This window comes from Miscanthus floridulus, chromosome 2 (assembly GCF_019320115.1).
Source record: "Miscanthus floridulus cultivar M001 chromosome 2, ASM1932011v1, whole genome shotgun sequence".
Lineage (NCBI taxonomy): Eukaryota > Viridiplantae > Streptophyta > Magnoliopsida > Poales > Poaceae > Miscanthus > Miscanthus floridulus.
Genome location: NC_089581.1, coordinates 162,777,716 through 162,920,543, shown reverse-complemented (window position 1 = coordinate 162,920,543; position 142,828 = coordinate 162,777,716). Strand labels below are relative to the sequence as shown.

The following is a 142,828-nucleotide window of genomic DNA, read 5'->3' as shown; positions in this document are numbered from 1 at the left end:
TAGGCATCAATTTGCACAGCAAGTCGTTTGTTATTAACATGCTTATGAGAAATACTAGTTGTGGCAGATAGTTACAGCCAACCGCTAAGCTCGACTAGAAACAGATTCAACAGTTGCACCATAATTAGATGATACTATAAATAGCACTGCTTTAGTTTGATGAAAATAAAATGCAATGTTGTTGTTCGTCATAGCCATCAACTTCCCCAAAACAAATGTCACAAAAATGATGCATACCTAGAACAATGACAGATGTAGTGCCATCACCAACTTCTTCATCCTGTGTACGACTTAGTTCAATCATAGACTGCACATTAACACACAACCACAATTAGGTACATGGGACTCGCAACATGAATCATAGACTGCACATTAGTACACAAATACAATTAGGTATATATATGGGTCTCGCAACACAAATTCATCCATCGTACAGGGAAAAAATGTGATGGTTGACTGATAATTTCATTAGCAGGCTTTCACGGCTGAGCGGGGCGTACCCAGTGCAGAGAGCTCCCGCTCTGTGCGGGGTCTGGGGAAGGGTGTCAGTGGCAAACCTTACCCTCGCCTGTGCAATGCGAGGAGACCGCGACTCGAACGCGGGACCTTCCGGTCACAGGCGGTAAGACTCTACCGCTTGCACCAGGCTGAGCAACCAACATAATTTGGCATACCTTGGCAGCAGGGTGTGCGATGTCTATTTCCCTCAAAATAGCATTACCATCATTAGTAACCACAATACCTGAAAAAAAGTAGCCAAATCAAAATAAAACACTGTAGAGACTCAAAAGAGGCAAATAGATACACAATTGTGATGCAATAACCGATAGTGCAATTGACGTTAATTCTCACATAAAAGGAGATCAGTGTTCAGTGGCAACTGAAAAGGGGGGAAATAAATATTACACCATAGTATTGATACGCTTAATTTCTAAATAGTCACACTGCCATACAAGGATTGGTATAGGGATATACATCCTCATGTGTTACTCAGTAAATCATTCGCAGTCAAATATGCATTAGGCCACAAATAATAGTATGATCTTACATCACTATTCTCAGTAAACCAGAAGTATTTAGTGAAAGGAATCTAGGAAAGTTCGTACAGCGGATACTATCATCATTAAGCATATGTAGTCAAAAATATTCTAATAGAAGAACTGTAAACTGAAACATTGGCAATATCAAGCATCATAGAGGCAACACCTTTATTAGCAATTCACATTGCAGAGCAGTTTAATCTGAGCTATGACACAAAGGATATTTGCACATGTCCAACTCCATATGGCAACCAAGCATAACAAGATGAGTTGATAAGCCTAACACACCACACAATCAAGTATGCAAAATTCATAGTTTGTTACCAGCCACCAAAGTTATTCAACACAAAATGGTTTGTGTTAACTTTTGTCCAACAATGCAACGCATAGACTACAAGCAAAGCCTTTGGCATACCTCCACCAGCATCCAGAAGCATTTTCAGCATGGATCTGGGACCTAATGTGGTGCGTATGATGTCAGCAACAGCCTGTGAAAATAAAATGAACATGGAATATTATAGAAGAGTTAAGTACAGTACAGTCAAATGGCTAACTGCAGCTTTCATCAAAAATAATTTACACAACATGAACAGACCAATGGTTCAACTACGTAATGTACTCTTCGGCAGTACCACTGAATTAATCGAACTACATTCTGCTGCATTCTTAGAGGCCAAGGAACCACTAAAGCGAACGAGCCGAGCAGCTTCAGAATCCGTACCTTGGCCGCCTGGATGTTGGATTGGTGAACCTTCGCGCCAGTCTCCCGCTTCAGCGAGTCCTCTGCTCAGACCAAACAACAAAGAACGGATCAGACAGGATTGAGCCCTAAAAATCAAAAGAAAGCAAATCGTGGGTGCCAAAGACGGGATCAGCAGATCACGGGCGATAAAACTGACGGCGCGCAAGCCAGAAGGGGGCGGATAGGGGCCGCTTACTCAGCACGAGGACCGGGGCGTGAAGCGCCATGGTGAAGTGGAGGCAGCGGCGTTTGGGAGCGGAGCGGAGAAGAGCGTGGCTGCTAGACCCGGCAAGATGGAGTACGCTGCAGGCAGCAGACTAGACGCCGTGCGTCGGTACGAGTATGGCGTGCGAGCGGAGTCCGCCGGCGCTACTGAGGCCCTCGCCCTGGCGCTCGCCTTCGACGCAGCAATGTCCCAGGAAGAGAAACGGAGTGGTCGGCTGGCAGCCGGTGCAGTCCGCAGTGGTGAAGCTAGCGGCGGCGGGGGCTCGTGTGTGTAGGGGTTGGGAAGTGAAGACTTTTTAGGGCCGGTTGCAGATGGGCCTTAGACGGGACTTCGCTTGAATCACCCTGCGTCCAGTTGCCTTTATGACGCGTAGCGGGACGGGTTAGCGGAACGGGGACGGAGACCAGAGAATGAGAGAACCATCCCCGTCCCGTGATCCCCGACGAATACAAATCAAGAATGCATAGTGCAGACAAGTTTTTTTTTTCAGGTAATTGCTCACGAAGAGGAAAGCTATGCTCCATCAACTTAAGGATCCATTGATACTCTCTGCTTGCTTTTAGAAAAAAACTCTCTGCTTGAATTATCTGTCTATCTGAATTCTTATCGCCTGCTGTGCGCTGCATTGATCGGCAGACACGTACTAAGCATTTGTTTTTCATCCATGCATGATTTCATTTTTTGTTTATTTCTCCCCTCCCCTGGATATTCCAATCAGCGGAATTGAATAGCTAGTAGCTGTAGTGATCGTTGAAGTGATTTTTAGTGAAAGGATGCAGGCTAGCTGCCTCGTGCTGTTGCTGTGCTGTGGTATTGAAAAGACAGGCCAACAGTCAGTTTTTCCGGCCGGTCGAGCAACAGGATAAATTGCCGGTGGTTGGGTGTATGCTGATTGCTGAATTGTGCTTGGAGGGACAGGGTAGGGAGCCTTTAATTTGGTTTCTTTCAGCCGGTAAATCGTAAATTCCCTTCTTTTGTTCTTTGTGTTGTGCTTTTTACGGACTTGCTAGCGCTTGCCATGTTCGATTTAGGGCGCTAGCAGTCGGACTATACCCGTTCAGGTGGCTCAGTGAGCGAGCGACCACCCTAGCGCGTCGGGCTTGCGGGACGAGCGCCCCAGCAGCAGGCCCGCACCGCCCCGGGACATCGCGTGCGTCACCCCGAACGTCGCTCGTGCTGCCAGCCACATCCCACGTGTAACCCCGATTTACTTTTAAAACATTCATATGCAACAGTTGTAACACACAAAGAAGACAGATAAAATATTTTGAAACATGCATCTTGTCGGTGCAGAAAGTGACCAACTAGTGAATATTTATAGTTTTGTTGTACGTTGTGATCGGAGGTGGCCTAACACTTAATGACATATGATTTATACTGGTTCGGGCAACGTGCCCTACGTCCAGTCAGGGTCGGTCGGTGACTTTATTCTTGAGCCAAGGTGCTCGAAGTTTGCAGTGGGGTTACAAACGAGAGGGAGAAAGATGGGGTGTACAAGAGGTCCGGTCGGCTCCGACCGGAAGGGCCGAGAGTGACAGGAACTTCGCTATGAGCTTAGTGTTCAAGCGGGTGCTTGAGGTCCGAACCTGGTGGTTCTGTGGTTGTGAGCTATCGATCTAAGGAACTCCGACCTACTGGAATCGGTCTTAGGAACTGAGCTTCGATCGATTGGTCCGTCCCCCTTGTCGGAGGCAGCGCATCCCCTTTTATAGATGAAGGGGATGGACTTTACAGGTGAGAGGGAGAGGGTATGGTTGTTTTTAAGCTTTGTTGCCCACGCTAATGAGGATTGGATAATGGTAGGCGCCCACAACACTGTCGATGTCTCTGTAGAATGTCTGATGCACATGGGAGGTTGCGCTATCTTCTTCAGGAAGAGTGGATGCCGGTACCTACAAATATTGTTTGATGCCTAGAGATATGTGATGAGTCGCGCTATATTCACCCGGTACGGTAAATCCTGGTGCCCATACCGCTATCAATGTCAGAGACACGCGGGGGGTCTTACCGTATGGGAGTTTTAGCGGCCCCTATAATACTGTTTGTGTTAGGTGGCTGTAGAGTACTGTTCTTGTGCAGGGTATGGTCCTCTGGTACAGTGGTTTTGACTTGTGAGCCTTGCCTTGCCTTTCTCCGCACTGTTTTTTGGTTCCTACCAAGCGGGCGTCCCCGATCGGATGGCTCCAGTCGGCTCTGAGTGCACCGATCGGAGAAGAGCGGTGAGCAGGGTTCTTACAAGCTCCCGATCGAAGGGACGTGGGGTCAGAGTCGGAAGTAGAGCTCAGGGTAGGTCCTTTCGATCAGAGAGGCCTGTCTGGAGGCGGCTGAAGCCCGAATTGAGCGCTCCGGTCGGCGAGGTGGGCCGAAGTAGCTGACGAGCGACATTGCTCTTCTTGGACCTGGCCTTCCGGTTGGTTGCAGGACCGTTCCTTTACCCTGTTGTTTTTTAGACTCTTGGGCTGAGCCTTGGCGCAGAAGCTGGTTCCCGAGGGACCCTAGGTTTATGAACTCGACAGGAGCCCCCGAGCCCTGGGTGATTCGGGCTAGAATCGTCCGGGGGATTTTTGTTTTGTCGATGGGTGCGCACGAGCGCACCCGCTGGTATAGCCTCTAAGCCCCCGAGCGGTTCAGGCAGAACCGTCTAGGGGGGTAGTCTGTGTTATCAGGGGAAGTTTTCTGTTTTGTCAGTGGGTGCGCGCGAGCGCACCCGCGGATGTAGCCCCCGAGCCCCCGGGCGGTTCGGGTGGAACCGTCTGGGGGTGTTGTTTTAGCGCGCGTGTGTGCGTGTTTTTTGTCTAAGATAGAATTTTGTTAACCAATGTGTCGTTGTGCAGCCGAGGCGTTTTTCAACTTACTGATCTCGGCGTTGGTGCACGCCGTGGATTGGGCGAGGAAGTTAGTCTGAGCGTGAGAGAGCTCACTGATCCTTGCATTGATGTGTGCCGCAGATCGGGTGAGGGAGTTAGTTTGGTAGTCAGAGAGCTCACTGATCCTAGCGTCGGTATGCGACGTGGTTTTTGAAATGGTTAGTTTAGGGGACGAACAAGACCGAGCCCGTGGGTCCTGGTGTCATGGATCCTTTGGCCTTGGCGTAGCCTAGGTAGCCGAGGTAGTTAGTTTAGTTAGTTTTCACGCAAGTTCGGAGTCGCGGTCCCTGGATTTTTGGAGCGCGGTCGGAAGCGAAGCCATTACGCGAGTTCGGAGTTGCAGTCCCTAGATTTTTGGAGTGCAGTCGGAAGTGAAGCTGTTACGCGAGTTCAGAGTTGCAGTCCCAAGCCGTAGCCAGATATCGTAGATCCTGTCGACGCGAATTTGGAGTCGCGGTCCCAAGCCGTAGTTAGATATCGTAGATCGCATCGACGCGAGTTTGGAGTCGCGGTCCTAAGGTTTTTGGCGTTTGAGCCCCCGAGCCTTAGTCGGGCCTTCGTGGGGGTCGATGTGAGTTATTTTGCGTTACCCCATCTGATTCCTCACAACCGGAGAGGCTAGAGTTTTGTCGCTTGTCCCGATCGCTCGGGCTCAAAGACTAGCTCGGTGAGTTCGCTAACAGGTGTGATCGAGTGGAATCTGGGTCCATCGTTCGTGATGGGGTCGACATAGCTCTCTTTGTGACATTCCACTACTCCTTTACCTACAACTCGGTAGATGCCTAGGTTATTCTGGAGACCGACCCGGGTGGCCTAACGTCCTCCTCTCGATGGAGATTCTATGGGCCTGGCGAGAGGTTCATGATTGAACGAGAAGGTTGAGATGACCCTAGTTTGCCAGACCGAGCGAAGGCCGCACGGTGCTCATCTATGGTTTTCTCCCCTGGCTCTGTTGTTTGCTCATGTCGAATGAGGCAACCGCCGCTTCGTGACGCAACATGGAGCGTTCTGGTGCATTTCGCTACACGTGCGATGCTTAGTTCCCGAGCCCTCGGGCGATTCAGGGCCTGAATCAGTTCGAGAGGTGCGGGCGTATGGAATGAGATGCGTGTATGGATGTATGAAATGATTTTAATGAAATAGAGGGGGCTTGATAGTGTTTACCTTGGCGATTGGAGTGACGGGGCTCGGGGAGCCTTAGTCGGAAAAGTCTGACCGAGACTTGCGCTTGTCAATCATTAGTGAGTCCTTGTGTGAACAGTTTTTTGTATTTAATGAATACATCAGTACTGTCCTTATGACAGAACCACGATATCCTTTCCCATTTATATCCTGGCATAACCTTTGTTCTTATCCTCTCCCTCTCGTACCTGCCCGTTTGTCCCTGTAGGGTGCGACCTTAGGAGTCTGGGGCGTGGCCCGCGGGGCTCGACTGCTCGCGTCCGTAGGGAAAGGTGGGGTGTGTTCGGTTAGGAGTAAGAACAAAGTTATGTAGGGTAATCAAGGACATGGAATGTGTTTCCGTTCAGGGACAAAGTTGTTTATTATGTGATAGTAAAAAAGAAAAAAGAGGTAATATACAATATTGTACCCTTATGGAGCCCCCGAGCGACCCGGGCGGAAAGTGTTTTCGGGCAGGGGTGCTCTTACGGGAGCATGTTTTAACTAAAAAGCGGTTTAGACCATATTTAGGGGGAAAATGATATAGCTGTTCAATGTTCCAAGTGTTGGTGAGAGCATTGTCGTTGTTGTCCTCCAGTCGATAGGTGCCCGGTCGGATTACTTCGATCACCGTATAGGGCCCTTCTCATGGTGGAGAGAGCTTGTGCTTTTCCTTCATTGATTGGGTCCTTCGGAGCACGAGATCGCCGACTTCGAGTATCCTTCCCCTGATCTTCCTTTTGTGGTACCTACGGAGGGTTTGTTGGTAGCGAGTGGAGCGAATGACGGTCATTTTGCGGGCCTCTTCAAGTAGGTCGACCGCGTCTTGTTGAGCCTCCAGTGGCTCGGTCGCGGTCGAAAGCCTTCACTCTTGGTGCGCCGTGGTCGAGGTCAGAGGGTAACACTGCCTCAGCTCCATAGGCCAGGAAGAAGGGTGTGAATCCTGTGGATCAGTTTAGGGTCGTTCTTAGGCTCCAGAGGATCGCTGGAACCTCTGCTACCCATCGCCCAACGTACTTATTGAGTCGGTTGAAGATGCGTGACTTAAGTCCTTGAAGGACCATGCCATTGGCACGTTCGACCTGACCGTTAGTTCATGGATGTCTGACCGAAGCCCAGTCGATCTTGATACCATATCCATCACTGAAGTCTAGGAACTTTTTTCCGGTGAAGTTAGTCTCATGGTCAGTGATGATACAGTTAGGAACACCGAACCGGTAGATGATGTCGATGAAGAATTTGACTGCCTCCTCCGATCGGATGTTGGTGATGGGTTTGGCCTCTATCCACTTGGTGAATTTGTCGACCGCTATGAGCAGGTGAGTGAAACTGCCTAGGGCCTTTTTGAGGGGTCCTACCATGTCGAGGCCCCAGACTACGAACGGCCAGGTGATGGGGATGGTTTGGAGCTCTTGTGGCGGCAAATGGATTTGCCGAGCATAGAGCTGGCACCCTTCACACCTGCGGACGACCTCCTCCGCATCTCATAGCGCGGTGGGCCAGTAAAAATCTTGGTAGAAGGCTTTTTCGACCAGTGACCTTGGGGCTGCATGATGCCCGCAAATGCCGGCATAGACCTCAAGGAGGAGCTGCCTCCCTTGGTCGGTGGGGATACACTTCATGAGTACTCCTAATAGGCTCTGTTTGTAGAGCTCGTCACCAAGCACGACGAAGGTCTTTGCGCGTTCGAGTGATCCATCAGGCTTTAGTCCTTTCAGGTGGGAGAACCTCCTCGAGGAGGTAGGCGAGTAGCGATACTCGCCAATCGGTTTGATCGAGTACCAGTATGGCGACGTTTATGGGTGACATAGAGGTACTAGGGTCGGAGTCCCCGGGCGCTGGCTGGGCGTCGGGGTCAGAGCCCCTAAGCGTCGGCTGGGCATCGGGGTGTGTCCGGGTCGGACCTTCCAGGATGCGGATGGATGGCTTGTGGATGTTGTTGATGAAGACCCCGCTTAGGGATGGATCCCGCCTGGCGGCTAGTTTCATGAGGAAATCGACGACATCGTTGTCCCTTCGAGGGACGTGATGCAGTTCGATCCCCTGGAATTTGTCCTCGAGCTTGCGCACCTCTTGGTAGTATGCTGTCATGAGGGGGCTTTTGAAGGAGGACTCCTTCATGACCTGATCAACGACTAGTTCTGAGTCGCCGCGAATGTAGAGTCGCATAGCACCGAGCTCGACAGCAATGCGAAGCCCATTGATAAGGGCCTCGTATTCTGCAGCATTGTTTGAAGCTGAGAAGTGGAGGTGGGTGGCGTAGCGAAGCCTACTCCCGTTCAGGGAGATCAGAACCACTCTAGCCCCTGAGCCGGGTGCCATTATGGACCCGTCGAAGTACATTGTCTAGTACTCATGGGTGACGTCCGGGGTCGGTAGCTGGACCTCCATCCATTCGGCGACAAAATCTGCGAGAGCCTAAGACTTAATAGCGGTGTGGGGGCTATATCTGATGTCATGGCCCATGAGTTCAAGCGCCCGCTTGGAGATTCATCACACAGCGTCGCAGTTGCGGTTGATGTCTCCGAGCGGGTATGAAGTGATGACTATGACTTTGTGGTCGATGAAGTAGTGTAGGAGCTTCCTGGTCACCATTAGTACGACGTATAGGAGTTTCTACACCTGAGGGTACTGAACCTTGGGGTCGGTAAGTACTTCTTCCGATGAAGTATATGGGTCGTTGTACCTTGAGCTGGTGTCCCGGTTCCTCTCTCTCGACGACCAGGGCAGCGCTCACCACATAGTTACTTGCCGTGATGTAAAGGAGGAGGGGTTCTCCCTGTTCGGGAGCGATGAGGATTGGGGCCGGTGTCAGGGACGTTTTGAGGCTCTTGAGAGCCTGCTGGGCTTCCTCAGTCCAGACGAAGGCGTTCGTCTTTTTGAGGAGCTTGTAGAGTGGCATCCCCCATTCATCGAGCTAGGAGATGAAGCGGCTTAGGGCAGCTAGGCAGCCGGTGAGCCTCTGCACGCCCTTGACATTGTGTATGGGACCCATGTTGGAGATGACTACAATCTTTTTGGGGTTGGCCTCGATGCCGCGCTCGGATACGATATATCCGAGCAGCTTCCCCTTCGGAACCCCGAAAACACATTTTTTGGGATTCAGCTTGATGTTGAACCTTTGGAGGTTCGTGAACGTCGCTGGCTAAGTTTGCGATTAGATCGCACGCTCGAGCCATTTTGACCACTATGTCATCAACATAGATGGCGATTGTTGGTTTTCAGTCGTTCGGCCTGATTAGGCTGATTGGGCGGGTCGATTTGGTCAGCTGAAGCATTGCTGCATGCACCTTTGGTAGGTGGTGCCCGTGTTCTTCAAGCCAAAAGGTATGGTTATGTAGCAGTACGAACCATATGGGGTGATGAACGAGGTTGCAAGTTGATCGGATTCTTTCATCACGATCTAGTGATAGCCTGAGTAGGCGTCCAGAAAGGAGAGGATCTCGCAACCCAATGTGGAGTCGATTATCTGGTCTATCCACGGCAAGGGAAAGTGATCCTTTGGACATGCCTTATTGAGTCCAGTATAATCAACGCACATTCTCTATTTCCCGGTCTTTTTTCTGACAAGGACAGGATTGGCGAGCCAGTCGGAGTGAAAAACCTCCCTGATGAACCCGGCTGCCAGGAGCTTGGCGATCTCTTCGCCTATGGCCCTGCGCCTCTCAGTCGTCAAAATGACACAGGCATTGCTTGGTAGGCTTTGAGCCCGGGATAAGGCATAGTGCATGCTCGGTGACCTCCCATGGTATCCCTGGCATGTTAGAAGGCTGCCATACGAAGACATCATGATTATCACGCAGGAAGTCAATGAGCTTGCATTCCTATTAGGGCTAGGAGTTGGGTCCCGATTCGCACCGTCTTGGCTGGGTTGGTGGGGTCGACACCCACTGCCTTGGATTCCTCGAGCGGGCGGAAGGCCGTCGAGGAGGTCGGTTTGTTGCAGTCTGGGACTACTAGGGTTGATGACTCCTCGAGCTGCAGGAGCTCGGATGAGTTGATGACCGCTGTGGCGAGCTCGTGTGCTCGCAGTCGCACTCAAAGGCGTGTGAGAAGGCGCTACTCACGGTGATGACATCGTTTGGTCTCAGCATCTTCAGCTTGAGGTAGGTGTAGTTGGGGATCACCATGAATCTTGCATAGCATGGCCACCCCAAGATGGCATGGTAGGACCCTAGAAAGTCCACCACTTTGAAGGTGAGGACCTCCGAAGCGGAAGTTGGCCCAGCTAGCCGAACGTGATGGGCAGATCGATCTATCTGAGCGAGTATGCCTGTGCTCCTGGGATTACCCCATGGAAGGGGGAGCCCACCAGGCGGAGCTTCGATCGAGGGATACGCATGGCATCGAGGGTGTCGATGTATAGGATGTTGAGGCCGCTGCCCCCGTCCATCAGCATCTTGGTGAGGCGCTTCTTACGAACGATGGGGTCGATGACGAGCGGGTAGCGTCCTGGTCTTGCGACGTAGGAGGGATGGTCCCTCTGATCAAAGGTGATTGGGGATTCTGACCAGCTGAGGAAGAAGGGGATGGCCATCTCGACGGCGCATGCCTCCCTGTAGTGTACCTTATGCTGGCGTTTAGTCCAGATGGCGTCGGACCCGCCGAAGATCATGATGCACTCTTTAGGTCCGAGGAAGCAATCTCCGTCCGTTCCTGTCGTGCCCCCTTCTTGGCTGCCAGCTCCTTGCCATCTCCCTCCTTTGGCCTGCTGGCCTATCGGAGGAAACGTTTGAGGAGCTCGCACTCCTTGTAGAGGTGTTTGATGGGGGTAGGCATGGTTGGGGCACGGACCATCCATGAGTTTGTTAAAGTGGTCAGGCAGTCCCTGCTGGGGCTGCCTAGCCGTGTGATCGGCCATGGTGACAAGCGTGGGGCTATCCGACCGACGTTGATCTTTTTTGTTTTTCTTGCCCCTCTATGTGGAGGGGCCTTCATCCGGGTCCGTGCGCTTAGCTTTGAACTTGTCCCGGCCTCCGCCGAAGACCGCTCCGACCGCCTCCTCACTAGAGGTGTGGTTGGTGGCGACGTTGAGCAGGTCACGGGTGGTACGGGGTTTCAAGTAGCCAAGCTTGTGGATCAAGGACTCACAGTTTATCCCAAAGAGGAACGCGCTGATGACGTCTGCATCGACGACATCGGGGAGGGAGTTGCATCGTTGGGAGAACCTACAGATGTAATCCCATAGGGACTCGTTGGGCTCTCGGTGACAGCTCTTGAGGTCCTAGGAGTTTCCCGGGCGGACGTACGTCCCCTGGAAATTCTCGACGAAGACCCTCTTGAGGTCCGTCCAGTCGCGGATGCTGTTGTGCGAAAGGAATTTGAGCCATGCAGCGAATATGTTCCCCCATGCAAATGGGAAGGTATTAGATGATGAAATAGTCATCATCCACTCCTCAGGCCCGACAGGCAAGCCGGAAGTCTTTGAGCCAAATGCCTAGGTTGGTCTCCCCAGTGTATTTGGTGATGTTGGTGGGCGGCCGGAAACGCTGCGGGAACGGTGCTCTCCGGATATGCCGGCTGAAGGCCTGTGGCCTCGGGCCCTCAGGGCTGGGCTCCGGTCGTCTGGCCGGCGGCCACGCCTGGGGCGCGTTTCACCACTTCCCTCGATGGTTTGGCCGGGGTCCATGTCGCCTGCTACTGTATGGTGGACGTCGTTATCGCGTCAAGCTTGACGCTGGTTGTCGATGATGCTACGGGCGTCCTAGTGCGGATCGGGCCGCTCGTATACCAGCAGTTGGCGTGGGGCAGGCGCCAGGTTGGACCATGGTGCGACTGCCGCGCCCTGAGTCGGGCCTGACAGCTGTGGTGGCGAGTGAATTGAGCGATCCGTCTGGTGCGTCCTCATCGCCATGGTGGGGAGAGAGGGCGCGGGTCGGAGTCACGACACAGAGCTTTTCGCCTATTGGATGGCGGTGGCTTCTACTAGAACCCGGAGGTTTCGGTAGACTGCTCGCTCCTAGGGATCGGCGAGCTCGGGAATGCCGCGCAGAAGCATTACCACAGTGGTGATGTTTTGGCCAGCCCGAGCAAATTGAGGGAGATCGTTCCCCTTGTTCATGATGTCGTGTTAGACCTGACGGGCGTGACCCTAGGCGCCGCCCACCGGGCCATGCGCATGGGGTGCAACGGGCCGTACTAACGGTGCCAGCGTAGGCGGCGGTTGGTTCTACCATCGTTGTCGTAATTCCTCGACGTGTGCTTGTGCAGACACGAGCCCCCCCCCCCACGTGGGTCTAGAGGGGTGTGAGTTTGCGCAGACTCTGCAACCACCGACGGTTGTCCTAGAGCGTCCGCCATAGCGCACTCTCAGGACGGACGATGGTTGGGCGCCACGTCACCGATGCTAGAACCGTTGCTCTCGCCTTCACGATCCGGGAGTTCATGGGAAATGGCAGGAACGTAGCCTGCCATTCCCACGAACTCAGACGTGAGGGGGGATGGTGCCAGCATGCTTTGGAGCCCCCGAGCAGTATGCGTCTGTGGAGGATGCGATGCCATAGGGGAACCGATCGTACGGTGTTTATGGCATGGGCTGTACATTCTCTCCGGGTGATTGGTGGGAGATAGTAAATAAAGAGCGAATAGTAGTACGCATATTACTTACAGTGAGGTTTGAGCAGAGAGTTTGCTCGGAATGAAGCGCAGATGCCGCATCGTCGAAGTCGCGCGTCCCAGAGTCGATGGAGGACGTCCCTCCGATGGGTGCCGGGTCGCAAGCCTCCTCGCGGAGGTGTAGTATGCCGAGCTAGTCGGCGACGAAATTCAGGCTTCCGAAGAGGAAGGCCTAGGATGGCTCGAAGAAGCGCCTCACCAAGAGCGCAGGGAAACTCCAGCGAGCCTGAAGCGAATCATATCGCCCGAGCTCGCCACGGCGAGGGTGGCGGAAAAGTGGGCCATCCGATGACCAAAAAAATGTTGAACGTACAGCGTCTTCCCCACGGACGTGTCAACCGTCGGTGCAGAAAGTGACCAACTAGTGAATATTTGTAGTTTTGTTGTACGTTGTGATCGGAGGTGGCCTAGCACTCAATGACACATGATTTATACTGGTTCGGGCAATGTGCCCTACGTCCAGTCAGGGTTGGTCGGTGACTTTATTCCTAAGCCCAGGTGCTCGAAGTTTGCAGTGGGGTTACAAACGAGAGGGAGAAAGATGGGGTGTACAAGAGGTCCGATCGGCTCCGACCGGATGGGCCGAGAGTGACAGGAACTTCGCTATGAGCTTAGTGTTTAAGCGGGTGTTTGAGGTCCAAACCTGGTGGTTCTGTGGTTGTGAGCTATTGATCTAAGGAACTCTGGCCTACTGGAATCGGTCTTAGGAACTGAGCTTCGATCGATTGGTCCATCCCCCATGTCGAAGGGAGCTCATCCCCTTTTATAGATGAAGGGGATGGCTTTACAGGTGAGAGGGAGAGGGTATGGTTGTTTTTAAGCCTTGTTGCCCACGCTGATGAGGATTGGATAATGGTAGGCGCCCACAACACTGTCGATGTCTCTGTATAATGTCTGGTGCACGTGGGAGGTTGCGCTATCTTCTTCAGGAAGGGTGGATGCCGGTACCTGCAAATACTGTTTGATGCCTAGAGATATGTGAGGAGTCGCGCTATGTTCACCCGGTACGGCAAATCCTGGTGCCCATACCGCTATCGATGTCAGAGACACGCGGGAGGTCTTATCGTCTGGGAGTTTTAGTGGCCCCTACAATACTGTTTGTGTTAGGTGGCTACAGAGTACTGTTCTTATGTAGGGTATGGTCCCTGGTATAGTGGTTTTGACTTGTGAGCCTTGCCTTGCCTTTCTCCGCACGTTTTCTGTTTCCTACCGAGCAGGCGTCCCCAGTCGGATGGCTCCAGTCGGTTCTGAGTGCGCCGGTCGGAGAAGAGCGGTGAGGAGGGTTCTTACGAGCCCCGGTCGGAGGGACGCGGGGTCGGAGTCGGAAGTAGGGCTCGAGGCAGGCCTTCCGATCGGAGAGGCCGTCTGGAGGCGGCTGAAGCCCGAATTGAGCGCTCCAGTTGGCGAGGTGGGCCGAAGTAGCCGACGAGCGGACGATGCTCTTCTTGGGCCTGGCCTTCCAGTTGGTTGCTGGACCGTTCATTTGCGCTGTTGTTTTTTAGACTCTTGGGCCGAACCTTGGTGCAGAAGCTGGTACCCGAGGGACCCCGGATTTATGAACCCGACACATCTGAACCACTTGAAAAAAACACCTGAAAACACTTGAAACCATTGCAAACATATGGAACATCCAGGTTAAACACTTGCAGCAGACGTATGAAACACCTGAAACCACTTAAAAAATACGCTTGCAACACACATGTATATGTAACATCCAAATCTACTTTTGCAACATCCAGATGAAAATACTTACAACATACGTCTAATACATATGAAATATTTGGAAACATACACTTGAAACATACGTGCATAAGCCATTGCAACATGTGCAACATCCCCTATCTACTTTTGCAACATCCCGATATACTTTTTCAACACCGATACGAACCACTTGCAACATACCTCTGAAACATCTAAAACTTATATTTGCAACATGCGCTTTCAGTGCAACATCTCCTTGTTGCGTGGGAATGGAGGCTCGTTGGTGTGTGGAGTTCACCAGTGTAGAGCTCGCCACTCCGTTGGAGAAGGCCGTGACAGGTTTAGTGGAAAAGGCCGTGGCAGGTCGCTGCGGTGGAGAAGACGGACCACGCACTGGAGAAGGCCGTGACGGGGAGGAGGCGCCATGAAGAGGGAGGAAGATGGGCAGCCGCGCTGGGCGCGTGGTGGAGATGCCAGCCGGTGACCGGCGGCCGGATGCCGTGAAGAACGCTGAAGTGGCAGAGCGTTATCGCGGCGCTGCGGTGGAGAACCTTCTAGAGAGGACGACTAAACGAGAGGCTTCTAGACATGATGTACGAGTGAACAAGAGGATATGATATTGGGTCATTGGGCTGGTGTCGCAGCCCGTGAATGGCGGCGTCCAAACGAGCGGCCGGCCGGGTGTAAGCATGTCCGTTCTTTTTATTAAAAAGAACTTTAGCAATTTGCAGAGCCGGTCCTTTGCAAGGCGTCGCCAGGCACCCACACGCCCATCAGTATTCAGTACCCTACCTGGCTACCTCATATTATTCCCTGCAGATTTCATAATCGTCTTCTGATGATACTGGAAGCCTACAGTCGGCCGGCCGGATCCAGCGAAATGGCTGCAGCATGCAATGATTCACCAGCCAATTCAAAGAGGAAACGGGATGGAGGAAGAAAAGAGAAGCTAGCCGCTAGCGCGATCATCATTCTTCAGGCCCCCATCAATGAGGCAATGACGACTGGATCGACACTATTTCCTCCCTGCGTTTGCGTGGCATCGAAGCATATGCATGCATGCGTTTTATTTGATGTGGCAGTGCCACCACTACTACAGGCATCTTTCAAACTTCTAAATGATCATTAGTTGCGATCAAAGCTGAGCTACACTGCAATCAAGGTGGTAATTACTCCTGACCCAACTAATCATTTGCTGTGCATACTTTCGGCAGGCCGGACGGCCGGACGACACCACATCGACTCTTTTCCCTTTCCCCGTTTTATATAATCTATCTATCTAGTATATCTATCTACAGTAACAACATCTTCCTTTTGTTATGGGTGCTGACAAATAAATTTGATCTGCGACCTATATACAGCTGAAAAGCACATTTAAAGATGCGTGTGTGTGTGTTGTAGTAGTAGCATATATATTCACGCTAGCGAATCTGTTGTGTGCTACGTGTAGTACTAGCTGAAATTCCAGAATCCAGACCAGTCGTCCTTCACTAAAAATGATAACTAATGTCTATAATGAATTCGCAGAGAGCACCTGCCGAATTTGCTAAAAAAAAAAACTAATGCATGCAGTGCAAGTAATCACACTGCTTGGAGAACGCGATCGATGACGCGAAAGGGATGCACGAGAGACCATCGATCCACCGATCGTACCTGTCTATTGATGTGGTGCGATTAATGAATGTCTCATCAGCGCCCTTGTTAGTTAGTTACCGCGTCTTTCAATCACGAAGGCCGGGCAGAAGGTGGCTGCGCACCTATAGACCTACTACTGCTTGCTTTTGGAATCGGCGGACCGGATCGGAGGCCCGCGCCGGGGCAACCGCACGTCGGAACTGCAAAGGCCTCTCTAGCAAGCGAGCATGGCTCGAGCATGGCTCGGCCGCATGGGCACGTCGTAGGGACCATAACAATCAATTGTCGGCATCGTCGCCCGGCGCCGAGACCGGCGATCGGTCCATCATCCATCACGTACGCACGCACGCGACGCGGTTGGCCCGTGGTTGACGTTGGTTGATCGTGCCACCGGTTGGCAGGCACGGCCGGAGATGATCAACGCAAAGCGCGTGTGTGCGTCGATCGGGCGTTGTTGCCCATTATTGGCGACGGGTTATGCATGTACGGCAGGATTGTCACACACTGCTAAAAAAAACATTCGGTAACAACGGGATAATTTTTTTTATAGAGATGACCGATAATAGAGCCGCTCCTATAATGTGCGTGCTCGGACCCACAAGACCAGCCACCCCTATAAATGACACAGTAGGAGCGGCTGGTAATACGAGCCATCTCTACAAATACGTCGATTTATAGAGGCGGCTGATATTACCAGTCACCCCTACTGTGTCTATTTGTAGAGGTAGCTGAATCACCAGTCGTCCCTACAATTGTCGAACCGACAATAAAATTATACTTAGGGCCTGTTTGACAGGGCTCTGGCTCCTCTGAAAATGGCTCCGGCTCTGGCTTCTCTAAAGGAGCAGCTCCTCTGGAGGGGCTGAAGCCGTTCTGGAAAACGTTTGGCAAAATGGCTCCTTCGCACTAGATGACGTGAAACAGCAAGGAGCCGCGCGAAGCTCGTTTTTTAGCTTCTCATGCGCAGGTAAAAAATGGCTCCGGCTCTTGACCGACTTTCTATGCGGAGCCCTTTACAAAACAGGCATTTGGCATAGCTCCTGCAGGAGCTGGAGCTGAAATCCCTCTTTTCTTTCTTCCCCTCTTTTTCGCTTCGCCTCCTGCTGAATTACTTGTGTTTGGATCGAGAATCAGCCCTGGATTGGTGTATCCTGAAACAAAATCGGTTCTTGAATTGATGCTGGGTTAGGTCATGTCCCGTTCCAAGCGCTGCAAGCGTATGGGGTGTCCGTGGACGCCGTCTGCCCTAGCAAGAAGGCCGGCAACATCTGCCGCACCGCCGTCCATCAGGGGATCGGCCACCAGGTACCTTGGATTGATCTCCCTGTGTTCTACTTTTTCTTTTTGCGTTGTCGCGTTCCGTTGGTTTGCTTCTAGTGAGATGATGAGTTGGACCAAATGAAGCTGTGTGGAAAACTTGTTAGGAGTTTATTAGATTGACAGTGAAGAGTGGAGGCTTGCATAAACTAGATTGGACACTGCATATTTTTTTTAAAGCAAAGACACTGCATCTGATTTGTTCACTACTCCATACTATTCAGATCCCAGGGAAGTGTTATATGAATTGTATAGGCAACTGTATAGCGCTGCGTTTTTTTTTGGGTAAAGATCAGCTGGAATTTGTGCTAACTGGTTTAGATGAAGCTCGTCACTAGAATATGCATATATGCTTTTTTATTGTTTGGAGATGATTGGTCACAAGTTTATTGTTTAAAAGATCTCCAAAGGGGTGGCTTCCTTTACCCGGGTGTGCATTTGTGCTACTGAACAGGGGAGGGGTGGTGATAGCAAAAACTGTAGTGATAATGACTCCCACAAGCAAACTGAAAACATTTTCTCCGGAGGGTACTTAGATGAAGCTGATGATAGTTTTCCCTGCCTCACTCGGAGACGTTGTGTTACGGCGTGTCTTGGACCTCAGGAAGTAGGGAGGAGACTGGAGGGCGTGTGAGAATGAACGGCGGCGGCGGACTGGCGGCGCCGTCTTCGTCGCCGCAGGCCCGACAACAGGAATGTGATGAACAGGACGGTTGGGTGCCCAAGGGGAGAATATCTCCAATCCCAGGCTAAAAAATCATTAATTCCAAATGTTCAGGCCTATATAGGTACTGTCCCACGCTGCTAACAAACTTGATAACAAATTCCTTAAATCACTCCTGACTCTAACAAACTGGTAACAAACCGAACGCTACGGAGAAATCACGCGCGCTGTCCCTCAGCCACTCGCGCTGGGCCGTCCTCTACGGTGATACGTGGTGCCGACCATAACATCTCTTCCCCCCTCGGGAAACAGCTCGTCCTCGAGCTGGAACAAAGGATGAGCAGCGCGGAAACCGTCCACCGGCTCCCATGTGGCCTCCGAGGCTGGCATGTCCGCCCACTTGACGAGGATGTGCCAGACGCCGCGCCGCAGACTGGAGCGGAGAACGCGTTCGGGCAGCAAGAGGGGCCGACCGTGCTGAAGTGGGGGCAATGGCGGTGTAGCAGACGGCGGTGGAGAACCATGGAAGGGCTTGAGAACCCCCACGTGAAACACATCATGGATCCGAGCGCCGTCCGGCAGCCGAAGGCGGTACACGACCTCGCCGATGCGCTCCAGGACTTGATAGGGACCTGCATATTTAGGACCAAGCTTGCCACGCGCGCCAGCTGTGAGGGACTGTCGATGGAGTAGACGAAGCCACACCCAGTCCCCCACAACGAACATGACCCTGTGGTTGGCGTCGTAGAAGCGGCACGCATGTTCCTGGGCCTGCTGAAGCCGAGCTCACACCTCCTCCAGGAATTCGTCGCATTTAGCGAGCAAGGTTTCCACGGCCTCCGTCGACGCGCGGCCCGACTCATAGGCGATGAGAGCCGGCGTGGCCGCCCGTACACCACTGTGAATGGCGTAGTGCGCAGCGAGGTGTGGTAGGCCGTGTTGTAGCAGAATTCCGCCCACGGCAACCAGTCCAGCCAGTCGCGGGGGCGGTCGCCAGTGATACACCAGCAGGTACATCCCGATCGTCTTGTTCACCGCCTCGGACTGGCCGTCCGTCTGCGGGTGGAACGCGGTGCTCATGCGGAGTTGGACCCCGGCCATGCGGAACAAGTCACGCCACACGTGCCCCGTGAACACCGGGTCACGGTCACTGACGATGGACTCCGGAAATCCGTGGAGACGCACGATGTCGTTGAAGAACGCCCTGGCCACCGACGTCGCCGTGTACGGGTGGCCCAGAGGGATGAAATGGGCGCGTAGGAACGGCTTCAAGACGAAGTTCATGAGGGCCTGGAAAGTGGATGGCGCATTTGACAATCCGAACGGCATCACCAGAAACTCAAAATGGCCATGATGCGTCCAGAACGCCGTCTTTGGTACATCGTTCGCGTGAACCTGAACCTGGTGATATCCGGACCTCAGATCGAGCTTTGTGAAAAATTTGGCGCCATGGAGCTCATCCAACAGCTCCTCGACCACTGGGATGGGGAATTTATCCTTGACCGTGGCTGCAATGAGCGCTCTATAATCAACACAAAAGCGCCATGTTGCATCTGCTTTCTTGACCAGCAGAACGGGTGCCGAGAAAGGTGATGTGCTAGGCCTGATGATGCCTTGGCAGAGCATGGCGTCGCACTGTGCTTCGAGTTCATCCTTTTGAAGCTGTGGATACCTGTACGGACGCACTGCCACCGGTTCTGTTGCGAGTTTGAGGTGGATCCGGTGGTCACAGGACCTCGCCGGTGGTAGGCCGACTGGCTCAGCGAACACATCGCTATAGGAGTCCAGGAGGCGGTCTAGGAGGACAGACTCCTCCAGCTGAGAGGTAGCCCGTGCGGCATGTAGACGACCGGTCGGCTGGACGTCCCATCTGGTGGAGCCGATGCCTCACCAAAACACGCGCTTGCCGTGGTGCCAAAATGCCATGCAAAGGTTGTCGAAATCCTAGAGGATTGAGCCTAGCGTGCGCAACCACTTTACCCCCAGGACCATGTCATAGCAGTCCAGAGGTATAGAGTTGCAGTCCACCTGAAAATACTCGTCGCCGATGCAGATGGCGACGTCGCGGGTGAGGCCACGGCACGTGATGCGGTCACCAGTTGGCCACGACCACGTGCGCGCCGCGGCTGTCGTGGAAGTGGAGGCCTGCACGGCGCGCGGTCGACTCACTGACGAAGTTGTGCGTTGAACCAGAGTCGACGAGGGCAGTGAATTCATCGTTGCCAATCCACACCCTCAGCTGCATGGTGTCCTCAGATCGAATCCTGGTGATGGCGTGAAGGGATATCATTGGGGCGTCCGGGTCGAACGGGGTAGCCTGCTCGCCCTGCTCGATGGCTGGTTCGGACGCGACCGGAGTGTCATCCTCCTGGCTCCTCGACCACATAGTCCGGCACCTCCAGGTAGAACAGATGCTGGCACTGATGGCCGCGCACGTACTGCTCGTCACAATTGTAACACAAGCCAAGTTTGCGGTGGTCCGCCATCTCAGACGGTGTAAGCTTCATGAAGGGGCGCGGCGCGGGCGACGTCTTGGTCGTGGGGGTGTCCTGGCCACTGGTGTTCGTCGGGAGCGTGGCCTGTGGGCGCCGCGGTGGGCGCGCTGGGGGCACCGGCAATGCCAGTGGCCGTGGCGTGTTGTGGCGTTCGTATGCCCTGGCCAGACTCATGGCGCTCTGGAGGTCGCGGGGCTCAAGGAGCTCGACATCAATGCGGATGGAGCCGGGCAGCCCCCCTATAAACAGTTGGGCCTGCTGCAGCGGCTCAAGGCGACCCGCATGCGCCAGCAGAGCCAGGAACGCCTCCTGGTATGCCACGACGGTAGATGAGAACGACAGCCACGCCAGTTCCGCCAAATGGTTTGTCCGGAGAGGTGGCCCAAAACGCTGGTGGCAAAGCCGCTTGAACAGCTCCCAGGATGGCTCGCCAGTGTCACACTCCAAAATGAAGTACCACTGCTGGGCCACGCCAGTGAGGTGGAATGACGCGATCCCCACCTTCTCGATCTCCGAAGTGAACTGAGCGCGGAAAAATCGATCACAGCGGTTCAGCCACCCGAGGGGGTCCTCCTTCCCGTCATAGGTGGGGAACGACATCTTGGAATAACGGGGTACGGACCATGTGGGGGATGTGGGGCTGTGGGGATGGGGAGTGCATGGCGACGAAGGGTATGGGAGCGTGCAGGATGGATGAGAAAGATGGCAATGGGGATGATGAATGTGGGAAGGTGATTTGGGTTATCGGGACCCCACCAGAGGAGGTATGTGAGGTGACTGGTGGTGGGGAGCGTCGTGGTGGATGGGAAGGACGAGGGCAGGGTTGACATGGGTGGAGGAACCGATGGAAAGACCACTGGTGCGGAGGTGAGCGGTGACATGACCACGCCGGACGCCGTCAGGCGTGGAACGGCGCCGTGGTCGGGTGCCTGGCAGTTGAGGCAACCCGAACTGGAACGACGAGGGTGCCGGCGGCGCGGTCGGGCCCTCCAGGGCGGACAGGCGAGCATTGATGGCGCCGAACTGCAGATGCATCTGCTGCTGAATGCCATAGAGGGCAGGCTACGATGGCATCAGATGTGACGGGAGGTGGTGTGGATGTGGTGTTTGGTGGTACAGAAGGCACGAGGGCGGCGAAGGTTAGCGTCGGTGGCGGCGGAATGGCGGTGGACGGAACGGTGGTTGAAGTGGCGGCGAGCACGGAAGGAGTCCTAGAACCAGAGGAAGACATGGCTGATACCAGGTTGTTACGGCGTGTCTTGGACCTCAGGAAGTAGGGAGGAGAATGGAGGGCGTGTGAGAATGAACGGCGGCGGCGGACTGGCAGCGCTGTCTTCGTTGCCGCAGGCCCGACAACAGGAATGCGATGAACTGGACGACTGGGTGCCCAAGGGGAGAATATCTCCAATCCTAGGCTAAAAAATCATTAATTCCAAATGTTTAGGCCTATATAGGTACTGTCCCACGTTGCTAACAAACTTGATAACAAATTCCTAAAATCACTCCTGACTCTAACAAACTGGTAACAAACCGAACGCTACGGAGAAATCACGCGCGCTGTCCCTTAGCCACTCGCGCTGGGCCGTCCTCTATGGTGATACGTGGTGCCGACCAGGTTGTTACGGCGTGTCTTGGACCTCAGGAAGTAGGGAGGAGAATGGAGGGCGTGTGAGAATGAACGACGGCGGCGGACTGGCGGTGTCGTCTTCGTCGCCGCAGGCTCGACAACAGGAATGCGATGAACAGGACAGCTGGGTGCCCAAGGGGAGAATATCTCCAATCCCAGGCTAAAAAATCATTAATTTCAAATGTTTAGGCCTATATAGGTACTGTCCCACGCTACTAACAAACTTGATAACAAATTCCTGAAATCACTCCTGACTCTAACAAACTGGTAACAAACCGAACGCTACGGAGAAATCACGCGCGCTGTCCCTCAGCCACTCGCGCTGGGCCGTCCTCTATGGTGATACGTGGTGCCGACCATAACACGTTGAAATGTTGCTTCTTTATTTCGACATGTTGCTTCTTTATTTCAATTTGCTTGTCCTCATTGTATTTTAAGCTTATCTGTTGATCAAATTTAGGATCTCTGTTATCTAGTATTTTTTAGACACTACAACCATTCCTATTTAAATCTGTGCCTGATTACTTAATTAGCAAAGTAATGGTGAATGACTCAAAAGTGGTGCAGTAGTTTTGATCACAAACTAACTTGAGTACTATACTGCTATGGATTGGTGGAAATATCAGTTATATGTATAGAGGGATGCATTTTCCACTATCATTTTTTTCTAACTAGAATTGCTCTATTTGACATAAGTAGCTTCGATTGGAGGATCATCGGTAGCATCTAGCATATGTATATATGAGTTTGTTCCTGTAACAAACTCTTCTCTATTCTATGAAATGGGCACAGTCTCTTGCCAATTCGTTCAAAAATTAAAAAGAGGAAGCTTCGTTTTTATCCAGGTGTGAATTTGTGTGATTGAACAGGGACAGTGATTGCAAAATAGTGGTGATGACTTCCACATGTGAACTGAAAGCGTTTTTTTCTGGGGAGTACTTAGATAAAGCTGATAATAGTTATGCTTCTCTCATTTGAGATACTGACATATTGCTTCTGTATTTTCAATTTGTCCTCATTGTCTTCTATGCCTATATAATATATAGTGATCAAATTTAGGATCTTCTTTGTTGAGATTGGTTTATATGTACTTTTCTAGCTTTTGTAGGCCTATTCTTTACCTTGCAATGCAACTATTCGTGTTTGAATGTCTTCTGGGATGCCTGATTACTTGATTAGCAAAGAACTAGTAATGGCTCAAATGTACTGTGTAGGTAGTTCTAGTCACAAACAAACTTGGACCACATCCTCACGAGAAATAACAAGTTGTGACGGCACTTGTAGATTGTCAGTATGCACTTGTGATACCTAGAGTCCAACACCTAAATTGCTTATCACTATTGCAGTATTTCATAGGTCTGTTGTATCATGTAAAACTGCCATTAGTGAACTTTGAATTTACTTGATCATAATAAATTATATTTATCTATCCTGAATTCTTGATGTACAGATATCGTTAACTTGCGTCCACACTAACATCATACTTGTGTTGTTGACAAAACATTGCAATTGTTTGGCCTGTTAATATTTTGCCAGAACACATTTCCCTTCCTGTCACTAACATATCAGATTCTCTCTATATGTGCAGGACCTGATGCAGACAAAATTTCTATCCGTGTAATTGTTGACAATCAATCTTGTGATCATTGTCCCAGCAACTTTGACAACCCAGAGGAAGGAAATTCAACACATAACGACTATCAGAAAATTTACAGGAACAGACTTTGGATGTTTCTGCTCAGAGTTCAGCTGCCAATTCTATGATTTCCTGTAGTTGTCTACTAATTGGAGATTTGAGATGGATTGTATATATTCTTGTGAATTGAACTTGTAATGGTAGTTTACATAATGCTCTTGTGCTTGTGGTTAGATTTAAATTATATATATATATATGTTCTGGTCGAATTTAAATTATAAATTTGATTTTTTTACGAAAAAATGTATTGTAGGGGCGGTTGGTACTGTAGCTGCCCGATATGGTAGGGGCGGTTGGCGATACGATCTCTAGCCGCCTCTACAAATGCTTATTGTAGTAGTGAGATTTGCCTGTCTCTTGTGATTCGTCCGCCGTGAGAGCTTTTGTCGCCCGTCCAGAAAATAGTAGTCCACTTATAAAGGAAAAAAAATGTGCATTTGCTTATGGAAGAGGAAATTAGGTGGTATCCCAAAGAAGCCAACCTTTTATAGGATGATTGTATGTAATATCTTGATATTTTTTTGTTGACAAGGGAAAAACATCGTAAAACAAGTATTTTTTCCAATTGATATAGAGTGCGATCAAACCCTTGTAGGGATGAGGCTCTAAAGTCTCACATTACTCATTATTATACATTCATTGTAATTGCATAATAAGGAGTAAAAAGAGTTTTCTAAGTTGGAACATAATAAAGTGTCATGTCCGGATGGATTCCCACTTGAATTCTATCGATTTTTTTAGAAATCATCAAGAGGACCTTATATTATGGCATTATTTGAAGAGCCTCATAAGGGTTGCCTTTTTAAATTTAATCTTTTGTATAAAAACCCTTTTTACTAAAAGAGTTTCAAAACATAAATCAATATGGTCCTATTTGCCTACTCAATGTTATTTTTAAAAATATTACAAAGGTAGGTCGCAATAGGTTAAGTTTGGTGGTTGAAAGTATTATATAAGGCCATCACAAACAATTTTCATGTCCTGTAGAAATATTATATAGGGTGTGCTAATACTTCACGATACCTTACATGAATTGCATAGGAAAAAGTTGAATGATGTTATTTTAAAACTTGACTTTGAGAAGGCTTATGATAACGTGAAATGGTCCTTTCTGCAATAATCATTGTGAATGAAACGATTCTCCCTCCCCTCAAAAAAGAAAGGATTCTCCCTAAAGTGGTGTACTTGTTTAAGTGCATGTAGCCCTTTGGTAGGTTTTGGTGGATGAAATGACAACATAATTAAAGTTGCGAAGTGTTAAGTGGGGATTTAATTAGATTGCATACACTTGAAGATATGATTTATTGTATGATTTGAAGTGTATCAAAGATTCAACAATAAGGCAAATTTGATGGAATTTCATATTATGTTGAAATGAAGGCAAAATCATGTACTGTTGTGGATACAATCTAGTTCAAGCATAAGACAACAATACAAATGAATCAAATGTGCTCATAGGTGTAGTATTTGTGTACGTGTATTTATAGGGGTGAGTATGTGTAATAACCCGGGTTTTTGTGCAACAAAAAATGCGAGCTTTTTTTTAAATGTGTGGATCATGTAGTCTCTAGGTCAAACCTAAGTAAAACCTAGGAGAGTTGCTAATAAATTGTTGCACTCATATAGAATTGATTGTAGGTGTGTGCCTTGTCCTTGAGTTGGTTTCAGGTTGTGAGTTTTGTTTGGAGTTTGGAGTGCACAAATCGGTAGCAATTCATCTCCAATTCTTTTGAATTCCATCTCAAAGTTCCTTAATCTTAAAAAGGAAAATTCCTTTTCCTTTTTTTCCCATCTAGTCCAACCAGCCCACCATCTCTCTCTTCCTTCTCCTCCACCCGCCAGGCCCATCTGGCCTTTTCCTCCTCCACTCGGCCCAGCTTACGCTCTGGCCCATCCCACGCCAGCGCCGAGCTCCTTGCCTTCGGCCCACGTGCGTGCAAGCCACTGGCCCAGCTCGCCTCCCTCCCCACTGGCCTAGCAGCGTAGCGCAGTGGCCTGCTAACCCACGCCGACTCCCATAGGCCCACTTGCACTAGCCCGGTAGCGAGCCCCATAGGCTCGAGCCACCGTGCTCTCCTGCGCCCAAACCCTAGGCGCATCCACGCCGCTCCTTAGACGCGCTCCCACTCCCTAGATGCCACTAAGCCACCACCGCTTCTCACAGCACCCGCGTTGTGCCTGCCTCGGTGTCCGTACCACGCGCTGATGGATGACTGCCACATGTCCCTGGCACACCTTCCGAGGATTGCCGCCGTCCACAGGAGCCGCGCAACCAACCCTAACCCTAGCCACCTCCTATAAATGGAGCAGCCATCATTGCTCCTCTACTCCATTCCCCAATCCACCGTTGCACTCCTCCACTTCCCTTCCTCCCTCTCGCGGCGCCAAACCTTAAGCCATCCACGGTCGTAGCTCCACCCGCTGCCGTGGTCGCAACCGGCCACCGCGCCACCCACCTCGCCACAAGTCCCGCACTGCTCTACCACCAAGCTTGCTGTGACCGCCTTGCTCACCTCCACACCCCGCCATGCCGCGATGTCATGCCACCACTACCCCAATGAGCTCCTCTTTCTTGCCTCGTCCAGCGCCTCTGCCTCAAGCTCGCCGTGACCACCTCGCCGGCTTCTCCTCTTTGCCAAGCCATAGCCTGCCAGAGCCGTAGCCACGCTCTGTCGAACACCACTACCATGACGCCAGGTTCCACCTCGTCTCTTCACCATCATCATCATGCGCCTCGCCTCGAACACCTTCGTCGAGCCCCGAGATACTACCTCCTCCTCCGTTTGTGCCTCGATAGGATTCATGGACGCCGACCACACCGCGCCCTTGCTCCATCCTCATCATGCCGGTGACCTCATCCTCGCCGAGCACCCTGACATCGAGCCGTTGCTCCTCGCCAAGCAGGAAAGACCATGATGCAGGCCTCGCTGCATCCACGTCGTGCTCTGCCTTCTCCTCTCATCGAGATCCATGACACCATGCTCTACGTCATCCTTGTCGTGACCATGCCTAGGCCGTCTCCACCGTGTCGGGCTCTTACACTGGCCTACAACACCACCACGCCACCGTCGAGCTCCTTCTCTGCCACCGGTGAGCATCCATGCCCAAGCTCCCGCTTTTCCCTTCCTCACCCGCGGTCAAAGCTTCCTCCTTTTCCTTTTCCTTTTCCATCTCCATTCATGGCTGACATCGGCCCTCGTGCCATAGTTTTCACTATCGTAGGGAGGTGACACCTCCACTCTTCCTCGACCACAGCGAGCCCTGCCCCGTCCTCACCATCTAGTAGCGCCCCAACGACCCAGCACCACGCTGGAGCACCTTCCCCATCGCCGCTCAACCTGTGAGCTAGCTGACAGGACCAGCAACCACCGTCGAAGGACCAGAGCCACGTCCAGCATGCAGCGGCCACCTCTAGGATGTTTGTGGCCACAACCAGCAAGCCCCGGCTACCTTTAGCTAGCCTTGACCATTCCAGCTAGTCCTAGGCCAGCCACAGCAAGCTGTAGCTAGCTGTAGTTCACTGGAACGTGCCGCTGTAGCCCTCCATCTCCAAGGTTGACCCTTTGAACCTAGTCGATGTCATTCTCGATGTCGGTAAAACTCCTAATTTACATTTCCTTGCTCTTCCATACTTGATTCATGATCATCTATATGATATCAATATCTATGAATGCCTGTGCCGTGCCTTTGCGCCGGTCTATCCACCTATCTATCTACCCCCTGTGGCTATGGAATGTGTTGCTCCACTTAATGGTTGTTGTGTCGGTTTAGTTCTTGTTCTCTTGCGTGTTTGTGTTGTTTGCCTATGGACCGTGCCTTTGAGCCAGTCGAGGGAATTGTAGTTTGTTTGACCATTTCAGCCATGGGTTCGTCCCGCCATAGCTGTGATGCCAAGCATGACTCATTCTCTCGTGTCTTAGTTTTCTCCATTGAACTATGAGCGTTAGCTCCTATCTTCGGCCCTAAGATGAGGCTATTGGGGACTCGATGCCGATATCAATGTGGTTCTTACATGCACCCTCTTAAGCCCTCCGTAACCTAGTCTAGTGGGAGGATTAGGGGACGACGGCTATAGAACTACGAAAGCCAACTCATTAGGTATAGCCTGTGGCCGCAGGTTTGCCTTGCGATGACCATCAAACTCTACCTCTCTTTTGCTCTTTTGTTCCTTCCCATCCACCTCATATGCTTGTGCCACCTAGACCATGGCATTTCCTTGGTTCTCGTGGTGACAACCACATCGCTATGGGCCATGGGAATAGCCTTGTGCTGATTTAGTTGCACCTAGGTTGTGGACCACTATGAGTTGGTGTGGATCGAGAGTCCGTGAGGTTTTAGGTCTCTATTCTTTCAACCCTCGCCCGTTCCCATGGCATGTTGGTCGAGAGAATGCAAAGACCATTCTTCTCTCTTCTCTCTCTCCCTATATCAATCCCCGTCCATCCAGTAAGATGTGGATTGATCTTCTTGTTCCAATTTCTTTGGTTCATGTCTATCACCATGGCATGTTGATCGAAGTGCCACAGAACCAAAAGTCCCTAATTTGTTTGTTTGTGTCCCTTAGTGTTTGTTTGTTGCTCTTTTGATTTCTTTCCTTTAATTCCCGTTGGCTTCTGTGGCGAATGGATCAAAGGAAGGTGAATCCCTGCCCCTTTCTTTTGGCTCTTCGTGCCTGAACCCTTGTATGCTTGTACCTATTTTAGACCTTAGCACTCTCTAGGATCTCGCGGTGACAACTACACCGCTAAGACCCTAGGGGTGTCTTGGTGCCATTTAGTGCACGTGGGTTAAGGTACCCTATGAGTGGATTTAGGCATTTGTGTTCCCTTGTGTGTCTCTCCTTTTCGATGCCCCATCTTTTGCCATGGCATAAGGACTGGAAGAAGTAGACCACCACTGCTTTCCTTTCTCCTCTCATTCCACCATCTCTTTGGTTCCCGACAATTGCAATGGCGTACGGATTGAGAGAGACCGAAACTATTTCCTTTTCCCCCTTAGCTTGCTCTATTCGATCCCATCCTAGCCATGATGATCAGATCAAAGACCAGACTATCACTTCTAGTTAGTGAAGCTACGGTCTATGTCGTGTTCTTGGAACCATGTGAGTCAACTTGATCAACCTTTAGAGTGCCATCTCTACCAAGGATGTAACATGGACATGCCTAGCCGACTTTCTCCTTTTCAAGCCTGAGGATACGGACTCACTTCATGAGGGCTAGTCTTGTTTTCCATGGTGTTTGCTTATGATGAGCAAGGGTCTTGGCCATTATTCTTGAAGCCATATAGGTCGACACGATTGACCCAGGAAGTATTGGCTAGGCTGTGCTTAGCAAATAACCACTTCTGCCTCTTTTTGGCCCAAGGGTTGGAAATCCTCCGCTAGGGCTAAGTCCTTTTCCCTTGGTGTTCTTTTGGTGTTGTTTGATGTTTCTTAGTCTTGTAGCCTATTTAGAGTATTGTTTGCTTATTGTCTTGTTTGTCGCTCTATTGAGTTAGTTGCATCAAGGATAACATGATCGGATCAGGACCTGTTGGAAGAAGGAAAGCATCGAGGACCTAATACTAGGGTACCTAATGAGGTGGAACTAATAACCATCAAACGTTGATGCTTTCAAATAGACAAGAATGCAACTGCACTTCTTGCCCATATGACCAAAGGTTGGCCATGCCTCGCTCGACCCCTAAGGGTTGGCTCCACCTTGCCCGACCCCCAAGGGTTGGACTCTGCCTTGCCTGATGTCTAGGGGCAGACTCCACCTCACCCGATGGCTGAGGGCTTGCTCCGCCTCGCCCGATGACTAGGGACTAGCCTCGCCTCACCTGACCCTTGAGGGCTAGGCTCCGCCTTGCCCAACCCCTAAGGGCTGGACTCCGCCTCACCTAATGGCTGAGGGCTGGCTCTGCCTCGCCCGATGACCGAGGACTAGCCTCGCCTCGCCCAACCCCTGAGGGTTGGGCTTCGCCTCGCCCAATGACTGAGGGTAGGCTCTACCTCGCTCGATGTCTGGGGGCAGGCTCTGCCTTGCTAGGACATCTGAGGGCTAGCTCTGCCTCGCCTGACATCTAGGGGCTGGCTCTGCCTCACCTGATGTTCTAGGGTAGGCTCTGCCTCGCCCAACATCTGCACCCTACTCCTTCATAACAACAGGCACAGGGTAGGACAGGACACTCAAGTCAACCATAGTATCGAGGACCATACCCTACATGCCTAGGGGAAAGTATCATTAGGATATGATAGGACGGGCGCTTTAAGCCCTTCCAGGCATGACAGAGCCCGAACAGTGTTGTAGGCGCCGACTTTTGTCTTACAGTGTTGTGGGCACCGCCATCAGCCCTCGGACATGGATCCTAACATAAGCATACAATAACTACTACAATCTAGGAGGGAACTCGTATCATCTACAGTAATAGATGTATAGTCACTTCCCCATCTGCTCCCCGTAGGGTCACAGGCTCGGCACCCTAGCACGCCGCACTATCCACCGATGTTGGATGGGATGTGACCACTTGCTGAAATGAAGCCAGAGCACGACCCTATTAGGATCAGCGAATGTGCTATCCCTGGCATCATCTGCCATGTCAGCAGGGCAGGCTTAAGGGAAAAGGAAGACTCAGGCACCTTCGAAGGACCTTCTGTACCTCTGTATTGTTTCCTCTTTCTCCCATCTATAACCCCTGCTCTCCCTTAGTCTATAAAAGGGAGGGTAGGACACCCCACTATGAGGACAGATCAATCCTATGCACCACATAACACACAGCTAAGTAGCAACCAAACTCTCAGCACCCTTTTGACCATTCCATCAGAGACTTGGGACCTATCCCTCTCTCGACCATTTGTACCCCCTACTATGAACATTTTTTGGTGCTAATAACACGAGCAACAGTAGACTGGATGTAGGGACATTCTGCCTGAACCAGTATAAACCTTGTGTCTTTTAGCACACTGTGGGGGGTACGACCTTGGATACCCATGATAGACCATATGGGCTGTGCCCCCTAGGGGTGGCCTAGTCCACAAAGACAAAGCCTTATGGGGCACGAAGCTGCTCGGCATCTGTCGATGTTTTGGACCGGCGGTTCCTCAACCAACTAGTAAAAATATACTGCAGTGCCCCTAATCCCGAATGGTGATGTAAAGAGACACAAGGTTTATACTGGTTCGGGCAATGGGTGCCCTACGTCTAGTCTGAGAGATCAATCTTGTATTCCTTGCATCCGAAATACTCGTAGTAGGGGGTTACAAGCAGGGCGAGAGAGGGAGCTAGTCCCTAGGTCTCTGCGTGGATTGCTTGAGATGTTGATCTCAGGCAGTGGGGAAGCATGTGCGTTACAGAGTGTCGAGCGTGTGTTCGTCTACCTCATGAACCCGTCTATGCCTAGGTGTGTGCAAGCATGAGAGTGAGTCTGTCCTCCTATACGTGTTCGTCTATCTCGTGCGCTCTGGTCTCTCTCTTAGAAATGGCCCTGATCCCTCCCTTTTATAGTTGAAGGGGGGACAGGGGTGATACATGTGTTAGCTACATGGCAGTCGTGCGAACAGAGGCGACATGTCCGAGCCCTGTAGCCTATTACTGTGGTGGCATGGTTGATGGAGTGGTCCTGCCTTTGAAGTGCTGGAGCAATGCACCGGTCACATCCGATCCTGTGCGATGTGGGAGCTCTAGTGATAGCTTGACACAGGGCCTGGCGAGCGACGTGCTGGTCACAGTGTGTTGACCGCGTGAAGAGCCAAGGCTCAGTTGGTGCTGAGGCCGAGCCATCGGGGGGGGGGGGGGGCTCGGCAGGCGTGAATCCCGAGGTTGCCGAGACCCTGAAGTAGACTACCGAGGCATGGAGGGAGCAGTTGGTCCTATACACTGATTCCAAGGCTATAGTAACCTAGACTTGACTCCGCACGCCGCGTTGTTCCTGGAGCAGGGGTTAGGTAGCACAGTATGGTATGGGTGCCGGTTGTGGGCATAGTACCGAGCACAGCGGCCGGTAACCCCTGCCCTGTCCTAGTCCTAGACGGTATGGTGCTGATGCAACTTCCCATCTTGTCGGCTGCTCTGCTGTGTCGAGCCGTCGTCCGTCTGATGTCGCGGGAGTGGTTGGTCGCATTAATTGGATGCGACGCTCTATTGGGGAGATTGGTCGAGGCAGAGGTGATGGGGTTATTGCCGAGCCAGCCTTGAGCGAGACAGAGAATTGGCACCTCATCTGAGGCTGTACACGTGGGGCCTCGGGCGAGACGGAGAATCGGTTCCCCATCCGAGGCCTTTCGTGCGAGGCCTCGAGCGAGGCGGAAAATCGGTAGACCATCTGAGGCCCCTCGTGCGAGGCCTCGAGCAAGGCAAAGAGTTGGTGGCCTCGAACGGGGCCGGGGGTTAGCCAATAGTTGTCTCTCAGCTTTGATTCTGATGGGGTCTAAGCGATTTTTTCGGTTTTTGCTTAGGGGACCCCTTCTTGTGGTACCCGACAGCGTCTCCTGCAAGACACCGAGACGATATCCTAAAGATACTATGAGATCTGTTAGGATACGTATGATCCCAAGATTCCTATAATATGTTATTACTTTTTGGTTATCTCTCAGATCTAACCGACTTGTAACCCTACCCCCTGGACTATATAAGACGGACAGGGACCCCCTCTAAACTCACGCAATATCATACGATAGCTAATACAAACCAACAGACCACAGGAGTAGGTATTACATCATACTGATAGCCTAAACCTATCTAACTCATGTGTCTCTGTTGCCTTCTTATTCTTGATTACACACCTCTCTACCGATCAATCTACCTTCGTGGGATACCCCTCGGTGGACTGCCGACGATATTCTCTCGATAGTTGGTGTGCCAGGTAGGGGTGTGCATGCTGTTTCTATATCAAACAAGATGGTACATTCTGCAGGCTCTTCATCCCTCCTATAGCCTGGCTAGATCTTCACAGTCGGATCGATCTTATGGATCATCAACGTTGACGGAGTCAGAGAGCTCATTGAGCCGATGCAGATCATTTCTATGCCGATCACCCCAGCACCTGTGACTATAGATCTAATCTCAGAACCACCTCCAAGGTCGCCTTCATTGACAACTCGCCGCCCGCTTCCTCGCTACCAGAGGAGGCACATCAACAATGGTGATCTGATCGCATCTATCGATCAGGTTGGTCAGAAGCTCACCGATTGCCTCTCCATCAGCTGAATGAGCTCTGGACACTCTAGTTCAGCGCCGACCACCCTCCAATCTAGATCTATCAGAGGCTGCTCTAGAAACTCTAGGGGTTATAGCCCTACCCTTTGGGTTTACTAACATCACCGCCACTTACCAAGATGCCCTAAGAGTCAGATTCACCTGACCAGGTTGGAGCTGTCCATCCTCTTGCCGATCAGATCACCGACTAGCCTCCGCCAGCCATCAACATGCTGCATGTCGGTCGACGCCCTAGAGCATCCCTCCCAACCATCCTGGAGAAGAATCTGGACTTCGAGTCCTAGGGCTCTACGGAGACCGTCGCCAAAACCACCACCGAACTACTTTCTCTCCCTCCTTTCCTGTGGTGGCACAATCTTCAACGTCAGCATCGACAGCCCCCCTTAGAACAGCAAAACCGAGGAGGAACACGCTGCTCGTGAGAACCAAAACATCAATCGTGCACAACGTCGAGCAAATGTGGTTGCCCTTGCGATGGCTAAGGCTCAGCTTGACTTATAAGGAAGGCCACTCCAACGCAAGCTCGGTGATGAGTTTGTCCGTGTTGACGTCCATGACGTCTACAAGACCCCAAGCGCCAATCTAGTAGTGGCTGCCAACGAGCTCGATCGGCTCCCGTAGACACCAGAGGTAGCCAAGGTCACCGCCATGCTTAAAGCGGCGCACTATCAGGTCAATGAGATCTACTAGGATCATAGACCTTCATACTCCACAACCTCGATTCACTGATCAGCCACGCCAAGATCCGATTGCGGCCTAGGTCGCTTCACCGACCAGCACCGCGACGATAGGCAACCCTTCTAGGGTAGAGCTAGGGGCAACCGCATTGAACATCATAGCCAACACGACTAGGAGGTCCGACCAGGACATCCAAGTGCACCTCAACAACCTTCGAGATGCGCAACAATGTATTGACGAATGCCACTTTGGTCGCCATGAAAAAGAAGTACACCACCGCCAGGTGTACGAGCAAGAGTATGGTAACCCGGACTTAGCTCTTGAGCCACTCAACACCAGCAACGCTGCTGACGATGGCTCCGACAACCCCAAAGGGCCCCCAGTATTCACAAGGGCACTCTGAATACTTCAGTGGCCCTGTGGTTTCAAAATCACTAGGGTTGAGCCCTATAAGGGAAGGATGAACCCAACATAGTGGTTATAGGCTTACACCACTGCTATCCATGCTGCCGGAGGAGACACCAGTGTCATGGCAAATTATCTTCCTATCATGCTCACGACAACCGCCATGAACTGGTTCACAAGCCTTACCCCGGACTCCATTAGATCCTGGGAAGAGCTAAAAAGAGTCTTCACCGACAATTATATGGCTACGTGTACTTGGTCGGGCACTAAGCATGATCTCAACTGCATCTACCAGAAGCTGTCCGAGCTCCTCTGTAGCTACATCAGATGCTTTTCCGAGATAAGGAATTATATTCCCAACATCATAGAAGCTAAGGTCATCACCGCCTTTATCCAAGGACTCCATCACCATGAGCTTCGCTCTAAGTTCAACCACAAGCCACCCACAGGGATTGGCAAAATGATCATGACCGCTAATCAGTATGCCAACACCGAGGAAGCCGAGGTGTGCTTCAATGAGGATGCGGGCACTCATTGCCCAACTTGCCGCTATGACGACCGCCCTAAGGACCGACGCCACAATGACTGCCGCTATGACGACCATAGTTACCATCAGGATAGCGATTGTGATTGGCCAGAAGGATCTAAGTCTGGTCAAAATCACCACCGCCGACCAGATCACATCGTCATCGTCGTTAATGAACCTTGTGCCAAGCGTAACTATGATGAGCAGTACAAGAAGATCCTCGATGGCCCATGCCCTCTCCATAAGAATGCCAAGCATAAGATGAAGGACTGCCTCGGCTTGGCTAAGAAGTTCTAGGACAAAAAGCTGGATGATGACACCAACGATGGAGCCAAAGGCTGCCGACCACCTGGGGGCAATAACAATGCCTTTCAGGATCATGACAAGGTGGTAGCCACCATCTTCGGAGGCCTCGCCTCCACCGAGAGTAGAAGAGAACGGAAGCTCGGCGCCCGACAGGTGCTCACCATCACTACGGAAGACATCGCCGCCAACCCCAGCTATCACCCATGGTCTGAGGTCCCCATCACCTTCAGTAGGGCCAACCAGTTGGCAGACATCCCCTACACTGGGCGTTTCCCCCTCATCCTCGACGCAACTATCCAGAAAGTGCTTTTTAGAAAAGTGCTCATCGACGGTGGGAGTGCTATAAATCTCCTCTTCACCGGAGCCCTATAGGAGTTGGGCCTTAGGATAATACATCTCACACCCTCAGACTCCTCCTTCTAGGGTGTGGTACCTAGTAGGACATCCAAACTGCTTAGAGAGATCACCCGACCAGTACAATTCGGCACGGCAAGCAACTACCACATCAAGAACATCAACTTCTACATTGCCAACTTCAACACCGCCTATCATGCCATACTTGGTCGGCCAGCTCTGGCCAAGTTCATGGCTATACCGCACTATGCTTATTTGGTGCTAAAGATGCCTTCGCCTGCAGGAGTCCTGGCCCTACGGGCCAACCTCTCCATCGCCTATGCCTGCGAGATAGAGAGCCTCGCCCTTGCCGAAGCCACCGACCTCTCTATCCAAATGGCCAGTGTGGTCATCGACGCCAAGACGGTGCCTATCGATGACCTAGAGATCCCATCGCTAGAGCCTCCTCATGCCTCTGCCAAGTCCAAGGAAACCAAGGAGGTCAGCCTCAGCCTTGACAATCCCTCCAAGACTATGAAGATTAGGGCTCACCTCGACCACAAATAGGAAAGCACGCTCATCTCCTTCCTATGTGCCAATGCCGACGTGTTTGCTTGGAAACCTACAGACATGCCGAGGGCACCACGGAAGCAGATCGAGCACTCCTTGAATATCTCGCCGACCGCCAAACCAATCAAGCAGAAACTCCGCCGATTCACACTAGACAAGGAGGCTGTTAGGGTAGAAATCAAATGGCTCCTAGCTGCCTAGATTCATAAAAGAAGTGTATCATCCTGTGTTGTTAGCAAACCTTGTTCTCGTTCAAAAAAGAATAAAGAATGGAGAATGTGTGTTGATTACACTGATCTTAACAAACACTGCCCTAAAGACCCCTTCTGTCTACCTCAGATATATGAGGTTGTAGACTCCATCGCTGGCTGTGAACTGCTCTCCTTCCTCGACTATTACTCTAGCTATCATCAGATCTCCCTTAAGGAAGAATACCAAATCAAGACGTCATTCATCACGCCCTTCGGTGCGTACTGCTACCCCACCATGTCCTTCGGGCTTAAGAACGCCTAGAGCGACCTATCAAAGGGCCATCTAGATGTGCCTTGATCAATAGATCGACCACAACATCAAAGCTTACATCGATGATGTGGTCGTCAAGTCCAAGACCATCGATAATCTTATCGCCGACCTCGAGGAAATGTTCACCAACCCAAAAAGGTACCGATGGAAGCTGAACCCTTCAAAGTGCATCTTTGGAGTTCCATCCGGTATACTCCTGGGCTACATCATCAGCGCACGTGGCACCGAACCCAACCCCGACAAGGTCTCCGCCATCACCAACATGAAACGGCCAACATGCGTCAAGGATATACAGAAGCTTATAGGCTGCATGGCTGCTTTAAGCCGCTTCATATCACGCCTCAGCAAAAAAGGGCTACCGTTCTTCAAACTCCTCAAGGCCTCCGAGCGCTTTTCCTAGCTAGGAGGAGGCAGACATAGCTTTCAAGCAGCTCAAGTTGTTCCTAACAAAGCCTCCGATAATGAAGGCACCATGGCCAGACTGAAACTCTCCTGATCTACATTGCCGCTACTTCTCGTGTTGTTAGCACAGCCTTTGTGGTCGAACGTGAGGAGGCCGGACACGCCTATAATGTGCAACATCCGGTCTACTTCATCAGCAAGGTCCTTAATGAGCCTAAAACTTGTTATCATTAGGTCCTAAAAGCTGCTATATGCCATTCTAATTATGTCATGCAAGCTCCGCCACTACTTCGAGTATTACAAGATCATCGTGGTCACCAAGTTCCCTCTAGGGGACATTCTCCGCAACAAAGAGGCCAACGGCCGCATCATCAAGTGGGCTATTGAGCTTGGCACTTACTTCATCGAATTCAGAAGTAGGCCTACCATCAAGTCTTAGGCGCTCGTGGATTTCGTCGCTGAGTGGACTGAGATCCAAGAGCCCATCGCCGCTACTTGTCCCAAGCACTGGGTGATGTACTTCGATGACGCCCTCAACATCAACGGTGCTAGTGCAGGCATTATTTTCATTACACCAACCAAGGATAAGCTCCAATACGTTCCCTGGATACATTTTCCGGCCTCCAACAATGCCACCAAATAGGAAGCATGTCTCCATGGACTCCATATAGCCGTTGAGCTTGGTGTCAAATGCATCATGGTATACGAGGACTCCGCACTGGTCATCAACCAGCTCAACAAAGACTGGTCCTACTCTAGTGAGAAGATGGATGCATACTGCGCCGAAATCAGGAAGCTTGAAGGAAAGTTCTACGGTATCGAGTATCACCACGTGGTACGAGATCAAAATTAGCTTGCCGACCACCTATCCAAGTTAGGCTCCTCTTATGCCCTAATTCTGCTGGGGGTCTTCGTTCAAGATCTTTTGGCGCCATCAATTAAGGAAGAGAAGGAAGTTCAGGAAATTCCCCCCGCCGAGCAGCTGGTACTTATGGTACCTTCGTCGGCCGCCAATTGGAGGGAATAGTTCATCAAGTACCTCACTAGCGCCAAAGTACCCATCGACAAGACTGAAACCAAACGCCTAATCTGTCGAAGTAAGCATTATGTGCTGGTGGATGACAACTTGATGAGGAAAAGTGCCAAGGAGGGGATACTACAAAAATGCATCACCCAAGAAGAAGGAGTGAAGCTACTTCTTGAAATTCACTCTAGTTCCTGCAACAATCATGTGGCCTCGAGAAACCTAGCCGGCAAAGCTTTTCGAGCTGGTTTTACTAGCGCATGGCCATCTCCGATGCAGAAGACCTCAGTCCAATGTTGTGAAGGATGCCAATTTTTCACCAAGCAAATACATGTGCGGCACAAGAACTATAGACCATCCCAGCCTCCTAGCCCTTCGCATGTTGGGGACTGGATATGATCAGGCCTTTCAAGCTAGCGCAAGGTGGTTTTTGGTACGTATACATCGTCATCGACAAGTTCTCCAAGTGGATCGAGTATAAACTGCTCGTCTCAGCTAATGCAAAGAAAGCAGTCGAACTCTTCGAAGATATCATCCACAGATTCGGTCTCCTAAACAACATTATCACCGACCTTAGAGCCACATTTACTGGTCATCATTTTTGGGACTTCTGTGAAAACTGATGCATCTCCATAAAATATGTTTCCATTGCCCATCCTAGAGCCAATGGCTAGGTCGAACGGGCAAATGACATGATCCTTGATGCCCTCAAGAAGAGGCTATATCATAAAGAAGAAAAGCATCCGAGCAGATGTCTCAAAGAGCTACCAGCTATGGTCTAGGGACTGGGTACTCAAGCTAGTTGTAGCACCAATGTGTCTCTGTATTTCTTGGTCTATGGCTCAGAAGCCATACTACGAGCGAACATTGCCTTCCGAGCACCTAGGGTAGAAAATTATGATGAAGAGCAAGCCATAGCTGTTCGGACAGAGGACGTCGATAGGGCCAAGGAGGAACGCCTGATCACCTGTGTCTGCACAGCTAAATATCTAGAAGGCTTGCGGAGGTACTACAACCGCAACATCAAATATCATTCATTTGCTGTCGGTGACCTCATTCTCCGTAGAAAACAAAAAACTGAAGGGATGCACAAGCTCTCCTCCCCCTAGGAAGAGCCTTACGTCGTCAAAGAGGTTACCCGACCAAGGTCTTATTGCCTATGTGACTTAGACGGAATCGATGTCCCTAACTCATGGCACATCGAGCACCTTATATGTTTCTATCTTTGAAACGCTCTAGATATGTATTCTCCACTTCATGATGAATAAAGTTTTGGTCGCCATAATTTGTCTCCATTTTTTCTCCATTATGATTTAATCTCCATTTATAGTCACCGATCTCTAAGCTACTCCTTAACGAACTCCAGTACAAGATCGCCATAACTGCTCCATCATGTTTCTCCAAATCTCCAAAGTATTTCACCGAACAGGTTTCTCCAAATAGCTGACCACATTTCTCCAAATCTCCAATGTATTTCACCGAACATGTTTCTCTAAATCACCGACCATGTTTCTCCAAATCTCCAAGATTTTTTGCTGAACAGGTTTCTCCAAATTGCCAACCATGTTTCTCTGAATCTTCAAGATATTTCGTCGATCGCCGAGCAGCACACGTCTTGTTCTGCACTCTATGGAGAAGACCCAGTCTTCGATCTCTCTCTACACATGCTATGAGCTCTGCGCTCTACGTTATGGGTGGTCGGCTGCAGTTCCTTGGTTATGTCTGTTCCTCCTACACATGCACGGGCTCCGCGCTCGACATTATGGACTATGGGCTAGCCAAGGCCAAGAGCACAGTAGAGAACTAACTGCTCAGATGCCACTAATACCACATTTATCTCCAAGTTATTTCGCTAACCGCTGAGCAGCACATGTTCGCTCCTTTCTCTATGGAGAAGACCCATTCTCCAATCTCTCCCTACACGTGCTACGGGCTCCACGCTCTGCGTTATGGGTGGTCAGCTATAGTTCCTTAGTCATGCCTGTTCCTCCTACACGTGCACGGGCTCCACGCTCAACGTTATGGACTATGGGCTAGCTAATGCCAAAGAGTTCAGTAACGAACTAACTGCTCGGACGCTATTTATACTATGTATAATTGCGTTAGGGTTAATATTACAATGATTTTTCACCACAACAACAGCAAACTGCATAAACAAGCACATGTGAACATTTATACATATACATAAATGTCTATCTGTGCCCTTGTGCATTTTAACTACTCTATTTAGTTATTACAGCATACTCTCCGAGCAGATCACCGAGCTTCACCATCGTTGTCCATCTTGCCGAACAGGTCGATGTCGCTAGCCAGCTTCTTCGTCGCATCCTCCACCTCATCCTCCAGCTGCTGGTGATCCGACTCACCCATCCCTTTAGCAAATCCGGCCCCTATCGCCCGAAGGTTAATGGTTGGATAGTGGGATCAAACCATCGCAAGGGTGTGAGTAATGGCAGTAACAATGGCATCACGGTTGAAGCCCTTGAAGTTCTCCCACGCTGTCCTTGCACCTCTAGATGATGGTGTCCGAACGTGGTGGCCTACCATCGGGCTAAGGAGACGCCTCTAGGTCGATGCAGTCGAGCACCGGTTTAACTTCGATGACTACGGCGTCGAACTTGTCCCTTTGGGTCCTGGCCTCCTGCACCAGCACATCAAACTATGCCTTGACCCTCTGATGGTAGTCTACAAGCATTACAAGGTCCCATCAAGCAAGGAAACTACTTCAATAGTAAATCTAACAAGGAAGTACTCACCTTTTAGCTCCTCGGTTAGCTTGTTTGCTTGCCCTGACTCCTTCGCCTTCTCCTCTCGGAGTTGCTCGATCGCTTGGCGCACTTGGTCGAGCTCCGCATCTTGCTCTACAAGCACAACAGTCATCACAAAAAATGTGGTTGTTCAACAATACAAAGCACATTCACCGATACGCCATACCTATTTTCTACTCTTAAGCTACTCAGACTTCCACTCTAGCTGCTTGAAAGCACTCGATAGCTGCTCAGAGACAGTGGCCAGCTGCTCAGACTTGCCATATAGCTGCTCAAACACGGTCACTAGCTACTTGGATAGGACGCCATTCTGGTACTCTAGGCCCCACATGTTGGACTCAGCAAGGTCTCGCTCATGCTGGGTCCTCTAGATGTTCTTCTCCATAAGGTTCATCTCCTCCTTGAGTTGTTCATTCTCCTCAGCAAGGGGCTCCATCCTCTTTATTAGCTAGCACCATTGCTCGGTAGTCTGAGTTATCCCCTACAAAAATGCCAAGATTATGAACAAGAACAATCTCCAACATGAAAGATAAACATTACAGATGCAGTACTGACCTTGATTTGTTTCATCACGCCGGCAAGGGCAGACTCTAGTCTCCTCAGCTCCCTGGTGGTGTCCTCCTCAACAACCACCACCTCATCACCACGTCTAGTGGCAGATCCAGATAGCTTGGGGTCAAGATTCCTCATGTTCGATCTCTTCCACCTTGTCCTTCGCCATGGCTGGAGGCACCACCGGGGGGCTCCACAGCTGGACAACGGGTCCGATCATGCCCTACGGCACCTCGGGGGGGGGTGTTGTTTGCTCCTTGGGTGCCACTGGCATCATCGCCCTAGACTTCAGCGCTGGCACCGGCATCTCCCGCATTCACCGCTAAAGACCTGACGGTCTTTGCCGTTGCCCTAGGCATCGTCTCCGACTCGTCCGCCATTGATGCCAACTATTCACCACTACCAAGTCCACCAGTAGTGGCAGTTGACTCCTCTGTAGGACACCGAGCACCCAGGGACTCCAGGATAGGGTCTACTAGCATCTCCTCTGCCCTGGGACCAGCCTTCGGTTGCTCATCAGTCTAGATGGGCAAGGTTGACTCCTCTATATGCTTTGATCTGCATCAGATCAGCTCGTCAATTGACAAAAAACAGGATAATGATATGACAACCAAATAACTCTAAGACAAGGGTACTTATGTAGTGGCTTTCTGGTAGATTTTTCTGAACTGGCGCTGCCTACTCGAGCCCCCAGCCGCGGCCTTGGGGTGGAGGTCCTGTGGTCTTCGCTATCGGCCTCTCCTCTGCCCACCGCTCCACGGTTCCCCTCACCTACTGCTTGGGGACTCCCTCTGCCCACTGCTCTAGAACTCCCCTTGCCTGCTGCTCAGGGAATCCCTTTGCCTACTACTCGGGGGCTCCTATCGCCTGCTGTTGGGGGATTTCCTCCCCTTCCCTTGATTATTCCTCCATGCGCATGCTGCGTGGAGGTGCCATCGTGCTCGGTGGAGGAGCAACTAGAACTTTGTCATCATTAGACCACTCAAACATCGTGGTACTTCATGTCCGGGTGGTCTGGTCACCGTCAAGCGAGATGCCACTGGCTTGAGGGGAGCGGCACCCACTGTCTTTCTCTTCTTCTGGGCCAAGGTCAAGGAGATGAGCGCGCTTTCCTATTTGGGGTCAAGGTGAGCCCCAATCTTCATGGTCTTGGAGGGGTCATCGAGGCCGAGGCCGACCTCCTTGATTTCATTAGACTTGGTGGAGGCACAAGGAGGCTCCAGCTCTGGGATCTCCATGTCATCGGTGGGCACCGTCTTGGCTTCGGTGACAATGCTAGCCATCTAGATAGAGAGGTTGGTGGCTTCAACGAGGGCAAGACTCTCTATCTTGTAGGTGTAGGTGATGGAGAGGTTGGCCCACAAGGCTAGAACTCCTGCTAGCAAAGGCATCTTCAGCACCAGATACATGTAGTGTGGTACAACCATAAACTTGGCTAGAGCTGGCCGACCAAGTATGGCATGGTAGGCGGTGTTGAAGTCGGTGATGTAGAAGTTGATGTGTTCGATGCGGTAGTTGCTTGCCATATCGAACTGTACTGGTAGGGTGAGCTCTCCAAGCGGTTTGGAGGCCCTACCAGGTACCACACCACAAAAGGAGGAGTCGGAGGGTGTGAGATCTGATAACCTGAGGCCCACTTCCTTTAGGGCTCCGATGAAGAGGAGATTTAGAGCGCTCCCACCATCGACAAGCACTTTTCTAAAACACACCTTTTGGACAGTTATGTCGAGGATGAGGGGGAAATGCCCTATGTAGGGAATGTCCACCCACTGGTCAGCCTTGCTAAAGGTGATGGGGACCTCGGACCAAGGGCGATAGCTGGGGTTGGTGGTGGTGTCTTCCATAGTGATGTCGAGCACCCGCCGTGCGGTGAGCTTCCGCTCTCTTCTGCTCTCAGTGGAGGCGAGGCCCCCGAAGATGGTGGCAACCACCTTGTCATGGTCCTAGAAGGCATTATTATTGCCCCTAGGTGGTCGGTGACCTCTGGCTCCGTCGTTGGTGTCATCGTCCAACTTTTTGTCCTAGAACTCCTTAGCCAAGTCGAGGTAGTTCTTCAACTTGTGCTTAGTGTTCTTATGGAGAGGGCAGGGGACATTGAGGATCTTCTTGTACTGCTTGTCGTAGTTGCGCTTGGCATGAGGTTCATTGATGGCAGCGACGATGTGGTCTAGCCGACGGTGGCAGTTTTGACCAGTCTTGGGTCCTTTTGGCCGATCACGGCCACTGTCACGATGGTAACTATGGTTGTCATGGTAGCGATCGTTGTGGCAGCGGTCATCGGGGTGCTCATTGTAGCGGCATGTTGGGTGATGAGTGCCCGCATCCTCATTGAAGTGCACCTCAGCTTCCTCAGTGTTGGCATACTGGTTGGTGGTTGTGATTATCTTGCCATTCCCTGTGGGTGGCTTGCGGTTGAACTTGGAGCGAAGCACGTGGTGGTGGAGTCCTCGGATGAAGGCGGTGATGACCTCAGCTTCCGTGATATTGGGAATAGAATTCCTCATCTCGAAAAAGCGTCGGATGTAGCTACGGAGGAGCTTGGATGGCTTCAGGTTGATATGGTTCAGATCATGCTTGGTGCCCGGCCGAGTACACGTAGCCATATAATTGTCGGTGAAGACTTTTTTCAGCTCTTTCTAGGATCCAATGGAGTCTGGGGTAAGGCTTGTAAACGAGCTCATGGCGGCTGGCATAAGCATGATGGGAAGATAGTTCACCGTGACACTAGTGTCTCCTCCGGCGATGTGGACAGTAGTGGCGTAAGCCTGCAGCCACTGTGTCGGGTTCATACTTCCTTCATAGGGCTCAACCCCAATGACCTTGAAACCACGGGGCCACTAGAGTGTTCGGAGCACCCTTGTGAATGCTGGGGGGGCCTCAGGGTTGTCGGTACCATCGCCTGCAGCATTGTCGTTAGTGAGCGATGCGAGAGCTAAGTCTGGGTTACCATACTCTTGCTCATACTCCTGGTAGTGGCATACTTCATTTTCATGGTGATCAAAGCAGCGTTCGTCGATACGTTGTCGTGCATCTCAGAGATTGTTGAGGTGCACTCGGACGTCCTGGTTGACCTCCTGGTCGGGTTGGCGGTGATGTTCAATGCGGTCTCCCCTGGCTCTGCCCTGTAGGGGTTGCCTATCATCACGATGCTGGTTGGTGAAGTGACTTTGGTGGTGATTGGATCTTGTGGTGACTAATCGGCGAATCAAGGTTGTGGAGTAGGAAGGTCTCTGATCCTGGCGAATCTCATTGACCCGACAATGCGCCGCTTTGAGCATTGTGGCAACCCTGGCAACCTCTAGTGTCTGATGGAGCCAGGCAAGCTCATTGGCAGCCATGGCTAGGTTGGCGCTTGGAGTCTTGTAGATGTCATGGCCATCAATGCGGAGAAACTCATCATCGAGGTTGCGCTGGAGCGGCCTTCCTTACGAGTCGAAGCCGGCCATTGCAAGGGTAATCTCATTTGCTCGGCGTTGTGCATGGTTGATGTTCCAGTTCTCATAAGCGGCGTGTTCCTCCTTAGTTTTGCCATTCCGAGGGGGCTGTCGATGCTAATGTTGAAGATTACGCCACCATGGAACGGAGGGAGAGGAAGTTTCTCAGTGAAGGTTTCAGCGAGGGTCTCCATAGAGCCCTGGGACTCAGAGCCTGGATTCTCCTCCAAGATGGTTTGGAGGGACACTCCAGAGCATCGGCCGATGTGGAGCATGTTGACGGCCAGCGGAGGCTAGTCGGCGATCTGGTTGGTGTGAGGGTGGACATCTCCCACCCGGTCGGCGAATTTTCACCTTAGGGTGCCTTGGAAGGTGGTGGCGACATTGGCGAGCCCAAAGGGCAGAGCCACCACTCTTGGAGTTTTTTGAGTAGCCTCTAGTAGATCTATATCGGAGGAAGGTCAACGCTAGACTAGTGTGTCCAGAGCTGATTTGGCGATGGAGAGGCAATTAGCGAGCTTTAGACCAACCTGATCGATGGATGCGATCAGGTCATCGTTGTTGATCCACCTCCTCTGGTAGCAAAGAAGCAGGCGGCGAGTTGTTAATGAAGGTGACCTCAGAGGTGGTTCTGAGATCAGATCTGTACTCACAGGTGCGGGGGTGATCGACGCAGAATCGATCTACACCAGCTCGAGGAGCTCTCCGACTCCTTTAGCATTGATGATCCACGAGATTGATTCGACCGTGAAGATCTAGCCGGGCTATGGGGGGATGAAGAGCCTGTGGAAAAAACCATCTTGTTCGACAAGGAAACAACATGCAATCCCCTACCTGGCGCTCCAACTATCGATAGAATATCATCGATAGTCCTCCGAGGGGTATCCCATGAAGGTAGATTGATCGGCAGAGGAGCGTGAGATCAAGAACAAGAAGGCAATAGAGACACATGAGTTAGACAGGTTTAGGCCGTCAGTTTGATCTGAGAGATAATCGGAAAGTAATAACTGATTACATGAATCTTGGGATCATACATATCCTAACAGATCTCATAGTATCTTCAGGATATCTTCTAAATGTCTTGTGGGAGGCACCGAGCAGAGTTGTGCCCCGCAAGGATTCATCCTATGGGCTAGGCCGCCCCTGAGGGAGCAACCTATGTGGTCTGCCATGGGTATCCAGGGTTGTACCCCCCACATGTTTATATTCCACTGTTTAATTAAATTGTTTATAACTCTGATAATATGATTACATTCCACTATTGTAATAATAAATATTATACTCTGATGTTGTATTAAAAGTGATGTAAGAAATGGTTAAGAATGATGTAAGCTTTATTCCCTCATTTGTGATCCTAATGGCAAAAATGTGGATTTTCGGGTTCTCCCCTGGGTGTGCCTGATGGAACCGAGCAATTTAGTGTTCTCCCTAAGGGCCTAGTGTCTAATGGAAGACGAGCACTCCTAGGAGGCATCAGATTAGGCGGTCCTACCACACAATCCTCCTTATGTTCATGAAGGAACCGAGATTTCTCCCGTCTACGAGCAATAAGAGACTAAAAAAAGTCGGTTGTCAAAAAACAAAAACAGATGAAGAAAAAAGAGATCGAGAGGCAAGACCAAGTGAATACCTAGCCGGTGGGAACAATTATGTCCCAAAGGGCGCCACTGGCCTAATTCAGTGCTTCCAGCGTGGCCGTGAACCCCTCGTTGAGCTTCTCCCGCTCTATGCCCTCGGCGGCATTGTAGAGGGTGAAGAGTTCCGACGACGGGTTCCATAGACTCACCCACCGGACCGGGGGCTCATCCCACATGGGTGGGTGATGGCCCTCCAATGGCAAGACCAGGGACAACTCCCTACTAGTCTCCTCAGCAACTATCGTGGTGTCTAAGGGTCCCTGGGCCTTGACCGCCTTAGTCCCGCTGAAAGCTCTAGTTTGGTTTTGGTGAATTGATGAAACCCTAAGTGCTAACCTAGTTTATCAAGTGATCATGACATAGGTAGCACACTTCAAGTAGAAGAAGCTAATGAAGATCATAACATGACAATGGTGATAGCATGGAGATGATCAAGGGCTTAAACTTGAAGAGAAGAAAGAGAAAAACAAAAAGCTCAAGGCAAAGGTATAACTTGTAGGAGCTATTTTGTTTTGGTGATCAAGACACTTAGAGAGTGTGATCACATTTAGGTTTGATAGCCGTACTATTAAGAGGGGTGAAACTCATATCGGAATGCGGTTATCAAAGTGCCACTAGATGCTCTAACTCATTGCATATGCATTTAGGATCTAGTGGAGTGCTAACACCCTTGATAATATTTGTGAAGATATGCTAACACATGTGCACAAGGTGTTTGCAGGGTTGAGATGGATTCGGCGCTTTTCGGGAAAATGAAATGCCTATTTTCTATTGCGCCGGATGCAAATTCTTGGTGGTTGGCACATTGGAGCAAGGATGGAGAAGATAGAAGTGAGAACAGAGCTGATGCCAGCGTCGGTCCAGTGACCGGACGCTGAATCCAGAAGCACTGGACACTGACTGCCTGCGTCCAGTCGCGTTGACTGTTGGTACAGTGGCTAGGGTTTATCACCGGACGCTGGCTGTGTCCGGTCGAGGTGGACCGGATGCGTCCGGTCGAGGAAAACTAGGTTTCGACCCTTACTTACTCGACCAGACGCTGAGGTTCCAGCGTCTAGTCAGTTTTAACTGGACGCATCCGGTCGAGGTCAGTACCTTACTGGAAATGACCAGATGCTGGGGGTTCAGCGTTCGGTCAGTTAAAGCTGCTGCGTCCGGTCAGCGTCATAGCCGTTGGAATCTGACGAACAGCGTTTGAAGGCGATGACACGTGGCATCCATCTGTGGACCGGACGCTGAGCCCAGGGTCTAGTCAAGTGGACCGGAGCATCCGGTCAGAGCGCAGAGTACCCAGTGAAGGGGTACAACGGCTCTATTTCGTGGGGGCTTCTATTTAAGCCCCATGGCCAGCTGTGGCTCATATCTTTGGCCATTTTCATTGACATAGCAACCTTGTGAGCTAAGCCAAAGCCCTCCCACTCATCTACATCATTGATTCATCACCATAGTGAGATTGGGAGTGATCCAAGTGCATTGCTTGAGTGATTGCATCTAGAGGCACTTGGTGTTTGTGTTTCGCTGTGGATTTTGCTTGTTACTCTTGGTGGTTGCCGCCACCTAGACGGCTTGGAGTAGCGAGGATCGTTGAGCGGAGGTGGTGATTGTCTCTGGCTCTGATCGTGGTGATTATGAGGGGTTCTTGACCTTTTCCCGGTGGAGCGCCAAAAGGTACTCTAGTGGATTGCTCGTGGCTTGTGTGATCCTCATCTTGTGTTGGTTGTGCGGCACCCTATTGAGGGTTTGGTGTGTGAAGCCAATTAGCGCGTGAACCTCCAAGTGAGTGAATCACCACAACGAGGACTAGCTTGCCGGCAAGCAAGTGAACCTCGGTAAAAAATCATTGTGTTCATCATTGATTCCGAGGTGATTGGTCATCATTGTTATTCATCTTCGTGATTGATTGGTTCATTCATCTACACGGCGGTATAACCCTCTTGATCACTCTCTTTACTTTACCGCAAACTAGTTGACAAGCTCTTTAGTGTAGCTAGTTGTGAGAGCTTGCATGCTTGGTTGGTGTGGCTCTTTAGTTAGCCTTTGAGAGCACACTAACATAGGGTAGTGTCATTGCTCTTGTGTGAATTGACACTATCTAAACTAGAATTGTGGTAGGTGGCTTGCATTTTGAGTAGGCTAGCACAACACTCGCTTCGCCTCATAATTGTCTAACCATTTGGTTAAGTGTTGTTGTAGAAATTTTTATTAGGCTATTCACCCCCCTCTAGCCATTAGGACCTTTCACCCGCCCATGGTGGGCGTTGTCTCTAGGGCCTCCGGTAGCATGAGAAGCGCCGCTGCCTCGAGCGTCACCATGATAGCTTCTGGCTATGACCAATCTATCATGACCACCATCACCGTCGCCTCTGTCAGCAGGACCTCGTCTGGCTGCGCCGTGCCCACCATGGTCGATGCAATGGGTAAGGCTGATAGCTCTGCCCACATCGACGTCGGCAGCGGCATCACTTCCGTCGTCGGTTGAGTGGCGACCTCTGAGGGTGCCCCCTTAGCCTTGCCTACCGCTTGACCCACCAAGGGCATGGGCACCACCATAGGCGGCGCTAGATCGGCCGACGAGGCTGTGACGTCGGCTCCGTTCTCGCCCAAAACAGGAGCGACCTCAGGCGGTGACCCCCGCCTTGCCTAAAGGGTGATGGTTTTCTTGGGCACCAACACTATGGAAGTGCCCCGTATGACCCGTCTCCCAGCACTACAGAAGAAACAAAAGGAATGAGTCACTATGAAAAATAGAGAAAAACAGAGATAACAGAGGAATCAGCAACTTACACTGGTGCTGTTGGGCGGTGGAGATGTTTGGGGGACGAACCCCTCGTTCCCTACTCCACCTCATCAGGGTAGGACCATTTTGAGCCCATCCCTTGCTCCTAGGCTGAGGGGCTCACCCCTCTCGTATCTAAGGACACAACAGCAGAGCCACTCCCCTCTCTTAGCACCTTGGCATGGTGGTAGATCCGCCCACCCTCGCTGGCTCTTAGGGTGCGGTGACAGGTCCACCCGCTCCAGCTAGCACCTAATGGTTCTAAGGATGGGCCTGCGGTCCAGCCCGCCTCCTTTGGCCTCACGGCCGTACCTTCCCTCTCGTGGAATAGGAAGGGTCCCTGCATTGATGAATGGGTACCTATCAGCGCGTCCTTGCCTCCCAGGTCACCCCACTCAATGTCTACAACTACCTCATCATCTTCCTCATCATTGTCGTCATCATCATAGTCTATCTCCTCTCCTTGCTCCCGTGCCTACAACTTCTGTAGCTTCTTCTTCCTCTTGAACTCCTTCATCTTCCTCTGCCACTCAACCGCGGTGCGATTCACCGCTGCCATGAGCGGGTCCTTTGGCAGTGGAGCTGAGCTATCTGTAAAGACAAGTCTCTTCGGTTGGTCCTGCTATCCTAATGTCAGCATCAAGGGGTTAGGAATTCAAGTAAAAAGGAGGCACCGGGAAAGAGAACTTATGAAGTCAATGTACCCCAGTTCTAGATGCATTGGGGGGTGCCCCGGTACTGGATACACAAAATCAAGAACAACACCGATGTCATCCTTCAAAGGCTCTATCGCCTTCTTGATGCGCTGCGCCACTTCTGAGGGGGAGAGCGCTTCTTCGACAAGCGTCGTCCCATCGAGGGATGCTCCGGGCACCATCAGGTACAGTGGAAGCGCATGACTCATCAGTGGTGCCACCCTCCACAAATGGTAGGCACCGATGATCCCTGACCCCTTCATGCCCCTCTCCTTCAGAATTTGGAGGGCGGTGAGATGGTCCTGGATTTTCTTCTTTTCTTTATCTAGGACCCTCCACATCCTCCATGATTCTAGGACCTCATCGATGAGGCGTTTGGTGAACACTGGCAAGGGGGTGGCTGTGTTGTTCTTGACATAGAACCAATGCGAATGCCACCCCTTGTTGGAGGTCGATAGACGCATCGACGGGTACTCATTGACCCGATTGTTGCGGAGCGAGATGCCAGCGCATCCCATTGGCATGCTCAGCTCTCGCTTCTTCTCCTGCTTCTTCAAGAGGGTGACGGCAAAGAAATACCGCCATAGGTCGAAGTGGGGACTAATCCCCAAGAACCCCTCACATAGGGCGATGAACGCCGCAATGTGCTGGACCCCATTGGGAGTAAGGTACTACAACTCCACCTTGTAGTAATTTAGCAGCCCTCGAAGGAACTTGTGGGTGGGGGTGGTGAATCCCGCCTCATGAAAGTGAGTGAAGGACACAACATAGACTTTGGGCAGTGATGGCGCATCCTCATTATCAGGCAGCCACCACTCCTCGGTGGTGGTCCACATGCAAAGAAGGCCACGGTGAACAAGGCCCTCCAGGTGCTAGAGGGTGACATCGGATCTACACCACTGCTCCATTAGATGATAGGGGTGGTTGGATGCGAGCTTGACGATGGTTGTGATACGGGTGCGGGAGGCTCAGGTGATTGGCGGCGGAGGTTGTAGATGCAAAGGCGAGGAGGCAAAGTATGGAACCCTGGGGGCGAACCCCTTGGTTTTATAGGGGCAACAGAAGCGAGAAGGGCAACCATCCACCTAGATCTTCGTGCCTACCACAATATACCACCACGTCACATCATGGGATATGCGTCCACAATCCCTATCCTTTCCCACCAAAGTCGCGTCGGACATTTCGCCTTCTCGGGCAGACCAGGACTCTTTTCTCGCAGAAGGGATATAGGTCAAAAAGCATTTCTCTAGCCCGCCTGGGCCCTAGAATTCAAGGGCTGGCCCAATAGTTTCGACAGCCGTCCCAACGAGGGATGGGCCTACGAGCGGCCAAAACTTAGGCACACGAGCCTCAAGGGAGTCTCGATCCGCAATCAAGTCTCAGCCAGGCTGACCCTAGACGAATCCCTACGAACGGGATACCTAGGTTCCCTTTAAGATATCTAGTTGTCAAAACACCAAATCTCACAGCCATACCCACGAAGGGTCTGAATTACCCCCCCGGGCGATTCTATCCGAATCACCTGAGGGCTCGGGGGCTACACCCAATGGGTGCGCTCGCGCGCACCCTCTAACGAATCGAAATAACCCCTAGGCGATTCTATCTGAATCACCTAGGGGCTCGGGGGCTACACCTGATGGGTGCGCTCGCGCGCACCCTCTGGCGAATCAAAATACCCCCCGGGCGATTCTATCCAAATCACCTAGGGGCTCGGGGGCTACACCCATCGGGTGCGCTTGCACGCACCCTTTGGCAAGTCAAATCACCCTCGGGCGATTCTATCCGAATCACCCGGGGGCTTAGGGGCAACTGTCAGGGACCTAATACTAGAGTACCCAATGAGGTGGAACTAATAACCATCAAACGTTGATGCTTTCAAACAGATAAGAACGCAACTGCACTTCTTGCCTATACGACCGAAGGTTGGCCATGCCTCGCCCGGTCCATGAGGGTTGGCTCCGCCTCACCCGACCCCTGAGGGCTAGACTCCACCTCGACCGATGTCTAGGGGCAGACTCCGCCTCACCCGATAGCTGAGGGCTGGCTTTGCCTCACCCGATGATCAGGGACTAGCCTTGCCTCGCCTTGCCTGACCCTAAGGGATTTGCTCTGCCTCGCCTAACCCCCGAGGGCTGGACTCCACCTTGCTCGACGTCTAGGGGTAGACTCCGCCTCACCCGATGGCTGAGGGCTGGCTCTGCCTCGCTCGATGACCAGGGACTGGCCTCACCTCACCCGGCCCTCGAGGGTTGGGCTCCGACTCACTCGACAACTGAGGGCAAGCTCTGCCTTGCCCAACATCTGAGGGCTGGCTCCACCTCACCTGATGTCTAGGGGCAGGCTTTGCCTCACCCGATGTTCGAGGGCTAGCTCTGCCTCGCCTAACATCTGAGGGCTGGCTCTGCCTCACTCGACATTCTGGGGCAGGCTCCACCTCACCCAACGTATGCACCCTACTCCTTCATAATGATAAGCATAGGGTAGGATAGGATACTCAAGTCAACCATAGTACCAAGGACCATACCATGCACGCTTGTGGGAAAGTACCATCAGGATATGACGGGACAGGTGCTTTAAGCCCTTCTAGGCATGATAGAGCCCGAACAGTGTTGTAGGCGCCGACTTTTGTCTTACCATGTTGTGGGCGCCGCCATCAGCCATCGGACGCAGATCCTAACATAAGCATACGATAACCACTATAATCCAGGAGGGAACTCGCATCATCTACAGTAACAGACATATAGTCACTTCCCTATCTATTCCCCGTAGGGTCATGGCTCGTCACCCTGGCACGCGCACCATCCACCAGAGTAGGATGGGATGTGACCACTTGCTAAAACAAAGCCAGAGCATGGCCCCATTAGGATCAATGAACGTGATATCCCTGGCATCATCTGCCATGTCAGCAGGGTAAGCTCAAGGGAAAAGGAAGACCTGACACCTTCAAAGGACCTTCTCTACCTCTGGTTTTTTCCTCTTTCTCCCATCTCTAACCCCTGCTCCTCTTGGTCTATAAAAGGGAGGGTAGGACACCCCACTATGAGGGCGGATCAATCCTACGCACCACATAACACGTAGCTGAGCAGCAACTGAACTCTCAGCGCCCTTTCGACCATTCCATCAGAGACTTGGGACCTATCCCTCTCTCGACCATTTATACCCCCTACTATGAACCTTTTTAGTGCTAATAACATGAGGAGCAGCAGACTAGACATAGAGACATTCTGCCCAAACTAGTATAAACCTTGTGTCTTTTAGCACACCATCCGGGCCTAACGCGCAACAAATATAAATTTACTAGTTGGTGTTTATTTGAAACACTAACATAAAGCATGGATTGTTTGTGAGTGGCTAAGGCACATGGTGCCACTAAAACTAGTAACAACTTGGGGAGATATTGGCGTGCATCTTGGGTGTGTGGTGAGGGTTGAGTCGATCAAGTAGGATCTTACGATGAGTCATTAGATGAGTCTTGCCCGGAGGGTGCGACCTAGGCATCCCCTACGAGTGGTACCTGTGGCGAGTGCATGTGAGATGAGGAGATCCTAGGGTGGAGTGTCTTTATGGGATGAAGCCCTAGGATGGAGGTGCCACCAAGGCATGGGGTGTTGGTTATCCCCTTGGAGAAGATATCATGTCCGATCCCTCTAAGGACTGGTATGTCGAGAGAACCGGATCATAAGACCCTATGTGCATGCCACTCATTCCTGAATGGGCAGGGGACAGATGCTGACCAGCTAGGATAGTGCCACTACTACTAGGTTGGAAGTGGATAGTGTAGGGAGGTATGGGCGTATGGCTCACACCCTCCTAAGATAGCGTAGTGACCTCTGGGGCCTGTTACTACATCTCACAGTCTTAGCATTTCAGTGGACTCTGGGTGGCCTAGGGCTGAGTGGTAGGGTGGCATCACATCGGTTGGAAGGTAGCCCAGTATCAGCCTAGGTGGGGCGCACTACCTATGATGGTGATCTTGTGGTTCTAGGTATACATGCTCTATAGAGTTGATCAATCTATACATATAGCCACATCCTCGGATATGGATATTCCTATGACTTATGCTTCCCTTGATTAGTGAGTGGTGTCCTTTCTTCTTCTCCCCCCTAGGTTTGGTGTTGGTTTCCAGCTTGGGCCGTTGAGGCAAGGTACGAGTGGGAGTCATCCTTGCCGCCTAGAGAGTGAGAGTGTGGTGAGATGTGTGTGATGGGATGGGTGAATGTGTTGATGAGATGGGTTAAAACTTGATGAACTATTATAAAATATGGATGAACTTGCATAGGTGTAACCAAGTGTTGTAATACCTTGTAAACGTGTACTTCTGCTATGTATGAACTATGGTATCAACTGTTATTTGATAATGTGATGGCCCGATCTCCTGGACTATCACATTATAATTCGTATCTATGGATTTTCCCTTCGTGGGAAATCAGGATCATTTTAATATGCGTGCATATGTGGGCGTCCTGTTGTACTGTGTAATTCTCAAAAAAATTGATGAAATGGTTCATACGTTATGGAATATCATTGCGTCATGTGAAGGCATGCATAATTGAGAAAGGGTAAATGAGGAGATGAGGTTATTCATATGGAATGGTCTTACTTGGAGAGCTTGTTTGAAAAATCAATGAAGATGAAGATGGATTTCATGAAAAGGAATTCAATGTATGCTTATTGTTGGTTCAAATCACCATGTGTCTTAGGATGGCTTGAGAGGGTGAAGATGGCAAGGAAAGGGCTTCAAAGGACTAAGCAAGGGTGAAAGGCAAGCAATGGCTTGTGCATTGATGGACCATGGTTGTGGTCAAGAAGAGAGTACATGCATATAGTCTTGGCACTAATCCAGCTATGGGAAGTCACGTTGTGAGGAGGATCAAATCATTATTGGATTTTTTGGAAGAAGTGACTTGATGCTATAAAGTGAACTCATATGGTTAGAAATGGTTGAAGTCATATACTCAAGGTGAATTTGCTCAAAAAATTTACACAAAGTTGGTTGTATCTCATAGTGAAGGAATATGTGAATAATGGCATAAAATACTATTGAAATCTCAAGAGGTTGATATAGATTTTATCTTTGATATTGAATATAGGTACGTCATACTATCAAGAGGGATGCAAAATTGAGTGTGGTGACAAGTCTTAGTGCTCATAGGTCAATAACCAAAAACTTAGTTTAGTTAGTCTCTAACTTAGAGCTTTACAAACTGTGCTTTTTCTATCAAGGTATAGAAAATGCTGACCTCTATCGGAATTTCTTAGCTTGTAGGAATTTTTAGGAAATTTCTCACCAGGGTCCTAATTCCAGCTTGCAATTTTTGGGTCAGAAATTTTGGGCATTAGTCGCAATTTCTAAACCGTTGTTGACTTCTCTCATGAAATATTGTGCACATATTCAAAATCCTTTTGGGGTTGGAATTTCCAATCTCTATTTGTGGGGGTATGACCCCGGATACCCACGGTGGACCACATAGGCTCCGCCCTCAAGGGCGGCCCAACCCACAAGATGAAGCCTTGTGGGGCACGACTCTAGTCGGTGCCTTCCGCAAGACATATGGAAGATATCCCAAAGATACTACGAGATCTGTTAGGATATGTATGATCCTAAGATTCCTATAATCAGTTATTACTTTTCGGTTATCTCTTAGATCTAACCAACTTGTAACCCTGCTCCCTGGACTATATAAGGCGGGCAGGGACCCCCTCCAAACACACGCAATATTAGACAATAGCTAATACAAACCAACAGACCACAGGAGTTGGGTATTACGTCATACTGAAGGCCTAAACCTATCTAACTCATGTGTCTCTATTGCATTGTTGTTCTTGATCTCATGCTCCTCTGTCGATCAATCTACCTTCTTGGGATACCCCTCGGAGGACTGCCGACGATATTCTATCGATAGTTGGCGCGCCAGGTAGGGGCTGTGTGTGTTGTTTCCTTATCGAACAAGATGGTTTTTTCCACAGGCTCTTCGTCCCTTCCACAGCCTGACCAGATCTTTACGGTCGGATCCATCTCGTGGGTCATCAACGCTGATGGAGTCAGAGAGCTCCTTGAGCCAGTGTAGATCGTTTCTGTGCCGACCACCCCCACACCTGCAACTATAGATCCAATCTTGGAACCACTTCCGAGGTCGCCTTCATCAACAACCCACCACCCGCTTTCTTGCTACCAGAGGAGGCAGATCAACAATGATGATCTAATCGAATCCATCGATCGAGTCGGTCTGAAGCTCGACGGTTGCCTCTTCATCGCCGAATCAGCCCTGGACACTTTGGTTCAACACCGACCACCCTCCAATCCAGATCTATCAGAGGCTGCTTGGAAAACTCCAGGAGTTGTGGCTCTGCCCTTTAGGCTCACCAACGTCGCCACTACTTACCAAGACACCCTGAGGGGAAAATTCACCAACCAGGTGGGAGATGCTCATCCACTCGCCGACCAGCTCACCGTCTAGCCTCCGCCAGCCATCAACATGCTACACATAGGCCGGTGCCCTAGAGCGTCCCTCTAGACCATCCTAGAGGAAAATCTAGGCTCTGAGTCTCAGGACTCTATGGAGACCCTCGCCGAAACCTTCACCAAGCAGCTCCTTTTCCCACCCTTCTGGGGTGGTGCAATCTTTAATGTTAGCGTCGACAGCCCTCCTCGGAATGGCAAAACCGAAACCGGGGACTCCATATAAATACATCATGGTCAACACTACGAGGATTCTTTTTCACCGAAAATACAAGCAAACTGCATACACATGCACCTTGTAACATTCCTCACATACATAATTGTTTTTCACGCTTTCGTGTGTTCTAACTACACTGTCAAGATATTACAGATGACAATCTCTGAATAGATCATCGAGCTTCACCATCACCATCCATCTCACTGAACAGGTCTATATCATTGGCCAGCTTCTTCGCTGCGTCCTCCATCTGATCCTTCAACTGCTGGGTCTTCGCATCGCTCAGTCCTTCGATGAACCCACCCCCTATTGCCTGAAGGTCGATGGTTGGGTAATGGGACTGAACCACCGCAAGGGTGTGAGTAGCGATAGACACAATGGCGTCACAGTTGAAGCTCTTGAAGTTCTCCCACATTGCTTTGCACCTCTGGACGATGGTGTCTGAATGTTGTTGCCTGCCATCGAGCAAAATACCCGGTTCTAGGTCGACACAGTCAAGCACCGGTTTAATTGTGGTGACTACAGCGTTGAAGTTATCCCTTTGTGTCCTGGCCTCCTACACTAGCACATCAAACTATGCCTTGGCTTTATGACGGTAGCCTACAAGTGTTACAATGTTCCATCATACAAGGAAACTACTTCGACAGTAATTCCGACCAGGAGGTATTCACCTTTCAGCTCCTTGGCCATTTTGTCTGCTCGCTCATACTCCTTCGCCTTCTCCTATCGAGGTTGTTCAATGGCCTGGCGTAGTTGGCTGAGCTCCGCATTTTGCTCTACAAGCGTAGCAGTTACCACCAAACATATGGCTGTTCAGCAATACCAAGTGCATTCGCCGATATACCATACCTGCTTTCTACTCGGATACACTTCTGTGCTCTTTGGATTTCTATTCCAACTGCTCGGAGGCACTCCTCAGTTGTCCGAAGATAGTAGCCAGCTGCTCGAACTGGCTCTGTAGCTGCTCAGACGTAGCCGCTAGCTGCTCGGATGCAGCCGCTAGCTGCTCGGACGCAGCCACTAGCTGCATAGATAGGACCCCCCCTCTAGTATTCTAGGTCCCACATGTTGGACGATGCAAGGTCTCATTCATGTTGGTCCCTCTGGATGTTTCTCTCTGAGGCATTCACCGCCTCTCTGAGTTTTTCGTTCTCCTCGGTGAGGGGCTCCATCCTCTTTATCAGCTGGCGGCGCTGCTCGATAGTCTGAGTTATCTCCTGCAAATGCATAATGACAATGTCAAAATCCAATTCCCAACATCAAAGAGGAGCATTCCAGATGTAGTACTAACTTTGATCTGCTTCATCACCTAGGCAAGGGTGGTTTCTAGTCTCCCAAACTCCCTGGTGGTGTCCTCCTCTTCAACAATTTCTATGTCATCACCGTGCTTTCGGAGGATTCAGACAGCTTGGGGTCGAGGTTCCTCATGCTCGATCTCCTCCACCTCGTCCTCCTTTGCTGTAGCCAGAGGCACCACCTTGGGGGCTCGGTGGCCGGATAGCGGGTCCAACCATGCACTCCAACGCCTCGAGGAGCGCCGTCTACTCCTTTGACACTGCAAGATTCTCCGCTCTAGATTCCGGCGCGATGCTAGTAACTATAGTTTGTACTCTAGAGGACCTAGTGGTGCCTCCCATAGCTGAGGGTGCAGTCATCGACTCGTTCACCATAGACGGCAGCTGTTCACCGCCGCCAAGTCCGTCAACGGTGGCAATTGGCTCCCCCTATGCTGACGAGCACCTAGGGACTCTAGGATGGGGTCCACCAGCATTCCCTCCATCCTGGAGCTAGCCTTCGGCTGCTCAGTTAGTCTAAATGGGTAGGACTAGATCTATTATACGCCTTGCTCTGCATCAAGTCAGCTCGTTAGTCATCACAAAAGTTAAGAAACTACAACAAATTAACTCCAAGGCAAGGATACTTACGGTTTGGTCTACCGATTTAATTTCTTGAACTGGTAGTGCCTGCCCGAGCCCCTAGGCACAGCCGTGGGGTCGACTCCCATACTCTGTAGAGGAGGTCTTGGCTCCTCCATAGTCAACCTCTGTTTTGCCTGACTCTCTGGGGCCCTCTCCGCCTGCTGCTCCAGGTTTGCCTCTGCCTGTTGCTCAGGGACTCCCATCGTTTGCCCCATAGGGACTCCCATCGTCTACTGTGTGGGAACTTCCCTCGTCTATTGCTCGGGGACTTCCCTTGTCTATGGCTCAGGGACTTCTTCACCTCCCCTTGATTGATTCCCTATGGGAGTGCTGCGCAGAGGCTCCTTCGTGCTTGATGGAGGATCCATCAGAACTTCATCATCATCTGACTAGTCGAACACAATGGTCCTTTGTGTTCGACTAGTCTAATCATCGCCAAGCGAGATGCCGCTTGGTTTGATGGGAGTAGCACCCGCCATCTTCCTCCCCTTCTGGGCTAGCTCATCTGTCGCTGCCCTCTTCCCCCAGGCTTTCTCCGACACCAGGGGAGAACTCTCTGTCTGACCAACATCTGTGCCTCTAGAGTCCGACAAGACGTCGATGGCACTTCCTTCTGGTTGAGTTGGTGGTCGTGCATCCACAACTGGTGGCCAATTGCCCTTTGGCACACTTGAAAAGTACACCGCCCTATCCTATGAGTGGATCTTTGCATAGGTAAATCAGTCCACTGCTCGGTAATGAAGAAGGATAAAAAGCATCAGGAATACACAACTAAGATATTTACCTAAGGAGGCAGATTTTTGTAGTTGAAGGGCTTTGTATACCCTGACATGTTGAAAGAGGAAAACAGAGCGAATAGCTCTGCAGCCTGCTCTTCACAAATGTTCCTCGACAGCATCTCCGGCCTCTCCTGGGTACCATTGGTCTCCCCCTTGAACTCGAAGGCTAGATGCGCCCTCTCTTTATAGGGCTGCATGCGGTGTACTATAAAGCTTGCCACTACCAATCCGCCATTGGTTCTCACTCCCCTTATTAAGGCAAGAAGCTCCCTCACTTGCTCCATGTCAGCGCTGTTCAGCGTCTCTGACCAGCTCCTCTGACTCTTCGGGATGTGGTCAGCGCCGCAGCAGATGGCTGGGTGGCTCTGTTTCATGTAGAACCACCTGTCATTCCACCCCTTCAATGATGTGTTCAGTGGCACAGTAAGGTACTCACCCGCCATCCCATCGCACAGCTGAAGGTACACCCTGCTGACCACTTTGGAACCACTGCCGCCTCTCTTTTTTAGCCAGAACAGGTAACGAAAGAGATTGAAATGGGGGAGGATTCTGAGATGTGCCTCACAGAAATGGATGAAGATTGAGATGTGTAGAATGGTATTGGGATGGAGGTTGCATAGACTAACCACCCAAAGCTCCAACAGATCCCTCAGGAACAGATGAATAGGAAATCCCAACCTGCACCAGAAATAATCCTCGAATACCACCACTTCATCGGTATGAGGCATTGGGAAAAACTCACCAAGGGCCGGCCACCATCCGGTGGTAGCACGGTTAGGAAGAATGCCAGCCTCCACCAATATGTTAAGATCCACCTCTCCTGTTCATGATGGCACCCACTCTTCATCCCACCGAGTGCCGGCGCTCGCCTTCTTGGGGTTTGTTTTCTTTGATTTGGCAGCTCCTTTCTTCAGCGCCATCTATGCGATGTGATTGGGGTTTGGCGGCAGAAGCAAATGTGGAAGCGACTCTGGAAACGCGAGGATTGAGGATGAAGATGGAATGGCAGAATGACAAAGGTATGAACGCGGAATGCAGCGGCGTAGTTATAAAGCACTTTCCCCACCCTCTCATATTCGAGGGTTTTTGGGAAACCATGCCCACAATTTGCGCCCCTCTGAATTCTCCGACGTGGATTAATGGGCCGCAGCCTGGGCTTTCGCGTAACTGCAGCCCATGTCGCTCATTTATCGCCACCATTGGTTATTACTCGTGAATAATCGCTGACTTCTCTGCCATTTATTGAGGGTCAGTAATGGTTACTGTACAGCCATTACTCCGGTTTTTTCTCCATGATGGAGTTTTTCAGATATCTCCATAAATGACTCGGGGACTGGCTACCTGCTCGACCGATCTTTTTAATATTTTTCTGTTTCTGACCTTAGCACCACATGGTTATGTCACCTACTATCAGGCTCGGGGACTAAGTGGGCACATTTCACCTTGTGGTGAATGTGTTCTCTCTCATTTCAGTGCTGCGCTTGAGGACTGGCTGTCTACTCGGCTGGTCTTTTACTATTCTTCTACTTTGGACCCTGGCACCATATGACTACGTCATCTACTGTCAGGCTCGGGGACTAAGTGGGCACACTTTACCTCGCAGTGAATGTGCTTGCTTTATTCTAGAAGACTCCACGCCTCTCTAAGCTAAGGAAGATTATCTCCTTTTCTCGTGGTCGGACTCTAAGTGGGCACACTTGATCCACTACGAAGAAATTTTCGATTCTAAACTTGAGCTCCTTACACCCTTATGGCAAGCCGTGCTTGGGTTATGCTGCTCGGCTACGATTTGTGCTGCTCAGAAATAGTACACGTTGCTCGGCAACTGCTCACAACTGCTCGGCAACTCATCATGGTGGTCGAACCATGAGTTTGACTGCTCGGCTTTGTTCGCACCTGCTCGGACAAGTTCAAGATGGCATTGCATAATGGGTACAAGGTGCTCGAGGACTAGCTGTGGGAGGTATGACCCCGGATACCCATGGTGGACCACATGGGCTCCGCCCTTAGGGGCGGCCCAGCCCATAAGACGAAGCCTTGTGGGGCATGACTCTGGTCGGTGCCTTCCACAAGACATCTAAAAGATATCCCAAAGATATTACGAGATCTGTTAGGATATGTATGATCCCAAGATTCCTATAATCAGTTATTACTTTCTGGTTATCTCTTAGATCTAACCAACTTGTAACCCTGCTCCCCAGACTATATAAGGCGGGCAGGGACCCCCTCCAAACACATGCAATATCAGATGATAGCTAATACAAACCAACAGACCACAGGAGTAGGGTATTATGTCATACTGACAGCCTAAACCTATCTAACTTGTGTGTCTCTGTTACCTTCTTGTTCTTGATCTCATGCTCCTCTGCTGATCAATCTACCTTCATGGGATACCCCCTCGGAGGACTGCCGACGATATTCTATCAACACTATTGGAATTTTTTACCTTGTGCAAAAAAGTAACATAATGGTCAGATTTTGGGGCTGAGTATATATACTCCCTCAACCCCTCCTCTTGTGGTAGCTCTTTAGATCATGAAAAACATATCCATAGATGCCAAAGAGCTCTCCCCTCTTTCTCTTTGTGAGGATTGATTTATTCTTGTGAGATCTAGAGAGTAGGGTTGAGAGATTGGGTGTTTGATATCAAGAGAGAGCAATACCACCCTTTAGCACTTATGGAACTTGTTCATCATTCGGTGAAGCATTTGTTAGTCTTGGAGGTGAAGCCTCCTAGATGACAAGGAGTTGCCAGTGACCTCTAGTTCTTGTGGTGAGCTAGGGAAGTTTGTGAAGGCCCTAATCTTGCCTCCATAAGGGAAGAGATCAAGCTTAGTGGATTGAGAAAAGTGGTTGAAAGAGACCCTGCTAGAGTGCACCATGGAGTGTCACTCACAGCTTCCTCAATGGAGATGTATGATTCATGTTGAGGCCCAAACTTCAGTAAACAAATCGAGTGTATCTGTCGGTGCGAAAAGTGACCAACAAGTAAATATTTGTAGTTTTGTCGTGTGTTATGATCGGATGTGGCCTAGCACTCAATGACATAGGATTTATACTAGTTCAGGCAACAAGCCCTATGTCTAGTTGAGGTCGGTCGGTGACTTTATTCCTGAGCCCAGGTGCTTGAAGTTTGCTATGGGGTTACAAACGAGTAAGGAATGAGAAAGGGGGGTGTTAGAGGCCCGATCGAACTCTGAACCGAGTGGAAGAGAGTGACGGATGCTCAAACATGCACTAAGTATTGAAATGTATGCTTTGTGTGTCCGAGCTTATCAGCTATTGAGAGCGTGTAGACTATGTAGTTGTCAAGCCCTAGAGCTACTGAGCTATCGAGTCACCAGTCTTCGGGGGGGGGGGGGCTTTTAGTAGAGAGCTCATCCCCTTTTATAGTTGAAGGGGATGGCCTTACAAGTCAGAGAAAAAGAGAGAGAGTGTATATGTGTGCTGCCTAGTCTTGTTGCCCACACCATCGGGTACGAGATGGCCATCTGTGCCCACAATACTGTTTATGTTCAAACACATCTAGCAGGCTCTACCATGTTCACCTGGTACGGCAAACGACGATGCCCACAATACTGTTTATACTCCGACACGTCTGGTAGGTTCTACCATGTTCGTCTGACATGCCCCGATGGCACCGTTCTATAGGTGCGCAGGGCATGGCAGGGTATAGTCCTTGGTATTACGGTTAACTTGGGCACCTTACCTTATCTGCTCCGCTTGCTCCCCAGGTCCACACCGAGCGGGTGTCCCCGATCAGTCGTTCCTAGTTGGCCCCGACCGTCTCGGTCAGGAAAGAGCAATGAGCAGAGGTTCGGCGTATCCTCAGTCGGAGAAGGAGGTCAGAGTCGGACTACGGTCCCACCTTGGCTAGCCTTCCGGTCAGGGACCGAATCGTTGTTTTGGCCTGTCATTATGTATCTGGCCGGCCTAGGCGCATGCTATCGCTACGTCGCTTGCTGGGCCGGGTTTTGCAGGGAAGTGGGTCCATTAGGGACCCCGGGTTTATGAACCCGACAATATCCTTCTTGTTCTTGTGTTCTTATTGTTCAAGATTTACTTTTGGGCAATTCGCCCTGATCACTTGTTCTCATGTTTTTGGTTGTAGGTTTTGCAAGGACAACTCATTGCATGTCTAGCAACCTTTGGTAACAAGTAGATTCGATTACATAGGTGTAATCGTTATTGATTTGAGATTTCACGTCACCCAAATCAGAACTTCCAACCCCAAATCAGAATTTCTGACATTGGGAGGTTAAAAAATTCTAAGCTTTCTATCTGTGTTTTTATATTTCTAGGAATGTTGTTCACCCCCACTCTAGCCGACATCTTGGACCTTTCAACTTGGATAGAATAATTCCTAGAAAGGAAACCATTTATCTTACGAAGGCCATTTAGTTTTAATAAACACATGCTTAGCAAGCTTGGCTATGTTTTTGTTATCTTCTTTGAGACTTTTATGGTTTTTTAAGTTGGATTATTTAGATCCAGATTCTTCCGATAGAGTGATGGCCTAAAGAAAAAAAGTATATATAGACTAGCAAAGTGGAATATTCTATTGCTGCCCTAAAGAATGAGGATCTTGGGATAAAAGATCTTGATATGCAGAATAAATATTTTCTTAGTACATGGCTCTTCCGCTTTATGAAGGATGATGAATCGAGCAACGTTTATTGCAAAATAAATATTTAGGCTCCAAACCTCTTTGAGGAGTGGAAGATAAACATGGTGACTCCTAATTTTGGATGGGTTTAATGAAGGTTAAGCCTCCCTTCCTTAACGGGGGAGATACCAAGTGATCAAAGGATCCAAGTGAGGTTCTAGGAGGATGCGGGATTAGGAAGTCTTACTTAAAGTGAACAATATCCAAGTCTATATTATATCATGCATAGAAAACATGACACTGTGGCTAATGTAATGAGCACAACTCCATTAAATATATCTCTTTGAACAGCACTAGTGGGAAATAATCTAGTGCCATGGCATGATTTGGAGGCAACAATTGCTAATATTACTTTGAATGATCAAAATGATTCATTTAGATGGCTACAAACAAAAAATGACAGTTTACAAAACAATATATGTATAAAATCTTATTGATGATGTTGCAATTGTACATGACCTGATTTTTAGGCTCAAATTACCTTTGAAGATTAATATTTTTGTTTAGAGGTTTGTTTTTTACTAAGGATAACTCAATTTAGAGAAGGTGGCAAGGGAGCAAACATTATTGTTTTTATTTAGAGGATGAAACAATACTACAACTTTTTTATATTGTCCTTGTGCAGAATTCATTTGGAGAATTGTTTTCATAACTTTTGGTTTACACCCCTTTTAATGTCGCACACAAGTTTAGTTCTTGGTTAATAGAGTACATAAAATTATAAAACATCAAACTTTGGTTGGAGTTTGTGCTCTATGTTGGACTTTATGGTTAAGTCGAAATGATATTGTGTCTGATAAACGAAAGGTACCATTTTTTATGCAGGTTTTATTCAAGGCCACATATTGGATAAGATTTTGGGCATTGCTACATAAAGTGGAGAATCAGAAAGTTGTGCGGAACGCTTACTGGGCCTTGAAGATCACCACATTAATTGGAGGTTTTTGATGGACAAAAATGGATGTTTTCATATATATTATGTAAAAAGTGTTGGGTCTCTATTTTGCGCTTTTGTTTGGTGAACTATGAGCTTGCTTCGATACAAGTATAGCTATTGTAATAAGGAACAACTAAAGCATCACTAATGTTGAGGCTGAGATACTTCTATATTCTATTGTTAAAAAAGAAATAGTACATGCTCCGATCGCTTATATCTTAGACGATCATCATCCTCTAAACTAGCAACTTCATCCTTAATGAAAATGCGAAGGTCCTTCATACCATGCCTAAGTACTATCGTAAGTTGTAACAAATCTTTTACTCTTTTTCGTAGCATTGAACGGAAATCAAACCAGTGGAGAGTTTACTAGGCTACCTCTAGTAGAAAACCATAGTTATAAGTATTCTTGTCCTGAAATAATTACACGTCTCGATTGAGAAGTCATTTTTAAATTTAATTAGATTTATAAAAAAATTATGAATATTTATATCTCCTAATATATTTATATGAAAATATATTTCACTATTCTAAGGATAGGGAGTATATGTTCATTAGTGATGCCACATTTTAGAGTCAACTACAGCTATTGATAGATTTTAGAGTATATGTTCCTATTAATTTATGTTATGAGCATTCAGTAGGGGTGACATCAGGCATATGTGTGCAACAAGTCTCTTGGCTCGTGATGGGTGAGTGAGTGTGGTGTTGGGCAACATGTCTCTTGGCTTGTGATGGGTGAGTGAGTGTGGTGTTGTGCAACATGTCTCTTGGCTTGTGATGGGTGCATGGTGCAGGTGTTAAGCGTTGAGATGGTTGAGGCAATGGAGAAGGTCAAGCGAGTTCATGTAGATGGACCGAGGGCGATGAAGGATGGACATGGAGCCTTTAACCAAGGGACCGAGGTTCCAGGGCGGACAGTGGATGGCTAGCACTTGGTGACGTCGATGAGCAAGTGTATATGAGGAGACGATGTAGACCATGTTGACCAAGTCAAGGCGGTAGTTGACCATGTCAAGCATTGGTGTGAAGACTTCGTGATTGGGCAGTCGAGGATGGACAGTGACACACGTCGAGATCGTGGAGGAGGCGTAGCGGATATGCTTCTCCAGTTGTGTTTGGCGGTTTGGGCCTCAACCACCATTAGACAATTTTGCGGGTTTGGACCTGAAAACCCGGGATGGAGTTTGGGGAGGCACATGGTGTCATTGGGAAGCTTGTGTCAAGGCGAAGTATTCTCGTGAAGGGCTCATGGCCATCAGATGCATAGATCTCAACCTGGACCAATATGCCCCTGGGTTAAGTGGTTCAAGAAAATATCTAAGGGCAAGCTTGACATGTGTAATATGGCTCTATAAATAAGAGGGGAGCTTGCTCAAGCTAGCCATCTCTTCCAATTTTAGTTTCCCTGTCTCTAGGTTGTTTTCTCATAGGTGTATAACAACTCTAGATTAATTAGGACGAGTACATCACTACACGTTTAGTGCCAGTGGTCTCATATGCCATCTCATGCAACACCAAATAGGATTTTTATGATAAAGAGGAGAGATGGGGAGGTGAGAGAAAGAGGCACCTTATAGGCTAAAGTTTAGGAGTATGAGATAACTCTTTCACCATTTTATAATTTGTTGTTGCCATTAAAGACTTAAATTTCCTACTTTCTATTAAAAGATTAAATAATTTATACATAAATTAGTGAAATATACAATTACTATGAGACTACTTAAAAGACAACCCATTGTAAAAGATTGTTTACAAATAGTCTCAATTTGATGTGTCAATGCATAAGACTGCCTATTAGATAATACCAATGCACTTTCCCTTAGCCCGTCCTATTTGGCTTCTATTACACGACGATGTAGAAGGTATGGACAACATCAACCAGATACATCTTCAAAGAACTTATGTATTGGCATTCTATGTCATCAAGATTTCTCATGCCGTGCCTGGGCTAACGGATAGATGCAGCTTTTCAGAGGAATGAAGTTCAACTTATCTGCCGTGTCTTAGCCCGATGGACATGGATGGCGACAATTCATTGTTTGTTGTGTTTCCCTTTTTTCATCACTATTCTAGCAACGCAAATATTATCCTCAAGACGATCAATAATAAAGTATATCTTGTTGTTCCCAAAAAAGTTGCCAAGAGAACAAGTGCTGCCCTTAGGACAACACATCAAGTTGATATTGGAAATGGGAGGATGCAACAATTGTTGATCAAGAAAGTTGGTCATATACTCTACGTCATCGACGGTGAGGCTCCTCCCTGTGCGTAGATCCATCAAGTGAGAGAGGAGTTGTTCACTCGAGAACTACAACATCATGAGACACAAAAGGTCATCGAGTTCCGGATGAGCTGCCTTGCACACCATGACCATAAGGGCCACCCGGGTCCTGGCGTAATCGGGATGTGGGATAGCTCATATGATCTAGATGGCTAGAGAGGGCAAATAGCCTATAAAAATTTCTACAAAACACAAATGCTAGTGCAAACTTTGGTTAAAACAATATGAGGCACTAATAGCTTCTACATTACACTAGCTCTAATTTCACCCAAGGCAAGCCTTCTAAATAATGCTAGTAGCTTGATCTAGTCTATGCCACAGCAATACACAAACTACAACTAGCAAGAACTAGCTAGAATTAGCAAGAGATACTAAAAGAAGCAACTACAACTAGGCTACTACTACAACTACCACTACTCTAGGCTAGGCACACAACTACTACTCAAGCAAAGTATGAAAGTAAATGCAAAGAGTGAGTAGTGAGCAAACCACATAGGGCAAGAGTTGACATAAGATATATTCCCGAGGTGCAGTTGCATGCCAGTAAACTATGTCCTCGTTGTGGCGAGTCCCTACGTGATGGTTCATGAACTAACTAGCGTGACAAGCTAGACCCACCAAGGGTGCCGCAAGAACCACTCAAATGGTGCACTCCAACTAGCCACAATTCCACTAGAGTTGCTCTTCATAATCTCCCGCGAGGATGATCACAAGAGACCCTTATAGTTGCTCGATCAGAGCTGGCAACATCTCCAAAGCCTCTCAATGATCCACCGCTCCTTCAAGCCATCTAGGTGTCAGCAACCACCAAAAGTAACAAGAATCCTGTAGCTCAAATGATCACCAATGCCACTAGATGCAAGAACTCAATGCAAATGCACTAGAATCACTCCCAATCTCAATTTGGATCAAGCAATAGGCAAAGAGACGAGTGGGAGGTGTTTGCACAAGCTCACAAGGGTGTATATCACGTTGGAGTGCCAAGAGAGATAGCCATATACAACCAATGTCTATTTATAACACCCCTTGAGCCAAACTAGCCGTTGTGCCTTTACAACATAGAATTCGGGGCACGGACCATCCGATGCCACCGTTGGACCATTGGCTAAGGGTCTGATGCCCACTCCTATGTATACATGGTGCTCAAACATTGAAACTTGTTGTTGCCCGTCAATGGTCACTATGACGTATAGTCCGACGGGCCCTGAGTCTGATGGTCATCGGACCAAAGGTGCCTTTGTCTGGTGCAACACAGAGAGCTCCCAAAACGCTCCTAATTACATCAGACTGGGCTGACGTCATGCACTAAACCAATAGCCATGGTCCTGGTGCCTCCTTCAAATCCTTTCTACGCACTGATAGGTGGGGCCTATGGGATGAACAGTGCAACCATTTGGTCTGACGCCACCCTGACCAAGACCGTGGGACCAAAGTCCATGGTCCGGGTGACCCAGAGGCACTTGCGGCTAGGTTTAACCAACAGGCTCAACCTCTATCGGTTCGGTGCTATCCTTCTCGGTCCTATGCTCACCTAGGAGCATTTGTAGCTCGAGTTTCTAACCCTTTTCCAAATGTGCTAACTCCAAATGTGTTCCAACATGAGTGCAAGTTAGTTAGCATTTTCACTACCCTTTTTCCAAGGGTATTTCATGTCCTCACTAGGTCTAATGCACATGCAATGAATTGATCCACCTAGTGGCACTTAGACAACCGTTTTGAACTTTGAGTTCCCCTCTTAATAGTATGATTATTTATCCTAAACCCGATTGTGCACTCTATTGCATCTTGACTGGCAAAACAAAATATCCTAGCTTATACCTTCGTCTTGAGTCCTTGCATTTGGTTTTTCTCTTTCTTCTTTTTTAATTGTTGAGGACTTGATCACCTTGTGGCCACCATCATCACTTCCACGGGTGCCATCCTTGTTCAATCTTGGTGTGGACATAACCTATCTCAATGACAACACTTAGAGTAGAGGTTAGTCCAATAGTTGTGTCTTAATTACCAAAACCAAACATAGGACTTTCAATTTCCTCCTTTTTGGTTATTGATGACAACTGTTACAAAGATATGAATTAAGTTTGAATTCCAAGCTAGTGTCTCACGCAAGTGCAAGCTACTAACTTGGTTTCAGTTTGTGTTGCTTACCCAAGCATTTTAACCACTTGTGAATATTTTGACAAGTTTCACAAACCCGAATTTGGTAGTATTAGCTCCTCCTACATATGTGCTAGTGTGTTTAGGTTAAAGCTTACACATATGTTGGATTTGAAGTTGTGGGAGAGACAATGCTACCAAATGATGCTAGGTATATAGAGTAAACCTTTTGTAGCGTGTATACCACTAGGAACAGTACATGCTGTGATCGCTTCTGTCTTACTATCATCATCCTCTAAACTGGTAACTTCATCCTCAATGAAAATGCGAAGGTCCTTCTTGTCATGTCTAAGTATTAGCGTAAGTTGTAACAAATCTTTTACCCTTTTTCATAGCGTTGACCGGAAATCAAACCAGTGGAGACTTTACTAGGTTACCTCTAGTACAAAATCATAGTTATAAGTATTTCTATCATGAAATAGTTATGAGTATTTTATATCTCCTAATATATTTATTATAAAAATATATTTCACTATTTTAGGATAGGGAGTATATATGTTCATCGGTGATGCCATATTCTAGGGTCAACTACAACTATCGACACATTCTAGAGTATATGTTCCTATAATTTAATATTATGAGCATTCACTAGGGGTGACAACGGCAGAGCATGTATCATGACGGACGAGACTGTTCGTTTGTCTGAATTCTGGAGGAATCTGGATGGTTTAGAGGAATGCTGGAGGAATTTGTGAGAGAAAAACACTGTTTCGGATGAAAAAAAAGCGGATCAAGCCAGGTTTAAGGGCACGCGAACGGAGCTAATGTGTCAATAGCTGTAGTTGCTAGGTGGGAGATTCAAATTCCGCTCTAACTCACCCCAATACATATGGATTAAGATGAATCCAATAACATTGGAACTATTCGTTTCTCTTATAATCCGTCTTTTTACGGCTTGTTTTTTTAATCAGAATAGTATTTTTCTCTCACAACAAATCAGCCGGAACAATATTTTGATTTATTTTTTCAGCGAAACGAACGGACCGATGCGTTATTTGATTCTATAACAGTCAACGCCTAGTCTAAAAATTCCATTTCTACCCGACCTATTACCGCCTGTTTGGAATTGACCCATGCCAACAATGGATGGAGCGTAGCCCACGTGTCATCGAACTCACACTTCATGATATTTTTCTTTAGCAGACCGTCATTTCACTGATGGCATGGTGAATTGGTGACGATGAATTGAATTGCTTTGGCCGGAGAATTGCCAAGGTAAATGCATCCAGGTCACCAAAGCTAAGCTGCTGCAAGTCTGCACGGCAACATCCAGGCGTTACGAAACGAAGTAATTTAACGCTGCCAAGACGCGGAAAGCCGAAACAAAAGAAACGGCCGCCGCCGCACCCTTCTGTTTACGCCTTCTTCTTTGTTGCACGCACGACTGCCCCTCCCCCTTCCTCTCCCCCCTCCGGAGAAGAGAAGGTGGCGCTGCCGGCCAGCTGCCTACCTGCCCAGCGAACCGCATCTCCTCCGCCACCGCTGTCCGCTACCTCTCCTCCTCAACCGCGTCGCTGCTTCGTTTGCCTCTGCGGCCGCGAGGGCGTGAGGCTCCGCCGGGGGCCTCTGCACTCTCAAAGGTATGATCTCTGGTCTTGCTCCCTCGGGTCCGGTGGGCTTTGTGTGATCGCTTTTGATTCGCCTGGTTTTCCTGCGTTCCGCGATGTGGTTTGGTTTCTGGGGTTCACTAGGACGCCGCTTCGGGTTGTTCTGTGTCTGTTCTTTGTTTGAAAAGAGTAAAAGTTTGACTAAGAAAGATGAAGTTTTGATGTTAAATAATCTCGTCGCCATATATATTTCCATTTCAGTTTGTTTTCCTAACAATTGCACTGGCTGCTGGCATGATGCATAGGTATTTGGTTATATATATGTAACTTAACAACGATTCTGCTTGGTGTAATACGCGTTAAAAATCGGATTTGGTCTTTCCGAATTCGGTTCCTCCGGTTAGTGATTTCTTTTCAATGACGACAAATTGCCATTGAAAGTGTGCCACATTTTAAGATTAATGCCGCTGGTCCCCTTGTTCCCGTGTTTTTCTTTTACGTAATTTCCGTGGGGACTTTGGTTGGATGACGTATTTGTGGAGGAGTGGGATCTTCGATATGATCTCTGCCCAATTCTGTTCGGTGTTTGTACAGGTGGATTACTCTATATTTAGTTCAAACAGTTTCCTAGACCGCTCTCTTCCTCTATTTTCATCTTGACTAGTAGTGGAGTGGCCAAATCTGCTCTTTCCTAGGAAGAACGATCCAAGTTACGGTAAGATACATAGTTCTTGAACTGGGCATCTTTTGTCACTTGTGGCTCTTGTATTGTCTAATACGTATTTGGATTTGTTATAGTAATCAAGAATGACAAGGATAGCTTGATTTAGAAATCCTAGTTTTAGAAACAGATAGTTGAATTCTTATTTGGTGTTCTGTCACATTCTGGCTGCTCCATTGCTTCTATCAAGAGGAACCTGTCAGATCTTTATGTTCATCCCCTCCTCTATCTCCTCTTTCTATAGAAATTCTGTAATATGGTTGCTGGTGGGCACTTTATTGGTTAAGCAAACTGGTCATGATGTGTACTTTATTTTTTAATATTTAATTTATGTGTGACGTGACTGATGACTATATTGCTGTCTTTATGACTTTGTTTCCTTTCAAATTCAGGCCAATTTCTCAACATGAAATTTGAAAGCACTCTTTAACAATTGCTGATTGAACAGCACGGTACCTGGTTTTAGGAGGTATGCTTCTGATGATGTGCAAATATTTTTTTTTCTAATTTATTGAACTAGGTTAATTTTGTCTTTATATAATTTTCATTCAAGGACTTCAGCTCTGCAGAAGTATCATTTCAACTTGGCAGAAGTAGATTATTAAGGCAACTAAGATTTATTTTTGTTTGGTTGAATAGTTATTTTTGTGGTGTGAATCCTCCACTTACTATTCAGTAAATCTATTGAAGCATTAGTGACCTATTGATCTCGCTCAAGTTTGAGTGATTGTCAAAGATGGTTGGAACCAGTACAAATTCATCTTTAATTTTTTTTTGTAGATTCTTATTGTGTCGCTGTGCAAAGGTCTCGAAATAACAAATGCCCTTTGTTGCAACAGCCTAAAACCTTTCGAGTTCAAAAGGAAGAAAATTCATCTGACACCAGCACTATCTCAGCTACTGAAAGACCTCAATGTCCAAAGATTTGGAAAAAGATTCACCTAGTGGCACCACACCTACGACTTCAGTTTCACCTCTAGAGTCAAAAAAGAATGAGAAGACTGTACCAAATTATCTCAGAGCTACTAGAGGCTCGTGCCATGATTTTTGCAAGTATGGACACAAAAATCCTTCTGGAGAGGAGCCGGGTTTTTCAGGAGGAAGAAGAAAGAAACTTCCTGCTCATCTGAATAATTTAACACTACACAGATCAGCTATCTTGGATAGGTCCAAGGATGTCTTCTCGCTACCGGATAGGTCCAAGGATGTCAAAAATAGGAGTATTTCACTAGCCAAGTCGAGCATATCTCTGGGTGAAGCGGAACGGTTTGCACCCAAGAAAACATCAGCAAACCGAAAAGGTGTTCCATCCAGTGAGCATATGGTTCCCAGGACAGCTACACCATCTCAACATAAATCTCTGAACTCTGATGGAAGAAAGATGCATTCAATTGTTGCACAGAAGGCTCCAACAAATCTAAGGCGTTCAAATGGAGTTCCAAAAATTGATAAAAAAAAAACAATGCCAGCCAAGGGGGCCATATTTCCTGCCAAATCAAAGTTTCGAGAGAAGACCTTGCTGGAGAAATCAAGAAATGTGGATAGAGTCACAATGGCTCATCAATCATTGCACAATAGGCCAGCTTCTTCTCCGACTAAGCTCAACATGGTTAAACAGGGGCCTGTTGCATCTCAGGCTTCTAGCAAGCATCTACTTTCAAAACGTAAAAATACTCCGGAGGGACCTGTTGCAGCAAATATTACTAGAATGCATGCTAAAGCTGGACAAAATCCTAAAAGGTCAAGCAATTCAAATATAAATGGGAAGGAAGGCTCAGATATGCCCAGATCATCCCTCTCTTTGGAACCCAAGCTGACTGCTTCTGTGGAAGTACAGATAGATGATCCACAAATTACAGGGTATTATATTGATTCAACATTGGCTGAACTCTCTCCAGCTATTACAGAATATGTAGACAATTCTCCAGCACCAGAAGAAACAAGTAAATCCATTTCAGAGGACGATGGGGTGGGAAGAACTGAAAAGAGCGAAGTATTAGGAGGTGAAGCCCTGCTGGAAAGTACCATCGCCCTTGAGCTGCAGCAATCATTAGATGGAAGGGAATTCAGTGCTATCCTAGGTGAATCTGATCTAGAACATAAACTACCAGAGCATAATATTGTTCATAATGAAGCTTCAACAGATTGTGATGGCCAAACAGATTATGCAGCTCTTTGTCAATTACCAGAACAAGTAACAACTGTGGAAAATGCAGATGTGTGTGATTTTATATCAACTCAAAGTAATTCAAAAATTGAGGATGATCAAGTTGAAGTCAATGCGTCTGTGGAGTCTCTAATCTCTGAAGGTAAGAAAGAAATAGAAATTCATGAAGATTTTGAAAGATCTCCAGGGCTACTGGTAGTTGACAAAAAACATAATGAGGAGCGTGAGTCTTGTCTTGATCTTGCTTCCGGAAATGCAGCAGAGAATGATATGGCTGGTAAAGTTTTTGACAGTAGGATGAACAACAGTGCTTCTCACTGCCAATCAATTTCAGAAACTTCATCAGATGGTGGACTTCTTGAGGAGCCTAAGTCCATGCTAATTGAACCAAGTGTTTTTGCTGGTGATGAGTTAGCAAGTATCAGTAATGAAAATACCTCTGAACAGGACGGACTGAAATCACGGATATTTATTCCTCGTCAGTCACCAGAAGAACTATCAGATAATGAATTTTATGAAGAGTATGATTTTGAATTAAGTGAATCAGATGAATTTGGTACAGAGGATGAGGAGACGACAATCAACAAAAATAGGGATGAATCTATGAAGTCTGGTGGCCAAAGATCAAGAGGAACATCAACACTTGAATTGGATGATGCTAGTCTCACACCCTATAAATTGAAGTTTAAGAGGGGTAAAATTGTAGAACTCCCACCAGACAGCATTGGCCCAAGGAGACTGAAATTTAGAAGAAAGTCTGCAAATGAAGCTTCAAATCGTGAAAGCCAACCAGATAGAAGGATTTACAAAAGGAACAGCACCAGTAATGCTGTTCCTACTGATGTGGAATCTCCTGGTGTGAAACTGCGACATCAGGATGCACAAGAGAAGAAAGATGCACAAGGATTGTTCAATAATGTAATTGAAGAAACTGCAAGCAAGCTAGTTGAGTCCAGGAAAAGCAAGGTAAAAGCTTTAGTTGGTGCTTTTGAAACAGTGATTTCTCTCCAGGATGGCAAACCCACATCATTGACAGCACAAGCTGGTAATTCACAAGATTTAATTCCTGATGACGAGGGAAATGCACCTGAGGAAACTGGATAGAATTTGCATGCCTCTAAAAGGTTGCAATTTTTGCACTCATATTTGGGTCTCCTCTTTTATTTGGTTCCAGAATCGGATCTGATTGGTAGGATTTTGTTCAGTTTATACAACAAATTTCTCCTGTAGAACGACAGTTGCGGAAAAAGGTTTTACAGGCAGTATATAGTAATGTGTTCAATGGAAGGAGTGCTTTGAAGTCTACTTCACTGTAAATCAAATGAGACACTGTAAAACAAATTGTGCTTTTGTTCGGCTTGGGTTTCCTAAATGCAATATTAAAAGAGTTGGTTTTGCTGCACCTACCTCTGGTTTGGTTTTCACTGTGGTGGTGGTGGTATTGTTTGTATATCAAACACTCTGCGATGAGAATCCTAAATTCTGTTCTTTCTGATGAATATATCTACTCCTTTCTCATATTATTGGGGCAGTTCCTACTCCATGCTTCATCTTGAATGTTGATGCATGGATCTTTTTCTCTTAATTCCACATCCTTTAAACATGTTCATGTTGCTTTCAGTGGAATGCGTCAATATGTTGCGTGTTGGATACAACTCTACACTCATAACTTGTCAAAGCCAAATACATGAGTATTACAATACAGTACGTCACTATTGTGTGCCTTTTACAACCGTTCAAATCACACGTCTTTCATTTGGTTCCAAATTTCAGCGTATAGAACTATTCTCAAAAGCAAGCACATGTGCGGGGAGGCTTTCCTGTGGATTGTATCTTGCGCGCCTTCTCTTTGATCTTATTCTCATCGTTGTATTTTCGTTCTTCTGCCATTGACCTTGCTCCTCCAGCAATTTTGCTGATCCTTGTCATCTCCTGGTTGTATTCTTCTAGTGCTTTTGCTCTCTTTCTGTCCAGCTCAGTCTGCAAGTTAAGAAGCTCAGCTCTGAGTCTCCTCAAACAATGTGGTTTAATCAATAATTTATCATGATGAATTCCTAGTGTTATCATTTTTTGGGTTTGGGGCTTGTACCACGGATGCTTTTGACGAAGGAAATATTGAATTAATAGTGCAGTGTTCTTTAAACTATGAATGAACTAACAAAATTAAAACCTCTTTCTGTTCTTTTTGGCGTCTTGCCTTCACCTTCTTCTCAGTTTCCCATTCAGCTATGGTCTCCATCATCTTTTCATACCTAAATTTGAAGTCCATATCAGCATAACTTCAATCAAATGACCTTCAGAATCTAAAATAAATCATACTCACTCCTCTCTAACTCTTGCAAGCTTTGCCTTCTCCCATTCATCAGCCTTAGATCCCGTGCCGCCAATAGCAGTTACTCCTGATGCATCTTCTCCATTCCGTCTAGAATGATATGATGTAGCAGGCCTGACGGTCGACGGCGCTTTCTGAACAGCCTGTTCTTGCTCAAACTTCTTGCTCCCTTTCGTGTCTGTTGACTTGCTGGAGGATCCTGAACCCTTCTTCACACTCAGAGAAGTTTCAAGCGTCTTGGGTGCCACCTTGTGATCTGCAGGCATTTCCTCAGGCTTTCCAGGTGCTGGTTTCAGTGGCCTCCTTACCGATACGTTAACTGAAAGGATATTTCATTTCAGCACAATCACAAGAGATTTGCAGGTTTTGCTACAGTACAGGTGGGAAAAGAATGGGGGTAACCGAGTAAGGTAGAACATGTTTACACTACCTGGACCGTCATCGTCGTGTTCTAGAGGCTCTTTGCCGCTAAACCATCTTGCGATTTTGTTGCCTCCAGCAGGTTTTTTGGTGCTTTCACCTCTCTTGACTGGCGACAGGGCTGGGGACACCTCCTCGTTGGGGACAGACTTCTTCTGAGTTGCAAGCTTCTCTTCACGGGCAGCAATTGCAAATGCTGCTGCTGCAATTGTGGCCGCGAATGAAGCATCATATTCCCCACTGCTGTTCATTTCCGCTGGACGTCACAATGCCAATTTGTCAGATTGTTTTTCCAGAACTGCCGCTAGGATTCTGACCAGCTTGTATTGATAAATTTTGTTAGATATTTTCGTTTCAGTTGGATGGTTTTGTTTCTTTCAAGAAAATGAATCGTTTCAATAACAGATTTTTTTTAATAATTCACTGTCAGAAAATGGGGAAAACTTAGCTGCATTCTACACATCCATGTGAAGAGTGTTTTTTCCTTCTAATTCAGAACATCTGAATTTTTTAATGCTCCACGATTTACCTTCTAATTTTTATAACGTTGATCATAATGCGATAGCACTACGATCTTATCAGTCTAAAAAACAACAATAGAAGTAAAAAAAAATTGGATAGTGCTTGACATAATTACAAGTTTACAACTGCTACCTTCTGTAAAATAAAATTATAACATTTTTGGTCCATCAAGGTACCTTCAAAACCGAAATAATCTGTGTGCTTTTTTTGAGAGTTCCAGGGAGAACACTCCCCTGTCCATCAAATTTAGTGTTTGCGTTTAACAACACCCAGCATTAAGCATTTAAAAGCTCAGTAACACTAGAGTTTCTGCAACCAGACTCCTATCAGCCGTTGCCCAAACTACAACTCAACACAGATTGATCAGAAAACAAACAATAATAGCACGAGTTGTGCTGTGCAGTTCCGTGCTTTTCATGTTTGTGAAAACCAAATCATCGCGTATTGATTGATCAGTTAGTTACCTCTTCCAATAGGCGTGCTTTCTTGCGGTGGTATGGCGGTCTGGCGTCCACCTCTTCCTCCCTTTCCTACTCCAGAAAACCTAACCCTGCAAAATAACTGTGAAATCTGAATCTGCTCGTACCTGATGATCACAAGAATGCAAGGCCCTTCCCATTCTTAAGGAGGGAGATTTAAGAGCCACCAGGCCCAAGGTACACTATGAAAAAAAAAAAGAGAAAACAATCCGAAGCCAGCCAAACAGATGAAAGATCAAACCCTTCAGCAGATCGAGGTCCGGGTCCTGCTGCGTGCACCTGTTTTACCTCAGCTTCTTCGAGTCGCCGTCCATGGCGCGCAGCGTATTTGTAGAGAAGCCCCAATGGCAGGTTCCAAGGCACAAGAAGTCGCAGCTTCAGTGACAAGCGAGAGCCTCGTATTTAAAACTGCTTGCTTGCATATAGAGGCGGTGCACCGAAGGCAGGAGAGGGCAAGCAAATTAAAACTGTTGTCTTGGAGGCAGACAATCGGAGTGGAAATGGGATCGCTTTACCCCCATGGAATGGAAGCCTTCAAGAATCCAGTCCAGCACCGGCTTCCGGACCCAGCGCGTGATATTCCTCCCTCCGTTGTGCCGCCTCTGGTCCTGGCTCAACTCTCAAGACAGCCAGCTAGCTGATGCCTGATGGAGTGTGCCTAATTCCTTTGTGACATTCAGAGGATAACTTTCGTCGGCACGAATCCGCATCTTCGCGGGGCTACGTTTGGTAACTATTCGAGGTTCCTGTACTATGAACAATTGAACATAGCTAGCAAGGAATCATGCCAGCTCTGCTTATCAGTTACAGATGTCAGTGCAATGCTCAAAGTACAAACTCGCTCCTTGCAATTTCAGATTCACTTCCCTCCTTGTGCTTTATCAGTCACCACTAAGTGCTGAATCTGTCCTGTGATGGTGGTAGTTGGATGCTAGATTTGCCCTTTTGAAATTAAAGAAGCCACTTTATGCCATCTTAGTGCCCTGGAAAGAGGATGGGTTTATCTTTGTTCTGTCCTAATAAGAGATACTGATTTACTCCAAGATTTTGTTCTCGCAGAAGTAACTGGCAGGTCAAATAGATGAGACAGATAGGCCCTGTTCGCTTGTCTTATAATCCGTACTTTTCAGCTTATTTTTTTAGCTGAAACCGTGTTTTTCTCTCACAACAAATCAGCCGAAACAGTGTTTCGGCTTGTTTTTTCAGCGAAGAGAACGGGACCGGCAATGCAAGCTTGCAACGCATCGGTTCTTTTTGTCGTTTCAATGTTCACAGATATCAGACATCATTTAGCACTGAGTATCCATAGTTCATATTGCCAAGCCACAAGGCTGACATGGTTGTATCAACGATCAGTCTTACACTACGTCGAAATGCTACACTAACCTTTTTTTACACGAAAAATAAATTATTAAACCCATCAAAACTGCTTTGAAACTACTGGGCCGAATTGGAGTCTGGACAGACTAGGATTTTCATTGGGCCAAACCAAATATTCAGGCCCGCTAATAATAAGGCCCATTTAATATATCCGATCATCCCTAATCCCATCATCCACGAGAAAATGGCGATTCTACCCAGGCTTGGCTCTTTTGTCACGGATTTGTTCGTTTGTCATTATTAAATGATCTACACCTACTAAAATATCCTGCGACAGATTTATTATCAAATTTAATATTTTTTTTTACCGTGGCATCTTTTTCTTCCCGTTTTGCCCCTGGCTGATCAAACGTTATCCATCGTTCCTTTTCCATTCAGGCGGTTGATTGACGGAGAGAGACGAGACTGAGGTCGAACCAGAAAGAGACGAGACGGAGAGCTGGCCCGGGGCAACTCCAGGCGGACGCCGCCGCCTCCCCGACGCGTCCGCGCCAGGCCGCCGCCGCCGCCCCGACCGTCGCCTCCACACACCACACTGCTCCTCTCCCACTGCCTGCCTCCTCTCTACTCGCGGTTCCTCTCCACCTCTCCAATCCATCTAGAAGTGCCATTTTCCAACCAATTCCATCGATTCTCCGTTTTTTTGGATTGATTCCTGTCCAGATTAGCGAAGAGAGCCCCGCGTGTCGATGAAATATTTGGATTTCGTTACTATTCGCGGCGTCCATGGCTACAGTTGGAGCGGCTGCAGCACGAGTTGCGGCTCCTTCGGCCAAGAGCTGCCCCCGCGCGGCAAACGGGGTGGTGGTGATGGCACAAGGTTCCGTCCGCGAAGCGGAGGCCGGAGCAGAGGTGACGCCCGCCAGGCACAAGCTCTAAGCGCCGCCGTGGTTACGGTCGGAGCTTACGTTTGTAGGGCGGCTCCATGCTTACTTGATTCAGAGGTCGACGGGAAGGAGGACGTCGACGTTGGGTTTTGGGGCGTCGATGGTGAACCGTACGCTGATGGCGGTGGCAAGAGGCGCGGGCCGCGTCGGCGTCCGACGAGGCCGACCGTTTTTCAGAAGGAGGTGGGCGCAAGAAGTACTCCACCGGCGATGGCGTCGGAGCCGGACAGGAAATCTGAGCATGGGGCGTCGAGGCTGCACTTCTTGGAGGAGAGGGACGAGGAGACGCTGTCAAGAAGGTTGATAAAGCTCAGCCAAAACAACAAGGTCAGGAGTGCCACAGAGCTGTTTGATTCAATGCGTGCATCTGGGCTGCAGCCAAGCGCACATGCCTGCAACTCCCTGTTGGCTTGCTATGTGCGTAGAAGTCCACTGGCGGATGCAATGAGGATGTTTGATTTCATGAAGGCGAAAGGAATGGCAACAGGGCACACGTATACCTTGATACTCAAGGCTGTTGCGAGCAATCAGGGTTATGTTTCTGCATTGGAAATATTCAGTAAGATTGAGGAGGAGGAAGATTCAAAGAAAATCATTGATGTGATTGTTTATAATACAATGATATCTGTGTGTGGAAGAGCAAAAGAATGGATGCTTGTGGAGAGACTATGGAGAGGGCTAGAGGAGAATTCTTTGAGTGGGACTTTGCTGACATATGATTTATTAGTCAGCATATTCGTGCAATGTGGTCAGTCTGAGTTAGCAATTGCCGCATATCAGGAAATGCTCCAGAAGGGACTTGATCCGAGCGAGGATATAATGAAGGCTATCATTGCATCCTGCACTAAAGAAGGGAAGTGGGAGTTTGCACTGTCCACATTTAGTAGAATGCTGAGTGCTGGCATGAAACCCAGTTTAATTTTGTTCAATTCGATTATCAACTCACTTGGGAAGGCTGGTCAAGATGAACTCGCCTTTAGGATGTACCATCTGCTGAAAAAATCAGGCCTTAAGCCTGATCAATATACATGGAGCGCACTGTTGTCGGGATTATACAGGTCTGGGCGATGCTGGGATTGCCTAGAGCTTTTCCAAGGAATCAAAGCCAAGCATCCGACGCTCTTAAATAATCATCTCTACAACATTGCTTTGATGTCTTGCGAAAAGCTTGGTCAATGGGAACATGGTTTGCAGCTGTTATGGATGATGGAAAAAAGTGGACTGGAAATATCTGTGGTATCTTACAATCATGTGATAGGTGCTTGTGAGGTTGCTAGCAAGCCAAAAGTTGCTCTTAAAGTGTACCAGCGCATGATTAATCAAAGGTGTTTGCCTGACACATTCACACATTTATCTGCTATACGAGCTTGCATCTGGGGATCTCTTTGGATTGAAGTAGAGGATATATTAGAGGTAATACTTTCTTTTGTCGTTTTTTTTTATCTCTGTTCAAGTCTTGAATTCCCATTTGCTTAAATGTGGGTTTTTGTACTGCTCTCATACCAAAAGATTGGACGGGTGGCACTCTGACTTTGGTTCTTCAATGGTACTTTTATCGTTGCTTAATTATTTAGCAATCTTCTATGGTTAGTACCAACACTGTGGCTGGATACAATGATGAAAATACGTCTTAGATGTGGTTTCTTTTCCAGTTTTTCTTGGTCATACGAATGGCTTCTTGTGCATAACTGCACCTGAATTTGAAGAAATGCCTTCTTGTGCTTGTGCATAACTGCTCCTGAATTTGAACAATTAGCAACTGTGTTGCTTCCATTAGATTTCTGTTCTTGACACTAGTGATATTCATTTCGAACCACATGGTTAATTTTGTGATCCAGTTATTTGGGGGGTATGCATTCTTTAGCCTCAGAAACAATGATCGTATGGTTCCATTTATCTATATTTGGAGAGGGAAAGAGAAGATTTGCAGAAAATTGCTCATTGTTCTGACCCTATCCATTATTTGAACATCAAGGACAATGGCTGTCTAAATTAGTGAGCATTAAGAACGCTGGAACAACATCGTATTAGTATAAAGTATGGATTATATTATGGATTTTGAACCTGCAGAGCATTATGGACGTTAAACTACTGAGCATTAAGAACGCTACAAAGTATCAGCACGATGCATTATGGGTGTTGACCTGGCAGAACATCGTACTATGCTTACTAGTTTCTTTACTGAATCATTCCGTCGAACCTGGTTGCAGTCTTGGTGCTTTCAAATCCAGGTTTCGTGTTTCATTCATTCATGGATGCCCTCCCTAGTGATCTAATAAATTTTTTGAACCCCCTGCAGGAGGTGGCTCCAGATTCTTCGATCTACAACGCGGTCATCCACGGGCTGTGTTTGCGAGGCAAGATCGGACTGGCCAACAGGGTGTACGCCAAGATGCGGAGCATTGGGCTCATACCGGACGGCAAGACGAGGGCGTTCATGCTTCAGTACATTGCTACGGACTAGTACTAGCCTCATGAAGAACAAAGACCGGCGATCTCGTAGCTGCACACAGCCCCAAATGAAATGAAATGAGCGAACGTGCATGTATACAGGATCTAAGGTGGTAGAGCAGAATTGTTGGGCAGCTGGACACTGTATAGGTACTCAACATTTCAACTTGTCCGCAAAGGATGGGTGTTCGCTTCAGACCGCTGCGGCTTTTTTTTAGTTCAATGTACTGTGGGCCGAGCGGAAGCTGGCAGTGCCGGTGCACAGATTCTGCATATGTTTCTCCTCACTAACATCCTGCTGCCCCTTGCCAACGAGGCAACGATGACGGGTCCCGTTCCACCGTGGATGCCTCCGGCGCCGGCGCCGGCGCCGGGCGGCTCGCCACCAATGCCAAGATGAACCGTGCGGACTTGGGGTCGACGGGCTTGGCTTTTTCTGTAGCAGCTGGTGCGCGCTCGTGGAACCACTGATACTTAACGCGCGTCTGCTCTTCTGGAGACCTGGAGTGCTGGTTCCTCCGGTGGTTCACCTCGGTCTTTCGCGGATTTTGCTCAGGCTCGTACAGTGGTCTTCAGGTGGTTGTACGGCGCGGACCTTCCCCAGAGGGTGGGTGTACGGCCTTGGCGCCTTGCATGAGCTTCGCTTGAAGTTTCTTCCTTGAAAGGAGCATAGTAGACACACGTCTACTGACCAAACAAGCCACGATGCCGAGGTTTTAAAGGTCCAGAGGTATTGCCAGAAGAAGCAGCCTGTTCGCTCGTTAGTTTCAGCCAGGTCTTATCAGCCAGTCAACAGTATTTTTCTCTCACAATAAACCAGCACCAACCGAGCTTATCAGCCCAGAAACTAACCAGCGAACAGGCTCGTTACAAAGAAATTGGTCTATATAAACCGAGCCTGAGTTCCGGTAGTGGATTTGTTTCCTCCAAACTTAAACATTTATTTATACCTAACGCTACCTTGGTGCACGCGGCGGCAAGCTGGATTCTTGGACTGAAGCTGAAGCAACAGGAAGGCACCCTCAACTGCTTTCTTACGCACGCACCTGGGAAAAAGAAAATTTTCATGAAACGTGTTTTGTGTCCTTTGGGTCGTGGTAACCTACGAGCCAACGGATTCAGGTTTGCACAACGATCATGGTGGAGCAAAACCACCTCGTACGGCAACTGATAAACAAATCGTTGAGCCGGGACACGAGACAACCAACCATCAAATTCCCTGCTTTTAACTACTAAGCAACCGCTAGCCTACAGTGAACACACAATCCCCACTGGGCAGTGGGCACAGTGTCACTGTCGGGCTGCTCTCATGTTCACCTAATTTCCACAATTCCACCTATTCCCGCAAGTACAGCCAGATACCAATCTCTGTTTTCTGCAGAGCGGGTTGTGCATCTGCATCATTTGCACTAAAATTCTCAGACTTCACAGCTCCTCCTACGTGATGCCGTCCAGCCAGTTTCAGCGTATGAGTTTCCTGGCGACGAAATCGTTGGCATCGAGACGAAACGAACCAACGGACGGACCGGACCACCTGAAGCTGAATCGAACAAATCACCGCTCGGTTACAGAGATTTTTTCGGAAAACGGCTACAGAGAATTATTGAAGCAGACATATCCGAGCCGGTATACAGTACAGTATACTCTCCCGTGCTGCCGTCACGTGGCCACGTTGCTCCGCATCCGCGATTCCGCCAGGCAACCAGCCGCTTTGCGGTGTTCTACTGCCGCGTAGCAGCGGCAGCGGCACCGACGGCATCCCAAAAGGCAGCGACGCCTGGGGTCGGTTGGAGCCCCCGGGGATCGGTGGCCTGAGCTCCCAGTATACGCCTCCGGAGTCCGGATCCGCGGAGCCGACGGCCGAAGCTCCCGTGGTCTACTCTCCAGTACGCGGCTCGACCGGGACCGGGAGCGAGGAGCCGAGGACTAGCGTCCTGCGTCGGCGGGATCGGCGTGCGAGGGGAGCGCTGAAATCTGCGCTTCCTTCTCCGGCGGATGCCAGGTCTTGCTCGGGAGATGTGAACTCTCCGCTTCCTTCTCCGGTTCAACAATGGCGTCTTTTCTTGGCATATGCATGTTGCTCGTGTGTGCTGCTGCTGTTCTGAATCGTTGGCCCGGTTTGCATTGCATTTCCAAGTATATATGCGGTGTTCGGTTGTTGAATTCGAAGAGTTCCAGACGAACTTCGAGCTGCAAATTGAATTCCTCTCGCTCTTCGCACCTACTAGTCGTTATGTCCCAAGAATTTGTTCAAGCGGAAATGGTGTGCTGCAGGAGATCATGACACACGTATGGGTTGTGATTTTGCCTTCTAGGTAAGGTAGGAAAACAAACATGGAGCTGAGGCTGAGGCTGCTGCTGCTTGCGCTCATCTGTCTGCATGCTCCGCGTTGGGCTTCGGCTCAGCAGCCGGAGGAGGCGACGGTCATAGTTAAAGGATCGAGTAGGATTGCTGCCACAGATGACAACTACGTCTGTGCTACAATTGATTGGTGGCCACCAGAGAAGTGCAACTACAATCAGTGTCCATGGGGCCAGGCGTCAATTCTTAATCTGGTATGTGCTTTATAGTTGTTTTTCTTCTCTTGTTATTGGTGGGCTACACAATGCTGTTTGGACTAACTTTTCATGCTGTCCATTCAGGATTTGGATCACCCATTTCTTGCTGAAGCCATTCAAGGTAGGCCCTTTGAGTTACATTCAGTGGTTACCGGTTTCATATTTGTCATCCCTCGTGTCTTTATACAAGGACCTAGTAGGCTGGTAGATTGTTGGTTAATTTGTTCCATGTCTCAGACAGTCTTTTTTAAAAATAAAAATTGTTAATTGTATCTGCAGCATTTGACCATTTGAGGATTAGGCTGGGAGGCTCCTTGCAAGACCGAGTTGTTTATGATGTGGGAACAGAAAGTCCATGCTCCCCATTCACAAATGTATCCAATGGCTTGTTTGGTTTCTCAGTTGGTTGCCTCGGTATGGATAGGTGGGACAAACTGAATGATCTATTTCAGAGAACAGGGTGAGACTTCTAATTTTAAGCTTTGTTGTTACCGCTACAGTGAGAACTTAAATTAGCCAGCATAACTTCTGCAGATGTTAACACGTTTCAACTCACATATTCCAAAACTTGTTATAGGACATGTCCAATTATGTGTTTTGGGTTTTGACAGTCTATGATTTTGTTGGTTCAGATGGTTATTGAGAAAAATAACTAAAAGTTATCCATTTCTACATATCTTTAGGAATAGAGATTGTTAGCACATATGTAGGATGTGATAAGTTCAACCTCTCAATGTAACTGCATGTGCATCGTATGTTTGTACACAGGCATCTGCATATAAATTGAATTTTCAGTCTTTTTTTATATGGATTGGAAAAATGTTTCAACTCCCACTTGTCTGTTTATCTTATATGAGGTTTCTGCATGCTAAGTGCAAGTAGCTAATGGGTGAGCAACATCTATGTGCAGAGCAATTGTCACATTTGGTGTGAATGCACTCTACAGGAGGTATAATGTCCGGCGTTCCATCTGGGCAGGCAAATGGAACTCCACAAATGCATATGATTTTATAAAATACACAATCTCAAAGGGATACCCAGTTAGCTCTTGGGAATTTGGTAATACTATCTTTTCGCTACTGAAACATTCTGTGTCACTCCTTATATTCCAAGATAGAAGTTCTCCAAGTTTATGACGCATGAAATAAGGGGTGTCCCTCTCAAAAAAAAAATGAAATAAGGGGTCAGCCAGTTTGTTTGAGAACTACATTTTTACACAGGCTCTTGTTTTGTCAGGCAATGAGCTGAGTGGGCATGGAATTGGAGCGAAAGTTGATGCCAAACTTTATGGAAAGGATGTAATTGAATTTAAATCCATCCTTCGGCAATTGTATAAGGCACCACTGTCCCAGCCACTCCTGTTAGCCCCGGGAGGGTTCTTTGATCAACAGTGGTATTCTCAGCTACTTGAGACTTCATGTCATGGTGTTGTTAATGCCCTATCTCACCATGTATACAATCTTGGTGGAGGTATGTGATTTATTGTTTTGACTGTAATCTCGTCCGAGTAATCCTGTTTCATTGTTTCAAAACGATTGCACCTACTAAAATTCCATGATGATACAAATGCTTACGTAGGTAGAACTACTCTAAGCTTATCCTCAAGGAATCTGAATAAATGGCTGAACAGTTGTAGTCTGAACTGTGCCTTCTAATAGTCCATTATGATACAAATGCTTTCTTAGTCTGAACTCTCACCTCCCTGTTCGCTTGAACTTATCAGCCCGTCTTATCATCCATGGTGCAGTGTTTTTTTTTTCTCACAATAAATCAGCATCAGCCGGCTTATTAGCCGTAGAAACCATCAGCCGTTTTAAATTTCGATCCTTCTAAATAAGTAAGTGCACCATAATTTGATTTGATGCCAAATGACAAGTTATTTGACGGTTCTGTTATTTCAAAGGTACATTGTTTTAATTTGATTGCTTCTTTTTTTATATATAAATTAATGTAAAGAGTGAAGGAATCCTGCATATCAGATAAAATGTATAAACTACCCTTTCAAAATTTTCTCTTCAATAGCAAGGCCTTTCTTAGGAGATGTAGTATTAATCACTTTTATCGAGTCAGAAATATATATATATATATATATATATATATGCTTCTATGTTAACCAGGCATGTCCATTTTATCATTAGCAATGCCAATTTATGTAATCAATACACAACATGCATCAACAATGACACTTCATTATCAGGGAATGATGTTCATCTTATAAGGAAGATCTTAGACCCAAAGTACTTAGATCGTGCTGAAGATACTTACAGAGACATGCAACTTACCATCCAAGAGGCTTTTCCCTGTGTGCCATTATGAAAGATGCCACATTCCTACATGCCAATAAAAAGTTCACACGGACCCTGGTGCCATGACACTAAACTTTCTTGTCCTCCACACCATTCCGTCCGCCTTCTGTTAGATTTCCACCGTTTGCTAGCCCTGACATGTGGGCCTGACCAGGAAAAATGTACAAAATGCCCCCTCTCTCCCAATCCCTCCCCACGCACGTCGCGCTCCTACGGTCCTGCCCCTCCGGCGCCATGCCTCAGGATAGAGGAACTCGAATGTGGCAGAACCACCCGAAATAGCACGCTTCCGGAGGCGCTCGTCTTCCACCAGACACTAAGCACCCCGAAAGTAAACTACATCGGACGGTTCCGTCGAGCACACCCCAAGGGAGAACTCAAACAATCCACATTTTTCATCCAGGATCCAATAATGAGTACGAGTTTACAATACTTAGTCTATTTCATACAATAAGACTTCTCAAAATACATTATTACAATACCAAGTTCAAAGTGCGGAATTTAAACAGCGAAATTGAAATAAACATCTAACGATAAGATACAAGGATCCATCTGTGTCCACCAGAAGAATCCTCCACACAACCAGCCATTCCTCAAGCTACACCTGCAACAGAGGTAAATAAACCCTGAGTACACAATGTACTCCCAAGACTTATCCGACTAGTGGAAATAATTTCCCAACTCCAAAGGATATGATAAGCTTTATGGTTTGCTGGGTTTTCTTTTTGCAAAAGCATTACTAGCAGTGAATCCTTATGTATGTATTTTATTAGCAGTCATGATTAGTTCCTTAGCTAACCATTCTATGTAAGCACATGTTCTACTTTCAAGCAAGAGTTGAGCAATCAGATCCATTTCACCACCTTTCATCTTTCAGTTCTTACTACGGTGCTAGATCGTAGACAAGTCGTACCATATTACACGGCGATTCACGAATCAATGTAGCCCAGCTAGGTACCCCGAAACACACGCCCTGCTTGTACCCCAGGCACAAGCATGATCAACCCACCACTCTCCTGTCAAGGGGTCCAGATCCCCAGTCCAAACTTGGACTTAAGCCCCCACACCTGAGTCCTGGACTCAGTGTGGTGCTTAGACCTCCACTATTCCCGCCTCCAATCAGTCGGTCCGGAAAGAGCCGAAACCCACGACAAGACAACAATGAGCCTTTCCGCTACCATAAGCAAGTATGTGCTCAAGATAATAAGTCTATGGCCTAACTAGAATCTAATGCAACGGCCGGTCCTTAATCAACACGGATAGGGAAAACAGTGTAACCAAGCTATGCCTCGTTGGCCGCGGGCTTACACCCACTAATACCCGTACCATATCCCTGCCCGGTCTCAATTTCTTTTCACCATTTTACCATGAGAGTGATAGTAATAATCACCTATTGTGAGTAACGACATATTACTCACGCTATCGATAGCCTAAGCATAACAGCTACTCGACCTATGCTAGTAGGACTCATAGGTAGGTTATCTATGCATGTAGTTTCAATATAAATCCTGTAACGTAAATGCACATCACATATATATATTCAGTGATCATTCAAAATAAGGGTTATGCACCGGGGCTTGCCTTAGGCAGACGGGGTGTCAGCTCAGTCAGTCAGTGGTGGCTCTGAGACCTCCTCTTGCACGAGAATCTCTTCCTCGTACTCCTTGATTTCCTCAAACTCATGATCTCCGATGGTCATGATCTCCGCCAACTCGTTCTCTACATGCATGCGATGATGATGCAACACTTAGTATTTCAACAACAACTCTTAAAATAAGAATACACATGCTAAGCTACTAAGCTAGCTCTAATGACTAAAATACTAAGCTAATCATTATCTCTATCAAATAGATTCCAAGCTCACCCTACAAGTGCTTAATTTTTATAAACCAATATCATGCCATTATCTATTTAGCCTTAATGGGTATTTAGCTACCATATTAAATAGTCTATTTTAGGGCTACAAAAATTACAGTGAGCACATAATAATACCATGAAGCTACTATAAAATTTTCAAAGCTAAAGCTATCACCATTTTACCACAAAAATTCCTATAATATTTAACCTTATAATATTAAGCACTCTCAATTGATTTAATAGCTCCTTGTATCAACAAGTATATATATGAACTAAATACACTAACAGATAGAGCACAATTTTAGGAACTTAACAAAATTTATTTTACAATTTTTGGACAACTACATTATTTTATATTAATTATCAAAGTTTAGCTCAGAATTAAAATAAAAAGCTATTTCTATTTTTCACGAAAAAGGTAAACCGCTTTCGGCCCAACACGGCCCACGTGGGGCAGCGCACGCGCGCGCGAGCGCGTGGCGGCCCACAGGTGCAACATGCAGCGCGAGCCGGCCCGCGGCGGGGAAATCCCGCGCACGCTGGCACATTAGCAAAAACACCCCTAGACTTCGAGCAAAACAACCCGCAGTCCACGTTACTATTTCTATAGACAGCGACTTTGCAACAGAACCCTCGGATATTTCTCTTCTTTACAATGGCACTGGCACTTGCGTCGACCACACAGGACCCACATTGACCTATCTACGAGGTCGACGCTCACCTAGGGTTCGACGCGAGACGATGGGCGGCAGTTGCACGAGCCAGGACGCCATAGAAGGACCTCTCCATGACGGCGGGCACCCTTCGACAATGGTGACGGCATTCAGGTGAGCCGCAGCAACAACTAGACGGTAGGGGTAGCGGGTGAGCAATGACAACTCACCAGTGACCTTACCGAGAAGCCAGCTTGGCCATAGACGACCCGAGCGAGTCTGGCCATGTGCACGCTGTTAGGTGAACGACAGACCGCAAAGGCACGGTCACGGCAGCAGCGAGGAGGCAGCACTAGAGCTGCGACTAGCGTGCACACGACGAAGAGGGAGCCAAGGCGAGCTAGTGGTGCAGAGGAATTAACGTGGGGTGAAGTGGTGGAGGCTGGCCACGGCGCGGGCGGTGATGGGCCTTAATGGCACGGCGGTGGGCAAAGCTCCAAAATTGGAGCTCGGCGTGACGCGAGTCAAGGTGGGGTGGGGTCAGCTAGAGAGGGGGCGTGAAGGCGGAGACGCGAGCATGAGGAATTGATGAGAGGTGCTCGCTCTCTGGCTTCACCGTGACGCGACGTGATGACGGCGGAAAACAGTGGGAGAAGAGGGAAAGAGAGAGACGACACGGCTGGTGGGCTCGGCTCATCCTTGCCCTGGCAGGACACGAGCAGTAGGAACAGGAGGCCCACGCGTCGGCGCTAGCCGATAGGCGCCCGCGCGGCCGCAGCGCCTTAAATGGCATGGCGACGGTGGCTCGCCCACGTGCGCGCGGTAGAGACGACACGCACAGGACCGGCAACAGCGCAGAGGTGCAGCGGACCGGTGCGGACGTGACGACGATGCGACGACAGCTGTAGTGTCGCGACATGAGGAGGGTCGGCAGTGCGGATGTGACGGTAGCGCAGCGCTGGCCGCTGTAGCACCCAAGACAACAGTATGAGGCAGAGCAGCATGGCACGGGGCCAGCCGCTCGCTGTGGCCGGCCTCGGCCAAACCCAGGCGGCTCGACCAGCCAAGCGCGGTGGCACGGTTGACAGCGCGGGACGTGGCCATGTGCGCGGCGTGAGAAGGCCACGCGGTGACCGCGCACCCGGCGCCAACCAACCCGAGATAGTGACACGAACAAATTTTAAAGCGTTCAACACAACCAAACTATTGCTTTAGGACCTAAACCATCTTCACCATGCTCAAGATGGCACATGAGACTACCAAATCGAGCTATAACACTACACCACCCTTTAATCCAATCTCTCATAATAAATTGCTAAACATAGCAATGTCTAGCTGTTGGCAGATTTGAAAATTTCTAAGTTTTTTAGCTGAATTTGATTTCCATTTGCGATTTTTAAGCTAGTGAAAATATTGGCTAGTAATATCATTTTTCGACCGTAAGTATTTCACTGTCATCTACAAAGTTTGTAATTCCAACTTTATTAAGGTGACATATATATGTTCTGTAGCATTTTTGCTTAATAAAAATTGTTTTTAAACCCTAAGTGATATAACATGACTATCGAATCAACTTTCGTTTCGCATTTTAGTTGATCGTTTCGAGTTATAGAAATTGATCTACACACTTTATTACATGCATTAACACATAAACATGATGCTTATGACATATTTTAGTAAATGATTTACGGTGTAATACCGAGGGTGTTACAAAACTACCCTCCTTAAACAAAATCTCTTCCTGAGATTTTCATGTGCCTAGTATGGGAAAAGAGATAAGAAATAAATTCCGATCTAAACAATTACCTCGGTGAACTAGAAAGAAGGTGGGGATAATGCTTCAAGATATAGCTTTCTTGCTCCCACGAGCTTCGTCCTCTGAGTAATTTTGCCACTGAGCTTTATAAAACTTCATCACATTGTTTCTAGTCACTCTTTCTTTTTTATCTAAGATCTTGACATGATGCTCAATATAAGACAAGTCAGGGCTAGAGGGAAAGTCCTTCAATTTCCACAGCTTCATTGGGGACCCACAAACATTTCTTTAACTGGGAAAGATGGAAGACATTATGCATTGTTGACAAAATATCTGGGAGTTGGATACGGTAGGCAGCAGAATCACACTAGGTCAAAATCTTGTAAGGTCCAACATAGCGAGGGGCTAGCTTTCTCCGAACACCAAAGTGATGCACACCTCTCATGGGAGATATCTTGAGATACACATGATCAACAACTTCAAATTGCAAGGGCCTTCTTCTCTTGTCCGCATAAGTTTTCTGATGATTTTGAGCTACCTTCAAATGGCTCTGAATGATACTGACTTGCTCTCGAGCTTCTTTGATAAAATCAGGCCCAAAATATCCACGATCACTTACTTCAACCCAGTTAAGTGGTGTTCTACATTTCTTGCCATACAGGGCCTCAAATGGCGCCATTCGAATGCTTTCTTGATAACTATTGTTATAAGAAAACTCAGCTAGAGTCAAGCATTCGTCCCACTTTTTAGGAAAAGAGATGACACAAGCTCACCATATCCTCAAGTACCTGATTGACTCTTTCTGTCTGTCTGTCAGTTTGCGGATGATAAGCTGAACTTCTGAGGAGACTAGTACCAAGACATTTCTAAAGTTGCTCCTAGAAACGAGAGACAAAGACAGACCCTCTATCAGAGACGATAGTAAGAGGAACTCCATGCAGGGTCATAATCCGGTCAAAATACAACTTGACATACTTCTTGGCTGAATACCTTATATCCACCTGGAAGGAAATGAGCGGACTTGATAAGGCGATCTGCAATGACCCAAATAGAGTCATACCCTTTTGCCGTGCGGGGCAAACCCACAACAAAGTCCATGAAAATATCCTCCCATTTTCAAACAGGAATAGGCAAAGGCTGCAAAAATCCCGATATACGCATATGGTCTGCCTTAACTCTTCCACAAGTGTCGCATTCCACAACGTACTTGGTGATATCCTGCTTCATATTTGACCACCAATACAAGTGGCGCAAATCATGGTACATCTTATTACTTCCTAGATGGATGGACAACTTGGAGTTATGAGCTTCATCCAAATTTTTTCTTCTAAGCTCCTCACTTGATGGAACAACCAATCTGTTCTTGAACCTCACTACACCTTGATCATCAATATTAGAATGTGGACCACGTCCTTCGGCAATTAACTTCTTGATATGCGGATTTTTTAAAACATCTTGCCTTTGCTCTATAATAATTTGCTCAAGTAAATCCGAGACTAGAGCAATATGAGCTGGCACCTCAGCATGGTTGAGAGACAAAGGTGCTTCTTCAACTTGATATGACTTCCAGGTCAAAGCATCAGCTACCACATTAGCTTTTCTATGATGGTAATGAACCTCCAAATTATAATCATTGATTAGCTCCAACCATCTTCGTTGTCTCATGTTCAACTCGGACTGAGTGAAAATATATTTAAGACTCTTGTGATCCGTATAAATATGCACTTTATTTGCCAACAAATAATGCCTCTAAATTTTTAGAGGCGTGCACCACAGTAGCTAGCTCTAATCATGGGTGGGATAATTCACCTCGTGCTTTTTTCAGTTGGCGTGAAGCATAAGCTGTCACACGCCCATCCTGCATAAGCACACATCCTAGTCCAGTCCTAGAGGCATCACAATACATATCAAATGGCCTGTCAATATCTGGTTGGGCAAGAATAGGAGCAGAGGTAAGAGATTTCTTTAGGGCTTGGAAAGCATCTTCACGAGTATAGATGGCCATCGGGCCGTGCCGGCCCAGCCCGGTGACACGGCGTGCTGTGCCTGCCCGACGCGGTGTCGTGCCTCATCGGGCCACCGGGCCAGTCGTGTCGTGTCGCTGGCGTGCTCGTGCCTGGCCTCCGGCCCAAGGCACGGCCCGTGGGCCGTTTGGCCGTGTCGTGCCGCCCGATGGGCATGGCCGTGCCGTGCCGCCCGCTGGCGTGCTCGAAGCTAGTTGCCAAGCTCGAGACGACGACGGCGTATGGAGATTGGAGAAGCCAACGGGCGACGGCCGCAGAAACAAGAGATAGAGAGAGAGGAGGTGACCTCACAGGCCATGACGAGTCCCTAGGGGCTCGGGCCGGCGCGGGAACGCGGAGCTCGGAGCGCTGGGGCCGTCGCCCGCCGAGCTCACTCCCAGGTCCGGCATCCCTGGGGCTGGGGTCGGCGCGTCGAGCTCACTCCCAAGGCAGAGCTTGGGGGCTCGGGGCCGGATCTAGCGCTGGGGAGGTGCCTAGCCGGCCGGCCGGCAGCTGCCGGTGCAGCGGGTGGGGGAGCCGGGGAGGGGGCTGCGAGCCTACGATGCTGCGTCGCGCGTCGCGCCAGTCGCCGCGTCAGGGTGCGGCGGGTGGGGTGGGTGTGGCCATGTGAGGGGCGTGGGGCGTGGGGTGTTAGGGTTTAGGGAGGGGGTATAGGTGTGGGGGCTGGGCCTCTTAGCAGGCCGGCTGGCCGGGCCACTACCGGGCCGCCTCTTGGACCAGGCCGTGCCCGTGCCGTGCCGCGGGCCTAGAGGGCGGCCTAGGCACGGCCTGGGCACGGGCACGGTGACCGCCGGGCCGTGCCGTGCTCGGGCTAGGCCAAAACACCGGGCCACGGGCCGGGCCATCGGGCCGCGGGCTGCATGTACACATATATTCACGAGCCGGACTCCATACAAACTTGACATCTTTCTGGAGCAACTTGGTCATTGGTTGGGCTATTTTGGAGACGTCCGAAATGAAGCGTCGATAATAACCAGCAAGACCAAGGAAGTGACGGATCTGATGCACTGACTTTGGAGATTTCTAATTTAACACATCTTGCACCTTGCTTGGGTCTACAGAGATACCTTCAGGTGTCAGAACATGTCCCAAAAACTCACTCGATCTAACCAAAACTCGCGCTTGCTGAATTTGGCATACAACTTGTGTTCCCTTAATTGAGTCAGTACTATCTGAAGATGTTGTGCATGCTCTTCATTGTTCTTGGAGTATAGCAAAATATCATTAATGAACACCACTACAAATTTATCCAGCTCTGGCATGAAGACTGAATTCATGAGATACATGAAGAATACAGGAGCATTGATAAGACCAAAAGACATGACTAGGTATTCATACAACCCATACCTAGTAGAGAAAGCTGCCTTTGGTATATCTTGTGGCCAGATCTTAATTTGATGATAACCCGAACGAAGATCAATTTTTGCAAACACTTTCGCACCAGCCAACTGATCGAACAAAGTATCAATACGGGGTAAATGATACTTATTCTTAATGGTTATCGCATTGAGAGGTCGGTAATCCACACACATCCACAGAGTACCGTCCTTTTTCACAAAAATAGCTGGGCAACCCTATGGTGAAGAGCTAGAACGGATAAACCCCTCCTCCAATAATTCCTCTAACTTCTTCTTCATTTTAGCTAGTTCTTTAGGAGCCATGCGGTAGGGACGCCGTGAAATAGGAGCAGTGCTAGGTTCTAACTCAATGGAAAACTCCACGTCCCTATCCGGTAGCAACCCAGGTAGATCTTTAGGAAAGACATCCATGAACTCACAGACCACAGGAATAGAGGCAAGATCAGGAGAAGCTTCAACATGAGCAACAACTGGTAAGGCTGAATCTGAGGGCATAGAGAGAGACATCCTATCCTTGGAAGAAGGAAGCTGTAACTCAACAACTCTCTGCTTAAGTTTCAACACTACCCCATAAACTCGCAACCATTTCATGCCTAGAATTGCATCTATGCCTTGCCCAGGCAGCACCATGAATTGGAGGCGGTAAGTGTGAGTGGCTAGCACTAATCTGACTGTGTTTGTCCAAGTATTAACGCACAACTTTACATCCGGAGTACTGATTCTATAGGCAATAGGAATAGGCATAAGAGATATATTGTGCCTCTATGCAAACCCCATGCTCATGAAAGAATGTGATGCACTAGAATCAAACAACACATATGCTGGGTGAAAATCAATGGTAAACATACCAGCCATCATAGGTTCATTCTGCAAAATCTCCCCTAGCCTCAGTGAAGTTGACTTGTCCAGAGCGGTTTACGGGCACCTTCTTCTTGATAATCGTTCTCTTGACTAGACGGGAGTTGGCTGAAGGCTAGGAAGACTGCACAGGCTGGTTCTGTGGACACTCCCGAGCATAGTGGCCTTCTTTGCCACACTTGAAACAAGCACTAGGCTTGTTCCCCTACCCCTGATGAGGCGAAACCTGCTATCCCTGAGGCTGTTGTTGCACCTGCAGAGTGGTGCACGGTACTGAGTGGGGGTGCCTGGTAGGTCTGCTGAGGCTAGCGGAACAACTGCCCACCCGAAGACTGATAGGGCACCCGCCTGACAACCTGTACCTTCTGAGCCTAGGGTGACTAGAAGACCCAGTAATCACCCACTTGTGCTTTCCACTCAGCCTGAGAGTCACGCTGAAGTCCCTCTATGGTAATAGCAGTATTTATCATAGCACCAAAAGTCTGGTAGTTCTCTGTGTACAACTCCTTCTGCAGACTACAAGAGAGGCCGCGATAGAAACGGTCCCTCTTCTTCTCATCAGTATCTACATGCATCCTAGCATACTGTGCCAGATGGTTGAACTTGTTCACATAATCCATCACAGACATACTCCCTTGCTTCAGGTCTAGAAACTCCGTCAACTTCCTGTTTAGCACACCAGCAGGAATGTAGTACTCTTTGAAAGCAGCGGTAAACTCCTGCCAAGTCATACGGTGGTCCACCGACTACATGGCATTGAACGTGTTCCACCATGCACTACAGAACCCAGCAACTGCTGCGCTGCAAAGCGCACCTTCTGTTCTTCTGTTACAGTGAGTAGTAGGAACTTCTGCTCCAGAATACGAAGCCAATGCTCCGCATCTAGAGGCTTAGCAGTTGGCGTGAACGTGGGTGGGTGCGTCTTTAGAAAATCCTAGTAAGAATAGGGACCCTTGGGACCACGGGCACCACCCCTGTTCCTGCCATTGCCTCCATGGCCCCCACGGGCGAAGCCACCAATGGCCTGGGCAAGCATCTTGATGTAGACAAGGCCCAATCTTCCGAAAGGTATGATAGCGTCGATTGGTGGAGACTCGACGTTCACGATCTAGGCTTTGAACCAAGACTGATTTGGACCTCCGTCACCGTTACACCACTGCTCCGTTGGTTATCAACCTACGCGAACACGATTGACCTCGCCAAGAAGGCTTTCATGCAAGCGAATCGAGAACACAAGCAAGAACTGGGATGAACGCAATCTAAAATTGCAAATAAATATGAAGCTTATGATAACAAAAAGGAGTTTATGTCTTTATTCAAAAGGACTAATCGCCACAGGCGAACAAGATCAAGAATTGGGGCCCTGGTTTACAGCAAGTAGCCTTGGCGGCACAGTTGCAGCAAAATAACGTCTGTTTCACGAGGAAATCAAGAACTAAACCAAACCTAAACCCTAAGGAGAGCGACGACTGCTATTTATAGAGTCTTGGGCGTCACCCCCTGGACGCGCCCCTTAATGGGCCAAACACGATACGCGGTCCAACGAACCAAAATACAGTGTCGCAGCACCCTGGCAGATTCTGGATGCTGAATTGTTTTGACGATTTCCATTGATTCTGAAGGTCTTTTGACGTGAGACCACTTTGATTGGCTTCCTTATCAAAATAGCTTTCCAACCATATGTGGAATCGTCGAAAACGGAGTCCGGATGCATCCTGGGTGACCAGTTTAAGGCTAGACTGGTCCTAGAGGCTGAGGCAGACTTGAACTTGAGTTGCTTTGGGCCTCCACCTCGGGGATTCAAACCGAATTAGCCTCAGACCTCCTTCTTGACTTAGACACCCTTGCTGGCCTCCTACCCCTCCATACCATACGCCAAACATGGTCATATGCACAGGTGTCATGTCCTCATCATCCTCTCCTTCTTGACGAAAAGCCGTCCTCGGCATCGATTGCGCTTGAAACTGACCCTGCACAACACAAAGGAGAATGGGGGTGCGAAGACAAAGGGAACTGAAATAATTGTGAGAAGGAACGTGACCATGTTTCCAAGTTTCTAGCATGTCATCTCGCATAAAAATTTCAACAAGCATGTAGACTCCATGATCCGAATGCACACGATGTATGTCAATACTATCCTACAAAAGATTAGAACTAACCAAAGACAATACAGGAATAGATGGTCTAGCAGACATAGGTAGCAACCAACAATGATCCTCTTCTTGGAAGTGAACTTGTTTCTTTGAGGAACATGAGAAAATATTTGTATTATTATGGCTGTCCTCTAAACGATCATAATCTTGTACAACAAAAGAAAAATTCATATTACTACGAACATATACTCGATGTATCATATATTGTTCTTTGTTGTTATATTTGCTAATAACATGATACGTGCGTTTAGAAAACCAAGGCAAATCAGCATATTTAAAAAGGCTCCCCTCCAAATAATCTAGGTTACACAAAACATCAAATTCAATGTAACCCAAAGTATGTAAAGAAGACAACAGCTTGAGCTCATCGGTCTTAGTAGCAATATGAATAACATGTTTATTTTCAGCACAAGTGATTGGTTCCAAAACATGTAAAACTAAAGCATCATTAACCAATTCATCTTTATCACAAGGATCATCAAGCAAATTATCATGGGACAAAGATAAATCAATAGAGGGTTCCACTAACAATTGCTCTATGATAGCATGGTTTGTGAAAAAATTTAGTACATTAAAACAATTCTCACCTTCCGTGAGTGTAGCACCATGGACATTACCTGTGTTTTCAGCAGGAGTAATAGGCACATTGTGAAGTGATGGTTCTGAATTTGCATATAAGGTTGTGAGCTCCTCATTTTCTTCCATGTCATCCTCTCGCTTATGTACATTATCCTGCAGAAGGTTAGTCATAGCAAGAGGAATAATAACAGACTCTTCCTCTAAATGGTGCACCTCAGCATATGAAGTCAAAACAGGAGGTGGATTAACAAAGGTTTCTCGCATAAGGAGTTTCATATCATTCTAAGTTTGAGGTTTATTAGAAGGATCTCAAGACTCCCACGAAGATAAAGCAGAATGTCGCAAAACACTAGCTGTATTTTTTACCTTCCTCCTTGGACACATAAAGTGAGTAGCAAATATGTTATCTATGGCAATTTCCCACTCTATGTACTTATCAGCACCTATATCATCATAAGTCGGTGGATATGAATAACCTGTCATTGTTAGAAGACAGCAAAAGACAACACAAAAGTGTTATCCCTATCAACTACTTAGGTTGTGGACAAGGAAAAACAAGGCACTCAACTCTCAAGCATCTTACCACGGTCTTATAAGTGTTCTTACCAAAGCAACAGGTGGTGTAATCGGTCAGTGACTGTAATACCGTTGTAGCTTGAGTGTAACAGTTGCAAGGCGAACCGGTACTTGATTAGAAGAAAGTGGAGCTTGGACAGGCACAATATAGTAGCAAGGAATAGCAATAATTTAATTCAAAAATTACAAGATTGAAAAGTAGTCCCAAGCTAGTCTATGTCGCTGGCCTAAACTTGTCCTGGACCTAGTTCAAGCAAGCAATACAATACAACTTAGCACAAGGACTCAAAAGGATGCAAGCACTTCTGAACTATTTTTCACTTTCTTTTTCTTTCCTTCTTTATTTTTTTCTCTCTCTTTTGTTTTTAGGTGCGGCTTTTTTTCCTTCTTTTGGTTTTTGCACCTCTTTGCCTTTAACTCTTTCTTTTTTTTTTACTCAGAAAAAGTGCTGCAAAAATAATTGTAAATAAAAATATCAAGAAGCTACACTGTAGCATGATCTAAACTCTCGGCCAGCAAAGCAATATCAGCAGTCAGACTGCCTAGGCGTGGACACCGTGACATGAACTTTCTTTTTGGATTAGCGCAAGGAAAAACCAAAGAGATGCCCAACAAGGATCACAACTAACCAACAGTAGAAAATCTTGTGAGCATATTATTTCCAAAGGAGACTATAACTGCCAATTAATGCTTTCCTTTCTTTCTAACTGTGCACAAGAATAATCCACCAGCTACAACCGTGGAGATCAGATGAGATATCCTTTTTAAATGTGGAAATAAGGATCAGGATAAAGATTTGTACTATATGTCTCTCTCAACTTGACTTATTCTTTTTCCTCAATTTACTCACATAACAACCAACATGGATGCAAGATTTGGCGAAAAGGAACAAACTATCACCACACTAGAAGACAAGACATGACACTAGACCAAGAACAAGATCAGAACACAACGAACACTAAGACGCGGCGAGGGACGGCAGTTCAATAAAGCAAACTGAAATTAAAAATAATTGCAAAGGCACAACGAGGCTATAGGATGGGGAATATGTGGCGGTGTATATTTTTTTGGCTTTTTGTGGATGATAGGTAATGCAAAAATAGTAACAATCTAAAGGGGAAAACAAAGTTATACCTAACGGGCAACAAGGGCTCTGATACCACTTGATGTAGACAAGGCCTGATCTTTCGAAAGGTATGATAGCGTCGATTGGTGGAGACTCGACGTTCACGATCTAGGCTTTGAACCAAGACTGATTTGGACCCCCACAACCGTTACACCACTGCTCCGTTGGTTATCAACCACGCGAACGCGATTGACCTCGCCGAGAAGGCTTTCCTGCAAACGAATCGAGAACACAAGCAAAAAACAGGATGAACACAATCTGAAATTGCAAATAAATATGAAGTTTATGATAACAAAAATGAGTTCAAGTCTTTATTTGAAAGGACTAATCGCCATAGACGAACAAGATCAAGAACTGGGGCCCTGGTTCACAGCAAGTAGCATTGGCGGCACAGTTGCAGCAAAACAACGTCTGTTTCACGAGAAAATCAAGAACTAAACCAAACCCAAACCCTAAGGAGAGCGACGACTGCTATTTATAGAGTCTTGGGCGTCACCCCCTGGATGCGCCCCTTAATGGGCCAAACACGATACGCGGTCCAACGAACCAAAATACGGTGTCGCAGCATCCTGACAGATTCTGGATGCTGAATTGTTTCGACGATTTCCATTGATTCCGAAGGTCTTTTGACGTGAGACCACTTTGATTGGCTTCCTTATCAAAATAGCTTTCCAACCATACGTGGATCGTCGAAAACGGAGTCCGGATGCATCCTGGGTGACCAGTTACAGCAAAACGACGTCTGTTTTACGAGGAAATCAAGAATTAAACCAAACTCTAAGGAGAGTGACGGCTGCTATTTATAGAGTCTTGGACGTCACCCCCCTGGACGTGCCCCCTAATGGGCCCAAACACGATACACGGTCCAACGAATCAAAAGACGGTGTCACAGCACCCTGATAGATTCTAGATGCTGACTTGTTTTGACAATTTCTGTTGATTCCGAAGGTATTTTGACGTGAGACCACTTGGATAGGCTTCCTTATCAAATTAGCTTTCCAACCATATGTGGATCGTCGAAAATAGAGTCTGGATGCGTCCTGGGTGACCAGTTTAAGGCAGACTGGTCCTGGAAGGCCGAGGCAGACTCGAACTTGAGTTGCTTTGGGCCTCCACCTCGAGGATTCAAACCGAGTTAGCCTCAGTCCTACTTCTTGACTTAGACACCCTTGCTGGCCTCCTACCCCTCCATACCATGCGCCAAACATGGTCATATGCATGGGTATCATGTCCTCATCACATCTCCAAGGCACGGGCTGACTCACGTCGAGTAGCCAACATCTCCGCCATCATCTCCGCATGGGTCATCGGAGGTGGTGCTGGCAGAGGAGGAGCCAGAAGTGGGGTCTTGTGGCTCTCCCCGTTGCCATTCTCATTGCCACGAACCACTTTCACCTTGGCCTTCGCCAAGGCCACGGCCCTTCCCAGCACTGGTACTCCCGCGATCAGACCTCAGGTTGATATGTAAACAAATACGAACCAACCATTAGGGACAACACCTCCAGATTAGGAACAAGAGATTTAGAGAAATGATAAGACTTTTATTAAAGCATTCTTTTAGGTTATCCTATCACTTCACTAATCCAAATTATACGTGTGGGGGAAGTTTAGTTTAAGCAAGATTCTCTTTTCATGATGCATGCATCTGCCTACCCGTTCACTCAAGCCGAATATAGCGGCATTCACAAAAAAATTCAGCACATCGCACACTCACTTTCTGCTTGCTAAATGATTCTTACGCGGCGTAAGTCAGTGTACCTGTAGAAAATTGATTAGATAAAACCAGTACCGCTATCCTAGATAGACCATATTACAGTGGCGTATACTTATTTACATGATTTTATCGCATCCTACTTTTCGCAAAACTTTTGTTGATCAAATTTTAGGTTTTGAAAAGAGTTATGAAACTTGTAGACTCATTATTGGCTCTGATACCACCTGTGGTAGAACCGCCCGAAATAGCATGCTTCCAGAGGCGCTCGTCTTCCACCAGACACCCGAAGGGAGAACTCGAACAATTCCACGTTTTTCATCCAGGATCCAATAATGAGTATGAGTTTACAATACTTAGTCTATTTTATACAACAAGAGTTCTCAAAAATACATTATTACAATACCAAGTTTAGAGTACGGAATTAAAATAAACATCTAACGATAAGATACAAGGATTCGTCTATGCCCGCCAGAAGAATCCTCCACACAATAGCCATTTCTCAAGATGCACCTGCAACAGGCGTAAATAAACCCTGAGTACACAATGTAGTCCCAAGACTTACCCAACTAGTGGGAATAATTTCCTGACTCCAAAGGATATGATAAGCTTTATGGTTTGTTAGGTTTCCTTTTTGCAAAAGCATTACTAGCAGTGAATCCTTATGTATGTATTTTATTAGCAGTCGTGATTAGTTCCTTAGCTAACCATTCTATGTAAGCACATGTTCTACTTTCAAGCAAGAGTTGAGCAATCAGATCCATTTCACCACCTTTCATCTTTCAGTTCTTACTACGGTGCTAGATCGTAGACAAGTCATACCATATTACAAGATGATTCGTGAATCAATGTAGCCTAGCTAGGTACCCCGAAACACATGCTCCGCTTGTACCCCAGGCACAAGCAGGACCAACCCACCACTCTCCTATCAAGGGGTCCAGGTCCCCGTCTAAACATGGACTCCAAGCCCCCACACCTGAGTCCCTGACTCAGTGTGGTGCTTAGACCTCCACCATCCCCGCCTCCAATCAGTTGGTCCGGAAAGAGCCAGAACCCACGACAAGACAGCAACAAGCCTTCCCCCTCCCATAAGCAAGTATATGCTCAGGATAATAAGTCTGTGACCTGACTAGAATCCAATGCAATGGTCGGTCCTTAACCGACACGGACAGAGAAAGCAGTGTAACCAAGCTATGCCTCGTTGGTCGTGGGACACAACCTCTTACACCCACCAATACCCATACCATATCCCTACCCAATCTCCATTTCTTTTCACTATTTTACCATGAGAGTGATAGTAATAATCACATATTGTGAGTAGCGATAGGTTACTCACGCTACCGATATCCTAAGCATAGCAGCTACTCGATCTATGCTAGTAGGACTCATAGGTAGGTTATCTATGCATGTAGTTTCAATATAAATCCGGTAACATAATTGCACATCACATATATATATATATATAGTGAACATTCAAAATAAGGGTTATGCACCGGGGCTTGCCTTAGGGTCGGTGGGGTGTCAGCTCAGTCAGTCAGTGGTGGCTCTAGGACCTCCTCCTACACGAGAATCTCTTCCTCGTACACCTTGATGATTTCCTCTGTAAGGAAAATGGACCCTCGGCTCATTTACTTTGGATTTTGGTGTATTGATGACCAACACAATCAAATTGGACTAATGAATTTGCAAATGATTGTTTTGTAGTTTAATAGGGTGCAAGATGTGACTTGGACGAAGGCAACAGTGATGATCCGATGATCAACCCCATAAGCAAGACCTTAGAAGCACAAGAGAAGACCCAAGATATCAAGCAAAGTCCAAGCATGAAGATAGGAACCAAGTCATACGGAAGAACGTAAAGAAACGAGCTCACAAAAGTGACCGGATGCTGGACCAGACGCTGGAGGAAAGTGACAGGACGCTCCTAATCATGAGGCTTGGCAAACAGGCGTCAGCAGCAGCGACTGGACGCTGGACCAGACGCTGACGGCAAAATCGATCGGACACAGGACAACAGAGTCCAGTCGAGTACAGAGAGGTTCCTAAGTGGCGAAAATGCGACCTGACGCGTCTGGTGGCAAGTGACCGGATGCTAGTAGCGTCCGATCAATTGTTCGTGGCTTCAACGGTCGGGACGACCGGACACGTCCGATCAGGACGACTCCAGCGTCCGGTCAGTAGCAGAAAAGCAGGATTTCGTCCCCAACGGCTACTTTCTCAGTGGGGCTTATAAATACAACCCCAACCGGTCATTTGGTAAGAGTGGAGCCAAGGAAACATACCAAGGGCGTTGATACACCATTTTAGTGATCTCCACTTGCATAGTGCTTAGTGTTTTATTAGGTGATTAGCGTAGGTGCTTTGCGAAGTGCTTAGGTTGATTAGACTACCGCTTATGCGCTTGCTCTTGGTTTAGGCCTAGTGTTTAGTGAGGTTTGCATACCTCTTACCACTCGGTGTTTGCGCGCACTATTGTTGTACATCGGAGGGGCTTGTAGTCTTGCGAGATCACACCAACCGTGTTTATGGTGTGGCCGCCACCATGTACCGAAGGGAACAAGGTCTGCAGTGTTTTGACCAGAAGCTTGATAGTGAAGACGGCGGGGAGCATCTGGGAGAGGCTTGCCGGAAGGCACGTCAGAGACCCACTGCGTGTGGGGAGCCCGGGTCCTTGCCGAAGGGCATTCTGTGGGGGCTCACGAGACTAGGGGGGAGCTTGAGAGCTTCTCGATATGTAAAAATACCGAAGTCTCAACGGGAGTTGTCTACCTTGTAGCTTCTACATTTACATGATGTTATTCTCTTTAATGCAACACACTAGCAAATTGCACATTTAGATAGTGTATCTTTGCATAGGTTTGATGATTAGAAAGGGCCATAGTTTTAGAGTAATATAGTGCTAATTACCCCCCCCTTTAGGCGTCACGGTTCTTCATGTATCAGAGCCAGCTCATTGACTTTGCTTAACCGTCTTGACCGACACTATTTAGAGTGGTTGGGATGGATACCTCTAGGCCTCCACACTTTGACGGCACTAACTTTCCCTATTATAAAGCTAGAATGGCTTTCTACCTTGAGGCGGTTGATTTAGGAGTTTGGAGAGTCACTCGGATGGGATGAAACCCATTAAGAATCTCGATAAACCCACAAAGAGTGAAGAAAAGGAAATTCATTTAATGCTAGAGATAAGAATTGTTGTTTGAATCATTTAGCATGGATGTGTTTAACCAAGTGTTCACTTTAAATACGGCACATGAAATTTGGTTAAAACTTCAAGAGCTCCATGACGGCACAAGTAATGTCCGTGAGCAAAAACATTGTCTAGCTAAACAAAATGATTCCTTTACAATGAATGATGATGAGCTCGTTCGTGATATGTATTCTCGTTTCAATCTAATTATCAATGAGCTCCATTCAATAGGATTAACAAAGCTAGATGATGCGGACATCGTGAGGAAGATTATCTCTGTGCTACCACAAAATAAATATGCAAGCATAATCACCATCCTTCACAACATGGAGAACTTGAGCACCATGACCCTGGGCATAGTCATTAGCAAGATAGTGGTATTTAAAATAGTCACGTAAGATGGGTCAAGGCGAAGCCTCTTCATCGAGCAAAGGCAAAGCTCTTGCATGTAGCGAGAAAAAGAAGATGAAGGGCAAGCAAGTTGGGACAAGCTCAAGCTCAAGCTCCTCAAGTGAAGATGAAGAAGAAAATGAGGATGATGATGATGATTCAAGTGAAGATGATGAATCTTCCTCATCCACCTCCTGACCTTGATGAAGAATCAATCAAACTAATCAACAAGGTGGAGAAGATGATCCAAAGGCTCAATGTCAAGGGTGTGCCCATCCAAATCCAATATCTCATTTTCACCAATCAAAAAAATGAGTAAAGAAAGAGAAGGATGGTATGGATGCGGCGAGTTGGGGCACTTTGTGGAAGTTTGTCCAAACAAGCCCACACCCAAGACAAAGAAGAAGGTGTGCAAGAATCAATCCCTCACATCAATAAGGTCATGGGATGATTGTTCAAGTGAAGAAGAATACCATCACAAGAGGCGAGGCCGCAAGCAATGATCATCAAGCTCTTCTCGTGTGTGCCTTATGGCACGAGGTAATGAAAGCTCATCCTCTAGTGAGAGTGATAGTGATGATGAAATGCCTTCTTATGATGAAATTGTGCAACAAAATCTTAATTATGCTAAAGTTTGCACTAGTCAACAAAAAAGCTCGAAAAAATTAAAAGAAAAGCTAAATAGTTTACAAGAAGCATACAAAACTTTTGCTTGAACAATATGAGAACTTTTCTAATCTCAATGTTGAACTATTTGCTTAAATTGAGCAACTTAAGGCTAGTGCAACAACAAATGCATGCACAATCAATGATGAGCAACTTGTAAAGAAAAATGAAAAATTAAAAGAAAAGTTAGCTAGCTCATAAGATGCTTATAAAAGTTTACTTGCTAAAATGGAAACCATGTGCAAACATTGTGATGAGCTAACTAATAAAGTTGCTAAACTTGAAGCCGTTATTACAACCCCCACCGAGGCATCTAAAAAGAAAAGTTCTATCTTTAACATGTCTAAAAAGGAATGCCTTTACTTCTTGTAATGATTTATGTTTAGACTCATCTTTGTGCAACCAAGTTTATGTTGAGAAGGTTGTTGTAGATACATGCACACAAGAGGTTGCAAAAGGAGAATGAGCAACTCAAGCAAGAAGTAGCTCGCCTCACCAAGGACTTGACGCAAGTAAAAGGCAAGGCGAAGCAAGCCCAACTTCATCAAGATAACACCGTCAAGAGAGTGAAGAAGCTTGATGAAGGACAAACCATGGTTTGCTACGTGTGCCACAAGGAAGGTCACAAGTCCTATGAGTGCAAGGTGAAGAATGGGGGAGGAGCAAAGAAGAAAGAGAAGAAGCAAACAAGCAAGCTCTCCAACACCTACACCAATAAGGTGGACAAGAAGGCCTCCACACCTTATCTCTTGAAGATGAAGAAAAATGACAAGGTGGTGGCTATCAAGGTGAACAAGCAAGCCAACAATGGGGTCAAACGCTTTTGGGTGCCAAAGGAAATCATCTCCAACATGAAGAGCACCAAAAAGGTTTGGATCCCGAAAGGGAAGTGAGAAGTCCTATGGACTTCGGGGAATTTGGAGACTTGGCAAAGTGTGGATGCATTTCATGGGGTGCATCATGATGGACAAAGACATTGCCAAGTGGGTTAGTGAATACTATGGACCCAAATTCCCCTTCCCATGTTAGGTAACTAGATTCAATTTACTTCAATTGGTATTAGATTTAAATTTTTCCCATAATTGGTATCTTTTAGCATCTAGTTACTCTTCATGTCTAGATTTGCATTTGCATTCTTATATATTTTGTCATGCATACACTAGGTATTTCATATGGTAGGCTTGCTCGGTTTCATTCTTATTCCTTAGAGCAATCCTATATGGTTTAAAATTATTTAGGAGCATGACACATAGCTTGTCCTTCAATTGTTCATCTAATATGTGCCAAAGTCCAAATTGTAGATAATTTCTCCTGAATATTGCCTTCGAAAATGACTCTCACATTCATGTGATGTCATCTTTCAAGTAGTATTTTTTATTCTAAAATCAATGTGCATGTTTCCTATAAGTATTCCATACTTGTGTGCACAAATTTAGGGGGAGGTTACTCTACAAGTTGGATGCTTTGAGACTAACACCTTTTCAAGCTTATCATGTGTATAGTAGTCTCATTGCAAGGAAAATGGAGTCCCCGGAGTTAAGCATCATACTTCAAATATCCACCACCGATTGCAAGTGTTAGAAATCAAATTGATTTCTACATATGGTATTTCTAAACCAATATCATCATGTTGATTTCATTTTGATATTTATATGCTTTCTTCATGCATTATATAGATTAAATTCCCTTGTGCAATACTTTGTCAATTATGCATATGCTTTGCCTTCTATCATATGCATGCATATATTTAGGGGGAGCTTAGTCTATATAATGTGAGAGTCAAATTTTGTTATCTATTTCACTCTACACACAAAGGATCACAAAGTATGACCCTCCCTTGTGCTACTAATATCTTTCTTTTTGGTATTTGATTTCAAAGGGGGAGAATTTAGATGACCAAAAGCAAGCATTAATTTGTAGGACCATGAGCTAGATCATAATAATCTACAAGTGGTAATGGTCTATAAGTGGTAATGGTCCGAGAAAAGGAGAATAGCGGATTATGGATTAGTCTATGTAATGGGGAGAATTTGTAGGAAGCAAGGCTTAAATCCATAATACCACATAGGGACATTTGCAAGGGCAAGATAAGTTTGTATAGGAGTCTTACAAGTAGTATTTTTAACATCATATAATCTTGCCCCTTGCCATTGCATCCTAGCAAGTAGGTAGTTTTTAAATTTCAAAATTCTATTATTTGCTTGCTTTGGTCGTGTTGTCATCAATCACCAAAAGGGGGAGATTGTAAGGAAAATGGATCCTAGGCCCATTTACTTTGGATTTTGGTGTATTGATGACCAACATAACCAAATTGGACTAATGAATTTGCAAGTGATTGTTTTATAGTTCAATAGGGTGCAAGATGTGACTTGGACGAAGGCAACGTGATGATCCGATGATCAACACCATAAGCAAGATCTTAGAAGCACAAGAGAAGACCCAAGATATCAAGTAAAGTCTAAGCACGAAGATAGAAACCAAGCCGTACGCAAGAACGCGAAGAAACGAGCTCACAGAAGTGACCGGACGCGGGACCGGACGCTGGAGGAAAGTGACTAGACGCTCCGATTAAGAGGCTCGGCAAACAGATGTCAACAGCAGCGACCAGACGCTGGACCGGACACTGGCGGCAAAATCGACCAAACGTAGGACAGCAGAGTCCGGTCGAGTACAGAGAGGTTCCTGAGCGGCGAAAATGTGATCGGACGCTAGCAGCGTCCGATCAGTTGTTCGTGGCTCCAATGGTCGGGACGACCAGACGCGTCCGATCAGGACAACTCCAGCGTCCGGTCAGTAGCAGAAAAGCGGGATTTCGTCCCCAACGGCTACTTTCTCAGTGGGGCTTATAAATACAACCCCAACTGGCCATTTGGTAAGAGTAGAGCTAAGGAAACATACAAGGATGTTGATACACCATTTTAGTGATCTCCACTTGCATAGTGCTTAGTGTTTTATTAGGTGATTAGCGTAGGTGCTTTGCGAAGTGCTTAGGTTGATTAGACCACCGCTTATGCGCTTGCTCTAGGTTTAGGCCTAGTGTTTAGTGAGGTTTGCATACCTCTTACCATTCGGTGCTTGCGCGCACTATTGTTGTACATCGGAGGGCTTATAGTCTTGCGAGATCACACCAACCGCGCTTGTGGTGTGGCCGCCACCGTGTAGCGGAGGGAACAAGGCCCATGGTGTTTCGGTCGGAAGCTTGATAGTGAAGACGGCGGGGAGCATCCGGGAGAGGCTTGCCGGAAGGCACGTCGGAGACCCACTTGCGCATGGGAAGGCCCGAGGCTATCCACGGAGTTACCCGACCGAGAGCTTGGCCCTTGCGAGGGATTCCTTGCGAGGGGCTCCAACGAGGACTAGGGGAAAGCTTGAGCGCTTCTCGATACCTCGGTAAAAATACCGAAGTCGTCAACGGGAGTTTGCATATCTCTACCTTGCTGTTTAGCTTCCACATTTACATTGATTGTATTACTCCTTTTGCGGTAGAGGTAGCAACACACTAGCAAAACCGTAGTTGCACATTTAGATAGTTTATATTTTGCATAGGTTTTGCTAGGTTTAGAAAAAGAGACTATAGTTTCGGAGTTAGATAATTAAGTTGCCTAATTCACCCCTCTTAGGCGTCATGATTCCTTCATCCTCGAACTCGTGATCTCACATGGCCACGATCTCCGCCAACTCGTTCTCTACATGCATTCAATGATGATGCAACACTTAGCATTTTGGCAACAACAACTCTTAAAATAAGAATACACATGCTAAGGTACTAAGCTAGCTTTAATGACTAAAATACTAAGTTAATCATTATCTCTATCAAATAGATTCCAAGCTCACCCTACAAGTGCTTAATTTTTATAAACCAATATCATGCCATTATCCATTTAGCCTTAATGTGAATTTAGCTACCATATTAAATAGTCCTATTTTAGGGAGGGCTACAAAAATTACAGTAAGCACATAATAATACCATAAAGCTACTGTAAAATTGTCAAAGCTAAAGCTATCTCCATTTTGCCACAAAAGTTCCTATAATATTTAACCTAATAATATTAAGCACTCTCAATTGATTTAATAGCTCCATGTATCAACAAGTATATATATGAACTAAATACACTAACAAGTAGAGCACAATTTTAGGAACTTAACAAAATTTGTTTCATAATTTTTGGATATGAACATTATTTTATATTAATTATTAAAGTTCAGCTTAGAATTAAAATGAAAAGCTATTTCTATTTTTCCACGAAAAAGGTAAACCGCTTTCGGCAACGCGGCCCACGCGGGGCAGCGCGCGGCGGCCGACAGGCGCGGCCTGCAGCGTGAGGCGGCCCACGGCGGGGAAATCCCACGCGCGCTGGCACATTACCAAAAACGCCCCTGGACTTGGAGCAAAACAACCCGCAGTCCATTGAAGGGACCGTGACGCCTAAGAGGGGGCGTGAATTAGGCAACTTAAAAAATCTAACTCGAAACTATGGTCTCTTTTGCTAACCCTAGCAAAACCTATGCAATAGATAAACTATCTAGATGTGCAACTATGATTTTGCTAGTGTGTTGCTATCTCTACCACAAGCGTAGTAAAGTAATCAATGTAATTGCGGAAGCTAAAGAGCAAGGTAGAGATATGCAAACTCCCGTCGACAACTCCGGTATTTTTACCGAGGTATCGAGAAGCACACAAGCTTCCCCCTAGTCCTCGTTGGAGCCCCTCGCAAGGAATCCCTCGCAAGGGTCAAGCTCCCGGTCGGGTAACTCCGTGGATAGCCTCGGGCCTTCCCCACGTGCAAGTGGGTCTCCGATGTGCCTCTCGGCAAGCCTCTCCCGGATGCTCCCCGCCGTCTTCACTATCAAGCTTCCGGCCGAAACGCCGCGGGCCTTGTTCCCTCCGGTACACGGTGGCGGCCACACCTGCAAGCGCGGTTGGTGTGATCTCGCAAGACTTCAAGCCCCTCCGATGTACAACACTTGTGCTCGCAAGCACGGGGTGGCAAGAGGTATGCAAACCTCACTAAACACTAGGCATACACCTAGAGCAAGCGCATAAGCGGTGGTCTAATCAACCTAAGTACTTCTCAAAGCACTTATGCATATCACCTAATAAAACACTAAGCACTATGCATGTGGAGATCACTAAAATGGTGTATCAACACCCTTGATATGTTTCCTCAGCTCCACACCCTCAAATGGCCGGTTGGGGGTTGTATTTATAAGCCCCACTGAGAAAGTAGCCGTTGGGGTCGAACTCCCACGAAACTGCTACTGACCGGACGTTGAATCGTCCTGACCGGACGCGTCCGGTCGTCCTGACCGTTGAGCCGATAGTTTACTGATCGGACATTGGCCAGCGTTCGGTCGCCTGCCACCGGACGCGTCCGGTCGCAGATTTGTCGCTCTAGAACCTTACTGTAATCGATCAGACGCTGCTGTCCAGCGTCTGGTCGGTTGCCGCCAGCGTCCGGTCCAGCGTCCGGTCGCCTGTTTGCCGAGCCACTTGCCCAGCGTCCGGTCCTGCATCCGGTCACCACAGTGAGCTCATTTCTTCGCGATCTTGCATACGGCTTGGTTCCAATCTTCATGCTTGGACTCTACTTGATCTTTTGGATCTTCTCTTGTGCTCCTAAGGTCTTGCTTGAGGTGTTGATCATCGGATCATCACGTCGCCTTCGTCCAAGTTACGTTTTGCACCCTATTGAACTACAAAATAGATACTTGCAAATTCATTAGTCCAATTTGGTTGTGTTGGACATCAAACACCAAAATCCAAAGTAAATGGGCCAAGGGTCCATTTTCCTTACATCCATGTTACTATTTCTATAGACAGCGACTTTGCAACGGAACCCTCGGATATTTCTCTTCTTTACAACGGCACTGGTGCTTGCGCTGGCCTACACAGGACCCACGCTGACCTATCTACGAGGCCGACGCTCACCTAGGGTTCGACGCTGAGACGATGGGCGGCGGTTGCACGAGCCAGGACGCCGTAGAAGGACCTCTCCACTGATAGCGGGCACCCTACGGTAATGGCGACAGCGTTCAGGTGAGCCGCAGCAACAACAAGGCGGTAGGGGTAGCGGGTGAGCAACAACAACTCACTAGTGACCTTACCGAGAAGCCGGCTCGGCCGTAGATGACCCGAGCGAGTCTGGCCACGTGCGCGCTGCGAGGTGAACGGCGGAACGAAAAGGCACGGTCGCGACAGCAGCAAGGTGGCGACACTAGAGCTACAACTAGCGTGCGCATGACGAAGAGGGAGCCAAGGCGAGCTAGTGGTGCAGAGGAATTAGCGCGGGGTGAAGTGGTGGAGGATGGCCACGGCACGGGCGATGATGGGACTTAACGACACGGCGGTGGGCAAAGCTCCAAAATTGGAGCTTGGCATGATGCGAGTCAAGGCAGGGTGGGGTCAGCTGGAGAGGGGGTGTGAAGGCGGAGACACGAGCACGAGGAATTGATGAGAGGTGCTCGCTCTCTGGCTTCACGGTGACACGACGCGATGGCGGCAGAAAACAGAGGGAGAAGAGGGAAAGAGAGACGGCGCGACAGATGGGCTCGTCTTGTCCTTGCCCTGGCGGGACATGAGCGGCAGGAACGGGAGGCCCACACGCTGGTGCTAGCCGACAGGCACGTGCGCCCGACCGGCGTGGCCCGTGCTGCAGCATCGCGACGTGAGGAGGGTCGGCAGTGCGGACGCTATGGTAGCACAGTGCGGCCACGGCGGTACCCAAGACGGCAGCATGAGGCAGAGCAGCAGGGCGCGGGGCCAATGGCTCGCTGCGGCCGGCCTCGACCAAGCCCAGGCGGCTCGACCGGCCAAGCGTGGTGGCATGATTGACCACGCGGGACGCGGCCATGTGAGCGGCGTGAGAAGGCCGCTCGGTGACCGCACACCCAGCGCCAACCAACCTGAGACAGTGACACGCACGAATTTTAAAGCATTGCAACACGACCAAACGATTGCTTTAGGACCTAAACCATCTTCACCGTGCTCAAGATAGCACATGAGACTACCAAATCAAGCTATAACACTACACCACCCTTTAATCTAATCTCTCACAATAAATTGCTAAACATAGCAATGTCTAGCTGTTGGCAGACTTGAAAATTTCTTAGTTTTTGAGCTGAATTTGATTTCCATTTGTAATTTCTAAGCTAGTGGAAATATTAGCTAGTAATATCATTTTTTGACGGTAAGTATTTCACTGTCATCTATAAAGTTTGTACTTCCAACTTTATTAAGGTGACACATATATGTTCTATAGCATTTTTGCTTAATAAAAATTTGTTTTAAACCCTAAGTGATATAACATGACTTATCGAATCAACTTTCGTTTCGCATTTTAGTTGATCGTTTCGAGTTACAGAAATTGATCTACACACTTTATTACACGCATTAACACATAAACATGATGCTCATGACATGTTTTAGTAAATGATTTACGGTACATCGAACGCCGGTAGGGCGGGTGCGGCCAGCACCTCGTCGGCGGTGTAATGGAGAACGGAGGTCGGCGACGTGAATAGGTAGACCAGGGTGGGGCCGTCCACCGCCCGTGGATCCAACGACGCGGGCACCGCCGCCACCGCCGGGGCCAGGGCGAGAGCCTCTCTGTCTTCTTCCGCGGCACCCTTTGTCGTTTCCAGGGGTCCTCCCTGCGAGGGCGGAGCCTCATGCGCGACCAGGGGAAAGATGGCGCCTCGGCGGGGAACTCAGTGACGAGGTGGGAGCCCTTGAGGCGGAGCGCGGCGTCGTCTTATGCAGCGGCGGTCTCCTCGGCGGTGTCGAAGGTGCCGAGCCACAGGCGCTTCCGCTGGCGCGGGTCACAGATCTTCGTCGTGAACTTGCCCCATAGCCAGAGCCGCACGCCGGGGAAACGCCGCCGGAACCCGGCCCCCGAGGCGCGGCGCCGCCTGGGACAGCAGTGGCCGCTTCTTCGGGAGCACCAGCTCTTGCGCCTGCACCACCCGCATCGGAGCTGAGGCGGCCTCCACGTCGATGTGGATGACCTCCCGCACGCGCCACTTGGCGCGCTTGTCCTCGTCACCGGAGGAGTCGTCGGTGTCCGTGGCGTCGGCGTCCACGAAGTAGATGCGGACACGCTTCGGGCGGAGAAGGGGTGGCCCCGCGCGGCGGCTCCAGCCGGAGGTGAGGGAGTTGGCAGAAGACATCGCCGTAGGCCGGATCCACCGCCCAACCAGGAACCTCCAAGAAATTCCCAAAAGCCACGCTCAAATCGAGCAACCTAGAACCAAAATTGTGCCCCAAAAAGTAAAACTTTCTGGGAGACCAACATGAACCTTTCGAAAACGAATAGATTCGGAGGCTTTGTAGGGGTTGATCTTCACAGATCTACTACCGCTCCCAGTGAGCTAACGACAGCAGCACACACTCCCAAGTCAGAGCCGGTCAAACAAAAGCAAAGTGAGCCCAAGAATCCCCATCACCCAAAACCTCAAAATCGAAAAATGAAACCTATGAAATTGGGCTCGAGGATCCGTATGTCAGGGTATTTTGGACATTATCACTGGTTGGGCCCGTATGTCAGGGCTGTCAAACGATGGAAACCTAACAGAAGGCGAACGGAATGGCGTGGAGGATAAGAAAGTTTAGCGTCATGGCACCAGGGTCCATGTGAACTTTTTGGTGGCATGTAGGAATGGAGCATCTTTTATAATGGCACACAGCGAAAAGCCTCACCATCCAAAGGCATGGAACATGGGCTTCTGCTTGGGTCAGTGAAAGTGGCGGTGTATTCAACAATGGTGGTCTACTGGTGTCAAATACATTCATCAACAGCATCTGGTCAGTTCTCTCCTTTTTTCATGCGTGACATGAGTAACTCTGATGCTGGGGTCGAGTATGTTGTGTGAGTTTGTGATGGACTTCTCTTTTTATGAATGCAGGTATCTAGATCAGCTTGGGATGGCATCTCAGTACAACACAAAAGTGTTCTGCAGGCAGACTCTCATCGGTGGCAACTATGGACTGCTTGACACAGAAACTTTTTTGCCAAATCCTGATTACTACAGGCAAGGCTAGAGTTATGAAATTCTATAAAATGAATTATATTGGTGATTATAGACCGTGATTTGATATATATTTTGACCACTTTATCAGTGCTCTACTATGGCATCGGCTTATGGGCAATGGAGTTCTTTCAGTTGATACCAATGCACCACGTCAAATACGTGCTTATGCTCATTGTAGGAAACAACAGGTATGGGCTTGCACCCTGATTTTCCCTTTTGTAAATCGGCTGTTTCTTTTTCAACAGAATTACCAGGGCAGTTAGGAAGATTTAATCTTATGTTACTAAATTTTGATTGATATGATAATTTTGTGGATTAGTGAACCATGTGTCTACAAATGACCACTCTGTTGGCTGAGAACACGATCAAGAGAGATATTGAATTATGTTTGCTAGATTACCCATTGTGAACATGATTGCTTCAAAATGCAGCAAGGCATCACTCTTCTGTTGATCAACCTAAGCAATACTACTGGATACAACGTCACTCTCCAGAATGACATCAACGTCAGCCTCGGTAAAAGACCTGACTTCGAGAAGCGCAGTTCTTTCACACACAGGCTCAAAAAAGCAGTCTCTGTTAGGATGGCCTCCACCCGTTGACCCAACAGCCAATTGGACCTTTATCCGCGCCCTGATCGGGGGCGCTCAGCTGGTTCTCCTGGCTGATGGACCCCTGTCGCGCAAGAGGGTATGGAGTTAGGGTTCAGGAAAGCCGACTGCAAGAGGGTTTTGATCTCGCGAAATGACGCCTAGCCGTCGGATCAAGATGGACGGCTCAGAGCGAATTAGGCCGAAAGCCGCCCAGGCGGGATTGGAGATTCCCGGCCCAGGACCAAGTTGCAGTTTGGGCGCGGGGGAACGGGCGCGCGCGCCGCTGCTAGGCCGCGCAACAAAGATGGGCCGCGGACTGTTTCACCAGGCTGGGCCGAATGAACAGTAAACACTGAGTTTTTGTTTTATTATTTTCAGAAGCAAATTTTGATGATTCTGTCTAGTTTAAATCTCTGTCAAAATTTGAACCAACGGAATAATTTTTCAGAGAGTAGATGAGTACAATAAAATGCTTCTGAAAAGTAGATAAAGAATTTTTCCATGTTTCCGCTGTAAAGTTTAATGTTTGTTATCTTCTAATTAAATTCAAACCAACGAGAGAATTTAATTTGAAGAGCGGTTATATTTATTCAGTAAATTATGATTATGTTTATCCTCTAATTAAATTGGAACCAACGTGAAAGTTTAAATTAGGGGAGTAGTCCGATTTGTTTATGTTAAATTATGGTATTGTTATTTTCTGACTAACGCTGATGATAACAATATTATAATGAGTTTAAGGTTGAAGTTTAAATCTCTGATAAATTTTACACTAACATGATCAATTTTTCAGAGAGTAGACAAAGACCAAGAAATGCTCCTGAACTAAAAGAATGTATTTTATTATCAAGTTTGCGCTGCAATGATGTTGATTATCTTCTAATTAAATTCGAACCAATGGGAGAATTTAATTTTGAAGAGTAGTTATATGTATTTCAAGTTAATTTATGAGTTTTATGCATTAATTCTATTTTCTGCCCAATGGTGATGTAAAATTGATGTAGAAGCATCTTGTAAGTTTTATTTTTTAACTGAGATCACTCGGTTGTATGCCAACGAGTTGCAATGCTGGGGTATATGAATGAAAATGCTTGAGTCAATCCAGTTCAGGACAGTTTTTTATTAGTTTACTAATTTTTTGATTAAATTGGAACCATCGGGAAGATTTAATTAGAAAATGAAGTATAAGTGAATGTTTTAGTCATCATGACTAAATTTTTCGTTACGGTAATTTATATATAGATTTATCCCGCATGGGGAGAAGTTTGACATAGTACTTCTGCTAGTCAATCCTGCATGACGGAAGAAGTTTTGTGATGACTCATATGTTTTTGTATCTCGCATAGCGAGAAAAGTTTGTGTAGCTTTTATGCTATCCTAGTATTAACCATGGCACAATAAAAATACACCGTCATGGTCGATACTAATCAAAAGACAAGAAAAAGATGCAAGCGTGACTTGCAAAAATACAGTTAATAAAAGACCTCGATGAGTTCTTGAAGTGGAATGAAGAAAGTGTACTCCTATACGGATCAAGAAATAACTTTGTTTGCATGACGTAATCATGTGAATAAAGTAAGTAATAAGTGTCTCCTCGGTTACTATTTTTCTAAATAGTTCTCAAAATTATGGCAGTAAAGTTTATGTCATATTTTGAGGGGGAGGATAGTAAAATCAATTAAGAAAGATACTCTTCATTAAGAGTGCGATAAAGATCAATTAAGAAAGATAATCTTCATTAAGAGTGAGATAAAAATTAATTAAGATGAATGTGATCGTCGAAGGAGTACAACGGTCATAATAACGATACCCCTAAGCAGAGAAATAGCTAAATTCCTGGACTTTTTAGAGTTCCGATAGGAAGATAGCGTAGTTAGCCTTAAAGATATAAAGGTGGTGCTTAAAACGCCATATGAGGTTTTAACAGATTAAACCCAAACAAGAAATTTGAAGGTACACTATCTTTTTTAGACGATGGGATGATCTGGAGAGCATGGTATGTAGAGATCTATAACTTAAAAGAAGCGGGACTACGTGCCCACTTCAGTGATTCAAAAATAATAAATTTCTCAATACCTGTTGATGTATAACTTATACAACACTTGTTGTTGGCTCTTTGAAGAAGATGAATAATGCAAACAAGGATCTTGTAATACAGGAGCCTGTAGAATCAATTGCCTCTTGGCAATGAAGAGCAACAACAGCCCCATATGAAAGTGTCAGTAGCTGAGGCCCCACAAGGTCTTAAAGAATTAGTAAACCAGTTTTTTCTGATGACTATGAAGTCTATGTTAGTGAATAAATTCAAATGGAGGGTGATCCCACCTCATTTAAAAAAGCCATGAGAAGCGTTTACTCGTCTAAATAGCAAGAAGCTATGGAAGTTAATGAATTCGATGAATACCAACGTTGTTTGGGACTTAGAAGAAATTTCTAATGAAGTCAAAATAGTAGTCAGTAAATGGGTCTACAAGATAAAATGTGACTCCAAAGGGAATATAGAAAGATATAAAGCATGGCTTATAGCAAAAGGCTTTACGCAAAGAGGATGAATAGATTACGATATGAGTTTTCTCTCCAGTCTCATGCAAGGATTCTTTAGGATCAAAATAGTGTCATTGGCACATTACGATTTAGAGTTGTAACACCCCGGTGTTACGATCTCATTTAGCACCGCGATTTAGGCCTAAGAAAAAAAATTTGAATCGAAGTTTTCTCGGGTTTTAATTTAAAACGTACTTGAGGCGATAACCGAATCCTGTGTGACGTAGTTTTGCAGACTCAAATAAACGTCCAGGTTAAATTTCAGTGCGTAAAATATTTAGGAATGTTGAACGATAATCCTGGCAAATAAATAGCGAACGGTTTGTTCTAGTAGATTAAGCAGGAAAAATAACTTTTATAAATAAAATAAAATCCATTAATAAATAGAACGATATACATATATCTAGTGTTTGAATCAAATTTAAATTCAAGCTTTGCTGAAATTTTCCTGTGCCTAGACGTTACAATTTGTGTAAATTAGTAAACCGTAAGATATATATATATATAGGTATATATACGTTACGACGATAACTCTGAAATAAAAAAAACAATTAAAGGGCAGACGCACTCCTTGTGTAGCTGTAAACGTCCCTATCTGTCCTCTCGGCATTACTGTGCTAGTTGATCTGCTCCTCTCTTGCTTGCCTTTTCTTTTCTCTGCTGCAACCCTGTCTGCCCTTGTCTCTGTCTTGTCTGACTGCCTCTGCTCCTTGGGTTCACCACCCAGTGCATTTAACCAGGAGCACCGTCCAGCTGAAGCTGTAGCCACCGCTGGCTTGGCTTCGCTCTCCACTGTGAACTGTGAAGCAAACCAGGAGCGAGCCCCACAGTTCTTGTCTCTGTCTGTCTCCTGATTCTCTCGCGTTGCTTCCCTCTCTCTCTCTCCCTTTCTTTTTCTGCAGCCATGAGGAGACGCTCTAGCTCCAGTCCGCCGTCCCTCGGCCACAGAGCGCAAGCTTACCGAGCCTCGAGGCACTGCTCCACCCGAGCCCCGCCGCTGACCACGCACGCGCGCCCGCTGTCGCGTCGAGCTCCGTGACCGCCTGCGCCTGCGGCTGCGACGGCGCAGCACCAACGCCGTCGTCCGCGCGCGCCCTCGGCCCCGCGCCGGACCCGCTGCTCCGCCGCGCTGCCCTCCTCCTCCACCCCGGCGTCCGCGCCATTCCATCTTCCGTGCCTCCACCGTAGGGCTGTCCAGCCACAGCACCCCGCCGCTGTCACGTGTCTCCGCCGTAGGCTCTGCCCTTCCTCGGCACCGCCGTCTCGCTAGAGCACGACGACCTCACCCACCCCTGCATCGAGCACCCCAACGTGTCCTCCCTTGCCTCGCAGCGCCGCCCCTCCTCCCTCCCACGCAGTCTCCGTGGCCGCGCTCTCGTCGCTCAGCCACCGCACGCGCACACATCCTCGGTCTGGCTCTGGACCGCTGCCTCTTCCGCGTGTGCCCACGCCGCGTCCCCGCGGTCGCGCCGAACTGGCTGCTTCTCCGTCGTGGCTCCTTCCGTGCCCACGCGCCCGAGCCGCCTCGCCAGTCGCGACTACCGCGCCCTGGAGCGCTACCGCGCTCCTCCCGCTCACCGAGCCGCGCACGACTCCACCGCGCCTCGCCGGTCTGTCCGCGCCGAGCTCAGACACCACCTCACCGCTGGCGTGCCCTCACCGCGGTGCCGCTCGGTTCCTCTGCGCCGGTGCTCTACTTTGGAGGATGAACAAGGGTATGAGTCCAAGAAGATGTTTTATACAGGGTTCTATTGCGAAATACGTGATTCACATTAATAGTGTCTAGAGTACCGCAGGCTAATTTAAAGCAGGTGCAAGGGCATTTTTGCATATATGTCATCGCCACAGTGCCCAACCAGGCTAGGCGGGCTTGCTGGGTCAGCCCGCCGCTGACCGCCGGCCTTTCCGTTATCTAAATGCTTTTCGAATATAGGTTTCTAGTTTAACTTGTAAAATTGGTAGCAATTTGTGTAGTGGTCTAAAAATTGTGAAACCAGTTTTATTGAGTTCCTAAAATCATGATCTACATGTTAGTATAGTTTGTTCACATAGTTTGATAATATTCGTGGAAGCTATATAATTAATTTAAGGTACTTAATATTATAAAATATAAACTTGTAGGAGTTTCCATGATAAATTTGTAATATTATTGTATCTAAAATTTATACGGTAGGCTTCCTAGCAATATTAGGTACTCACTATAATTTTTGTAGCTCTAGAATCATTAGTTTGCTAAATAGATAATGATGTCTTATTTCGAATAATAATTAAATTAATAGAATAAAATAAAGAAACACCTTGGTTTATATAACTAAAATTATTGTTGGGAAATAACGTCTTATCCGACAATGTGTATATGTAGCCTAAGTACGGTTGTCGTTAGAACTAGCCCGTTAACTCAAGAGGCGTACGTCGTATTTTACGAGCCACGATTGCAGTTGATTAATTACATCTTTGCATTGCATCGCATGCATATCATATAGGTACGATGATGGATCAACGGATCGATCGAATGATGATTGGGGAATCCGAAGATGGTGTAATGGTATTCTCTCCAGGAGATGATGCAATGCGCTTTCTGTTCAGATGATGTGGATGATCTGAAGATGCTGATACTAACTTTTTAATACCAAGGAGGAGAATGTTAGGATAATCTCCACCAGTTGGCCCAACGGTCCATTTGGGCCCTTGATCCGCGTCCTGATCGGGGACGCTCAGCCGATTCTTCTGGCTGATGAGCCCCCGTCGCGCAGCGCCATAAAAGGATGGTGGGGCTGAGGCACAAGATATGAGGTCACCGGTAGCCGCCAGCCCCACCCCGAAGTTCCTAACCCTAGACCGGTCGATAGGGACGCTTTGAGTGACGGAAAGCGCCATCGCCTTCGCCGCCGCCACAGCACCACACCTGCACTGCTGCTGCGTTCGACGACCTAGCGGGAGCATGCATGACTTCCCCTACTACAACTCCAGTGGCCATGTCGCGGTGGTGCCGTGGCTGCTGCACATGGCGAGGTACATCAACAAGCTCTTTTTGTCTAAGTTAAGTTTTACCCACTAATCTATGCCTAGATGATCCTAGAAATGCTATCAGTCTCATGGCTGGCAAGGAAACCACCAAGCAATACCAAGAGGAGGGAGGAGTACCATCTGACTGCCAAGGACGGTGATCTCCAGAGCAAGACGATGCTGCTCAACGGGGTCCCGTTAGAACTTGGAGATGCTGACAGCATTCCAGCTATGGATCCGGTGCTCGTTGCCGTTGATTCGCCTGTACACCTAGCACCAACATCCATCGCCTTCGTAGTTCTACCCAAGTTTGAGGACAAGGCTTGTTCTTGACACATGAGCTCTTGAAATAAATATTTTTGCTGCAGTATGCCTTGAAATGTTCCATCGGCCTATTTTGTGAAAGAAATCATATGACGTGGGGATAAAAACGGCAAAGCATTGTTGTGTGAGGAGGAAGCCACACTGTGAACTGTGATACTGAGACCTCAAGCCACAGCCGATAAACTGGCGTGGGTTAAAGCCCATAGAGTCCGTTTAAGTGCTGGGCTTCCATTTCGACTAGCCTGCTCAGGACCTCAGATTTTCTCTCTCGCATTTCCACTGTCCCAAACGCCTACTGACTACAGTATAATTCCCACACACAAAAAAAAAAGGCTCTGTCTGGTTTGATTCCAGAGATAGCCACGGCACGGGCACCGGCTGCACCACAAGTGCGGCGCTTGTTTTGAGCGCCAGAGGTTGGCTTGCCCGAAGTTTGGTCGCGAAGCAAACGGCTGTCTGAGCAATGGAGCACCCAGAAGTTGCGGCTAGGCAACCTGCGTACGCCATCCAAACAAACCTGGTGACCGCAATACTTGGTTAAATTTAGTCAAGAGGCCAAACGCTTGTCTAAAACAGAGGAAGTTTACAAGCTGCCGACAAGCAACAGAGGGGCGTTCCGATATAAAAAAAACTGCGTGGCGTTCCTTGTTCCAGCCCTGTCTCTCGATAGGCTCAACCATGGGAGTGACGTAAATTTTGTTCAGTGGATCTGGATCTCTATTTCTCACAGTTCAGCGCAAATACTCTTCAAAGAATTATCTGCACATTTTTAGTATGTCAACAATTGTAACAATATCCTGTAGGTTACTCCACAAACAATGGCATCTCTACTACAATCATCTCCAACCTACCAAAGCAATCACAAAACTACCAGAACAAAATTTCAATGACTAAGTATAAAAAGAATTAAATGGATGGATGGAAAGCATATAAACTTGCCACCTCATAATATCCGCCTCCTTTCTTCGTCTTGATGAACCAATCATTGAATCTTCTAGCCTTCTGAGTTATTCTGTGACGAAGGATCAGCCCAGTCCCAGAGTTCCTTTTGCGCAGTTACAGTATAGAAAAGAATGATGCACCAGTATGATACAGATTGTAAGAATTGTGTTCCCCTATGATACAGATGAAAACTCCTGAGGTATTTGAATGCCAGTTTTTGCAGGGGATGGTCAGTTGTATTGAATGCTGGTTGCTTTCTTGATTAACCAGTATATGTATCCAGAAGCAATCGGCCTCTCCAGCCAACAAACGAATCATAAACTATACTCCCTCGCTGTGTCCAGCATTTGCTGCAAGTCACTCCTCGACATGCTGAGGCTCCAAAATATGGCAGTTTCTAACAAAGTCGTTGGAGTAGTTTACATGCTTTGTCCAAAATGGTTGAAGGTTCTTAAAAGCAATGTCTAGCCATGGCTTGCACTGGCCATTGTAATGTATCACTGCAGCCCTCCTGACACTCTCAATATCTGTCTTGTCTTGGTATCCTAAGCCAAGCAAGGTGCCATGATGGGTCTATGCCATGCACATGACCCCTAAATGCTATAAGGGCGGGTGGTAAAGTACCAAATTTCCAGAGTGTAAGACCAGATTTTAGATTCTGCAAAAGAGATTTAAATTAATGTGAAGACAAATAATGGTAACCAACAACTCTTATCATGTTTTATGTAGTAGTTAACTATGTTTTTTTTAATTATTTATAATTTTCTATGCCTGGAAGAATATATAAGCGCATGGTGACCAAAGCCAGGTAGAAGAAAAGGAAAATCACTTTTTACATTTACACAAGAATGTTGAATCAAGGTTTCTTTTTAAGATTTTGGAACACTGTGCATAGTACAAAGTCTGCATGCAAAAATACCAGAATGATTTCAGTTCAGAAACATAGTCAATGAACTATGGAACATAGAGTAAGGCTGGGAAATGGATATCCTTGTCGGTGTAAAATGCATTACCTCCTTCAACCAGAAATGATATGTATCCCTGATGTTTGTCTTCCTCCAAGCTGCCAGATCAAATATATTCATACCATATGCCCAAGCACATTCATCTGGGTCAAGACTCCGAGCTATCACAGGATGCGAGAAGTTGAAATACGTCCTGAAACGCTTAGACATCACCCAGCTGTCTTCCCCTCTGCATGTTTCCACAGCTCCATCCACCTTCCCTTCAAGATTGATTGCCCAAAGGGGAGACAAGTCACGCTGAACAACAATGTCATCATCGAGGAAGACCACCTTGTTGAGGTTAGGAAAGAGCTGGTTGAAGAAAAGTGAATGGATCAGGTTAAAAAGATGTACAAAGTCTACATTACAAATTTCACAATCTCTGCTACAGAGTATAAGTATAAGCTAGCTTTAAAGCTGTACTGTATGGTAAGTGCAACTCAGTTATTACTAGAATTGGGAAAAGGATAATGGAAACTAAAAAGAGGTGGCGGAATATAACAGCTCGGCACATTAGCAGCAAGCAAAAGTGCACAATCAACACGTGATAACGATCCTGACAAAACAGAAACACGTTTGAATATCTTCATTTGAATCAGATATAGAAAGAGAACTAAACATGCATCTTAGTACTGGAATGGTTAGTGGGGTATCTTTTAATTATCACAGTTTCAGCATGCATCACGTGGTAATGATGTAGTACGTAACTGTAAAGGTCATACTAACTAATCCAGCAAGCTTTAGCCCATCCAAATGGTGTTCTCACAGAAGTATTCAATCAAATTAAATGCACAAGTGAATAAGACAGATCACATATTCACTACATTGAAGGTGGTTTGAGTATGTCCTATTACATATGACAGTAGACTATCACATCCACCTCTGTTCTATGAAAGAAAGCATGCATTGTGACGTTTTCCAAGCTCACTTAATCAGGAGCCTTGGAGGCAATCACCTAAACAACCTAATGCCCTACCATAAAGATATGCTAGAAAGCATAGCGATGGAATCTGGTTGACACATCAATATGAAATCCTTAAATAAACCGGTAAAAAAAGGAAGTGCGACAGATAAAAGCCAATGGCAAGGCACCTCAGGCAAATAAATGCGGAGATGGTTCAGCAGGGAAATGTATTTGGGGCTCCGAGCCTTGCAACTTTGAAGCAAGCACCCTAGGATTGTCACTTGCACTGGAAACTGTACCATGATCTCCATGATAGTGATTTCTAACTCCACGATGGTTTTCTATAGCCTCTAGTACCGGGACATTTTCTCTTGTCAGCCAGTCAAACTGGTGAACACCTTTTACTTCAACTATTGCAGGAGATATGGAATTAAGAGCAAACCATGAATGCATCCCAGGATATGTTTTCTTATCAGTAATAACATGGAAGACTACTTTCTCGGGCACTGAGGAAGATCGTACAGTGGAGCTGACAACAACTGAAGCAGCAAGAATGTTATCACTGGCTAGAATATAATGTTGGAAGGAATTATCAGAAAGCAAAGGTAATAGTTCTGGTGGCGGTAACTGTTTCCGTGCATGAGCATTTGAGGAGTATTCATCAGTAAGGCGCAAAGACAGGCAATGGATTCCTTTGGGAATAGCAGTTGCAGCATAATGTTTATACAGCTGTTCTGCCAACCTTGACCTCTTTACCTCCTTATCCATGCTTTCCATCTGCAATATAAGTACAAGTAATAAGAATAAATGTTATAAACCACAATAGTGCTCTAAAGCACCTAATCAGGAGCTAAGGCCAAAGGTCAATATTTTATTAAGCAGTGTACAAAAAAGCAGCAATACACAATTACACAGAGATGGGAACCGAATGCTGAAAAGGATGACCAATTACATATCCAGGAGCAATACACAAATGTACGTTAGCTCCCAGAAAATGTATAGATTCACTTACACAATTGTGAAATACTTCTGCAACTCTAGTTTTTTAGTGATCATGCCCTGTATTTTTTCCACCCGAGAAAAGTCCCATTTCCATTAACAGCATAACGGAAATACAGAGTTTTTGGAAGATGATAGAAAGACAACATAAGGTTTAAGACCTACACCCAGGCAAACTAGACGGATGCCTGAAACTCTGACTCAGAGCTAAGGCACCAGAAACAGAACCTACCATAAAATTCCAACAGCGATATAACTCCAGCGGCAAAGACATAACAGGAATGCCAAAGACAAGGCAGAATTTAGAGAGTACACGCTAACTACAGATGCCAAAAAGCATCACGTGATACTATGCTATAATTGCATATTGTCACAGAATAGGCTGCCGTTCTCATGTACATGCCATTCTTGTTCATAATCAATGAATTTTTGTTATGTTTAATTAGTAGCAAATGTGATATGGATTATTTGAGTGCCCAAAATCAATATGTATGTCCATATCATATTGGGGTCTTCCAAATACACATCACAAAAACCAATTCAGTTTTGCTTTAAAAGCTTGCTCATGCAGCACTATAACTTACAAAAATTCCAATGCAACAGTGTGAATAAAAAAAGGCAAGTTAGTTCCGTACCGTAGCTTTCAACCTAACGGCAAATGTTCTAGCATCATAATGGTTATCCTTCATCTCCAAAAGAAAATCCCTGAATGATTCTGGTAACTTTTCATTGGATGGGAATTCCTCATTGTTAACTTGATCAAAAATTCTATACAGATCATTGCACCAGCCTCTGTTAACATTAAGAAGCGGTAAATAAATTGTTGTCTCTAAGAAAAAGGGTAAACAAAGAATCACGAGTTACTCAAAGAAAAGTACGAGTTTAGTAACTCACTGTAGAATCACCCCCCTGCCTACCAAGGAAACTAGGCCCTATTCGCCTCCCCAAGCAATCTACAAAACAGGATTACAAAGGTTACAAAACACATACTATGAGATATAATACAAAATGTCAGTTCCGTGCAAAGAAATAAGCTAACTGTGATAAAGCACCCATGCAACCCGGGGGTTCTACAGTAAACAGCAAAAGTACTACCCCCAATCCCAAATGTAGGTCATTCTAGGATTCTATCGGTCAGACTTATATTTTACTTGGCCCATCAATGTATGATGAAAAGTTACATAGATTCACAAAGCATGGTTGACGTTACTAGATTGTAGATTCATCATGGAAAATATTTATATTTTTTACAGTTTAGAATCTGCATAGCTTTTTTATTAAAAAAAAAAAACAAGTGAAAGAACATTAAGACAGTGTCATTGTCCTAAACTTACATTTGGAGTTAGGGGGAAGTAAATAATACTAATTCCATACCAGAAGACCTTGAAGCATGAACAAAACCAATTATCTCATGGTATCAGCAGCTTACAGAAGAACATAACCCAAGTAGAGAGCTTATGACAACCAAACTTTACACACAGAAATCAAGAACTATCTGCCAAATATTCCACAAACCCATGATACCTATTTGTCTTTGCAGGTGCTATCAAGTCACATTTCATACCATCAATCAATGCTGATTGCCTGAACCTCAAGTGCCCAGCCCCAAATTATTTTGCTTAGGCTATTAGGACAAGTATCCCTACTCCCTATGGTATCGCAAATAAGGTACTTATTAAAGTACCAAAACTGAAGTTCCAGTATTTTGCACAAATCTAGGAACGGCTTCAGCATAACTTCTTATGACTGGTACACAGGGAAGTGAAGCACGTTTATCTAAAAGTAATCAGCTGGCCAGGTGCAGAAGTGGAGCACTTTTACCTACAATTAATCAGAGTTCCAGTATTTTGCACAAATCTAGGAACGGCTTCAGCATAACTTCTTATGACTGGTACACAGGGAAGTGGAGCACGTTTATCTAAAAGTAATCAGCTGGCCAGGTGCAGAAGTGGAGCACTTTTACCTACAATTAGTGCCTGTTTAGTTCCCAAAATTTTGCAAATTTTTTCAAGATTCCCCGTCACATCGAATTTTTAGGACGCATGCATGAAGCATTAAATATAAATAAAAAATAAAACTAATTACACAGTTTAGACGAAATTCACGAGACGAATCTTTTAAGCCTAATTAGACTGATTGGACACTAATTGCCAAATAACAACGAAAGTGCTACAGAACCATTTCCCAAAAAAATTCGCCAACTAAACAAGGCCTTAATCAGTTAGCCAGGCACATCAAGGGCTTAGTTATATCCCTATAACTTATATATCCATCCTTGATGCCCAAACAATCAGCTACCTAAGATTTTAGAGTCCAGATGAACAGGTAGGTACCCAGTTCAGAGTTGAAACATATGATCGGTATATAGGGAAGGACTGATAGTATCTTTCAGGGATCATAGTATGGTTTTTGCTACAGTCTTGCAAGACTCAGCTCAAAACTATAATAAAAAAAGCTCTTCCAAAGCTAACACTGCAGCTGATAGGAGTAAATCCAGTCCCTCAATCCTAACCAAAGTGATGGCTTGAAAAACTACATTTCGACCAATGCAAGGAAATTATATGCCTAAGATCCACAAATCTACTCACCTGGAAACTGAATCATAAACCCAAATAGTCAACTCTATCTATTTCAGTTCAAATCAGCACATCAAACAAATAAGATCGCCCACGCCTGAGACCTTGAATCTGAAGCTCGTAGGCGAACAAATCACACGTTCTCGGAGAAGCATTCGTACATTACCACATTCCCACCGACACCGCGAAATCCTATGCCAAGGGCGCTGAGATCCAAGGTTTACCTCCCCAAACGCACCAAATCAACAATCCAACCCGCCGCAACCAAACCCAGAAAGAAAGAAAAAAAAAATGCCACGAGATCGCAGCCGTCCATCTTACCGACGGAGGAGCACTTGCTTCCGCCTGCCTCGAGAGCGGGGACGGCGGCGAGGATGAAGGCGAAGGGCAGGAGACAGCCGAGCGCCACGACGACAGGGAACGCGACCGCGCGACAGTACCACCCCCCTCCGCCTCCCCCGCCGCGCCGGGCGGCCCCGTGCGGCGGCGGCGGCGGCGGGGGCGGCTGAGGCGCGACGCGCACCTTCATGGAGTCGACGACGCCATTGCTGCTGGAGATGGTGATGCTGCGCATGCTCGGCGAGATCCGCAGCTGCATCCTCCCCCTCCCCCTCCCCTCCCCGCCGACGGGAGCTCCGCGTCCGGCGGCCTAGGGTTCCGGCGACGGCGGCGGCGAGGCGGTGGCATTGGGCAGAGACATGCTAATCGCACGGATGATACTAATAGGAAATATCAATGCGCGTCGCCGCTTGCGATGCCAATACCGGGCGGCGCGGGGGCCTATCGGCGAATCCCCAGGGGATTTTGGGGGCGAGGGATTGGGGATTTGATTTCTCTTCCGGGTGCCGGGCGGCTAGGCGATGGCCGGCTATGGGACTATGCTCTGCTCCCGTCTCGCTTGCTTCTCCCCTTCCCTCCTCTCCTCTCTCTCTCTCTGTCTCTCTCTCTCTTCCGTCCCGGAGGAGAAACAAGAGAGATACAACAGCAGAGCATTTTGTTTGGTTCCTCCTGCTGTCTTTGTGTTTCTTTCTTTTTTTCTTTTTTGTTTCAACTATATTCACTCTGTTTCATAAAATACAATTCTAGATTTGAATTGAGCTAAAAAAATACAGAAATATTATACAACACATCTGTGTTTTAGCAAAAAAAAACTTAAATTTTTTTATCTATGACGTCTAGAGTCCACATGTTATAACGAACACATAAACACCCTCCCCTCATCGATTTCTCTCTCACCCGACTCCTTCCCTCACCCGACACACTCTCTCTCCCTCTCTCTTTCTCATCGGGGACCACCGGAGCCGACGACGGCGACCGGCGAGCTTACCCCGGCGCCCGCGCCCGCGCCGGCAATGGCAGCGGTGGCGACGGCGGATCCGGCTCCTCTCCTCCTCCTCTGCGATCTGAGATTTGTCCTTCCATAGAAAAAAAAATTGTTTCTTGTGATCTGTGATCTTGTGATTTGTGATTATCTACAGGTAGAAGAAGGCTGAAGGTAGAAGAATGGTGGAGGCTGTTGGATCTTAATCCTATGGTGCAAAAAATTCATATGTTGAAACTGCATAAAATACATGGTTGTGTAGTAGACATACTCATAAAAAATACAGAAATACTATACAACGCACGCTAAAAATCTATGACTTCGAATAGATATAGTAAAAATATACTTTTACAATTAATTTTAATAATTCAATATCATAAATGTCAGTGACTTTTTGTATAGATCTAGTTAGATTTAAAATTATTTGACTTCTTAACAAATGGATTTTGTTAGACTAGAGTATATTACTAGTATATATAAACACTCTTTCGGTTTTTTGCTTTAATTCATGATCCTTTTTATCAATCTTCTCACAATTTATAGTTAAAAAAGCTTATTATTCTCTTTTTGAGGTTGCTAAGTATCAAGATGTTTGGCATATTGCATGTAAATAACGAGGCATTGGTGATTTCATTAGATGTTATCCTTACTCGTCTTACTAAATACACACTGCATGTATAATAATAGGTTAAAAGTTTTGCATTGGTGTATTGTGTCATAGTATTAGTGAAGGCAACGTTATACTATTACAACAACAAGTGAAACAGCTCATAATCGTGTTGACTCAACCTTTTGGAAGCTGGACGTTTTGTAGCACTAGCTAGTTTCTTGGAAGGGAAGGGCAGGGCAGGGTGGAAGCTAGGCCGAGAAGAAACCAACGGTTGAGTAAGGCCTGGTCTAAATTTAAGGTGTAAAATTTTTTTCGGTGTCACATCGGATGTTATATGGATGTATCGTATGGGGTAGTCGGATACTAATAAAAAATAAATTATAGAATCCGTCCGTAATTCACGAGATGAATTTATTAAGCCTAATTAATCTGTCGTTAGCACACGTGTTATTGTAGCATCACATTGTCAAATTATGGATTAATTAGGTTTAAAAGATTCGTCTCGCAAATTAATCACAAACTGTGTAATTAGTTATTTTTTAGTCTATATTTAATACTTTATTATCCAAATATTCGATGGAATAGAGCTAAACTTTAAGGAGAGGAACTAAATAAGTCCTGCTTAACTCGAGTCCTGTGGAAAGAGACGAACGCCAACGGAGACAGAGGGGCCGTTCGCTGGTATGGAAAGACCAGCCAACTGGCTACTTTCCCTCACAATTTACTGTTCACCAAACCAGTCAAACAGTGTTTCTCTCTCACAAAATCAGTCAATTCCATCTAAGTTTTAAACCAGCGAACGGAGTCAGAGTGTGAGCAGGTGGAACTAAGCAATCTAAGCTTCGAAGCTGTCAAATTGACTCACCTGACAGCGATCCCTCATCGACCACAGAAGGAAAGAAACGTCCATATGTATATTGCGCGGCCATTAATCTCCGAGTAATGACCCATTTTTTAATTCATAAAATAAATCGTACGCAAACTCCCCATCACTGCGAAAAAAATGCGATGATTGTTGTTGAAACGAAAACACCTTGAGCATTTTTCGCACCGACAGATTTCGCTCCAGCTGAACGACCGGGAAGAGCTCAAGTTGACCTACAGCAAGCTCGCACCGGTCGAGGCTGCCAACCGTCATCACTCATGTGAAGGGAACTTGTTACCTGAGGGGGTTAGAAATTTGCTTTTTCTACTGTACCTTTCATTTTATTTGGTAAAATATTCATTTGGACATTAGCTTAAAGATTCGCCGGCCATTCAGAAAACTGCTTAGTTTTCTTTTTACCTAATTTATGCTCCTATGTGCCTAAGATATGTGACGGAGACTTTAAAATTTGGTTTTTGGGTGGGATCTCTAATTTTGGGTCAGTACCTTTCGGTTGCTGCTTTAGCCTGATCTTTAAATCTAGCTTAGCCAAGTCATCACTAGTTGTTTGATTGGTTGTATTCGCCTGTTCGGTGGCTGGAAAAAAGCTATGCTGATTTTATGTTGATTTTTATGAGAGAAAAATACTATTATTTCACTGAAACGGTACGGCTGATAAGTTCAAATGAACAGGGCCATTATCTAAATGTCATGTTTGGTTGCTTGGTTTGTTTTAGATAGGATCACCTCTTCTTCGTGATGGTAAGTTTACCTCCTGTCAGGCGTTGTGTCTAACAGTGGTGGGTGGAAGGAAGAGAAGGACCGAGCAACTCTCCTCCTCCTCCCCACTAGCCATGGCCGGCGACGCAAATCGTACAGCAAATGGCCAGCGACGCAGCCACCGGCCTTCCTTCTCATCTCGTCAAAGGCCATCCACCTCTTGAGATCTGGCATGTCTGAAAGGTCATAATGGCTAGAGGGGGATGAATAGCCTATTAAAAATTTCTACAACAACACTTAATAAACCGGTTAGACAAATATGATGTGAAGCGAGTGTTGCGCTAGCCTACTAAAAATACAAGCCACCTACCATAAGTTTAGTTTCTATAGTTATCGGTGTTTCGAATAAACACCAACTACTAAATTTATATTTGTTGCGCGTTAGGCTCGGATGGTGTGTTAAAGGACACAAGGTTTATACTGGTTCGGACAGAATATCCCTATGTCCAGTCTCTTGCTGCTCGTGTTATTAGCACCGAAAAAAAGTTCGTAGTAGGGGTACAAATGGCCGAGAGAGGGACAGGTCCCAAGTCTCTGATGAAATGATCGAAAGGATGCCAAGAGCTCGGTTGCTGCTTGACTGTGTGTTGTGTGATGTGATGTGTTGTGTATGGAATCGATCCGTCCCCTTAGTAGGGTGTCCTACCCTTCCTTTTATAGACCCTCCCTTTTATAGACAAGGGGGAGCAGGGGTTACAAATGGGAAAAGAAGGAAAAATCAAAGGTAGAGACGGTCCTTTGAAGGCGTCAGGTCTTCCTTTTTTCTTAAGCCTGCCCTGCTGACATGGCAGACCAAGCTAGGGATAGTGCGTTCGCTAACCCTGACATGCTCGTGCCCTGGCTTTGCTTCAGCAAGTGGTTACGTTCCATCCCACTCTAGCTGACGGTGCGGCATGCCGGGGTGCCGAGCCGTGATCCTACGAAGAGCAGACGGAGAAGTGACTGTAACACCTGTGGTGTTACGAGCTTATTTAGCACCGTGATTTAGACCTAAGTAAAATTTCCAAAAACGGGTTCCTCGGATTTTCGATTTAAAACATACTTGATGCAATGAGCGAATCCTGTGTGACCTAGTTTTGTGGACTCAAATCAACACCCAAGTTAAAATACTCAGTGCGTAAAGATATTTAGGGATGTCGAACGATGATGCTAACAAACGGTTTGTTCTGTTAGATTGAGCTTGAGCATGAAAAGCAACATTTATAAATAAAATAAAATCCATTAATAAACAGAACGATATATAAATATATAGCTTTTGAATCAAATTTAAATTCGAGCTTTGTTGAAATCTTTCTGTGCCTAGACGTTGCAAATTATCTAAATTAGTAAATCGTTATATATATAAGTATATATACGTTACGACGATAACTCTAAAATAAAGAATTAGAAGAAAGGGCAAACATACTCGGCGATACTAGTAGCGATTTATTGTACTAGTTGATCGACTGCTCCTCGCTCTTTCTTTTCTCTGCTCTCTGCCTTGCTTTCTGTCACATCATTCCAGAGCAAACAACAAGTATCAGCAGCTCTTACCCGGCAGCAGTACCCGCACAGGACACGAGTGCACTAGGCAAGCAAGCAAGTGCATGCACGCGCAACCACGCCATGCTGCCCTGCCGACCTTGCACTGTACCTGGCTCGTCGTTTTTTCCCTCGCGCGCTTGTTTTCTTCTGCCTCGGCTTGTCTGTCTGTCCTCTGTGCTGCGCCTGCCTATGCACTCTCTCTTCTCTCTCTCTCTTTTTGCTGCACTGCTTTGCCCCTATCTGCTGCCTGCCTTTGTCAACGCCTCTGCCTGCCTGCCTCTACTTGGACACCCAGGTGGCCATGTCATGTCAGCGCCTGTGCTGTGCAGTCTTTTTCGCAGTCGCATCGCGCCAGTGACGAGGCCAAGCTGTGCCAGGCCTGTCCCTCTCTTTCTTCCTTTTTCTCCTACTTTCCGGCCGTCGTCGCTCGGCCACAGTGCAAGCGCACCGAGCTCTGCTGCTAGCACGCATCCGCCATGGACTAGCTCGGGGTTGGGCCCAAGTGCTGCCTCCTCCTCCCTTTTCTTCTTTGTTGCTCATCGGTGTCGCCGAGCCAAGCTGCCACTGCCGCTTCACCTCCTCAGTCACGCGCCCGAGCCGCAGCCCCACTGCGTGGCCCGCTGTCGTTCGCCGGGCCGTGCCCTGTCCCCCGGGCCGTGCCCCGTCCCGGCACAAGCAGCGCCACGTCCTGCCAGTGCCACCCATCCGCGCCTTGTTCCACCTTCGCTGCACCCCGCAGCTCCACAACCACATGCCTAGAGCACCATGCCCGTGCCGTTCCACCGCTCCATCTCCAGCACTGGACCCGCCGCTCTGGCTCCACGGCGCTGCCTCTTCTGTGCGCATATGAAAGGTCCTTGTTTGGTTTTGGTAATTGAGTGACAACCTAGGTGGACTAATTGTGTTTATGTGAGATACACAGGTGATTAGTCCACAGGTACATGTGTGTGAGCAACATATGCCATGAAGGTGAAAATGGCTTGGAGATGTTGCAAAGCTCACACATGTGATGATGAAGGAGCTTAAATGCACATGAGACATGACATTGAGTCATGTGATCAAGGTGGAGAAGATCAAGACAAGACTTGGCTTGATGGACCGGTTGCAAGCGTGAAGGGCAAGTCGAAGGCTTTGGAGTGATAGACTGCATGGCGGTGAAGCTTGAGCAAGACTTGGCGCCGATGGACGATGGCAACGATGAAGAGCAAGTAAAGTCAAGATCGATGAACCAATATGATCATGTGATGATATGAAGTGGATCATATCATTGTTGATCGTGTTGGTGCATGTGTTGCATCGACATTGGAGGAGATGGAATGGAATGCACAAGGTAAAGGTATAACCTAGGGCATTTCATTTCACCGGTCATAGGTGTGTAGAGAAGTTTATGACCGGGTTTAGGATAGATGGTCGTACTATCAATAGGGGCAAACTTGTTTGCATATCGGTCATCTAGTGCCACTCGAGTGATCTAACTTTGCATTGTCGCTAGGATCGAGTGGCGTGGCAAGTTGAGTGGCTAACATCCTTTGGGAAATGATTGTGAAAAGCTAACACACATACACATGGTGGTGTACACTTGGTGGTGTTGGCACATTTACAAAGGAGGTGGTGTTTGTAGGGTTGAGATGGGTTTGGGGTTGGCGAGATTCGGCACTTTTGGGAAAATGGAATGCCTATTTTCTATTGCGCTGGATACAAGTTCTTGTGGTTGGCACATTGGAGCAAAGGTGATGAAGTTAGAAGTGAAAACGAGTTGGTCGCGAAGACGCTGGCGTCGGTCAACTGACCGGACGCTGGGTCTAAAAGCACCGGACGCTGGTAGGCTGTGTCTGGTCAGACTGACGTACAGTGATGCAGAAGCTGGAGTGTGACCGGACGCTGGCTGCGTCCGATCAAGTGTGACCGGACGCGTCCGGTCGAGGTCGGTACCTTACTAGAAACGACCGGACGCTGGGGGTTCAGCGTTCGGTCAGTTGAAGCTGCTGCGTCCGGTCAGGTCAAGTGACCGTTGGAATCAGGACATGTGGCCGTCTGCGGGCGACCGGATGCTGAGGTCCAGCGTTTGGTCAACACGACCGGAGCGTCCGGTTGACCCGACCGTTGCCCAGTGAAGGGGTAACGGCTAGTTTAGCCCTTGGGGCTATAAATAGAAGTGGCCTTCGGCCATGGCTGGAGGGGAGCACCTTGGGGGACTTTGTGTCCATGCTTGAGAGTGCTTAGGAGCCCTCCATCTCACACATACTTGATAGCGATCATCCGATTGTGTGAGTGAGCGATTCTAGTGCGATTGCATCATGAGGTTGCATCGAGTGGCACTAGGTGATCGAGTTGCAAGCCGGTGGTGCTTGTTACTCTTGGAGGTTGCCACCTCCTAGACGGCTTGGTGGTGGTCTCCGTGGAAGCCCGCAAGAAGCTTGTGCGGCGCTCCGAAGAAGAGCTTGTGAGGGGCATTGTGCTCGCCCCGCGGGAGCCACGAAGAGCAACTCTAGTAAAGCGTGTCATTGAGCTACCCTCACTCAAGGGGTAGGTTCTTATGGCGCCCGATGTGCGGGCTTAGCGGGTGATGCTAATTAGCCGCCGAACCACCAAGTGAGCGGTCGACACAACGGGGACTAGCGTGTTGGCAAACACGTGAACCTCGGGAGAAAAATCATCGTGTCAACATTATTCTTCCCATTGGTTTGCATTCCCGTTACACAAGCTTGCAATTACTTTCATATACATTGAGCTTGTGTTGTTGCTTTAGTAATTAGTTAGCTTGTGTAGCTTGCTAATTATCTTCTTGCTTGTGTAGCATAGAAGTAGCTCCCTTGCGTGGCTAATTTGGTTTGTGTAACCTTGTTAGTCACTTTGCTTAGTTTGTGTAACTAAGTAATTGCGCTCTCTAATTCGGCATTGGTTGCCTTGTTATTGAGCATTGCTAGTGAGCTTAGTTGGCTTTGTGCTTTTGCTTACTAGCATGTGTAGGAGCTCCCTAGTTGCTTAAAGTACTAGTGGCATAGGTTTATGTGACCTTGCTTCTAGAATTGGTTAGGAGAGCTCTAGCTAGCCCAGCACCTTTGTTGCTTGTTTAGTATCTTTGCAAGGTGCTAGTGAACATATATAGTGGGGTATAGTCTTGGCTAGACCGATAGTTTTAATTCCGCACTTATTTCGGTTAGCCAACGTGATTAAGTTTTAAAAAGGACTATTCACCCCCCCTCTAGTCGCCATCTCGACCCTTCAGCATGCTCCTCGGCCGCACTGGTCCTTTGGCCCTTCTCGCTCCTCCGCGAGCATCGGCATCCTCCTCTTCTTCCCCGCGTCGCGCGCCACCGCTACGTAGTCGCCGCTATCGGCTTACCACCGCCATGGCTCACGCAAGCGAACAGCTGAGGACCCACTTGGGTCTTTCCGTGGCCAAGCGTGGTCACGCGGGCTCCTATGCTCCTCACCGGTGAGTTCTCACCGCCACCGTGCCTTCTCTGGCCGGGATTGACCGCCGGCCGATGATTTCCCCGTTAGTGCTCTATTTTGAAGATGAAGGAGGGACCCTAGGGTAAGGATTGAGTAATTCCAGTGTTCTTACTGCTAATTACGTGACCCCATATGAACAGTAGCCTACTAAATAAGGACCATGCTACCCCACTGTCGTCCGTCGGGCCTCCTCGCAAGCGCGTGCACACCTCGCGGCTCCATGGTGTTCACGCGTGTCTCCGCCTCCGCTGCAGACCACGCTGCCCCGCTGTCGTCCACCGAGCCATGCCCTGTCTCAGCACAAGCAGCGCCACGTCCTGCCAGTGCCACCCATCCATGCCTTGTTCCACCTCCGCTGCACCCCGCAGCTCCACAGCCGCGCGCCTGGAGCACTGTGCCAGCGTCGTTCCGCCGCTCCATCTCTAGCGCTGGACCTGCCGCTCTAGCTCCACGGTGCTGCCTCTTCCGTGCGTGTGCTCCTCGGTCGCGCTGGTCCTTCGGCCCTTCCCACGAGCATCAGCGTCCTCCTCTTCTTCCCCGCGTCGCGCGCCACCACTACATAGTCGCCGCAGCCGGCTTGCTGCCGCCATGGCTCACGCGAGCAGACAACTGAGGACCCACTCGGGTCTTTCCACGGCCAAGCGTGGTCACGTGGGCTCCTATGCTCCTCACCGGTGAGTTCCCGCCGCCGCCGTGCCTTCTCCGGCCAGGATTGACCGTCGGACGGTGATTGCCCCATCAGTGCTCTATTTTGAAGATGAAGGAGGGACCCTAGGGTAAGGATTGAGTAATTCCAGGGTTCTTACTGCTAATTATGTGACCCATATGAACAGTAGCGTACTAAATAAGGAGAAGCATAGGGTCGTTTATGCATAATCGCTAGGCCTGTTAGGCAGGTCGTGCATGGGCCAGCTTGTTGGGCCGCTTGCGCCGTGCGTTGGGTCGGCCTGCTACCGTGCGTGGGCTGGCCGCGCGTCCGTTGGGCCGCCTGTGCCATTGCCACGCCGCTGGGCCATCCGCGCCACATGTCGTGGGCCTAGTGCCGCGCGTCTTGTTGGGCCACTCGTCCGCGTGCCCGTCCATCGTGGGCTGGTCTACCATGGCTGGCTAGGCCTCGTGCGGCCCGTGGGTTGTTTTTCTTTTTTCTGCTGAGCTTACTATTTTGTTTAAAATGGCTGAAGTTTGTAAATCTGTAATAAATCCAATAAAAATCATAAAAATGCCAAACTAGTTTTGTTGAGTTCCTAAAATCATGATCTACCTGTTAGTATATTTTGTTCGCATAGTTTAATAATATTTTTGGAAGCTATATAATTAATTTAAGGTACTTAATATTGTAAAATATAAACTTATAGGAATTTCCATAATAAATTGGTAATATTGTTGAATTTGAAACTTATACAGTAGGCTCCTAGCAATATTAGCTGCTCACTGTAATTTTTGTAGCTCTAGAATAATTAGTTTGCTAGATAGATAATGATGTCTTATTTTGAATAAAGATTAAATTAATAGGATGAAATAAAGAAACAACTTGGGTTTATATAACTAAAATAATTGTTGGAAAATAACGTCTTATTCGACAACATGGATGCGTAGACTAGTGTTAGAGCTATCTCGTTAGCTTGTGAGGCGTGATCGGATTTCTAAACATTTGGCCGTCGTTGATTATTTATATCTATGCATTTGCATCAATGCATATCATATAGGTACGATGATGGGTCAACGGATCAATTGAAGGATGATTGGGAATCCGAAGGTGGTGTAATGATATTCTCTCTAGGAGATGATGCAGTGGGCTTCTATTCAGTTGATGGTGGATGATCTAAAGATGCAGATACTAACTTTTTAATATATCTTATCCAGGCAAGCCTCGGTGCATAACCCCTACTTTCTGTAGTTTAAATTATATTTGTGCATTAAGTTTAAGGAGTTGAATGAAACCCACTTGCATATATATCTTTATCCTATGAGTCTTACTAGTATGATAGGATCGTGTAGATTGCTATGCTACAGGACTCTGGTAGAAGTCGAGTGATTGCCTGTCACTCGCGAGAGATAGGAAATATATTACTGTATTATTATCACTTGGAAAATACAAATGGTGGAAAGGAAAATGGTGACCGGGCAGGGGTATGGTTTGGGTATTGGTGGGTGTAAGAGGTTGTGTCACCATGGACGTGGGGCATAGCTTGGTTACACTATTTTCCCTGCCTATGTCGGTTAAGGACCAATCGTTACATAAGCCATCGAGGCAAGTCATAGACTTATTATCCTGAGCACATACTTGGGTATGAGCGCTTTGAAGACTTGTTGCTCTCTTGTCGTGGGTTCCGGCTCTTTCTAGACTGACTGTCAGGGTTTCTTTTTGATGGAGGAGGTCCTTGCACAGCACTAAGTCTGGGACTCAGGGGCGAGGGCTTGGAGTCCCAGTTTGGACGGGGACCTAGGAACCTAGGACAGGAGGGTGATGGGTTAGTCCTGCTTGTGCCTTGGGTACAAGTGAGGTGTGTATTTTTGGGGTACCCAGCTGGGCACATTGGTTCATGAATCACCACCGAGTCGGTACGGCTTGTCTTATGCCAAGCACCGTAGTAAGAACTGAAAGAGGAAAGATGGAACAATAAGGAAATCTGATTGCTTACCACCTGCTTGAAAGTAGCACATGTGCTTACATAGAATGGTTAGTTAATAAACCAATACGGCCATTAATAAAAACCGAATATAAGGACGCACGCTTAGTAATGCTTCCTACAAATGCAATAAATCCACAAGCCAGATAGCCTTGCATATCCTTGGAGTCTTTTCTTTCCTCCTGTCGGGTAAGTCTTGCTGAGTACAATTGAGTACTCAGGGTTTTATTCCCTCTGTTGCAGGTTACAGGTGGATGCTAGAGCTGACCCTTGTGTGTGGATACCTCCTGGTAGGCTCAGCGATGATTCCTTTATGCTGCGATCATAGTTGTTATTTATAAATCTCACCAAATACTTTTATAAATGAAAGTTTCATAATATGTTGTCGTAGTTTATATATCAATACTTCATCTTGTCATGATTAGATATTCATTTCCGCTGTAATTCTGATCACATGTTTATATTCTGCTGTTCAATTAAATTGTTCATAACTCTGATAATATGATTTCACGCCCCTGTTATATTAATAAATATTATACTCTGATGTTGTATTAAAAGTGATGTAAGAAATGGTTCAGAATGATGTAAGCTTTATTCTCTCATTTGTGATCCTGATGGCAAAAATGTGGATTTTCGGGTTCTCCCCTAGGATGTGCCCGACGGAACTGAGTAATTTAGTGTTCTCTTTGGGTGCTCAGGGTCTAATGGAAGACAAGCACGCCTGGAAGGCATTAGATTAGGCGGTTCTGCCACAGTGACTATACGTCCATAACTATAGATGATGCGAGTTCTCTCTTGGATTGTAGTTGTTGTCGTATGCTTATGTCAGGATCCGTGTCTGAGAGCTGATGGCGGCGCCCACAACACTGCAAGACAAAAATCGGCACCTACAACACTGTTCGGGCTCTACCATGCCTAGAATGGCTTAAAGAGCTCATCCCATCGTATCCTGATGGTACTTTCCTACAGGCGTGTAGGGCATGATCCTCGGTACTACGGTTGACTCGAATGTCCTGTCTTACCCTGTGCCCATCATTATGAAGGAGCAGGGCACAGTCGTCGAGCGAGATGGAGCCTATCCTAGGATGTCGAGTGAGGTGGAGCTAGCCCTCAGACGTTGGGCGAGGTAGAGCCAACCCTCAGTCGCCAGGTGAGGTGGAGCTAGCCCTCGGGGGTCAGGCGAGGCAGAGCCATCCCTTAGCCATCGGGCGAGGCGGATCCAGCCCTCAGGGGTCAGGCAAGGCAAGGCCCATCTCTGGTCGTTGGACAAGGCGGAGCTAGTCCTTAGCCATAGGGTGAGGCGGAGCCAGCCCTCAGGGGTCAGGCAAGTCAAGACCCGTCCCCGATCATCGAGCGAGGTGGAGCCAACCCTTAGCCATCGAGTGAGGCGAAGTCCAGCCCTTAGGGGTCGGGTGAGGTAGAGCCAACCCTTAGGGGTTGGGTGAGGCACGGCCAACCTCTGGTTGTATGGACAAGAAGTGCAGTTACGTTCTTGTCCACTTGAAAGTATCAACGTTTGATGGTTATTAGCTTCACCTCATTGGATACCCTAGTATTAGGTGCCCGACAGTAGCCCCCGAGCCTCCGGGTGATTTGGATAGAATCGCCCGGGGTGATTTGACTTGCCAGAGGGTGCGTGCGAGCGCACCCGATGGGTGTAGCCCCGAGCCCCCAGGTGATTTAACTAGAATCACTCGAGGGGGGTTCGATTTGCCAGAGGGTGCGTGCGAGCGCACCCGTCGGGTGTAGCCCCCAACCCCACGGGTGATTCAAATAGAATCGCCCAGGGGGTATTTCAGACCCTCCATGGGTATGGCTACGAGATTTGGTGTTTTGACAACTAGATAGCTTAAAGGGAACCCTGATATCCTGTTCACGGGGATTCACCCAGGGTTAGCCCCGTTGAGACTCAATCGTGGATTGAGACTCCCTTGAGGTTCATGTGCCTGAGTTCTGGCCACTTGCGGGTCCATCCCTTATTGGGATGGCTGTCAAAACTATTGGGCCAGCCCTTGAACTCCTAGACCCAGGTGGGCCGAAGAAATGGTTCTTGACCCATATCCCCTCTATGGGAAAAGAGTCCTAGTCTGCCCGGGAAGGCAAAACGTCCGACGTGACTCTAGTGGGAAAGGATAGGTATTGTAGGTGCATATCCCATGACATGATGTGGTGGTGTATCATGACAGGCACGAAGATTTAGGAGGACGGTTGTCCTTCTCGCATCCCTCGCCCCTATAAAACCAAGGGGTTCGCCCCTAGGGTTCTGTACTTTGCCTTCTCACCTTCACATCTACAACTTCCACCACCAATCACCTGAGGCTCCCACACCCACATCATAGCCGCCGTCAAGCTCACATCCACCCCCTCCTAATCATCTAATGAAGCCATGGTGTAGATCTGATATCACCCTTTAGCGCCTGGAGGGCCTCGTTCGTCGTGGCCTCCTTTCCCGTGGACCACCACTGAGGAGTGGCAGCTGCCTGGTTATGAAGATGCATCATCGCTGCCCGAAGGTTATGTTGTGTCCTTTGCTCGCTTTCACGAGCGGGCATTCGCCACCCCCACCCACAAGTTCCTTCGGGGGCTACTGGATTACTACAAGGTGGAGTTGCAGCACCTTACTCCTAATAGGGTCTAGCACATTGCGGCGTTCGTCGCCCAGTGTGAGGGGTTCTTAGGGATTAGCCCCCACTTCGACCTATGGCGGTATCTCTTCACCATCAACCTTTTGAAGAAGCAGGTCGGGAAGCAAGAGCTAAGCATGCCGATGGGATGTGTCGACATTCATCTCCGCAACAACCGGGTGAACGAATACCCATCGATGCGTCTATCGACCTCCAACAAGGGGTGGCATTCGCATTGGTTTTACGTCAAGGATGACATTGCCGCCCCCTTACCAGTGTTCTTTGGGTGCATCACCGAAGAGGTCCCGGAGTCCATGGAAGTGGGGTGTCTCGGACAAAGCCAAGAAGAAGATCAAGGACCATCTCGCCACCCTCCAAATTCTAAAGGAGAGGGGCATGAAGGGATCGGGGATCATCGACGCCTACCATACATGGAGGGTGGTGCCGCTGATGAGCTACGCGCTTCCCCTGTACCTAATGGTGCCCTGGCGTCGCTTGAAGGGACGGCGCTTATCGACGAAGCGCTCCCCCTCCGAAGTGGCGCAGCGCATCAAGGAGGCGATGGAGCCTTCAAAGGACAATGCCGGCGTTGTCCTTGATTTCATGTATCTGGTGTCGAGGCATCCCCTAATGCGGCCGGAACCTAGGTTCATTGACTTTGTAAGTTCTCTTTCCCCCGTGCCTCCTTTTTACTTGAATTCCCGATCCCTTGTTGCTGACCTTGGGATAGCGGGACCAGCCAAAGAGACTCATCTTCGTGGATAGCCTAGCTCCACTACTGAAGGACCTGCTCATGGCGATGGCAAATCGCACTGCGGCCAAGTGGGATAGGAAGATGAAGGAGTTCAAGAGGAAGAAGGTGCTATAGAAGCAGCAAGCACGAGAGCGAGGAGAGGAGACAGATAGTGACAACGACGAGGAGTATGATGAGGTAGTTGCCGACATTGAGTGGGGTGACCTAGGAATCAAGGATGCACTGACAGGTGCCCACTCGTCAATGTAGGGACCCTTCCCGTTCCACGCTAGGGAAGATGTGGCCGTGAGGCTGGAGGAGGCAGGCCAGACCGTTGTCCTTTCCTTAGGACCGATGGGAGCGGATAGATCCGCTGTCGTGCTCGGGGTGCTAGTGGAGGGGGGTGGCTCCACTGCCATGCCCCATGACCTGATAGGGGTGGGTGGATCTACAGCCACGCCCGAGGTGTTGACAAAGAGGGGTGGCTCTACCGTCGTGCCCTTGGAGGCAAGGGAGACGAGCTCCTCTATCCGGGAGTAGGGGGTAGGCTCAAAATAGTCTTGTCCAGATGAATTCGGGCAGGAATCTAGGGGTTCATCCCCAAAATGTCCCTACCACCCAATAGCGCCAGCGTAAGTCACCGATTCCTCTATTTTTTTTTTATTTTT

At 47.6% G+C, this 142,828-nt stretch overlaps 6 protein-coding genes and 2 pseudogenes across 18 annotated transcripts in view; 4 read left to right on the top strand and 4 right to left on the bottom strand.

The window, feature by feature from the left end:
- The window catches only part of LOC136540404 (T-complex protein 1 subunit gamma-like), a 6,969-nt gene extending 4,620 nt beyond the window's left edge, over positions 1–2,349 (bottom strand). Inside the window, exons 1-5 of one of the 2 annotated variants that reach the window (XM_066532417.1) lie at positions 1,979–2,349; positions 1,762–1,823; positions 1,456–1,528; positions 675–742; positions 238–307 (exon numbers count right to left, since the gene is read on the bottom strand). In XM_066532417.1, the coding sequence (XP_066388514.1) occupies positions 238–307; positions 675–742; positions 1,456–1,528; positions 1,762–1,823; positions 1,979–2,009 (304 nt within the window). In that variant the 5' untranslated portion in view covers positions 2,010–2,349. Of the gene's footprint in view, positions 1–237; positions 308–500; positions 627–674; positions 743–1,455; positions 1,529–1,761; positions 1,824–1,978 lie in introns of those variants that run through there. The other variant, XM_066532418.1, reaches the window with a different exon arrangement.
- A 68,020-nt stretch (positions 2,350–70,369) lies between these two features.
- On the top strand, positions 70,370–74,864 carry LOC136540403 (uncharacterized). Of its 2 annotated transcripts, none has more exons than XM_066532415.1 (3): positions 70,370–70,607; positions 71,688–71,764; positions 72,135–74,864. In XM_066532415.1, the coding sequence occupies exon 3, from the start codon at positions 72,209–72,211 to the stop codon at positions 74,564–74,566; it is 2,358 nt and encodes a 785-aa protein (XP_066388512.1). In that variant the 5' UTR covers positions 70,370–70,607; positions 71,688–71,764; positions 72,135–72,208; the 3' UTR covers positions 74,567–74,864. The 2 variants fall into 2 exon arrangements, with proteins under 2 accessions (XP_066388512.1, XP_066388513.1); XM_066532416.1 differs by having other exon boundaries at positions 72,076–74,864.
- A 224-nt stretch (positions 74,865–75,088) lies between these two features.
- On the bottom strand, positions 75,089–77,908 carry LOC136540402 (remorin 1.4-like). Of its 4 annotated transcripts, none has more exons than XM_066532411.1 (6): positions 77,504–77,908; positions 77,201–77,286; positions 76,225–76,470; positions 75,786–76,113; positions 75,666–75,714; positions 75,089–75,442 (listed from the first exon to the last, which is right to left on the bottom strand). In XM_066532411.1, exons 1-6 carry the CDS (start codon positions 77,527–77,529, stop codon positions 75,251–75,253), a joined length of 927 nt encoding a protein of 308 aa, XP_066388508.1. In that variant the 5' UTR covers positions 77,530–77,908; the 3' UTR covers positions 75,089–75,250. The 4 variants fall into 4 exon arrangements, with proteins under 4 accessions (XP_066388508.1, XP_066388507.1, XP_066388510.1 ...); XM_066532410.1 differs by having other exon boundaries at positions 75,633–75,714; positions 77,504–77,903; XM_066532413.1 differs by having other exon boundaries at positions 75,633–75,714; positions 77,457–77,896.
- A 1,083-nt stretch (positions 77,909–78,991) lies between these two features.
- LOC136540401 (pentatricopeptide repeat-containing protein At3g29290-like) lies at positions 78,992–82,243 on the top strand. Its single transcript, XM_066532409.1, has 2 exons — positions 78,992–80,895; positions 81,782–82,243. Exons 1-2 carry the CDS (start codon positions 79,285–79,287, stop codon positions 81,944–81,946), a joined length of 1,776 nt encoding a protein of 591 aa, XP_066388506.1. The 5' UTR covers positions 78,992–79,284; the 3' UTR covers positions 81,947–82,243.
- Positions 82,244–83,609: 1,366 nt separating this feature from the next.
- LOC136535526 (heparanase-like protein 2) lies at positions 83,610–116,380 on the top strand. 8 transcript variants are annotated; one of them, XM_066527794.1, is made up of 7 exons: positions 83,610–83,935; positions 84,249–84,489; positions 84,577–84,613; positions 84,772–84,952; positions 85,403–85,551; positions 85,729–85,962; positions 116,109–116,380. In XM_066527794.1, the coding sequence occupies exons 2-7, from the start codon at positions 84,268–84,270 to the stop codon at positions 116,237–116,239; spliced, it is 954 nt and encodes a 317-aa protein (XP_066383891.1). In that variant the 5' UTR covers positions 83,610–83,935; positions 84,249–84,267; the 3' UTR covers positions 116,240–116,380. The 8 variants fall into 8 exon arrangements, with proteins under 8 accessions (XP_066383891.1, XP_066383895.1, XP_066383896.1 ...); XM_066527798.1 differs by lacking the exon at positions 116,109–116,380 and adding an exon at positions 106,117–108,792; XM_066527799.1 differs by lacking the exon at positions 116,109–116,380 and adding an exon at positions 103,162–103,759.
- On the bottom strand, positions 110,735–114,492 carry LOC136535527 (ethylene-responsive transcription factor CRF3-like; annotated as a pseudogene).
- Positions 114,278–116,102, top strand: LOC136513641 (heparanase-like protein 1). The gene is made up of 5 exons (XM_066507611.1): positions 114,278–114,318; positions 114,400–114,495; positions 114,597–114,722; positions 114,811–114,910; positions 115,154–116,102. The coding sequence occupies exons 1-5, from the start codon at positions 114,278–114,280 to the stop codon at positions 115,322–115,324; spliced, it is 534 nt and encodes a 177-aa protein (XP_066363708.1). The 3' UTR covers positions 115,325–116,102.
- A 5,539-nt stretch (positions 116,381–121,919) lies between the features above and the next one.
- LOC136535525 (probable galacturonosyltransferase 14) lies at positions 121,920–128,599 on the bottom strand (annotated as a pseudogene).
- Positions 128,600–142,828: the final 14,229 nt, after the last annotated feature.

What these genes read in the sequence shown, in the direction of transcription:
- LOC136535526 (XM_066527794.1), top strand. Translation starts at nt 84,268, where the DNA reads ATGGAGCTGAGGCTGAGGCTGCTGCTGCTTGCGCTCATCTGTCTGCAT. An exon ending in TCTTGCTGAAGCCATTCAAG is followed by an intron (nt 84,614 to 84,771) that starts GTAGGCCCTTTG and finishes TTGTATCTGCAG; the next exon opens with CATTTGACCATTTGAGGATT. An exon ending in AGTTAGCTCTTGGGAATTTG is followed by an intron (nt 85,552 to 85,728) that starts GTAATACTATCT and finishes TTGTTTTGTCAG; the next exon opens with GCAATGAGCTGAGTGGGCAT.
- LOC136540403 (XM_066532415.1), top strand. Translation starts at nt 72,209, where the DNA reads ATGTCCAAAGATTTGGAAAAAGATTCACCTAGTGGCACCACACCTACG.
- LOC136540401 (XM_066532409.1), top strand. Translation starts at nt 79,285, where the DNA reads ATGAAATATTTGGATTTCGTTACTATTCGCGGCGTCCATGGCTACAGT. An exon ending in AAGTAGAGGATATATTAGAG is followed by an intron (nt 80,896 to 81,781) that starts GTAATACTTTCT and finishes AACCCCCTGCAG; the next exon opens with GAGGTGGCTCCAGATTCTTC.
- LOC136513641 (XM_066507611.1), top strand. Translation starts at nt 114,278, where the DNA reads ATGGCGTGGAGGATAAGAAAGTTTAGCGTCATGGCACCAGG. An exon ending in TTTAGCGTCATGGCACCAGG is followed by an intron (nt 114,319 to 114,399) that starts GTCCATGTGAAC and finishes CACCATCCAAAG; the next exon opens with GCATGGAACATGGGCTTCTG. An exon ending in CTCATTGTAGGAAACAACAG is followed by an intron (nt 114,911 to 115,153) that starts GTATGGGCTTGC and finishes TTCAAAATGCAG; the next exon opens with CAAGGCATCACTCTTCTGTT.
- LOC136540402 (XM_066532410.1), bottom strand. Translation starts at nt 77,529, where the DNA reads ATGGACGGCGACTCGAAGAAGCTGAG. An exon ending in GGCGACTCGAAGAAGCTGAG is followed by an intron (nt 77,287 to 77,503) that starts GTAAAACAGGTG and finishes GTTATTTTGCAG; the next exon opens with GGTTAGGTTTTCTGGAGTAG. An exon ending in AAGCACGCCTATTGGAAGAG is followed by an intron (nt 76,471 to 77,200) that starts GTAACTAACTGA and finishes TGTGACGTCCAG; the next exon opens with CGGAAATGAACAGCAGTGGG.